The sequence below is a fragment of the Coregonus clupeaformis genome, unplaced genomic scaffold, assembly GCF_020615455.1.
Source record: "Coregonus clupeaformis isolate EN_2021a unplaced genomic scaffold, ASM2061545v1 scaf1517, whole genome shotgun sequence".
NCBI lineage: Eukaryota > Metazoa > Chordata > Actinopteri > Salmoniformes > Salmonidae > Coregonus > Coregonus clupeaformis.
Window position 1 is genome coordinate 1 of NW_025534971.1, and position 132,293 is coordinate 132,293.

General features: G+C 42.7%; 4 protein-coding genes and 6 pseudogenes across 4 annotated transcripts; 3 read left to right on the top strand and 7 right to left on the bottom strand.

Moving 5' to 3' along the window:
- Positions 1 to 334: 334 nt before the first annotated feature.
- Positions 335 to 10,876, bottom strand: LOC123487203 (annotated as a pseudogene).
- Positions 10,877 to 34,630: 23,754 nt separating this feature from the next.
- Positions 34,631 to 37,203, bottom strand: LOC123487198 (annotated as a pseudogene).
- A 2,591-nt stretch (positions 37,204 to 39,794) lies between these two features.
- On the bottom strand, positions 39,795 to 41,259 carry LOC123487199 (annotated as a pseudogene).
- Positions 41,260 to 52,454: 11,195 nt separating this feature from the next.
- Positions 52,455 to 58,088, bottom strand: LOC121586000 (syntaxin-12). Its single transcript, XM_045218344.1, is given in 10 exon segments — positions 52,455 to 53,381; positions 53,964 to 54,046; positions 54,208 to 54,280; positions 54,774 to 54,885; positions 55,259 to 55,305; positions 55,472 to 55,621; positions 56,002 to 56,095; positions 56,395 to 56,464; positions 56,914 to 57,068; positions 57,968 to 58,088. Coding segments are annotated over 9 exon segments (822 nt in total). The 5' UTR covers positions 57,014 to 57,068; positions 57,968 to 58,088; the 3' UTR covers positions 52,455 to 53,288.
- A 3,342-nt stretch (positions 58,089 to 61,430) lies between these two features.
- LOC123487196 lies at positions 61,431 to 63,916 on the bottom strand (annotated as a pseudogene).
- Positions 63,917 to 64,113: 197 nt separating this feature from the next.
- Positions 64,114 to 72,639, top strand: LOC123487197 (annotated as a pseudogene).
- Positions 72,640 to 73,848: 1,209 nt separating this feature from the next.
- On the bottom strand, positions 73,849 to 78,857 carry LOC123487201 (annotated as a pseudogene).
- A 3,338-nt stretch (positions 78,858 to 82,195) lies between these two features.
- LOC123487200 (frizzled-6-like) lies at positions 82,196 to 92,740 on the bottom strand. The gene is given in 7 exon segments (XM_045218346.1): positions 82,196 to 82,421; positions 82,639 to 82,787; positions 83,918 to 84,157; positions 84,159 to 84,521; positions 86,375 to 86,783; positions 87,080 to 87,276; positions 92,536 to 92,740. Coding segments are annotated over 7 exon segments (1,770 nt in total). The 5' UTR covers positions 92,722 to 92,740.
- Positions 92,741 to 102,731: 9,991 nt separating this feature from the next.
- On the top strand, positions 102,732 to 103,631 carry LOC123487202 (telethonin-like). The gene is made up of 2 exons (XM_045218347.1): positions 102,732 to 102,889; positions 103,122 to 103,631. The coding sequence occupies exons 1-2, from the start codon at positions 102,738 to 102,740 to the stop codon at positions 103,522 to 103,524; spliced, it is 555 nt and encodes a 184-aa protein (XP_045074282.1). The 5' UTR covers positions 102,732 to 102,737; the 3' UTR covers positions 103,525 to 103,631.
- Positions 103,632 to 118,925: 15,294 nt separating this feature from the next.
- LOC123481170 (aldehyde dehydrogenase, mitochondrial-like) lies at positions 118,926 to 130,430 on the top strand. The gene is made up of 7 exons (XM_045218345.1): positions 118,926 to 119,117; positions 119,778 to 119,882; positions 120,465 to 120,605; positions 126,477 to 126,556; positions 129,200 to 129,311; positions 130,006 to 130,134; positions 130,260 to 130,430. The coding sequence occupies exons 1-7, from the start codon at positions 119,001 to 119,003 to the stop codon at positions 130,413 to 130,415; spliced, it is 840 nt and encodes a 279-aa protein (XP_045074280.1). The 5' UTR covers positions 118,926 to 119,000; the 3' UTR covers positions 130,416 to 130,430.
- Positions 130,431 to 132,293: the final 1,863 nt, after the last annotated feature.

Here is a 132,293-nt window from a genome sequence, read left to right on the forward strand (position 1 = left end):
CTGCCAGTGACAAACTGCAACAGTAGGACCCTCTCCTCTTAGAGTTGGGCTTTCCTACCACCTTCAGAACCACTACAAGACAAGAGAATCCACATTAAACCAAATAAAAACCACTGTGAGATAAGAGAATCTGACAGAGAATCAACTTTAAGCCACTAGCCAGCCTGGGAGGAAAGGGTTAAGATCTCTGTAGGATCAGCCAAGCCTGTGGTATATCTCTCTAATTTGGAGAGTGCTCCAATCGGGGTCCTCCCTCTCTATTGAGGTGGTGTTACATTAAAAAGAGTCCTCCCCGGTCAGCGCTAACTCACCTGGATGACAGGTTCCTCCGGAGTCATAGCCTATGTATTCTGTGTTCATGCCAGTCCTGCGCCGATCTCTGTAGCATCCCAGACAGCAGCAGCTCCTATACCCACACAGACACCCACACAGAAACCAGAGGGAGATAAATGGTGTAGCAGTCCCAGGACACATGTATCATATACAACAGACTTATAAAACATAACCCAGTGCTTCTTCTGTTCAAAATCCTTATTTTGACAAAGACACAGGGTGTTTTCTAACGCAACTGAACACGGGTGGTGCAGAGCTAAACTCTCACTCCCCACTGAGTCTGAGTGTTGTCAGCAGGCGAGATGTGACCGTGTGACTGAGGCTTGTACCTGCACACATGTCCAATAACACACGGCTTGGCCAGATAATCGCCATGGCACCCTATCGGGACTGGTGAGGACATGGATTTTGCCCGACACACACAGAAACAAATCCTGATCTGAGCCGGGTGGGGGCCATCACGTGACTAACATGTTGACACCCCTGAGCCAGATAAGGCCAATCAATTCCTGCATCAGACATCAGAGCCCGCTAGGCGAGCAGGCGAGCAGAGAGGCAAGGAGGAGAATAAAAGAGAATGGGCAAGAGGAGGTGAAGGCAGAGAAGGAAGTACGGAGAGGTAAAGGAGAGGAGTTGAACACAGGCAAAAGGAGAAGGCCTTAAGGAAAAGCGAGGACACTAACCAATTCATATTCGTCAAAGAGAGCTGGATGAGGGAAGGGAATGAAGGTGTGGAACCAGTGGAAGGCATTTATCTTGGGGTTGGATGGCTTTCGAGTCATCATAACTCTGTTACCCAACTGGACATACTCGCCTGAGAGAGAGAGAGAGAAGTTTATATAGGGAACATTCACTGCATGAAGTATGGTTGATCTTTGGGCAGCCCTCTAACACCATCTCGTTTCTGGGCGTCTTCCTTACAGAACATTACCACCTGCAGGCCAACTGTGGTACTACACTCTCAAATTTCAAAATAACTTTGTCAAACATGAAATAAACCACGCACACCCAAGCACGCACATTATTTACTCATGAATCATATAAGGTCATAAGTGTTAGAGAATACAAGGGAGCAGTCTAGAAATCATATCGCAACTTCCTTCTGCTTGACCTGTCAATCATCTCACTATTCTCACCTAGTTGATGTTGAGAGCAACAACAAAAAAACATTTCAGATCCTCCTTCTGTATTAGGCTGGCTCACCTTGTTTTCCTTGGTGACGATGATGCTAGTCCCTTCAGGTTTAGTGTACCTCCTCCATGGCGCCGAACACATCTGTTTCCACGGAGAAAGTGAGCTCCAGTCCCAGGTCACTGATGTCGTTGTCCAGGATCCACTGCAGATTCTTGGCATACTCTGGATCGATAGGACTGACACGTCCTGTTAGCTCACTGGGATGCCTGGACACACGTACATCATGTTAACAGCCCACTATAGAATGTGTGTGTGTGTGTGTGTGTGTGTGTGTGTGTGTGTGTGTGTGTGTGTATTTTGCAGTATGTGTTTGTAAAAGGAAGCGGGTGGAAGTAGATGTTGACCAGCTGACAGGTGGTGAAGAGCCAAGCCCAGGATCTGACCCGCAAGCCGGAAGTAGTTCAGGCTGATCAGGGTTCACTGAGTTACATTGGGCTGGAAAGTAGTGCCCTGTGAGACACACATACACACACACACACACACACACACAGATACACACACCGATGTGCACACACACGCCACACAGGCAGACACACACACGGTGACAAACAAACAAATACAGTCAAGGTTTGATCTTATAATAATAATAAATCTTCTTACCTACCTATCCTGAATAAGTATTTGGTTTCTGGCGCAAGAGAGGGGAAGAGAGAGGGCAAACATACAGTCACAATATACAGCTAGGCTAGGCATACCAAAAATATCATTACTTGAACAAAGTATTTGGATCATGATGCAAGGTAACAAAAAATTTTTTTACCGTGAGGGAGAAAATACACCCTCAATTACAGTAGAAAAACACTGTTTACACATCAAACAAACATCAGCCAATCGCAAGGTGTCTCACCGTCCGCTGACTTGGTGAAGAGGCGTAGTCTGCATTGATGATCTCATTGGACAGGGCCGTCAAACCCTCCCTCACCTGCGCCCTGGCCCTGGAACACAAAGGTCTGAGTCAACTAAAGGTCCACTGCTAACACTGAGCACAGGCTGAAATGGGACCAGGTTTCCTGTATACTGCACAAATAATGCAGTGTTGCTAGGACTAAGCATGGGTCAATTTGAGATGGTGCCCTATTCCCTTTGCATTTGGGAACTATTCCATTGTTTCCATTGCGCTGAAGCAAGTTCAATCAGAGTTGCTAAACTAAAGTATTTGAAAGAAAATCAATACTATTTAAACCCAGGTCAGACAGACATTGATAATACCCACCATTCCTTCTCTCCATGGAATCAAATGCGGCGATGCCCTGTTTGAGCTTCTCATTGGTCGGATTTGGAGACCATCCCTTCCTTCTGCTGAATATGGACTCTGAGAGAAGGAGAAAGAAACATATTGAGAAAGAGATATTTGATACGTGCTGGGTGGAGTGTAAGACATTTGGGGATGAAGGATGGTCAGTGGGAGTTAGCCAAACAGGAGCGATGGGTTATACTGTGGGATAGGTCAGTGTGGGCTGGGTACCTCTGTGGATTAGCAGGATGTCGTTCTCGTTGACAGGTCGATGGACCATGTCTAGGTCTGGCTGTCCTGCCAATAGGTGCTCATAGAACCACTCACACCGCTCCTTGAAGGGCTGCGAGGAAGAAACAATAACACTTACTTACAGCCTGCAGGTATAATTGCATTATGATGCAGTTATAATGTATTACAAGACTTCATAAGCATGTATAAACCCCTTATAATGTCTTACACAATTATCCTAACTAAATACCAGCCACAGGACTTCCCAAAAGAAATGCATTATCTCTCTACACTTTCAACTCTGAGACGGTGTCTAAACATATGGCTCTCCAAAGCCTCAAGTGTTGAAATACAGTGTCTGCGCAGAGGAAGAGTGGCGTTTATATTTGTATAATATTTGAATGTCTTTGTTCTCTCTTAGCGATGAGAGATGAGCTGGGGAGAGAAAGTGACAGAGACAGAGACAGAGCAAGAGAGAGTGCGAGAGAGATAGAAAAGAGAGACAGAGAGATTTTACCTGGGGGCTCCTGTGCGTACTGAGAGGGAGATGTGGAGATGAAATAGTCTTCTGGTTAAAATCTGTAATTAAAAGCAGGGACTCTTATTCCCGGGTGGGATATAATCTATGAGGTACTTGAGGCTTGCCCACGCCGTCCTTGGCTCAAATATGAGTGAGTGGAACACTAAACACAACTTGAGGAGGCACTTAAAATTTATGAAGCTATATATAAAGGAACTTAAGACAAGTGTTATCGCCATGGCAATAATGTTGTTAAATGATCCTGCCTGGGAGACACAAGGCGTTTCAAAGTCCTCATACAGAGTCCCCAGAGGAGAACTGCAGAGGGACATAAGAGAGAGAGGGAGAGAGAGGGCAGAGAGAGAGGGGCAGAGAGAGAGGGGCGGGACATAGAAAAAAGCGGGGAGAAAGCTGCTGTCATAGCTTGCAAATGTATGAGGCCATGGGATCGTTGTCTTGGGCCTTGTATGTCCTGCCTACAGCAGATACACAGCCAGGAAGTTGACTGATGAACCAGCCAATCACAGGTCTCACCTGGCCTTTGATTATGTGCATGAAGCGGGACATGAGCTCCGGACATTCCAACAGGAAGTGGAAATGGTTAAAGATGATCTTTGGATTCCTGAGGAAGCGAGAGAGAGATAGAGGAAGGAAGGAAAAGAGGAAATGGAGAGAGAGTGAGTGAGTGAGTGAGTGAGTGAGTGAGTGAGTGAGTGAGTGAGTGAGTGTGTGGTGGGTGGTGAGTGGAGAGAGAGAGAGAGAGAGTGAGGTGAGATAGAAGGAAGGAAGGAGAAAAGAGAAATGGAGAGTGAGGAGTGAGAGTTGAGGTGAGAGAGAGAGAGAGAGAGAGAGAGAGAGAGAAAATGACAGGTTAAGTTAAGAGATTGATAAGAAGTGTCTGGTAAGCATAAGTTTAAAGATCCTGTCAAAGGATTCACCTAGTTACGAAGCATTTGAGCACCTCGTCATGCTTTACCAGACAAACTCTATGAAGCGAGGCGTCATTCTGGATGAGAAAGACAAGGAAACACAGTGGGAGCAAGATAATAAAATAATGAACACACTCACTACATAACCAGGAGCTGTGTTTCAGAAGACCACAACACAGGGAATAAGTGGTGCAGTATCTGTCTATTATAATGAGTGGATCTGATCCTCTCCAAAAAGCAATAACCTGCATTATTGAAACAGTGTTTCCCTGACAGGGGAACAGCCCAGATATCAGCTAATGAAGAGCAGGCCTGGGAAGGAGAAACACAAAGACAAACACAGCCATCTTCTTCTCCTACAGCAGCATAGGGCCAATAACAGTGGCTCTATTCGAAGCGTTCAATTGAGATAGGTTTAATGATCTAATTTAAATGTAATTATCTGTAGGGGCGAGAAAGGGTGTGTGTGTGTGTGTGTGTGTGTGAGTGTGTGTGTGTGTGTGTGTATGGAGAGAGATATTAAAGATCCATTATTTCCCAGGCCTACTCACACAGAGGGGATCTGAAGGAGGAAGAGTTCGTAAGTATCTCTGTAAAAACTAGGACATTATGGGGAAGGAACACTGACTCTGTCGTTTAGTAGCGATATAGATCTTCAAAATCAGGTGTGTGCACTTGAGTGCAATCAAGAGCCGGGCCAAAAGAAAACCAGCTTGAAACACTCAGGCTCCAAGAACCTGAGTTGCCCATCCCCCTGGGTTAGAGGTCAGAGGTCAGAAGTCATTCTCACCCCTGCTGGCATCTGACAGGAACAGCACATGTAGAGCCTGGATCACCGCTGAGCCGATTGGCGTCATAGAGATGACATCTCTCCGTCTGCGTATACCTCCGGCGTTTCCCATAACAACCTCCAGGGGGTCCTCTTGTCAACCTCTGGGTTCAGCAAAAGGGAGTAGGGGGCATGGGGGGCAGTGCCACCGTGAAGGCCGAGCGGGGTGGAGGTGGAGCCAGTCAACCTCGCCGCGTTGTTTGAGGAGGAGGAGCGATCTCGCTCTGAGAGGAAGAGTTGGAGGGTCCTGGTGGCTCCTTCTCCAGCTCTGTAGAGATCAACACCAACCACTCATCTAGAGAGTGCCAGAGCAACTCCAACGTGAAGGAAATAAGAGAGAGAGAGGAAGCGGGGATGCAAGGAAAGAGACTGAGTGAGTGAAGGAGAGAGGAGAGAGGGGGGAGAGAAAGAGGGATGGAGAGGGCGAGAGAAAGAGACCAGACAGACAGACGTGAAAGAGAGAGAGAGGGAAATAGGGAGAAAGAAAAAAAAAGCGAGGAAGAGAAAGAAAGGGGTAGATGCTGACACAAAACACACACAAACACACTCAAGAGTCATGCACCAGGACAAGTCATGGATCAGGTGATCAGGAGATGGTGAACAATGCGCCCTCTTCAGTTCACACAATGTACTACATCTCTGTGTGTATCTGAAGTCAGGTTCAGTACTAACCCCATACTGACCTTAAAGACCTGGCTGCGCTGCGTCTTGTTCACGTTGTATCCCATGTCATTCCCGTTGTTGGGAGAGGAAGGGCCCAGAGCGGAAGACATGGCAGAAGATCCGGATGATTCAGCAGACTCTTCATCTGAGCCTCGTAGCTACTGGACAGACTGGAGAGGAGACTGACAGTGAGTAAAGAATAGAATAGACCTCGACCTAAATGACTAGCGTTTAGGTAGTGGAGTTGCTGTTACATGCTTATTGCATTGTAATGACTGAATAAACATCCTTCTTTCAGAGAAATTAGTTAGAAACTAAATAAAGTGCACTTCCATATGCATTTGCCTCAGGTCTGGCTGGGAGTCTAGCAAGAGGTTTACCTGAGGTGTTTGTGTCCATTAGCTTAGTGGCTACCTCTGCTAGACTGGTCAGGATCACTCTGGTAAGTGACTGTCACTCTGCTGGAAGCATGCTCGCCTGCCTGAGCTTTTTACAGACACAGACACAGTTTAAATATGCCTTAAGCACTTTCTAAAAGAAAAGAGGTGCGTGGACATGAACTACTAGTCATTGCTCTAATAACAGAGTGAGACAGATAGACAGTAGAATATGTACCATATTATAACTGATGTCATCATTCTGCGTCATCTGGATAGTGTCTGGAACAGTCTGCCGTGGTGCTGGATGAGGATCTTCACGTCTCCCCATAACCACCCTGAACAACACACACACACCAACACAGTGGGATCAGAAAGGGGAAGAGACAGACAAATGCTGTTTTCTGGGTGCTTGTTTGTTATATTAGCCATTTGTTGTCATGATAATGCTCACCTGTACACACAGATCAGAAGGGTGACTCCATTCTTGTCAGGTAGGTTTGTAGCCCCTCTCGAGAGAGAAGGATCTGTGCCGTGTCCTTTGACCGTGGCTGTGGGACATAAGTAGGGCTTTAATGTATTGAATGTATTCTTGTATGTTTTTAACACATTGCTCTCTACTCCTTTTTACTTCTGAGATTGTGTCTTGTAGTAAAGAAATGTCAATGTATATCATCATTGCCTACAAATGGTAATAGACTTAACTTTAACCTCTATCCACTATGCCTAAGGCTCACACACACAGATTTCTAACAAAATATAAAGTTAGTGTTGGTTAAAGGTTTAAACTCCTATATAATGACAATTCAGAAGATAGGGTTAACGTTAAGAAGATTAGTCAATAGAAGGCTGGAGTCAGGGTTGGAGATCTGAGAAGGCTTGTACAAAATCAAGATGTACAGTGTATTATTTCATTCACCAGACAGGCACATTGGCTGGTGGACCAACCACTTCTGACTCAATTTGATATACTCTGTGATGCAGTCAGTTGACAGTAAAACAACACTTCATTTATCCACAGTTCATTACAGACTAATTGTTCTAGTCAATTTGCTTTCAAGTGAGCTCATATTAATTTTTTGACTAATGTACAAGTGAAACATAATCCAAAACAAAGATCAGAAAAGGATACTGTACCTCCAGCCTCCAGCCCTGCTCCTCCTCTTTTGTGTGTGTCTGTGTGTGTGTCTGTGTGTGTGGGCCCGTGCACAGAGCTTAATACACTCAAGGAAGGCTGGGGTGTCACTGTCATGTTCTGGAGTGTAGGAACCTCATTATTCTCCCACTCTGAAGTTGAGGGATGAGTTTTCTCGTGCTATTCTTATCATCTGAATAGAGACAGGCTGCATAGAGACCATCAGGAAGGTTTGACAGGGATAAGTGTGCTACTGAAGTTTGGGACATATCTCTGAACAGCTGTCTGGCTAGCGATCACTGTTCTTTGGTCTTTTCATATTCCATCTGCTTCCTCCTCACTCCAACTAATAGCCTTGTAATGCCGTAGAATATATATTTGCAAACGCACTGAATCAAACAACAACGTTTGCATTTCAGTTGCCGGGTAATGTATTACAAAGAATAGTTTATATTCCATCCTACAATTCTAAGTGGACAATAGGAAGAAGGATGAGAGGAAGTATTGCATCATGGTGTGTACTAGTGTATGTAGTGACCTGCAGGCGGAGAGTAGTGTGGTGTGGCCCCAGAGCAGTTAGGTCTGTTGATGTCCGCTTCACTGTCCAGCAGGCACTGCTGCGTCTGATGGCGTCATCGACCCACACAGGCCAAGGAGGAGAAGGAAGAGAGGGGAGACACACTCATCATCCTATTCATCATATTATTCATGATTGAACTTATCATAAAGTTATCATTAATACACTTTGAAACTTGAATATATTTAAACACTGGTAAGTTCCATATCCAACACAATCAATTACAACCACTGGGAATATCAAAAATGACACCTGTTCTGTACACTCACCGTCTTGTGTCTATGATGAACACTGTATGCTGAATATTGGACATTTTATGGAAATGTTGGTATTTCCATACAGGTCTTAGTTGATATATGGGTGTTATCTACTCACAGTCTTGTGTCCGTTCTGGCAGGCTACATGGAGGCGGTCTGTACCATGGCATCCTCTACATCCACATTAGTCACATTGCACCAGGTCATGAAGCAGCTCAGTCCTCCGGTCACAGCCAAGCAGTGGATCTAAAGGAGGAGGAGGAGGGAGGAGGAGGAGGGAGGGAGGAGAGGAGAGAGGAGGGAAGGGAAGGAAAGAAGGAAAATAAGGAGGAGGGAGGAAGAGGATGAGGAAGAGGAGGAATGTAATAAAGCATAAACACAAGTACACCCTGTATACACAACTTTTTGTGTGTGTGAATGGCATTTACTGTACGCAGTCTTGACTCACGTTCACCAATTATATTAGCACTACATCCCTGAGATCCCATGACAAGAATTTAACAGCAGTACTGATCTGTCTATACACATGACTTCATAAGCGATACTCACAGCTGTCAGTCCCTCATTGTTGCAGATGTTCACGTCTGCATTGTATTCTATTAGTCTGCCCTTACACTTTTCTGCCTATAGAAAGGAAAGATAGGGGTATCATATATGCTCTAAACATCATCATCACTGTCATCAGCATCACCGACCATGTTCACTGGGCTGGCAGGATCTGTGATCTCCCAGAGTAAGGTGTATTCTGCCTCCCTACCAAAGGGAGGCGGCAGGTATATAATTAGAGTGTGCAGTAATATCTATGTACAGTATGGTACCCGTTTCTGGCAACCAGATGCAGAGAGTGCACCTGAGATGTCCTGGTAGTTAGGGATTCGCTCCTCTCTTCAGCAGTAGGACCAGGCACTCCACTGATCCACAGCTACAACACAATAACCAACACGTTAACAACACCACAATACACAAATAGATGTAGAGTACTCACCCACACAGAACACACATCACAGCAGATACAGGTTTCATCAGACACACCACTGTGATAGAAATGAAGCTGGGAGGTTGGTTTCCAACAAAACAATGGAACAATTAGAACAATCAGTGATACAATGTAAACATTCCCTTTATGGCAGCAATGTGAAGTAGACTATAACTTGACTCGTCCAGAAAGCGTAGTTCACATCCAAACTTGGAGTTGAGGAGTAATTCAGAAACTGACCTTCGAGACAATACAGACATGTGAGATAATTGTATACAGGAACCAATGTTGACAACTTGACTGTCTCTCTATCTCACACACACACACACACACACATGGTCATACCTGTGCTGGTCAGCCATAACCATTAGCATGAGTGTGTAGACTGCGGTTTCATTGTCTGTGAGGGGAGCAATAATTGTGTCATAATAGTGTCATTGATAATTGTAAAATTAAAGAACAAAGATCTTCCTCTGCTAAAATCATGTCATTTAGTCACTGAACAATTACATTTTTGTGTAATCAAACAGTGAGTCAGTATTCTTAGTTCTAACCTCCTAAGACAGAGCTCTCTGTATACTTAGGACCGTCATAACTACATCCACTATCGGTGACTGTACTTCATTCAAACCAGACACTATCAGGATATCAAAAAGGATTGTGCAATGTAGCGCCTCACCTCAGAATGCACTTCCCGTACAAGACCAAAACACATTTCTGTTCCTACTCCATTAGATCTTTGAGTTCAACTCAAAGGTAATGTTGTTGCTGTTGTCAGACATGGACACGAGTACAGTGGTAATATATTGGTGTTTATTAGTTACACAACAGACATGCCTAACATGCACTTCTGGATCAATAGAAGAAAGGTAACAGAATACAGTAATCAACCAGGAGAAGGGGATCATCTCCCATAACAGCTATCTTCCTACTGAACTCAGACAGTCTGAAGAGTCTGTTTACTAACAGGTCTGTATGTATCTGCAGCCCTATGCAACCCATTCCTTTATGTCACCACACTGAACTTATGCCAGCCATGACATCTTTCCAGTCCTCCTTCGTTTTGTATCATGGGGAAACAATGTATGTATCAGTTGGTCTCACTAGATTCGTATCATTTTATTACTATTATATATGGTTAGAACAATAGCCTATTCAGCATCAGTCTGTAGACAGGGAAATGTCTAATGCCCTCAAGGGTTGCTGGCTCCGCCTTGTTATTGACAAACTGTCAGATGATACTGTAATTCAAACATTTAATGACTATATTTATTAGCATGAATATACAGTATGCTATAGATATAGCTAAAACCTCATACTATCCTGTCGATTATTTGTGTCCTTTGGTCGATAGGCTATACCTTCCGGTAGCTCGACGGTCCTGGCGCGACGCGAGGGCGGGTCCAGCCTCAGCGCGTTTGGTGCTCCATCGCCCGTTCCATCATAGGTGTACCAACAACCAGGGGACAAAACCGAGGATACAAAGCCTCGAGCACGATTATTTTTCCACTAAAAGTGCTTCTGGCTTCGATGTCCATCGAGCCGCCGAGAAATGAAGTGGTTCAACATTTACATTAGGCTTGCCCCTTTTCCTCTCACCCTCTGATTCATTCAGCAACATTTCTTGTGTCCCATTCTTCCTGTTTTTTATTACGTCCAAAGGCAATGCGGTCTGGGTACTGTAGTTTTCAGTGTCAAATATGTGTAGCTCAAAGTATTTTATGATGGTTCATTGATTGATTCAGTCATCATCAAATTATAATATCTCTATATTGTTTAGTAGATTATGCGGTTTATATATGTTTTTTGTCCAGAATGTGTATTGTGTTTCAAAAGTAGACATCTGACTAATGTGCCAAAAATCCCATTATACGAAAAAACGCTAATAATTCATGTGTTTAAGATATTATTCTTGTAATGCTTTAAATTGTTCATTTTTTCATTTCATGGGTGGTGCCATCTGTGTAGACTGTATCTGACAACTTATTTGTATTGAATGAATGCATTGACAGACACCCCTGCTTCACAGTGCTTTATGGTCATGGTCTCTTAAATGGATTTGACTTGCATGGAAACTTTCAGTTTGATATGTCTTCAGAAAACATCCGTTTGAAACTATAGTTCAAACTTCCAACATGTAATAAACCTCTCTGACCACACCTTTCCTACCCATATGATTCTGGTGACTTGTTTAATATATGGAGTTTTGGACTAAAAAAAGATTGTGAGACTAGAATTGAAAACATGGGTTGTATTCCAAGACATGCATAATGTGTGTGGGTAAGCGAACCAGAACCTAGGGTTGAGGCATGCTTGAACAAAATGGCAACCATGCTTTACCCTCCAGTGACTCTCTCAATGAAGAGCTTTCAAGCTATGGTGCCAGTCATAACATCGCTTATGGAGCCAGACACTAACTAGATGTAAGAGACAGAACTAGTCTGTTTGGTAACATCGTTAACAGACCCAGACACTAACTAGAGGTAGAGACAGAACTTTAGTCTACTGTTTGGTAACATAAGCGCTAATAGACCAGACACTAACTAGAGGTAAGAGACAGAGCTAGTCTGTTTGGTAACATCGCCCCTAATAGACCAAGACACTAACTAGGGTAAAAGAGACAGAACTAATTCTGTTTGGTAACATAGCTAATAGACCAGACACTAACTAGGCGTAAGAGACAGAACTAGTCTGTTTGGTAACATCAGCTAATAGACCAGACACCTAACACAGGGCATTAGACAGAGAACTAGTCTGTTTGGTAACATATGTTCAGACCAGACACTAGCAGAGTTAGTAGAACTAGTCTGTTTGGTAACATAAGCTAATAGACCAGACTAACTAAAAGTGAGACAGAACTAGTCTGTTTGGTAACATCCTTAACAGACCAGACACTAACTCAAGTCTATTAATCTAAAGTGATTGGGAGAGTTATATTTGAGTGTTTCAGTGAAACGTGGGGGGAGGCCCGGCTCTCTCGCTTTCCCAGATCTTAGTTAATTTCATTCGATCTCCTTTGCATTATTTGCTTCTGTAGCCTGTCAACTGTGTGTCTGTCTATCCCTGTTCTCTCCTCTCCGCACAGGCCATACAAACGCTTCCTGGCGTAGCTGCTGCCTCTAATCTGGTGGTCCCTGCGCGCACGACTCATGTGTGAGTTCCAGGTCTCGGTAGCCTCTGGAACTGCCGTTCTGCGGCCAACAAGGCAGAGTTAATCTCGGCCTATGCCTACCAGTCCCTCGACTTCTTGGCGCTGTGAGGCTGCCAGTTACCACAGAAAACACTGCTACTCTGCTCTTTCCTCGTCTGATCATGTGTTCTCGCCTTGAGCATCTGGTCAGCCACGGCAGTAAGCTGGGAATCCTCATCTCTCCCAAGTGGACATTCTCTCTTTTCCCCCTGACCCATCTGTCTATCTCCTCATTTGAATTCCATGCTGTCCTGGTCACCCTAGCCCATTTCAAGCTTAACATCCTTGTCATTATCGCCCTCCAAGTTCCCTTGGAGAGTTCATCAATAGACAAGCGCCTTGATAAGTTCCTTTCCTGAGGATGGCTCACCCTCACAGTTCAGGAGGTGACTTTAACACTCCCTACGTCTGCCTTTGACTCATTTCTCTCTGCCTCCTTCTTTCCACTCCTTTCCTCTTTTGTGACCTCACCCTCACACTGTGCGCCCCCCTACTCACAAGGCAGGCATACGCTTGACCTCATCTTTACTAGATGCTGTTCTTCTACCAATCTCACTGCAACTCCCCTCCAAATCTCAGAACCACTACTTTGTATTTTTCTCTCTCTCTCTCGCTCTCCTCCTTTTCTGCTCTGTCCCTACTCAGATGGTTGTGTGCCGTTGCAACCTTCGGCTCTCTCTCTCCCTTCTCTCTCCTCTTCCATCCTATATCATCTCTTTCCTCTGCTAAATCCTTCTCCCGCCAATCTCCTGATTCTGCCTCCTCAACCCTTCTCTCCTCCCCTCTCTGAATCTTTGACTCTCTATGTACCCCTATCCTCCCGGCCGGCTCGGTCCTTCCCCTCCTGCTCTCCCATTGGCTTGCTGATTCATTCCGAGCTCAGAGAACTGGGCTCCGGGCAGCCGGCGAGCGGAAATGGAGGAAAACTAGACTCCCTGCGGACCTGTCATCTTTCCACTTCCTCCTCTCTGCATTCTCTTCTTCTGTTTCTGCTGCTAAAGCCACTTTCTACCCTCTAAATTTCGACCTCTGCCTCTAACCTAGGAAGATCTTTGCCACCTTCTGCTCCCTGCTGGAATCCACCTCCTCCTTCCCCCTCCTTCCTCCCTCTCTGTGGATGTCTTCGTCCAACCATTTTAAAAAGAATATTGGCGACATCCAATCCTCATTTATTAAGTCCAAATGACACCGCTGGTCCTGCTCACACTGACCTACCCAATGCTTTGACTTCTTTCTCCCTCTCTCTCCCAGATGAAATCTTACGACTTGTGATGGCGGCGGCCAACAAGCCTGCCCACTTGACCCTATCTCCTCCTCTCTTCTCCAGACCATTTTCCAGAGAACTTCTCCCTTACCTCACCTCCACTCATCAACTCATCCTTGTCCACTGGCTATGTCCCTTCCATCTTCAGAAAGGCGTGAGTTGCACCTCCTCAAAAAAGCATTACCTCGATCCTTCGATGTCAACAACTACAGACCAGTATCCCTTCTTTCTTTTCTCTCCAAAACTCTTGAGCGTGCTGCATCTATAGCCAACTCTCCTGCCTATCTCTCTCAGAATGACCTTCTTGATCCAAACCAGTCAGGTTCAAGACTGGTCATTCAACCAGACTGCTCTTCTCTGTGTCACGGAGGCTCTCGCACTGCTAAGTTAACTCTCTCTCTCCTCTGCTCTAATTCAACTAGACCTATCTGCTGCCTTTGATACTGTGAACCATCAGATCTCTCTCCACCCTCTCCGAGTTGGGCATCTCCCAGCGCGGCTCACTCTTAGTTTTCGTACTACCCCTGACAGAGTCGCACCTACCAGGTTGCGTGGCGAGAATCTGTCTCCACTCGCTCTCACCACTGGTGTTCCCCAGAGCTCAGTTGACCATCTCCTATTCTCTCTATACACCAAGTCACTTGGCTCTGTCCTTATCCTCACATGATCTCTCCTATCATTGCTTTCTGCAGACGACACTAATTAATCTTCTCCTTTCCCCCTTCTGATAACCAGGTAGCGAATCGCATCTATGCATGTCTGGCAGACATATCAGTGTGGATGTGGGATCACCACCTCAAGCTGAACCTCGGCAAGACAGGCTGCTCTTCCTCCCAGGGAAGGACTGCCCGCTCAGCAGTCTCGCCATCACGGTTGGCAACTCCGTTGTGTCCTCCTCCCAGAGTGCAAAGAACCTTGGCGTGACCCTGGACAACACCTGTCGTTCTTCGCTAACATCAAAGCGGTGACCCGATCCTGTAGGTTCATGCTCTACAGCATTTCATGAGTATGATCCTACGCCCACACAGGAGGCGGCACAGGTTCTAATTCAGGCACTTGTCATCTCCGTCTGGATTACTGACTCGCTGTTGGCTGGGCTCCCTGCCTGTGCCATTAAACCCTACAACTCATACAGAACACTTCAGCCCGTCTGGTGTTCAACCTTCCCATGTTCTCTCCACACGTCACCCCGCTCCTCCGCACACTCCACTGGCTTCCAGTTGAAGCTTGAATCTCTTGCCACAAGACCATGGTGCTTGCCTACGGAGATGTGAGGGGAATGCTTCCTCATAACATCAGGGTATAGTCAGTCCCTACACCCCAAGCGAGGGCATTGCGTCCTTCCACCTCTCTGGCCTGCTGGTCCCTACCTCTGCGGAAGCACAGTTTTCGCTCAGCCCCAGTCAAAACTGTTTTGCTGCTCTGGCACACCAATGGTGGAACAAGCTCCCCTCACAACACCAGGACAAGCGGTGTAACTGACCACCTTCGGAGACACTTGAAACCCTACCTCTTTAAGGAATACCAGGATAGTATAAAGTCATCCAGTGGCAGATTTTTTACTTTTATACACACTTTTAAATGCAAAAATAAATATATAAAAAAACAAATGAAAATTATAAATATGCTAGAAAATGTATGAATTAAAAATTTGAAAAATATTTTTAAATAAATTGTAAATTGGTTGTCCCACTGGCTATCATGGGGTGAATGCACCAATTTGTAAGTCGCTCTGGATAGAGCGTCTGCTAAATAACGTAAATATAAATGTAATGTAGCCCAACCACCTCAGTGAAAACATCTAAAAATGTCATGCATCTCATACCATCACACTTGGTTTGCATTAGAAATTCTGATTTGCATGTTTTTTCTATGTGTGAAAGCATAGGTCTGAGGCCAAGAAATGTCTCAATGTAAACGATATGCCATAATGACAAGTAAAATGTGGAAACAGGATAAAAATATGTGCATGTTTTTTTCTAGGAGTGTGGCTTATAAGGTCTGAGGCCCAAATGTCTCAATGTAAACGATATGCCATAATGACAAGTAAAATGTGGAAACAGGATTTAAAGAATTGATTAATTGAAAGAGATTATCCATCATCATTAAATTGTATATTTACTTTAATAAATAAAAAAAAATGCGCAAGAAAGACATTGTAATTAGTATAATAAATCCAAAGATTAACCAGGTAGATTATACAAAAAGTTACAATAAATTATGAAAATCAACATTTGAAGTAGAACATAAAATTCACTCTGTTGCTATTTATTTTAATTAGAGGTAATACAATTTGAGCTAAAATGTCAGATATTATCAATTAGTAATAATCAGCCCTAGATTCATTTGTGTATTGATAACAACCTGTTCATTCAATTCCCATCAGTAAAAACATTTTATTAGAAGATAAAACAATAACAAAATCATAAAAATAACAGGACCAAGTAAACAATTAAGGACATAATTAATACAGGAAAGGATAGAAATTGTATATATTATTTCCAGGTTTATCAAAATGAGCACTGCTATCTGAAAGAGAGCAAATACGTTGTATTTAGAAAGGCCTACAATTATTTTGTCCATTCCATGTCCAGGAGTTATAATATAATATGCCATTTGGCAGACGCTTTTATCAAAGCGACTTACGGTCATGTGTGCATACATTTTTAAGTATAGGTGGTCCAGGGATCAGACACTACCTCAACGTTACAAGAGCCATGCTCTACCAATTGAGCTACAGAGGACCATATTCGATAGTTGAATTCCAAATCCTTCCAGAAACTCTGAAATAATAATATTTTGTTCTATATAATTGTTGATAACCAAAACGGCACCAGAACTTGTTCTTGTTCTTGTACTTTCTCTCTTTTACACATTTGGCACTTACAACATTTTCATATTAAATTTATATTTTTTTCATGCAGAATTTCATGAATTTAGTCATTTTTGTAATGTGCATTTACTTTTTAAAATGTGTTTTATAAAAATGGCTGTTCAAACTATGTGTACCATTCTTAGATGTTACACATCGTTTTAGGCAAACATTTTAATACATTGTTGTTGTTTTTATTGTCAGATTCTGCGATTCAGATTACTGAAATACCTAGCCTTTGTCCTTAAACTCTTAGTCTGGTAGGCTATCCCTTATTGTGAATTTAAGTTTCATAAACATAACATCCGCGTTTAATTTGTTTTTTTAAATCTACTTTTAGATTCTTCTTCATCCAAACTTGATGCTTGATAGCTACTAAACACTGTTGGATAATCAAACAACTTTGATCTTAATCGAATCTTTCCTACAACAGGACTAGCTGTTTTGAAAAACATGTAGACTATTCGATTGTCAGATTGTATGGTTTACTATTTTCACTATGTATTTCACTGCATTGATTAAGGGGTGCATCCTGAGATTCAATCCCAAGCAACCACCAGATGACACAAGAGAGCAACGCCAAACATGTAAATTCCACATTCTGAAATTAAATAGATACCCAGGCCTGACCTATTGCTGTCAAGGTCTAAAAAAAAGAAACTACACATCGAAAGAAACAAACACAGTCAAGACACACAACTGAACAATATTGAAGTATCTAATAATGACAAAGAGCTTTTGGGGGGAAAAATAATAGAAAATATAGTGCTGCCTATTTCCAATCATTACACACTACACGACTGTACTAGGCTGTCTATCAATGTAATTAAATTAACACTAGATGGTGCTACGCTGTTACCTATATCAACATGACTGCACTGAGTTTCTAGGGAGCAACACTCACTGTTCCATGTTAGCGCTATTTGTACAGGCATCCAATCAGCCACGAGAGTAGCGGCGGTGAGGCTGCGCCAACACCGGGAGGCAGAGGCATTATGTGGCTGGACACATCGCAGCTGGTAGCTGCAAACAGCTTAGAACAATATACATTAGACTAGTATCGATACAAACTACCCTCTCCATCTTTCCTCAGGAACTGATAGCCTATCATCAGCCTTTTATATTCTCGGCTTAATGGTGAACAATAGGTAAGCTAAACCGCTGCAAATGTGTTCCCCACTTCTTTCTATGGCCTAATGTTCTGCAACTAATTAACCACCGACGTTATGCAAGTATGCCTTGGACCAGGCAACGCAGAGACTGGAGAGGGGTCATATGAGCCAAAGCTAGATTCTGTTACAATAATGAAAAATATTAGATTTATTTCATATTCTTTCCGGGTACTTATAGGCTTTATAATCCATGCCATTGGCTAGCACTCCAAACAGTTTGTTACCATGTGGACATTCTTACCTAAATTCTATTTAAATTCATTAGGCTATACTTTCTAAAAGGCTATATCCGAAGATGAGCAATAGGCAAAACAGCTGCGAAACCAAAGACAGTGCAGGATGAAGATAGGCTAAAATTAGCTGCTCCAGTAAAAATCCCCTGATCACACTTGTAGGCGATGTCATGGCGATTTGTAAGCTCGCTAAGCTCATGCGTAGAAAGATTTAACGGTCATCTCGCGCCGACATGCTGCATGTGCAGACCGTCAATCGACGGCACTGCTTCGATATAAGGTTGTTTTTACGAAAAATGAAAACCTACACTCAGTTTGTCACTTTCACGAGGTTGGAATAATGACATATTCATTTACTTAAGACATTGGTTCGAATCTAGGTTGTACCTTTAGATTTCAGAAAATTAACAAATAAGGAATAATTTTTGTACATCTTTCATTATTCGCAAACCCCAAACCCAGGCCTTGTCTGTTTTCTGTAAACGTTCCAGAATCTCTTGATGTTGTGCCTCTGGGTTTAGAAACTCTATGTGGCTCTTCAGTCTCCAGTCATGAGTTGAGATATTAACCCTTGCCAGACCGCTACCTCATTGCTTGATTGAGGCCTTCCGACACCGGGTACTAAGATGGCGTTCATCCTTATTGAATTGTACAATATATATTTTTTAATAATGCATGGTCAATTTCCCTAGGTTACCCGCTTGGGGAAGTAATTTATTATATGCTATAGTTGATATGAATGGAAGCAATTGGAAGTCTGTATATTTCATACAGTTCATACATTTACTTTCAATTATCTTGGGCATTCAACAACTAGTTGTGAAAGTGCACCCTCTTCAATGACATCCCAAGTGCAGAGGCTAATGTGTAGTCTAGATGCAAGACATTCTCGATGCATTCTGGGCCTATTTAATAAACATCCCTGCTCTTCTTCCACAGATATTCAGGGGAGTGACCTTCACTTGAGGACAACCTCCAAATAAATGCGTCACGGTCACCATGCCTCAGATTATTACCAGAAATAAGAAACTGTTAAAATCATTATGAATACGTTACGTTTTTTATAGAGTGTAACTCAATCCAGTCCAATCCAATAAAAGCTGCTTTGTGTGAGTGTGTTTGAGAGTAGTGTGTGCGTGTGTGTGTGTGTGTGTGTGTGTGTGTGTGTGTGTGTGTGTGTGTGTGTGTGTGTGTGTGTGTGTGTGTGTGTGTGTGTGTGTGTGTGTGTGTGTGTGTGTGTGTGTGTGTGTGTGTTTCGGTTTCCCGAGCTGTGTGACAGGAGTTTCAAGGCCGTTGTTTAGTTCCACTAATGAGAATCCGATAGTATGCTACACTGAACAAAAATATAAATGCAACATGCAACAATTTCAAAGGTTTTACTGAATTACAGTTCATATAAGGAAAACATTTAATTGAAAGAAAATAAATTCATTAGGCGGCCTAATCTATGGATTTCACATGACTGGGAATATAGATATGCATCCTGTTGGTCACAGATACTGCTTTAAAAAAAAAGGGTGGGCCGTGGATCAGAAAACCAGTCAGTATCTGGGTGTGACCACCATTTTGCCTCATGCAGCGCAACACATCTCCTTCATAGAGTTCAGTCAGGCTGTTGATTGTGGCCTGTTGAATGTTGTCCCACTCCTCTTCAATGGCTGTGTGAAGTTGCTGGATATTGGTGGGAACTGGAACACGCTGTCAGTCAGGTCAAGACCCTGGTGAGGATGGCGAGCATGCAGATGAGATGGTTTCTGACAGTTTGTGCAGAAATTGTTTGGTTGTGCAAACCCACAGTTTCATCAGCTGTCCGGGTGGCTGGTCTCAGGCAGTCCCGCAGGTGGCCGGATGTGGAGGTCTGGGCTGGTGGTCTGCACGTGGTCTGCGGTTGTGAGGCCAAGTTGGACGTACTGCAAATTCTCAAAAAACGACATTGGTAGAGAAATGGTAGAGAAATTGCTGTTAACTTCTCTAGAAACAGCTCTGGTGGACCATTCCTCAGTCAGCATGCAGTGCACACTCCCGCAAAACCCAGGCTATCAGAGGCATTGTGTTGTGTGACAAAACTGCACATTATAGAAGTGGCCTTTTTGTGGCTCAGTACAAGGTGCACCTGTGTAATGATGTGCTGTTTAATCAGCTTCTTGATATGCCACACACTGTCCAGGTGGAGGAACTATCTTGACAAGAGAAATGCTCACTAACAGGATGTAAATTATTATTATTATTATTATGTAAAGAAATTTGTGCCAAAAAATTTGATAAATAAGCTTTTTGTGCCTATGGAAAATTTCTGGGATCTTTATTTCAAATCGTGAGGACATGGGACCAACACTTTACATGTTGCGTTTATATTTTTGTTCAGTATGTTTGAGACTTAGTTATTCTACCATATGGATTTAAATAGGTCATTGTCCAATATTTAATTTCCCCTTTCATTTTGTTTCAACATAACATTTTTAATATCCATAATCTGAATTATTGAGCACAATTGTGTATTTCAAAACTTGACGGACTAAAGATTTAAAACCTAAGATATAGCCTCATTGAGCTCAGCAGTTTAGCCAAGCAGTAGCCTCAGAGAACGACCAATAGTTTACACATGCACCAAATAAAAAGGTCCACAATCTTCATTTGATTCCAATTGCAATTTCTTACCTTTATTTAAAATCGAATCATTCGTTCCCCGTTTCACTATCTCGACCTACTAATGCATTGGAAGAGATCAACATAAAACGAGGAACCCTCGGCGTCCTCTGTTAATAACGTTAATCCTTGCCTCTCTTCATCAATACCCGGGCCCCTCCCATGCTCCCTTTGAATGGGAAAAAATTTCCTGATTATCACCATACATTATAAGGACCCCAATATCACTCGGAAGGATCTCCAGATTATCGGAAAGGGTTACAAGATTAGGCAATACAATCGACATTTGCAAACTATGGATGTAGAAACCATTTTACGCATGGTTTTCTCACAAAGCTGTTCAAAAAGAGACATTCGATCTAAATATAATGTGTACAATCTGATTATGATATATTTATACTTTACATTGTAGTTTAAACAGTTAAATTGTAGTTTTCTACATTACTTAGAGTTGTTAATGTTGGTAGCAGCTAATGATTTTGGGCAATGCTGAACCTTGTTGGCACTCAAAAGCTAGACTGCAAAAAAAGTGCTCAATGGTAGAAAATGGAATGAAACCCAATGAACTCGATAAAATTAAATGAGAGAGAGAGAGAGAGAGAGAGAGAGAGAGAGAGGCTCTCCGGTGGCCTCGGCATTTCTGGTTGAAGCGTTAAGAACTGAGAAGTACCAAGCACATTACCAATTATGCATGGCTACTTTCACCTCATAACTGTGACTATCCATGGGCTGATTGTAATTTTACCCTCTGTCCTCACCGTTTATATCATGCACAACACATAAGGCTATAGTCTGAGTTTTCTGTTTTAAATCCTCCTCAATCTTCCCAATAGGCCACGCTGACTCAGTTGGATGCGTTTATCCCCAAATGATACCTGAAATAACTGCTTCATTAACATCTGATACGGCTGCTGCCTGGTCATTCTGGCCTAATGTTCCACGCTGCGTTTGTGCTGAGCTCCTATTCCTCTCATATTCTGCATCCTTCACAAACGCTTGAAGGCGGGTTGAAGTGTGAGGTGGGGGCTGCAGGGTCCATCCGGGAATTCCTGCAGCAGTGTGGGCGTGTTTTATGGTATTAGGTATTTCTTCCCCACTCCTTCATGAAGATTCCCCTAACCTTCGCCCTAGCTAACCTCTGTGTTTTGAACCCTCTGTCATGTTATTTATGACATGAGTCTATTATCAGGGTAATCCGTTTTTATTTCGAGCCAATTCTATTTTACTATTGTATTAAAACCAGGTGTTATTACGCACGAATAGTCTTTATGCAGCCTGTTAAATGTGTACCATGCAAGGAACACATACGCCTATCGCGAGGTATTTCTACTGCTTACCTTGCTTTGCCTTAACCATTTTACATTTCAGCTTCAATTGGTAGGGACGTCCTAAGGATCATGTTACCGACCGAACATAGTAGCCCGGCATGTAAATTGACAGAGTCACGTGAACAGAGCAAGCGAAAACCATAGAAGAATATCCTGAAAATCTATTGGGGGACGTACAGTGGATCATGCACGCTAAAGTATTGTTGCTTGAATTAGAATATTCGGCTGATGCAGAAGAATAAACAATATCAAGACCAGCAGGGCTTAAATCACCGAAGAGTTGGAGCGGAAACTTGGCTTGAGGAAACATGGCCGAAGGTTTATTCTATATTCTATATCTGCTTAGATTGTCTCTCTCTACAGTCCCTCTTTCACCAGGAAAGGAGAGGACTGACTGTAACCTCCGAGATGTTGTTGGGTATCTCTGTCCAATATTGTGTTATGTAGCATACACCGCCACGGCGTTTACTATTTCTATATACTTGAGTGTTTTTGTGTACTTTTTGAAAGTTCATAGGAGACAATGGACACCTGTCCTTTGCATTAAATACAAAGTTATTTCACCCTTGTTGTTAGAAAATTAAAAGTGATGCTGGTGCAGGTGAAAGTTCATAGCTGATATATAAACACTTCAATATCGAAGTTGAAGTAGCCTATGATTTATCAGAATGCCTGGCCGCTCTGGAAAATAAATACTTTGCATATGAACTGGACATGACAGAATACATTTAGAAAGTGAATAATTTGCCCAAAATAAGTTTTACTGAAACGAATAGAGGAAATGATTTAATTGATGTTTTAACATTGTATTTTCAACTTGCTTTCAGGAGGGGTGGGCAAAGGTGGCGAAAGAGGAGAAGGAGCCCGGATCCTTGCAGGTGGGCAGCAACGGTCCATGCACGGCGCTGGCCACTGCAAGGTGGTTCAATGTGCGGATGGGCTTCGGGTTTATATCCATGACTAGTCGTGGGGGAACTCCCGTAGATCCTGCTATGGATGTATTTGTTCACCAAGTAAGTTAAGTTGAACCATCTATGGATACAAATAATCCAACCAATAGATAGTCAAGCTGAAACCTCCCTTAGTCTACCACGAGCTGGATACAAATTGTCCCACTCCTATGCAGGGTGACCACACAGTGCAGGCTATTGGATAGTTTCTATCTTTATATCTCTGAGACACATGCACATTGTTGAGGCAGTGGTAACATTGTAACACCTAAGTTGTAGCATCCCAGGAGTATCCATATATTCCAGTCCTCATGAATGAGCTGTCATTTAGGATGTCTGTAGGCCTACAGGAAATATTTAACATTTGGAAAATTGTTATAGTAATATAGTTTTGCATTGTAAAATGGTTGATTGATAGATGTTAATCGTCATGTTTTATAGACTGAAGACAGGAGGAAGGGCCTCTCTATAAGAGGGGGTTTTCTGTAGCCAAAGAAAAAGATGGAGTGGTGCATGCATGGTGGTGGTCAGGTTAACCATGTGCTTAGGGTAACTTCTGACGGAGTTTTGGACATTATTTAACTCATGTGGGCTTTAGACTGTGTATGTTATAGCACTGGCTTTCTTCACCACCCTGTGCCATTTTTGCGAGATTCTATTGACACTTTACAGACCAATCAGAGCCAGAATTCATCCAATACACAAAACAATTGCCACATTTCGGTGTAGCAGTTTAGCTTGCCCAATACCCATCCCGTGCCCAGATCAGTTGGATCTTGCAATGCCAGAGGTTATTAGGTTAGATTCCCCACACGGGACCAATCTGAAAATGCTTATGCACTTACTACCTTAAAAGTTGCTCTGGATAAAGAGTGTCCACTAAATGACTAAAATGTAAATGTAGTAGGGATTTGCTTGGGCAGCATAGGCTTTGGGAGTGTGGTGGGGGGACGCAGTGTGGGATGGGGTGAGACTGGCTGGAGTGGATCATGGTTATGACCACCCATCAGTCCATCTCCTCTCCCACTGTGTGTTGTGGAAGCTCTCCTTCCTTCAGGGCTAATACCAGTCTTTGTTTCTTCCTCTTCCTGGTTGGTTTTCCTCAAAGAAAATTAAAAAATTGCTACCTACTTGTGTTCACATGACTTCCTCCTTACAGTGAGTCATCTGTTGATAGAGGGACTGAAACTAAAGTGAGGCTGATTTTTATGGCCAGCTGATGAAATGCATATGACGACAGTGCAGCTAACTGCTAACCGACACTGTTGGAGCAATACAGTTGCAGTATGTTATCTGTCTGTGTGCTTTTGACCCTGCTTCTGTTTGATGTTGAATCACTGTCTCCATGGGCTTTCGAGACTCTGCAATTGCAATTAATTTTAACTGGGTACATGAGACTGATTTCTGGGAATGTTTCACAAATTTACGTGGATTTATATACTGTAGGTTCCCTTGTAAAGCTTGAATGTAGCTAACAAATGAGTAACATGATGCCTCTGTAGGGACTGTGGAGGGCCACATATGGATTTGTAGAATGTCCTGAAGTACTGCTTCAAGTGGAAAATTGCTCTCTTTAAACTGGGAATATGTTGTAATCTGTTGACGATGAAACATTTGAAGCTCAACAAATGCCTGTGGTATATTCAAGGAGTTAAACTAGCTGAGGCCTGACCCAGCCTGAACTCTAGGGTTTGTCATTTTTTCTACATGTCTGTCCTCTCCAACCCTCTCATTCATATCACGTTTCTCTCAATCAAACAAACCGTCCAGTGGCAAAAGCTTCCCTCCACTATTGGAAGAGCTAGTAAATAGACACTGTGCTGAAAAAATTAAATTAAGAGTACTGTATATACCCGCACCCCTTCCTCTTTCTCATGTCCCTCCTTTCTCCTTGATCTCTTTTTCTGTCTTTCCCTTTTCTTCTATGCCCTTTTTAATTCCCACATTCTTCAGGCGATTTAAACCCCCCCCCAATCGAAAACAGGCTAAATGGCTGCTGTGCTGGAGTTGGTCTGTAGTAGCCCAGAGTTAGGTGGCTCCAGCATATCCTATTGGGAAAGCTGGGCTGAGGGCTGATGGCTCAGATATGTCAGGAGGAGGACAAGGTGTCTGGAGCAGAGAATCCCATTCCTTTGGGAGCCTGAACCTATAATCATGACTTCTGTTGAAACTCAAATCAGTGACTGCGAGTGACTAGTAGAAATATGGGCTAGATGAGTTTTGTTAACCTCTGTAAAGATGAACTAGGAGTTAGAAAAAGTTTGGGTTGCATGTTGTTTCATCAGGATTCTATGAGTTATCGCAATAATTTATGTTACTGTAAACATAACTTTCACAGAGATCAAATAATGTTTGTTTTAATCAGTATAGTATCCTTTGTGTATTAGAAAAAGTTTGTATGTATTGTGAACTGGGGATAAATTGGCTTAATTAATGCTGTTGTTGAGGGTAACAGTAGCTGTAAATGTATGAATTAATTTTGTAAACATTTATTTTAGGCAAGATCAATGAAAATGTAATTAGATGTAAAATAGTAAAATGGTAAAGTTGTTTTAAAAAGTTGTTTAAGAAAAGGAATACTGTCTCTAATTGGGGATTATTAGGATATTATTTGAATATATTCAAAACCTAAATTATCTGTGTAAATGGCCACCATTAATATACTGTTTATATACTATATATGCCTACTATTTACATTTTATAATAAAATAATTGTGAAATAGTATTTGCTATTTAGTAATTGTGTTTTTTCTTTGATGGATGACATTTATTTTTTTAAACTCATGAACCTCAAACAAGCTTAATGATTATTATTTGACACATGAATAGATCATACATACAATTATGTTTCTAACAAATAAGGAAAGGAACCAACTGTTTGGATTTCACAAACAGTAAGATATGATTTTGTTTTTTATACATATTTTTATACCTGTAAAAGAAAGTATGATTTTTGTATTTTATAATGGGATAAGAGTGATGATAATAGTATGAATGATAATATATTTGTTATTGCAGTTTATATTCAACAAATGCAATTTTTACACCAAAATCCTTTGTTTCACTTGCCATTAAATAATTGTAAAAACATTTTGTGATCTATAATAACTGAATGCCTAGATTCCCAATGACTGAGTTCACAGATCATCATGTAAGACTAAAACAGACCTTTTCTTACTGGTACTGACAGCTGCTTTGTTGAGGAAAGTTCTACATTTTGCCTCATTTAACAGGCCTCTTATCCAGGCGACTTACAGTTAGTGAGTGCATTCATTTAATTTTTCATACTGGCCCCCGTGGGAGTGAACCCCACAACCCTGGCGTTGCAAGCGCCATGCTCTATTAACTGAGCTACACAGGGGCTACATTTTACCCCCTACGAATGTGAGATGTGGTTTTCGTACCTAGCTACATTAAGATGAATGCATTAAGGTATGAATTGCTCTGGATAGAAGCGTCTGCTAAAATACTAAAATGTAAATGTTACACAAACATTTCTCGTTTCTACTTCTTATTAACAATATCCTGCTCAAGGACAGCTATTCCCTGTCCTGTGGCTCTGTCAGGTCTGTGTAAAGATCTAAAATTCCCTCAAAGAGTAGAAGAGATTGTGGGTCTATTCTGGAAAGTGTGGTGTTCTGCTGTAGTGTCGCTAAAGTCAATCTGAATCCTTTGGTATAGTAAGTGGTCAATGTGCTCAGTCCACAGCGACAGACCCGGGGAATGGCAGGGAGCAAGTGACTGTAGGGATCAGCCATTAGGGCGGCTATGTCAGTGCACCATACAAAAGTAATCTTCAAGCACATATTTGGATACATGGTAGCAAGTTATCAAATGTGATGTAGATGGATGAATATGAGATTGATTGAGACCTAGATGGAGAGGTGGGTTGATTTAGTTTTTGCTGCATGTGACTAGACCATAGAGATCCCTGTAACCTGTGTCCTCTTCTCCCTATCCGGCCTGTCCTATCCTCCTTCTCCTATCCCAGAGCAAACTACACATGGAGGGCTTTCGCAGCCTGCAGAGGAGAACCACTAGAGTTCACCTTCCAGAGGTCCCAGGGAGCCTGGAGTCTGTGCGGGTCCACGGGCCCCGAGGAGGGCCCTGCTCGGGCAGTGAGAGGAGGCAGAAACCAAACCCCCCGGCCCCAACGCAGAAATGGAAGCCAAAGGGGACGGTGGAAATTGGACCAAAATAAAATTACTAGAACAGACTTTCCTTTCCAATTCCAATGTTCTGTTATGTGGGTGAAAATGGAGTGATTAAGACCTGCTACAGCAGGAAGGAATTGAACTGAGACTGGCAACAGAACAGATAATGATGTTGATGGGAATGGGGTAGTACTGCAGTGATCATTAGTGGTGTATTTGTGTGTGTGTGTGTGTGTGTCTGTGGGTTTGTGTGTACATACTTGCATTGTGTGTGCATTGATGTAATCTATTTTGCAGGAGCTGCATGTTTGTATTTACTAATGTATGATTCAGAGGTTCTGTGTGGATTATACCTGCTGCATTATTTACACACTATGTAATAGGTAAGCATTTGTAGGGAGTTCTGTTGCATGGTGTTCCTCTAGAGGTCAAATGTACTGTATGATGAGTTTAGTATTAGTAATGAATGTGATTGTGCATGGACCTTTCCTGTGCAATGGGGGCTGCATTTCCACCCAAACTGTTATTCTATAGGGCTCCAGTTACTTGCCATGGTTTCACGGCAATATTGTATAGCGTCGGTCTAGTCCAGTCTAAGTGCTACTATTTCTGTGATGGTTGGTTTTGAGGCTCTACCTGGCTGCTATTTGCGTGAATACAGATTTGTCCTTCTCCACTGACATGGATTGGTGATAAGGGCAGCTGTTTTAACAGCTGTTTTTTAACCAGATGCAATGTTATAATGTATAGCAAATATCACTTTAGACTGAAGAGGAATTCTCAGAAACAGGCATTCTAGTTTTATACAGGATTGCTTTTACTGATCATGTTAGGTGATGTTATATTGCATCATGTTGTGTTATGGTGGATACTAATTGTATGTACTGAGTTAGGCCTATGCTACATCAATTATGAAATTTTATAACAATGTATAGTAATAAGAGTAAACAACCTCTTTTTTTGTGTAGACGACTGTGCTAATTTCCCACTCCCCATTGTTATAATGTCAGAAGGATCTTTTCTTCAAAGGCAGAATAGAAATATGTTGAGGTCAGTGTGTGTTGGCCTCAGACCTTTCTGGGTCAGTAAAAAAAAGCTGCTGGTTAGATCCAAGTAGGCAAGGTTAAAAACATTTATAAACACTAAATTATCTTTAGTAACATCACCACCATTTATATTTTTTTATTTATTAGTTGATGTATTACAGTGTTACACAGTTAAACTCTTAGCTCCCTGATCTTATAAACATTGACAATATTTGAACATTTTGGAATGTACAAATAAGTGTGCCAACACGTTTCTCTTCACTTAAATTGTTGTGGTTGACTTGAAAAGTCAAACCTCAGCTGATTTGTTGTTCTGTGCAGAGTATTAGAAATTATGCAAACATAAAAGTTGCTAGGAACTATGTAACCATGTATCTAAACAGTGCCTGCCTATGTGATTGATGTTGAAAGCTTATAGATTCTGCAACACTTGTGAAGTATTTGACTACTAGCATAGCAGTTTGTCTTGTGAAAACTGGTTATTCGCTCTTACCAGCTAGAATGGGTCTATGTGGTGGGGGTTGGGAGTGGAGGAGGGGAATTGTTGGTAGGTAGCCTCCCAAGTAAGCGAACTAGCGTGGATGAAACCTAAATTCCAATGCCTTCCCTCTCCTTTACTCCTCTCTCCTGTCCTCTCCCCCCTTCATGTTCCTAATTGAAGATGCCACCGAGAAGGACCCCCTGCAAACCTCCAGCTCAGTCATGCGAAACACTTTGTTTCCATCTGAAAAGGAATTAAAACTACCAATATGTAACTTTTTGGGTGACCGACCTGAAATGTATTAAATAATATGCCATTTAGCAGGCGGCCTCCAGCTTACAGTCATGTGTGCATACATTTTCATTATAGGTGGTCGAGGAATCAAACCCACTACCCTGGCATTACAGCGCCATGCTCTTGCAATTGAGCTACAGAGGACCACCTTTTACGCCCATAACATCTGACTGCAAGTTAATAATGTCATAATGATCCTATCTAATTATGATGTGATATCTAATGATCAGGTCTATTGCTAATGAATTGGTATGATTTACTTTTATATTAACCAGTTAGTGAATAGCTTCATGCAGGCCAGTAAAACAGACCATGTGACGAACCTTTGTTCCTGTGTGAGTCCTGCTTTGTTTTGCCCTGTCATCAATGTTTCGCATTGTCATTGTTTCCGCCGTGAGCAGCTTCTTGGTTATTTTGTGCAGGTCTTAGGCCTGAGTTGTTGACATACTGCATTTCTATAGACATTTGGCAGTAAGCTATCCACATATCAGCACGTGGGCAACTTTGTTATTAGCGCATTTTATCAGGGGAAAAATAATAAGCTATTCATCTATTTTGTTTGATTTGTCTTCTCTTGATGAGAACACATATGAGAAGTCTTGTATTTGCATTTGTCGGCTTTAGCTGTTTTCTGTTAAAGGTTCAGTATTAGTGTATTTTATGTGTATTCTATGGTGTATTCTATAGTGTATTCTCTAGTGTATTTTATGTGTATTCTATGGTGTATTCTATAGTGTATTTTATGTGTATTCTATGGTGTATTCTTGGCGAGATGCTGCCATCTAAATATTACATTTGGACCAACAGATTTTGGGAAAATATAATTCAACCAATCTAGTAAGCATGTTGTAACTGGATTTGTACCATAATGCATTACATTCTAGAGAAAATGTAATGATATCCCATATAAAGTTCTAGGTATTATTATTTTGTTCAGAGATAAATACACACTTTAAGCCCTGAAGTTAGAAAAACTGCTTGTTTGTGAATTGGAATGTGACAAGAATCTCCTCTCTCTGTGTCTCAGATGCTATAACTGTGGAGGACTAGACCACCATGCCAAAGGTGTGGCCTGCCGCCCAGCCGAGGGTGCCACGCTACTGCCAAAGCGCGACGCACATGGTGGCCCACTGTCCTCACCGCCCCCCGGCCCCTTATCTCCCGGCGGGCCTGGCCACTCACGGAAGACACACTACTGTGGACCAGTATCCCTCTACCTCCTTCACCACCTCCTACAACCCCAGTCCCAGGCATGGAAACAGGCACTCCCAGCCCTCTCAGGACAATTCCTTCCCCCTCAGCAAGTCCTCCAGCTCTCGGAAGACCCGGCACAGAACCAGAGAGTTCTGGAGGGCACCACAGGTAAAAACAATCCTGATCCACAGCCATCATTGACGGATGCCACCTCTTAGTATTACCTCTGGTCCCAATAAAACCACCTTCCTTCAGTCTGATCAGTCTCCTCCTCACGCAGACACATCCTGTAGCCACCTCCTGAGCAACCTCAAGCAGATCCACATTTCTAACCAAATGGACAGTCAAGTATTATTTTACTTCCCCAATCCCTTCCCGACTCCCCCGACTCTCCCTCTACCAAACTGTGTACATTTTAGCTACCTCCTGGGTAACCTAATCCATCTCCCATAGATAGACCTATAATCTTAGCTACCTCCTGGCCAACTCAATCCCATCTCCACATAGATAGATCTATAATCTTGGCTACCTCTGGGCCCAGCTCAATCCATCTCCCCTACCAAGCTGTACCATGATAGCACCATTGGATCCAAGGGTAAGCTTCAGCCTCATCTACCTCAGACTGGTACTTCAAGGATGGTCAGTCACTCTTTTGTTTCCATCGCTGAGTCAGATCAAAGTCATGGACATCCGCTCTATTATCTGTTGCAATAAGAAGACAACTGGGAATGGGACTGACACACAAACAACCAAAGCAATCTTGTTCTTTCTTTTTTGATCATTTTCCTCATCTGAACTTTTTGTCCCAAAGCTCAGTCTGCCAAATTTCTGTTCACCTGGATTCATTCACGTGATCCAGCGGGAAGTATTTCTCAGATCTTTCTCTATTTTGGGGAGAACTACACGCGATTATGAGCCTTTGTTTTCTCTGTGCATTTTCATCGATTCGCCAAAACACCCAAACATACTTATTAGGCTTTCAGTTTACGGTTAGATTAAGTCTAGTCTTAGACTAAAACGCCCTTTCAATGGAGAATCGTGATAAGTCATTGAGCGTGCTTTTTAGTCCCAGGACTAGACTAGATCTGTGTCTGGGGGCCTGTTTCTGACTAAACCAATGCTAATATGATAATTTGTCTGTTCAAGGCAATTGAAGTAGCATAAAGTGCCTTCCTCATATGGCCTCATTCATCCTCATCAATAAGAATACTGAATGTAAATATTAAGATGTATGTTGAATGCATTTATATGGAGACATGGTTTATGTTTCTTTTAACTACTCACACAATATCAAGACCATACTCACTCTCTCTCCCACAGGGTGCAGCTACACTGACTGACTGTTAAAAGGTATCATCAGACAGTCACTTCTTAATGTGTGTTGACAAATCAAACTCAATCTAATCAAATGACTGTAGTAGGAAGTGTAAGATGACAAATAATCAATAAGGTGAAATGTTTGCCTTCCACCCTTTGATTACTACCAGCTGTGTGACTGAAGGGCATAATGCTGCATGAAACAAAGCACTTGGGAGCCTCCCAAGTGGCTCAGCGGTCTAACCAACGCTTTTTGAACAAACGAAGCTGTGTCATTGCGTTTTTTTAGTACCAGAAGTACATTCCTTTCCAATGGAACGCTGCGTTTACCTTGCAGCATTGCGTTAGAGGCAGCTACAGTGCGTTCTGTGTGGTGCATACGTTGGATTTACTCCAAACATATCGTCAAACTGTATCTTGTCATGGGTTGACAGTAATGGTAGCAGAAGGTGAATGTTGAACTTTTGTTGCACACATATCTAGATGAGGTGCATACTATTTTTGCGCAATGACACAGTCGGTGTGTTCAAAGCGTAAGGCACTGCATCGCGAGTTCGATTCGGGCTGTATCACAACCCGGCCTAGGTCGGGGAGAGGGCGGTGCACAACTGGTCCAGGTTAGGGGAGGTTTGGCCGGGGTGCTTTACTTGGCTCATCGCTGTAGTGAATCCTTGTGGCGGGTCGGGCGCCTGCAGGCGGCCTCAGTCGTCAGTTCAGTGGTGTTTCCTCAAACACATTGATGGTGTGGCTGGCTTCGAGGTTAAGATGGCGGGTGTTAAGAAGCGCGGTTTAGTTAGTCATGTTTAGGAGGGGCATGACTAGAGCCTTCGCCACCCGTTGAGAGTTGCAGCGATGAGACAAGATCGAAATTGGGGAGAAAGGGAGTAAAAATACAAAAAATAAACAAAGCACTGATATTTTTGTATAATGCAGTTATAGAATTGAACATCAAGGCTCTACTATGTTTACTGAAAGTTAATACATGTTATTATCATAGATTGTATATATAATCAAACATTAGCACAAACCAAACTAGATTCTAGAGTATCGATTTTATATTTTCTCTCAGGAGAAAAGAATGTTCTCAGGAACTTACCAAAAGTTTACCTTTCATTTTGAAGGGAATCATCATCATAGAACTTAATTTGTTTTTGTTTTTAAGCAAACCATGTGATATCGAGTTAGTGTTCAACTCTATAGACTTATGTACTGATATTAGTAACTACCTCTGAGTTCTAGGTATACATACTGTTATTATTTCCATGTTACGTTGTTAAAGCACCTGGCCACAGCTGTCTGAACCTGTGCATTATTGCAAGTTCATACCAACATCTGATGGTCAGTTCGGGTAATTTATATTCTGTTTACTTTTTATGGTTTCTGTTTTTGTCATAGCATTCCTTGGTCACATCATTGAGACAAAGGACAATACTGTGATAATACCTCAAACATTACAATCCTACACACAGGCCTTTTACATTGAGTGTACAAAACATTAAGAACACCTTCCTAATATTGAGTTGCAATATGGTTCTGTCAAACTCATCTCACAAACAATTCATGATTTAGTCTTTTTTTGTTTTTTTTTTACATGAAAACTTAAACATCAATGATGTGTGTATTTTATCCTCTCTGTTATGCGGTCTCGAGATTGATGTAACTACTGATATTGTTTTAACCTTGTATGGATCATATCATCTAATCGTGTGTATTAATGATCAATTCATAACAGATAAGCAACAGAGAATCCCTAACTCATGGTTATGTAACAGGGTAGGGGTCCATTCCATTTCAATTCAGTCAATTCAGGTTGGAAACTAAAATTCAAATTCCATTTTTCATCATTGTAAAGCAATGAGGAAAAAATGGAATAAAAACCTTTCAGTTGACATCCTGAATTGACTGAATGGGAAATGGAATGGACCCAAAACTATTCTGCAACATTTCTGTAATAGTTGAGACAGCCCTGTGATTCAGACTGAACCAAAGCACTTATTGTGGAGATATAGCTATCAAAGACAACCCCAGAAAGCACTGTTGAGTTGCCCACTATTGTGATGTGAGGGACTTTGTGTCGTTTTTGTAAAAAATAACTTGTGTATGTATTTATTTTCAGTGCTGTGGTTGTATTGTACAATCAAGTGTTCCTCCAAAGCAGAAGATTATGCTTAACGTCTCAAAGAGCACTGATATCTGTTGTATTGTTTTCCTGTTGGCCTGTCATTCATTCATTGTATTCAACATTTTTTTGTTACATCCAATCATGGTTTGTCTGAGATATTCAAAAGGTTTATTTGACTGAAATAATAAAGCCTGTTTGCTAACCTCTTCTTTTGGTCTGGTTGATCTTTCCCAGACATGTGATGGTTTAAACCACGTGTCAAACTCATTCCCACGGAGGCGAGTTTCTGTTTGGCTCCCTCATTACTTGATTGATGAATTAAGGTCACTAATTGATAAACAACTCCCCTCATTTGGTTGTCTGAGTCTTAATTGAAAGGAAAAACCAAAAACACGCAGACACTAGGCCCTCCATGGAATGAGTTTGAACATTGACCTCGTTTAAACAGTGACAGTGGTTCAGACTGAGAAAAGAAACCGGTAGTACTCATAATAGCTCCTAGATGGCGCTAGAGGACAAAAAGCAGAGCTTTCCATCAATTCTGCTGATTTCTTTTCAAGTGTTCCCTCTGAGTAATTAATATAAGCTTACTATCATGGCATAAAAGTGATACCAAGCTTGTGACTTATAGCCGTGAAAAAAAACAGCACAACAGCCTCAAATGGTTAGCATTGACCCAGGAGGTTTAACTGATAAAATTTCACATTCATCAAAACAACAGTGCAGAAGCTCAATGCATAAATAAGAGAATTCATCACACAATATGTCACACAATGAGTAAAAGGTTTAAAATAAACCTTCCTTAGAGTTTATTAACACACTAAATGTTTTGGTTGTGACACATGGAATACTTTTTGAACACACTGAGTATAAGCACTAATGAATGAACATCAAAGGCATTGTACAACATCCAATCAAACGGGATTTAAAGTACAACAGTTACAAACTCACACAAAGATCCACTGTGAATTGTGAAACTTTTATCACTATTAAAAGGTAGCATTAGGAGAATGATTGCGTCAGTCTTTTTCCAGACTCAATAGCTAATCAGGTTGTTTAACACTGACAGATGGGCCAATAGTATCACAGCTTGATGGGGAAATTGGTGAGACTTACGATGTGAGGGAGCCACTGGAGCCTCCACGGTGGATCTGGTTCAGGATCTTCGTCAGGTGTCACTGGTGCTGCCCATGCTGTTTCCTCATCTGCCTCATAAGAGCTGGGAGCAGAGGCTGAGCTGGCCCGCTCCATCTTCTTTGCTGCCTGTTCGTAAACATAGATTATTGTTATTGTCATCATTGTTATCATAGGGTGTCACCCACCGCATCATCATCGTCATCAAGATCATCATTTCTTTCATAATCGCCGTTATTTGAATCTAAGGAGACAATTTGCCAACTTAGGAAGGATAATGACCAAATCACAATTAATTGTACAAAACATTAGGAACACCTGTTCTTTCCATTACAGACTGACCAGGTGAATCCCTGCCAGGTCCCTTATTGATGTCACCTGTTAAAATCCACCCAAATTTTACATTTTAGTCATTTGAACGCTCTTATTCAGAGCAAATTACAGGAGCAATTAGGGTTAAGTGCGCTTGCTCAAGGCAGCATCGACAGACTTTTCACCTGAGTAAACGAGTTAGAACCAGCGACCTTTTAGCTACTGGCACAACGCTCTTAACCACTAAGCTACCTGACACTTCAATCAATCAGTGTAGATGAAGGAGATACAGGTTAAAGAAGGATGTTTAAGACCTGAGACAGTTGAGACATAGTTAATGTTTGTGTGCCAGTCAGAGGTGAATGGACAAGACAAAAGATTGAAGTGCGAACGGGGTATGGTGCCAGGTGCGGTTTGAGTGTGTTAAGAACTGCAAGCTGCTGGGTTTTCACACTCAGCAGTTTCCATGTGTATCAAGAATGGTCCACCACCCAAAGGACATACAGCCAGCTTGACACAACCTGTGAAGCATTGGAGTCAACATAAGGCCATCATCCCTGTGGAGCAACTTTCCGACACCTTGTAAGTCCATGCCCCCAATGAATTGGGGGCTGTTATGAGGGAAAAAGGGGGTGCAACTCAGCATTAGGAAGGTGTTTCCTAGACAATAGAAACTGATGTCAGTTTCTGAACAGTGACTAAACCCACCTTGTCACTGAGAGTGGGTCATTGACGAGTACAGCTTGTTGGTGATGTCTTTGCCAATGGGGTACCTGAACACCTCGTTAAGAAGGAGTCAGACTCCAGGAAGTAGGTGAGTCTCTCTCTGGACCAACACAGAGACTTACAGTTCTCCTCCGCCATGATGGTCACCTGTAAATTAATCAACAAGTCACAGGCTGTCATGGTAACAAACCTGCCCTATCATTACCTAATCATGCCAACGTCACTTGTGTTGTTTGGTCTGCAGTATGGATACTACTATGAACTGGAATATGGGTAAGTGGTAAATTGGGTTATATATCAAAAATAAATAAATAAATGGTACATTCAATAATCTGAGCTTCTTATTTACCTGGAATTTTTTCTCCTCTGTGCATCTGGAGTTGAAGTCTGAACTCAGGAGTCGATGAAAGCGTTCGTGTAGATGTTATGGAGGAAATGACCTCGATGTGACACCTTCATTCTGTCGCACACAAACTTATAGTCAACACAGATGACCATGGATGGATCAAATGCACACAGATGCACACAGATACTGCTAAACCTTATTGATCAAACATCATTCAGGGAAAACCAGGGGTGGAATGACATCGTAAATAGGTGACAGGGAGATGTCTCAGAGTGATACCTACTTTCCTTTAAGGAGGATACAGGCGCTCATCCACGGAGGTCTTGTCCTCGGCTTCGTACCTGTCCTTCTTCAGGCTCTGGATGGTGCAGAATTGACCCGTCAGTCTCTGGAACAGGGCCTGCCAGCGCCCGTGGAGGCTCAAACATCGCTTGTACACTGACTTAGCTCTGTCAATCTTAATCTGACAGAAGACAGTACGGTTACAGCTCATTGTCTATACACTGATAAAGTGGCATATAAAGTGTTATGATGGATGATTGGCGTGACTTGAGCTAGGCTCTGATTCCAGGGTGGATCGCCACAGGGGCGATGTTATCCAAAACCAGGCATTAAGTATATTTTAGGATCTTTAATCAAATGTCACCACCCAGCCAACATAAAGTAGGGGCCACCTAATTCCTACTCATCCTTGATATTGAATTGATAGCACACAATTTCATTATGTCATTCGATGGGAGTGAAGAGGACTGCAGTATGCATAACTTCCTTTCTCGTTATGAGGACAGGTGGTCCCATTTATCAGTTATGTGAAGGCCCTCTACACACTGAGAATCCCTAGTATGGAACAGTGCATTTTTGAAAGACCTGCATCTCATTTAGGTAGAGAGAGACAGTGTTTCCCCAACACCAAGGGGCATGTGACTGGCTGTCTCCCCGCACAGAGGCCTACAATGGAAAGCGAATCTCCAAAGTCCTCATCAAAATAACTGTTCCAGGTAACTTGTGCCTACTCTAAGCTGTATGTACTGTATATAAATGGACCACAATCAGCATCTAACTGGAATGTGTTGAGTTGGGGCAGAACTCACAGGTCTGCGTTTGTAAGGTCAGGTAGAAGAAGTGCATGAAGTTGACCAGCAGGAAGACCGTTACACACCATGACATCCAGGTTACACCGGTACAGCGTGTGATGATGAACAGACAGCTTCCTGTCAGGGACAGGAACAGGAAATAATAAAGCGCACTTGAGTTGTTATTGGTTAGGTTATATCCTCATATTGCCCTATAGCCGTAAATTCTTCAACTAGCTTGAAAACTCCAGTAGGCAGCTGTGCTTCCACCAACATGGTGGTCATGATATGATATCATTCCGCCTTCCAGGGCCTTTCCCACTGTGCTACCACCAACATAGTGGTCATAGTGATTTTTTGTATTCCATACTTTTCAATTTGATTACCAGCTGTACTACTTGTAACTCCCCCTTCTCCGCGAAGTGTGCACTCGTTCACTCACTATAGTGCTTCTATCATATTTCTAACAGCAATTAAATGCATATCAATCCTTGAGGGAGTGAACGAGTAGATACTTTTGGAAGTGAGGAAGAGATACTGTGAAATGGGGCTGGTAATGGAAGCTGAAAAGTATGTGTGCTGTCGTATCATGACCACCGGAAATGGACTGTAATCTGGGCCAGCAGAGGGCAGTATGGACCCACCTGTCATCAGCATGAAGCTGGCAGGATCATGTGCAGGGGGTCAGGGTGGTGGGGATGACCAGGCCCAGGAGGAGAAGCCAGGTTCCCCAGGTGGAAGTGCAGGTGGTGAGCTCCTCCACTCCTCACAGGAGAATCACGTTGGGCTCCATGGTGGTCATCACCAGACCTCCCTCCAGCCTCGGGTTCAGACCCAGGGACTGCCCGACCGCAGTGGGGCCAGGGTGATGTAGAACAGGCTACTGGTCATCTCTGGGAGAAGCAGACATCCTGATCCTGCCCAGAGGTCACCTAGAGAGAGGTGAGGAGGAGTATTGTGGTTGTTTATGTACTGCTTATGAATGGGGTATGTACAGATTATGAATGTATTATTATGTTGGTACCTTTCAAGTTAAGTATTACAGAATTGGTGGTAGAAACAGGGGATTTTTGCAGTTTAAAGTTCAATTCACGTTGCTGCTGTTCTCATAGTGTACATCAGTTTGCTCACTATCACAATCTCATCCTCAGGTTTCAATAGATTTTCATAACAGATTACTGTATTTCCAAATGTTTTCTTTTTGTAGTAATGCATTAGAATAACTTTTGAGATGTATGGAAGCCTACTGACACTGTCAACATAATATTTGATTCATCAAAATGTGCAGCTGATTTAATACTGTAAGTAGCCTGGAATTCATCACACCGATCATAGAGCACAGGAGTAACATTGAAGGTTTCACTTTAATGTTGCAGCAACACAAACACATGTGTGGGAAAATACCAAACTCCACTGGGTTTAGAGCAGATCAAGCCGACCAGCGCTCAACAATATTTGATTGCCAGTCCCTCAGATACAGATTAAGAAATGGAAATGGAAAAATTGCGAAATGAGTCGGCTACACTACGCTGCTTGCAGAGAAAATTAGCGGGATACCGGTAGACGTCTTAAGAAATAGCCTAATATGTTTGAGCGTTAACATTCCTTTCACCACTCAGTCAGAGTAAAATAACAGAGAATGGGAAATGTAACTTTTCAATCTCTGACAACAATCGATCAAACGCGTCGCTGGACAGAATAATAAGGAGAAGAAACAATGGACAAGTATTGAGGAGCTATAAATGTAGGTCCTCACGAGCTGAGGGCTGCACAATGTGGTCGCGCATTCCAGCGAGCTGACGAGCATTGACTAAAATGGGCAAGAGGCAGGGGACAGCGATCCGCACTAACCCGCCGCTGCGCACCGAAAAGTCGGGCACGCCAACAGGGGGTGGTAAAACTTCCCTTTTGAAAACTGAAAATATAGCCTTGCAGCCAGCAACTCCTCGAAAATAATGACCATGAAGCCAGTCAGGTGAATCGTGGTATGTGTTTCGAGATTTTGGTTAACCTAATTGAACAGTGCTCTTCACCCTCCAGAGGTGACATGAGCTGCGTGATGAGGTTGACAAGAGCGGATATGAATGAGATCAGTGACAAAGTCAGCGCCAGGATCAGAGCGAGAAGAAGGTGATTGACACTCACCTGTAGGCTGCTCTACAGAAATGCACGCTCCCCGAAGAAAATGTTGTAGGCCAAATGAAAGTTATTCGACATACAAAACGTATAGGGCTACATTTGCATTTGTTAATTCTTTTTATTAAACACAAATATTGACAAAAACTCTGTCAGACAATTGAATATACAGTCTCAATTTAAGACAGGCAGGTATCAAGTACTATAAAGGCATAAACAGGAATCAGGGGTAACATTTCACTGGTATTTTGATGCAGAGAGAAATCTCCTCTCTCACTCTCTCTCTCACACCTCTCTCCTCTCTCACTCTCTCTCTCTTTCTCTCAATCATCTCTCTCGCCTATTGCATGATATCTGGCAAACCAAGTGGAGGGTTACTTCATGTGCTTACAATGTAGTCTTTGTTGATGCGTAAATTACATAGCTTATGGCCTATCCATAGCCTAAGCATGAGGATAACAAAGAAACAAAAACAACATACATGAATGAAAAACAAACATTCAAAAGTTCCGTTCAGTCACGAGTCAGTCTCTTCTGGTGCTGTTATGATTATAGGGACACGGGCACGGTGGCCATGGTCATATTGCGCCGGGACTCGTAGGAACGCGTCATCCAGTCTAATTCAGGCAGCAGCACGTGACGGTAGGTGGGTAACCGGAGATCATATCGGAACCCGCGGCTGTCGAACGCCTTGTCGTTGAGTACAGCTTGTCGCGATGTCGTCCCATACCACGAGCGCGAAGACCTTGGCGATGTAGCGGTGCTTGGCGAAAAGTAGGTACAGTTTCTTACGTCTCCATGAAACGTACCTACAGCCATTATCTTACGCAGAAGTCACCTGGGGAAAGAAAACACTAATGCTTATACACTGAGTATACAAACATTAAGAACACCTTCTTAATATTGAGTTAAACCCCCACAGGGATGTTGGCCAATGTTGATTCAATGCTTCCACAGTTGTGTCAAGTTGACTGGATGTTCTTTGGGTGGTGGACCATTTTTGATACACACAAGGAAATTGTTGCATGTAGAAAAACAGCAGCTTGCAGTTCTTGACACAGCCCAGTGCGCCTGGCACCTACCAACCCCAGTTCAAAGGCACTCAATGGCACATTATTTGCCCATTCACCCTCTGAATGGCACACTACACAGTCCATGTCTCAAGATTGTCTCAAGGCTTAAAATCCTTCTTTAACCAGTCTCTCCCCTTCACATACACTGATTGAAGTTTAACAAGTGACATCAATGAGGATCATACAGTAACTTTCACCTGGATTCACCTGGTCAGTCTATGTCATGGGAGGCGAAGACTTCTTAATGTTTTGTATACTCAGTGTATATACCAGAAACATTAGCCAAAATTAGCTTTATTCGATCAGTTTACTATTTACCTGGAAAACTCCCTCCTCTGACGGCCGAGGAAAGAGTCACATTCAGTGAATCGAGAAACTGGAAAGGATAGATGTCATGTAAAAACTCTCATTTACTGTCACACGAATTCTGTGAGAAAAAAGTGTGACATTGAACTATCTTATATGACATAACATCAAATACAGTTGGATCAAATGTACAAGTGAAGTTGAAATGCCGGCCGGACAGAGAACGGACAGCTTATCAATAGCAGTCTTGCCCTCCATGGCATAACGGTGGTCTTTCTCTATGGTGTGGATGTCCCCTTCCCCCAGCGAGGGCGACTATCTTGCCGAAGTGGGTGAGCGACACCCCCAGCTTTGAACAGGTAGCTGTACAGATCTTGGAAACTCCTTTTCAGTAACGTTCCTCAGCGGTAGGCGACATTACAACTTGAACCGCACATACCCCAAAAAAGGCGAAATTCCACAAAAAGGTATCGGTGGTGCACGCGTCAGACCATGACCAAATGGTTGTGCCAGAAGAAACCGAGCGTCAGAAGAGTAAACAAGTAGAGCCCATAGAACCCGCTCCCTCCCATGAACCCCAAAACAAGGAAGATACTGGCGAGGTGGAAGATGGCACCCTCAGATCCCCCTTCCATTCTTCGCATAACGGGTGCACGACAGCCGCCGTCAAGTTTCAGGAGGTGGGAAAATTCTGGCGCCTCCATTGTTCGCGTGGGGGGCACGTCCTTTTCCGAAAGCAGGAGGTGGTAAGCGAATAAGTGAAACTCACCGAGACTTCTACCTAAAATGTAATCGCCCTAAGTTTTGATTATATCACCTCTTAAAATATGACCCGGGTTCAGGACTGGGTGGCGCAGTAGCCCTACTGCTTCCATGGTCCTGACGTCCTGCTATTTAAAAAGCTCAGTCGTGCTCAGCAAACCATCTCTTATAATTGCACATGACGTCTAGGATAAACTCACTAAACATATACTGTGACTGGTGTTATGAATTTTCCTGATCAAAGAGAAGATTGTGATGATGAATGATAAGCTTCAAGGTCTCTGACAGAAGGTGGTCTCCAGCAACTCCCACTAGGGCTGTAACACTTCCCTCTTGTTTCTTGTTTTCCTATAGGTGTCAAGGTGAGTAGGGTGGACCCTGAGGGATGAAACAGCTCCAAATCCAATTGAGGTTGTGTGTGTGTTTGTGTGTGTGTGTGTGTGTGTGCATTCATGTGTGTCTTTTCCACTCCTTCATCTCTCTGTTTTCAGACCAGGACATCATAAATCACAGTGGTAGACTAGTAGTAAGGAGGCAGGGAGGGAGGGGCAGTGATCTATCTGGGCTAAAATAACCCACTGCAGTTTCCCTGGTGAGCTGCCTACTGACCAGACAGTCAAAGGTGACAGTGAGAATCTCAGAGCTGCAGAGGACTGAAAACTCAGTGAAATATTTAGGACATTTTGCAATCATGCAGAAATCCCCTGGAGTCCAAATCATTCAGTGTGTCAGACAGACAGAGCTAGATACATCCTCTGTATTTGTGTAGTGCTCTCTGTGTTTGTATGAGTGCTCCCTCTCTCTCTCTCTCTCTCTCTCTCTCTCTCTCTCTCTCTCTCTCTCTCTCTCTCTCTCTCTCTCTCTCTCTCTCTCTCTCTCTCTCTCTCTCTCTCTCTCTCTCTCTCTCTCTCTCTCTCTCTCTCTCTCTCTCTCTCTCTCTCCTCCTCACTCACTCCACTCCTCCACTCACTCTCCTCACTCACTCACTCACTCACTCCTCCTCACTCACTCCTCCTCCTCCCACTCACTCACTCACTCACTCACTCACTCACTCACTCACTCCTCACTCTCTCTCTCCTCCTCCTCCACTCAGTCCCCCTCTCTCTCTCAGAGATTCTTTCCCTCTTTTCAAACTGAAGGTTACCACAGTGGTCTATGGGAGATGGGAAACAGTAAGAGACAGTTTGAAGGTATGTAGTGGTGGGAGCGGACCCTAGCTTGGCTATTTGTGAGTGACTAACCCAGTGCTAAATTGGTGATCCACAGCACTCCCTGCACTCCAGTCTAAGGTTAACATTGTGGACTTGCACCATGGGCTGCCCAGAGCAGCTAAACATACCTCTCACCAACACACTACCCTGGTTATCAATTCAATCTCAGTATTTAAAATTGCCACTCATTTAGGCTTTGGTACTCAATTACATTTTACAGTACCAATGTTCATACTTTAGAGCAAATATTCTAGCAGTGTTTTTATCCCCCGGGGCACACTCCAGTCTGATATTAATATAACCGGTACTTAAGCAGTACAACATTAGAAGTAACTTAGTGTGCACCGGACCAATTCAAGCACTGTGTGTTCGTGGGTATGAGACTATTTAAACACAAGGAGAATGTGATGGGGGGTGTGCCAGCTACCAGCACCCTGCCAGCTATACAAAGACAATCAGAAACCCAACCCATCTATAAATGGGACTACACCCTCCACACCTATGTGTGTGTGTGTGTGTGTGTGTTCAGGTTTGACAAATGGTGGACCTTCTCCTCATTAATTTTGGGAGGAGGGTCTTAATTGGGCCATGGCATTAGACAACCTTGGCAGAGGCGAGAAGTATCTATCCCTTAGGTCTTCATCTGTACAAGAGAGAAAAGAGAAAGAGAAAGAAAGAAAGAGACAGGCAGAAGACAGATAGAGAGAAAGAGAAGAAGAGAGAGAAAGAAGAAGAAGAGAAGACAGGCAGTCAGGGACAGAGACAGAAACAAAGAGAGGGGGAGAGGGAAGTGAGAGGAGCAGGTGGGTGGGTATGAAAAATCCCAATTATTATGAGCATGTAGGGATATCTGGATGTCTGGTACTAGCTTTGGTTAGGAGAAAGTATGTCAGACAAATACACACACAGACACACGCAGACACAGAAACAAGCCACACACACACAACACTGGTGAACTCAAACCGAGGCGTAATGGTCTCTTTCAGAGAATTCTCAGCACTGTCATTACTGTTATTTTTAAAGTCTCCCCAGATAGAGGCCCTGGACCTTGGATTGACTGATTGAAACCACACACACACACACTCTACACCGACTCTAAACTCTACTCATGCAAGATACACTGATGTACTTTGTGCACACACACACACACACACACACACACACACACACACACACACACACACACACACACACACACACACACACCATGATAGATCAGATAAGTCCGACCAAGGGACAGGCTTGTGATATTGTCCCGTACTCTCCATTAGATGCAGCCATTACAGTTTTCTCAATTGCCCAAACACAATTTCTGAAACCTTGCTCCATTTCTGAAAACATTCAACACAAAACCTCCTCTTCAAGCACTATTTACAAAACCCTCTGACTCCTCTACTTAAAATGACATTCGCCTCAAAACAGTTTTACCTGTGTTCAAATCAAACACTACTCTCAAATCATAAACAAAGTGATCAAAATGATATACACTCTCAAGCAGTCAGTAAACAATACACCGAAAAATAGAAAACACATTATTCAAAACATACAGTTCTCAGGAGAATTTTCTTTTGATGGGAGCGAAAACATGTTCTATCATAGTAGCTCAAAATTGATCAGAAATTGCTACTCTGCTTTGCTCTTTGCAATTTTGTTTTTGTTCTTCCTCCTCCTTGTACCCTATTTTTACAGTACTGTACCTGCATCACAAACTTGTCCTTTGTCTCTGTGATACTGTAATTCTTGTTCTTTGTTGATATGGAGCTGCAACCAGTCAAAATCTATTGAGCAGTCAGTCTGTTAACAAATGGAAAGCCCAATGTTCAAGGGCCATACAATTTGTCCATTGTACAGTATACAGCCTACAATGCACTGTACTACAGTATACAATACTAAAAGGACAAAAATCAAAGGAGCCAAACAGTATGATCAATGCGCTTCTTCTTGGGCTGAGTCAGGCCAGAGCACTTTGTGACATCACAAGTAGCTATTGTCCCTCCTGGGGCAATGGGGGAAAGAATATAGTGTGCCGTATTCAGCACTGACATGATTCCTCACCTATATCACCACAGGCCCCAAATCCATTGCTTGCAGCAGAGTTACTCTAGTGTAGGGTTGTCTATCATATACTTTCCATCTCCTCAGTAAGTTCTCAGAAGCCAGTGGAGGGAGGTACAAGTTCATAAACTGCCCATTGATGTTAAACCATTCCCTTACCTGAGCAGCTCGGTGAAGCGGACATTGTCTCACACTATCACATGGTGGGAATGGGATTCTCATTTAGCTCTTGACCCTGCTGCTCTTGAACCTGCTGCTCAAATAAAATATCTCGCAGATTGGCAATACATCTTAGAAGGTGTTGGGTGTTTTATGGCCCAGTGTAACATGGTGATGTAGAACACCATGGTTGCTGATTGTAGCACAGATTGTGACATTGCCACCTCGTTGACCAGGGACTTCAACAATGACCCTCTGTCCAATCATGTGTCGGCCTCTCCTTCTCCTCTTTGTTAGTTAGGGCATAGCCCCAAAGCCGACAAAGATGACTCATAGAGGGTCTGTCCAAGGATTCCAAGTCAAATATTGTCTGTGTGAAATACAATATATACTGTATGTGTAGGATTTTGTAAGTCATTGCAGAGACAGTGCTATACTGTAGAGTACAATTTAGGCCTACTGTATGCACTTCTGATTCACATACATTGTATGTACTGAAAATTAATGTCATTCACATAGTATGTGTTAGTACTGTAGACAATCTGGATTACAGTAAATGTTTCTGAATATTTACTTACTTTCATACTGAGCTCGCAGTTCTTTCACCCTTGGTGAGTTGCGCTCTAAAGGTACACTCTGTATACTTGTTTCATTCGCATCCTGTTACGATGGAGGACACGGTCAATTGTGGAAATGCTCACACTGTTGATTCCCTTGAAGTCGTATTGCATTATCTTGAAGGACCATGCCAACTATAACGGCCTCTTGCTCGAGTGAATATAGCTGTCCTTTCCTGTATGTGACAGCCCTGCAATTCTACCAAAAAGTAGTTGTGCAGTTACAAAACATATTCATGCAGTACAATACATACAGTGATTAACTTTTACATGTCTATTGAAACTGGCTGCATATAGTGTAGTACAGTAAATTTGCAATTACAAAAATACAGTAGTATACTGTACCTGTTCTCTTCTCTGAATGTCCTTACTATGGTAGACACAGAAAATCCGCTCTCAAGTGGGTTGCACATTTACAGTTTTTTTGATTGCTTAAACCACGATTTTCAAAACAGGGCCGTGTTTTCAAACACTACACACAGTGCACAACCACACACCCAATTAGCAAAAACACTACAGATCCTTTGCAAATTAAACACTCTTGTAAAAACTATACACTTCATTTTAAAAACCACACTTTATTTACCATATGAAACACACACGTTTAACATTACTATACTCTGTTTGCACGAGTTACACTCTGCTGTAGATAAACCTAAAACACTTTTTAGCACTTCTACTTCCCTATGATTAGAATGACTACTCTCAACAAAGTACAAATATATGTAAATTCACCAAACACTACACAAGACCAATGTTGCAGACTGAAGAAACTCATTTATTTCATCAACATCATGAGCAATGTTGTCATTAGCAAGACACCTTGGAAAGAAGCGCGTCTTGAATGTTGAATCCATCCTTGCATTGCTGCTACCTCCATCTGGTCACAGGCCTCCTCCATAGCTTGGATGAGGGTACCTCAGCCTGGAGACGGAGATCATATACCTTCCACCGCCATGCAGAAAACAATAAACTATAGGGTTGAGGAATGGAGAGTATGGTGGAAGATATGGGTTCAGTGAAATGTGGATGTTGCAGGTCTGAAGCAGAGCAAAGCGTGATGAAGCGCGACACATTGTCCCAACAATGTATTACATATGATCGATTTGTTGCTGCTGTTATGTTGTGCAATTAATCCAGAATGTAATTATGGTGCTGTGTTTATGAGGCCGCTGTAGGCATGGCGATGGAGGACCCCATTCTGTGTAATGGCTGCACAGTGTTGCGCATGCCCCCGCGTTGCCCTGGAACGGTGACTGCTAGCCCTGTGACAATGTTGTTCTTCCTCGCCGTGTTGCCGTCAGGTTGAGCAGCGCCATCTGCATGAAATGAACGTAACAGATCTCTCTCCATCCGTGTCTTCTCTGAAAAAAACAGTGTCAGGCGCAAATGTGATTCAGTGTAGATCTGGCTATGCCTCGACCACGGTACAGTGATTGTGGTTAGTATGCTGAATCACACTTGCAAAAATGAATATATATAATGGTATTCTTCTGCCGAAATTGCTTGAAAAAAGGCACCGACAAGGCTAGCCATTTGAATATGTTTTGAGATGCGTGCCCGTGTTGATGTTGAACCTGATGAACCTATCGTTAATAAGCGTGGTGTATTTTTAATGTTAACGGCTTTCGTGGTCTCTTGGATATGTTTGCTTTGAGAGATTGGCCCCTGCGCCCACGGAGTCCATCAGAGCAGCAGATCAGCCTCGCCGACGCTCACACACACACGCTCACACACACACACACACACACACACACGACAGGGAAAATGAAAAGGGGACAGAAGAAAAGAGGACTGGCCTCTGAAGTGCCTCTTTTCATTCCTCTCGTATAATGAGAGAGACTTAGACGGGGGATTCTTATCTGGCCTTTTCTCTCTCTGTGCTCCAGAGACGTTCATTTGTTCATTCTTTCTGACGAACAAGAGACTCTTCCGTTTTTTTGGACTTGGTTGAAGAAAAGAGAAAAGGTGAGCGGTGTCTTCGAGTATGGCTCCTGTCAAAACTCAGAGTATGGCTCCTACACTCTTAGAAAAAAAGGAGCTACCTAGAATCTAAAAGGGTTCTTCCGCTTTCCCCATAGTAGAACCCTTTGAAGAACCCTTTTTGGTTCCAGGTAGAACCCTTTTGGGTTCCATGTAGGATCCTTTCTACAGAGGGTTCTATAAAAGGGTTCTACATGGAACCAAAAAGGGTTCTCCCTGGAACCTAAAAGGGTTCTCCTATGGGGACAGCCGAAGAACCCTTTTGTAACCTTTTTTTTTAAGAGTGTATAAACACACACACACACTTTCCAGAGTTCAAAGGTCCAGTCACACACATCACTCTGAATATGTCCCCAACATAAAGTACTGGCATTAAAAACATCCCAACTAGCTTCACAGAGTAGGTAGCTAGCTAGAGCCATTAGTTCTGCTTTGCTGCAAGTCTCAGTAAACTCTGCATCTCTCCCACACACACACACTCCGTCAGAATATGAACACATGTCCAGGAGCAGAGGAGAAAGTCTTCATTTCCTTGTCTTCTTCATTAGTCAGTGTACCTGAAGGTCCCACTCCAGTAATCAGGAAGCTGCTTACATAGTCACAGCTAGAGGACCAGGAGGTGTGTGTGTCTAATACAAGAGGACTGACTCACTGGCTCTCTCTCCATTGTCTAAAAGTCTGTCCTCTCCTCGCCTCCTCTCCTTCATTGCACTGATTTGAAAGACCTGACCAGGTGAAAGCCAGCCTAATGATGAGCTTCCACCATATTGTTTACACCTAGCAAGTCTTTCCCAATCAGTGTAGATGAAGGGGAGGAGAAGAGGGGAGGGCGGTTTGATAAGCCATTGAGTCATTGTGCCAAAGTGGCCGGTGAAGGAGACAGAGAGTGTGGGAGGAATGACAGATAGATAACCTCTTGGTCATGAGGACCACTCATGGCACCTCAACAGCAACACAGCTATCTCCTCCACTGTCTCCACGACAACCACTAGCTACCATCTCAACAGTTGTTGTGACTCGTGGGATGGATGTAACCGGGAGGATCTGGCTGTTTTGCTAAAGGGTCGGAAAACAACCACTAGAGCGCGTAGCTGTGCCATGGGGGCCTCAGGTGGCTATACAGCACCAGGGAATGGAGGAGACCTTAGGGAAGAAGGTCCCCCTATGTTGGTAAAGCCTAGGAGTTTGGGCACTCTGAAAACATTCAGGGAGCAGATGGAGGAGAGGAGAAGGGCTATCTGAGGTATGTCGAAAGTTTGACCCAAGACTGGAATCCGAGGTGCTCCCTGATGAACCTGTAATAATTTAACAAGCGCAGTTAGTAAACGGGTTAATAATATCCATGGCGGAAGGGAACATAGCTGGGAGTGGCTCCCCATCAGGGAATTGAACCCCGGTCTCCTGCGTGTAGGAAGGGGCTCAGTTTTGGGTGGGGGCAAGAATTGCTCACAGAATGGGGTAAAATAGGCCACCTTCCGAGTCAGCATTGAAACGTTATGTAGCAGATTCAATTCCTGTTGAAGGAATGAAATGTGATATAAGCCAAGTGTTGTGGGTGAGGGATGCACTAGAGAGGATAGGAGCCAAGGGGCAAGATGTTGGGTAACCTCACCAACAACAATGAGGGCAATTTCACAGAGAACGAGACAAACCTGAATGAGTCATGGGTGAGTGGGGTAGACTATACCTTACGTACCCTATTATGGTTGGGATACTGTGTACAGGGCTTATGGAAGGAGGGTTGGGTAATTAGGATCATTCTTTTACTAGGAGGAACCATCAAACTAGGAGGGTGGATATGGTTGGGAGCGCCCTGGAGGTACTAATGCAGTTGGTTTATGGTTTACCTATTGGGGAGATGCCCTATGGAACAAGGCAAGGACAAGTACTGCAAATTAGTCTTGTTGGTGTGGCAAGCTGTGGACATAGGATTAGAATGGTATGGTACCCTGAGGCCACTAGAAGCAGAAACAAGGCAGGTTGGGTACAGTACGTAAGAATGGGGTGTGCTGCAAATAGGAGTGTATCTGTGGTGACAGATACTACTGGGCCGCGTGTAAGATCTCAGGGTGGCTGCTGGTGTTGGGATTGTTCACAGCATTAGACTGGATTATATATTTTTTAAATGGACTGACTATGCTGTGTTTAGTAATGTACGGTATCCACTTTACAGAGCGAGCAAGTCATAGCTCCAACTTTGATCGGGGTGGGGGCCACAAACATTCTGAACTCATCATGAGGGGCCACAGTTGTTTGTGGGTTTATTTGTATGCTAACAATGGCTGTTTGTTTCTGTAGGTCCACTGTGGAACATGGGATTGCCCATGTAAGATGCCATTACCTATAGTTGACCCCGGAGGCACCACTATGTACCAACTGTGTGGAGAGGTCTAAAGCGATAGAAGAGGTCAGGGCGATGGCTATGGATTTTCAGGGACCAGTTGCCGGAGGTAGATGTGGAAAGGTACAAAAAGCCTGAGGTACAGAGCACACCTCGCTGGTGGGCTCACAAGGAGTGGGGTGTGCCCGAGAGAGCTCGAGGGAGAATATATCCATGAGGTGATGGTGAAGTCATGAAGAAAGCCGGGTGGGGGCAGAACCTGAACCATTCACCTGGCCAATGGAAAGGTTATATACCAGGAGCGAGAGTTAATCCATGGAGGGGGTGTTGTGACCAGTGGGATGGATGTAACTCTCACTCCTGCTGAGATACAGTTGATTCTAGGGCGAAGGGAGCATGAGGCCAGAAAAATTTTGATTCGTAGTGGGGGGAGGAAAAATAGTAAGGGGAGAGCTGGGCAGCGTCGCAGTCAGCCGAGGACTGCAGAGTAAGCATGGTCATTGCCAACATCAGCACCTTCGCTGCCGACACCAGCATCCATGGGTGGAACTTGGGGAAGAACCAGAAAGGGAGGTCGAAGAAAGGGCAATGGAACATTAACTTCCTCCAACCCCCTCCTTTGACGTCCTTCTGGAGGTTGACAAGTGCAACGAAAAATGGGGCTTGGGGGTGGGTGAGTCCAATATGGACCAGATGTAACCAGTTTTGAGGTAGGAGTTAAGGAGTATGCCACTATATAAGTCATTGTTTGAGGGATAGAACCCCTTCTCTTTTGGGATATTTTGGTTTTGGAGGAATAGGATTGGGCTCCTCGAGGTTGAGAGTTAGGGCACTTACAGGGTATTAGAATCATTGTAAAGGGCTTGGCTTGAATAATAACAGGCAGTGTATTTCTCTGACTGGGGAGCCACTGACCGAAATAGAACCAGAGGGTTTCTTCTTTTTATTACTCTGTGGGTCCATGCTTGGGGTGTCTAATATGTGTTAGGCGGGAAGGCTAACTCTGACATGGTAACTATACCTCTCGTCTCATGGAACAGTAGTTCCATTACAGGGAGTAACTCCAGGATCACAGGTGAAGAGTTTGTGGCGTGCACCTGTAGGTGTAAAAATAATTTAAATAATAAAATAAAATACAATGCAAATAGTCCGGGTAGCCATTTTATTAGATGTTCAGGAGTCTTATGGCTTGGGGGTAGAAGCTGTTAAGAAGCCTTTTGGACCTAGACTTGGCGCTCCGGTACCGCTTGCCATGCGGTAGCAGAGAGAACAGTCTATGACTAGGGTGGCTGGAGTCTTTGACAATTTTGAGGGCCTTCCTCTAACACCACCTGGTATAGAGGTCCTGGATGGCAGGAAGCTTGGCCCCAGTGATGTACTGGGACATACGCACTACCCTCTGTAGTGTCTTGCGGTCGGAGGCCGAGCAGTTGTCATACCAGGCAGTGATGCAACCAGTCAGGATGCTCTCGATGGTGCAGCTGTATAACTTTTTGAGGATCTGAGGACCCATGCCAAATCTTTTCAGTCTCCTTAGGGGAATAGTCTTTGTCGTGCCCTCTTCACGACTGTCTTGGTGTGTTTGGACCATAATAGTTTGTTGGTGATGTGGACACCAAGGAACTTGAAGCGCTCAACCTTCTCCACTACAGCCCCGTCGATGAGAATGTGTGTGTGCTCGGTCATTATTTTCCTGTAGTCCACAATCATCTCCTTTGTCTTGATCACATTGAGGGAGAGGTTGTTATCCTGGCACCTGTTTAAAGGTCTTACTCACATCGGCTACGGAGAGCGTGATCACACAGTCGTCCGAAACAGCTGATGCTCTCATACATGCTTTGTTGTTGCTTGCCTCGAAGCGAGCATAGAAGTAATTTAGCTCGTCTTATAGGCTTGTGTCACTGGGCAGCTCGCGGCTGTGCTTCCCTTTGTAGTCTGTAATAGTTTGCAAGCCCTGCCACATCTGATGAGTGTCGGAGCCGGTGTAGTACGATTCAATCTTAGTCCTGTATTGACGGTTTGTCTGTTTGATGGTTCGTCGGAGGGCATAGCGGGATTTCTTATAAGCGTCCGGGTTAGAGTCCCGCTCCTTGAAAGCGGCAGCTCTACCCTTTAGCTCAGTGCGGATGTTGCCTGTAATCCATGGCTTCTGGTTGGGGTATGTACGTACGGTCACTGTGGAGACGACGTCATCGATGCACTTATTGATGAAGCCAGTGACTGATGTGTTGTACTCCTCAATGCCATCGGAAGAATCCCGGAACATATTCCAGTCTGTGCTAGCAAAACAGTCCTGTAGCTTAGCATCTGCGTCATCATAACAGTTGTCGAGTGGAGAACGTATCTCATAGTTCTTGGAGAGCCTGGTGAACTATTGGTTGCCCTATCCCCTGGGTTAGTTGTCTTGCTGAGTGGTTTTTAATACAGGTTTCCCCCACCCTGGCGGCAGCTGATTGTAAGGCTGGTGCCGCAGCTGGAATCAGCAGGGCACTCGGATCGGGACAAGAGCTGGAAAGGCAACACCTGTAGGTAATAGGCCTGAAGCAGGGGTAAACTAGACTAGCTCACTAATCACAAGGGAGAGGTGTGAGTCGGGCAAGACACAGTCTCCACAATAACTGTAATCACCGCTTCAAATCACCATGACAGTACCATGGAAAATGCTCTTTAACCTTGTGCATATTTAGCAGGACAGTGTCTTATAAACATATAGTAAACATGTTTTATTAAGGTACCAATATGTTAAGCAACCTACCACACATCATCAACACTACTGCAAAATTGCAAGACTACTACACGTATATCTTGACTTGTTTAATATCTAAATAAAAGCATGGTAGACTACATGGCGCTTGTACACATTATACATTCACCTCATAATACTGGCATAACATCGCCATCTTGTGGAAATACATCGGCCTGCGTGACACAGTCGGGACTCTTATGCACAGTTGATTTTATTAATGAAAGTCAGCAAATAATAATAATAATAATAATAATAATAATAATAATAATAATAATAATATAACAAACATTTTGTGTGCTATCAAAGGAATCCTCCATATTTCAACTACATAATCTCCTTGTGATAATACTATAGACTATAAGACATCTGGAAGAGGATCAGACATTCACAACATGAAGAATAAGGAGGCAGAAAATAAACCATATCAAACCGTACCCATAGAATTTATATACATATAAACTTGTGCAACATTGCATTAGATCAGACATATTCTAACACAGTAATGTATGTAATGATGACAGAGATCATTTGCATTTCTGACATGAAAGTAAGTGCAGGACTGTGTTAGAACAGTTAGTATTTAATATATACAGATGGGGAAGAGAATTTATACAATCTATTCCTTACGCCTCTGTCTATATCTTTCTCGAAAGCATGCACGCACGCACGCACACACACCCGCTCCCCCCCACACACACATTCACTCACTCAGACGTTCCATTGGAAGCCATTCTAGGTTGTCAGTTCGATGTGCCATTAAAATCCTTCCCTCGGTGCTCTTCCTGTCCTCTCATTTGATGGCCTGCCAGATGATGATAGCCAGGACGGTGACCACCAGAGATACCACCATGCCCAGGATACACATCCTCTTACGGGACTTCCTCTACAGGTGGAGGGAGCACAAAAAGGCAGTGATTGGTGATTTGAAATACTAATTTGTTCTTAACTGACTCGCCTGGTTAAATGAAGGACCCTGATCATCGACAGAGCATTCGGACTTATCTACAAATCAAACACGGCCCATGTTGTGATGGTGTTGTGTTGATACCTGGTAGTAGGGCTGACACAATAATCATATAATTGTGTAACCGACAATTATGGACAATAACCATGAACAAAAAAAATTATTGTCATAATCGTCTTAATACATTCATTTTAGGAGGGGGGATTCCATTTTATTTTCAAGTAGAAATAGTTTACCCAATAGCAGTTTTTCATTATTAAATGAAGAGGTCAAGTTATTTTACGAGCATAACGGTACGTTTGGAAGGAAAAGCATAATTTCCAAAAGTTTTAAGCAGTCAAAACCATTCGTTTTTAGACAGGGTGTCTCCAAAGCTGTGTTGTATTCATTAGGTATGCCGTAGCTAATTTTCAAAGATGCATTATAAGCTCAAAACATTTTTTCAACAAAATGACAATTATGACAATAATGGTGGTCATTCCATAATCGTCACAGCGCTACCTGGTAGTAGGCGGCTCTTTGGAGCTGTCCGGTTCCTCTGTCTACATGGACCTCTGCACTCTCCACGTTAGCCTCAATGCTGTCTGTCAAACAGAGAGGAGAGGAGACACACTGAAGGGCAGGGTCACAGGAGCCAGGACTGATACAGTATCAGATGGAATTCTAAACCATCACAGACAGTAACCTTCTGAACCAGCATGTTATCAAACCAGAGAGGGGGAAAATCAATTTCATGTCTACTAACCGATCATCTCTCCCTGGTCGTGGATCATCACCGCCAGGTCCTTAAAGATCTGGTTTACATCCATGATATCAGACTGGAGGGAGAGGAGAAAGGAAGAAAATCACCACAAGGGTAGTTAGGCTGAAGTCCAAATCAAACCCTAGCCCCTAGCCCCTAGTCCAGTCCTGTCAGATCTACAGGAGTGTGGCTATACTCAGGAATAGGGGCTGTCGGGCTGTACTAGGGACAGTGGAGGCTGGTGGGAGGAGCTCTAGGAGGACGGGCTCTGTGTAATGGCTGGAATGGAATAAATGGAACGGTATCAAACATGTGGTTTTTATATATTTGAAATGTTTGATACCGTTCCATTTTGTCCATTCCTGACATTACACAGAGCCCGTCCTCCTAGAGCTCCTCCCACCAGCATCCACTGACTAGAGAGGAAGGGCTAAGGATTGATTTGGAGTTCAACAGTATGCTAAATGACTCAAATGTAAATGTAATGTGGCTCTGTGATTCCTGTATGGAATGTGAGTGGAGCTGGTAGCTGGTAGCTGGTAGCTGGTAGATGGTAGCTGGGTGAATACCTCTAGCTGCCTGATGTTGGTCTCTCTCTCCTTGATGACCTCCAGGTCCTCCTCTGTGACCTCTGGCTCCTCCAGCTGCTGGGTCTGACTTTGACTCCAGTCATCATCATCTCTGCACACACACACCAAACACACACAAGCGCACGGACACACACACACACAAACACACACCTTTGTTACAACTTAATTAATGTGTGGTCCTCTGTAGCTCAGCTGGTAGAGCACGGCGCTTGTAACGCCAAGGTAGTGGGTTCGATCCCCGGGACCACCCATACACAAAAAATGTATGCACGCATGACTGTAAGTCGCTTTGGATAAAAGCGTCTGCTAAATGGCATATTATATATTATTATTATTATATATTATTATTATTATTATTATTATTATGTTATTTTTATTATTATTATATTATTATTATTATTACATATTTTTTCAATTATTCGAACAGAATATTTGATAGGACTCTACCTCCACTGTGTACCTACTTTTCAAATGTCACAAGTTGTTCATCAACGTTCCCCTCATCTCCCTGCTGAAATAAAAACAAACCCATAATTGAAACGCTCTCATTCACATTGCATTACACTAATCAGTCATCCTACTGTAATATGACAATGAAACTGTGTTTTATTTTGGCTATCTAATAATACTATTGGTGAGTGACTATGACAGACGGCTAAATCTAGGCCAATGAGAACGCAGAGTGTTTACTGTGAGGCGGGACCCGCCCGGGCCCTGGCCACTGATTCCCTCTCCTTCTCGGCCGCCCGTCGCTGGACCGCCTGGAAGTTGTTGAGCGCTGCAGAGAAGTCATTCATCAGTCGGTCCTTCTGGATCTTCTGCTGTCTCTGGAAGGATCAATCACACAATACAGTAAAGTAGATTAGAGTAGAGTAGAGTAGAGTAGAGTAGAGTAGAGTAGAGTAGAGTAGAGTAGAGTAGAGTAGAGTAGAATAGATTCAGTAGAATATACTGTATGGTGAGATGTCCTCAGCAGAGTTATATATGATTTACACATTTGGTTTGTTAGATAAGATGATATACTGTATCAGGAAACAGAACACGAGATTATCGACATACAGTTCGTTGGTTTGAAAATGTTAGGACATTGATGTAGCCTGGTCCCAGATATGCTTACACAAACAGATCTGGGACCAGTCCATAGATGTGGAACTTTTCCATAGAACTATAGAAATATACAGTATCTATGCATAGAACTCCCACTCACCTGTTCTGAGGGAGGGAGAGGCAGGGAGCCCAGCTCTTTCAGGTGTCTGTTGGTCTCTTTGGCCAGCTGGTTGGTGTAGTGCTGTACCTGTTGGCTGTGAGTAGCAAACACACACACACACATGCAGTACGTATATAGGCCTCCTGTAGCTCAGTTGGTAGAGCATGGCGCTTGCAACGCCAGGGTTGTGGGTTCGATTCCCACGGGGGGCCAGTATGAAAAATGTATGCAACTGTTAGTCGCTCTGGATAAGAGCGTCTGCTAAATGACTAAAATATTTCATTAGTGATGCTCTTGTTGTCCCAATTAGTGGTGGAAAAGGCTAAGTGTTGAAGCAGTCAGTTAGTGTCAGTAGTTACTTAGTTACTGAGCAGTAGTGTCAGTAGTACTCACAGTCTGTCCTGCAGCTCTGGGGTCTCTTGTCTCGTCCCCATCTGGTACAGCATGTTTTTGATCTGCCCAGCTGTATAGCAAAACAAATACTGTGAGGTGAGCTGAACTAAGAGAAGGGGAACTGAGAAAGCAGGATAGAACAACACTTCTCTCTCTTTATCCCTCTTTCTCTCTCTCTCTCTAAATAGAGCACTATACATTATACTATAGGCCTACTCAGGCTGTTCTTGTCTCAGAAGTTCCTATTTTTGACTTCAGACATCTCTGCCTAATATTAGTTCATTCAAGAGAGGAGATCAGAAATAGATGGAAGACACAAATAGACCCAAAACATCAAGCCTCCAAGACTTATTTGTGATACTCAATTGTCCAAAGTGTGGGAGTATGGTGTTAGGGTAGGTTATAGAATAGAATATGCCTACTTTAATATACCATATAGGGAAATGTGCATTGCAACAAGGTGTCACTCGCAGCAGTAGAACACTGGGTTCTGTCACTGTCTTGTTCTTCACCACTCACTGTTCTGTGTGATTTTCTGGATGTTGACACTGCATGTCTGGGTGAGGTTGCTGAAGTCTCGTGGCTGCGAGTGGTAGCTGTCTGTTCTCCCGTATGACATCCTTGCTCCTGGCGTCTGTCACACTCCGTAGTGGGGACTGAAATGTTGGACACACCTGCCATACAGTCACATATAGCAGCCTTCTATATTCAAACAAGCACCATTATCAGATTGCATATAATATCATCACTTGAAGCTACATAAAACTAAGTAAGGATTGAAAGACATAAATAGTTGTGGTTTATCCTCCATCCGACCACATGGGCGGGCTATAATATATCTACTACTTTACAGTGCACATTGACGCATTGGCTAGGCCACATTTCGTCATGAGCGCAGGTTGTTTACAATAGGAGAGCAGGTTCGGCAGGCACCGGAGCCGAATGTAGGCTGGCCATCCATTTGCACAGAAATGATATTTAGCGGGTCAACCATGACCAAGATATGAGGTCACATAGTTTATAATTTTAACTGATTATTAATTAGACAATTCTGTGAGCTGCTTATTTCATGATTGTAGGCTATAGTATAGCCCAATTGAACACGAATGACAACTTAAGAATAGCCTCGGTCAAATACTATTATACAACCATAGTATCTGAAATCTCGGCTACAAGCTATAAAGTGACAGCGACAAGCCTGCATAACATGAACCATTTTTTTATGTAGCGCCCTCAGTCAGTCTGACATGCTCATATAGGCTATTGGGTTCAATGGGTTGTATAGCCTATAGGCCACTAGGCTAATTAAAATCGAAAGCAATTAAACGTAATTTTTAAAAAAACAGCTACACTTTGCATCGGGTTAGAAACAATTGTAACCAATTCCATATTATGTGTTGAACGAGTAGATACAATGTAGCCTATCCAGTTGAATCACTGACAGTTATAGGCACTGGCAGTCGCATCGTAGCCTACTTTCTGGGTGGTTTTACCAGTGTAGACAATCAAGATAAATCAGTTTTCTACTTACATCTGTAAAATGATTGATTAAATATTATGATAAAATCCTTACTTTTCAATAGGATTGCAGTATAATGCGTCGTTTCCAGTTTCTGTCCCGTATCGAAGACCGAGCACATAATGCGACGTCACACGTTTGCGGTTGGTCGCAGTAATTCAGCGTGCGCATGTGATCGTGTCAAACTCGCTACTCTGCTCATATTCTGAGGCAGCAGACAAAAACTCATACGCAGAAACAAAATATTAGATCTACACTACATAAGTAAAATAGCCACTTCGGGTCAAGTGTATCCCTATCTAAAAGTAACCCATTTTATGAATTCTGATTTGTTTATGTTAGGTTATAGGCTACTTTCTCTGTTGATAATGAGAGAATCATATCTCTGATATGAGGGTTGGATATGATTGGAGTGCAGCTCAGTCTGCAGGTTCATTATTATCAAGCCACTATGAACAACATCCGTCACTCAGTCCTAAAATCTAGGTCAACATAACTAACGATAGAATAACTAAGCCTTTTGGTTTAATAGAGGCCAGCAGTAGTTGGCTGTCCTGTGCCTGTCCCATGACTTTCACACTGCTTCTTATAATGGATAGCAAAGGCTGCTGCACTGAGCTCCACTCACATGACCAGCCGGTGTCAGGCTCATTAGTAGGGCATGAACAGATTGAGTGGGTAGTATGTTGCAACGTGGTCTCAGAGCATTTAGTATTATTCTGTACGTAAATCCGAGACACTCCATTTAGTACAGTAGTCAGCAACCTTTTCTGAGTCAAGATCACTTTCTGAGTCAAAATGCATGCCGAGATCAACCGCAGATTTTTTTAAATCATGAATTAAATAATGTAAGCCTATGTAACATTAACTGTTCTGTAGCAAAGAGGTTTGTGCAGTAGGCTAATACATTATCACTGTGTATTGGATATGCTCGAATTGCCCTGCCAATGTTGTTCTTCTCAGACCATAAAAAAACAAGTATATGATCACACTGGTAATGGATAATTTGTTGTAATACTTGTGAAGCACCGCTAAGTGAGCATACTATGTATTTTTACTGGACTGATGGCCTACATCTGATGGTCAGTCTGAGGGGTGGGAGGGAGCAGCGGTGAGGCCTCTCACCCGACTCATCGTCCCTCCACCCTCCTTCCCTCTGCTGAGAAAAGGGGACACAGTCTTCCAGCTGATGGCAAAACTCAAGTCGCACTGCATTATTTCTGCCTCATGCACCAATTCATGTTGTTACTCCTACGTCCAGAGAAAGTAAAATATTCCTTGATATTAAAAAAGACACAAGCCGCTAATAATAACAACGGAAACACTTTGCTATACTCATTCATTGCAGCTGCAGTACTGGTTGTAGTGTGTGGAAGTAGGGAGAACACACATTTAAAGGCTTATAAAGGTTTTGAACAAAGTGCTGACAGTGCTGAATAACAACTTAAACATGAACTCACTCATAAAAACAGCAGCTCTTTGCTGTATTCGTTGAGTCTCTCTCTAGTCATGGTTTTAAACATGTTTTAATCTGTATTAACTTTGCTGTGTGTTCAACGCTTCTTTTTCTAGTCTATGGCGTGAGGAAACTGTGCAGACACGATAATCTGAGCCATCTGATTGGCCAGCTGTAGACCTATAGATGCACTTGATTTGCTCTCTGGGCCTGCCGGGTGGGCGGAGTTCTACCTGCAGACACATTAAATGGTTAAAAATGGGAACACTTTGCCTTCCCGGCGCTAGGGCTGCTGAATCAAGTTCACCTACCGCCAACAGCACGAAACGAATACAAAAAATAGGAATGCAAGGCTTTATCGTTGGCTTTTTTACAGAAATGTTTGGTGATCAACTAGGAATGCCTTGGAGATCGACCGGTTGGTGACCACTGATTTAGTATGATGGTATGTATTAATTTGTTGATGTCCATCATCCATTTCGTATGTTACCAATTGAAATTCAATCAAAATGTTACAAAATTGCAAAACTTACAATATGTTGCGAATTTGCCAAATGTATGATATGTTACAAATTCCAATTTGTTGTGGCTAACGTTAGTTAGGTGGCTAACGCTGTTAGCTAGCCCTAGGGGTTATGAGTTAAGGTTAGGAGAAGTGTTAGCTAACATGCTAAGTAGTTGCAAAGTTGCTAATTAGCTCAAATGCTAAAGTTGTCCATGATGAGATTTGAACATGCAACCTTCAGGTTGCTAGACATTCACATTATCCACCCACCCACACCGACCAACTACCCTATTTTTGTTTTGCCTTAAGTAACCTTCAATGTAAGCATACCAAACATAACATAAAATACTAATTTGAGTGTCTCGGATTTACATTTACTATGTTACATCTAGTCTATGAGACCAGTCTGCAACAATAGACTCTCTCTCCCTGGGGCTGGGTGTGTGGAATGATTGAGGTAGCCTGGATGCAAGCTGAATGGCTCCATTTTACTATTGTTTCACTTCAGGATTCTGTATGGATTCCAGCCTATAATTGCGTAGCATTCTAGGAACTAATTGAAACTAGTAAAAAGCTGGATTTTCATTTGCATGGAGCAAAAACATATATTTGTGCTTCTCTACTCTGTTATTACAGGAGCAGGTTATTTGTTGTCTTTTCAAATAGAGTAACAGTTTATTTTAGTGCCCTAAAGTGTGTTTCGGAATTAGGTTGTTCGACATTGTCAAGACATAGCTACACTCCTGAAGACTCCTGAAGACACAAAAAGTACAATAAATTCACAACCAAATATATTATACAATTAATTAAATGTATCAAAATTAGCTTTTAATACATGTTGGTCTCTGAGCATCAATGTCACATGAATTTATTTTCAAAAGCAAGACATGAACACTGGTGATGTGAGCTTGTAGATACTGATATTCTTTGCTGCAGTCAGCATGTGGTCTTGGAGCTATTAACACTGAACCAGCTGATCTGATACTGTATTTCTACTACAGTAATAGGAGGTGACCTGTAGACTAACCTTAAAGAATACCATCATATCCTGCTAAACAGGACATCCCATTTGACATTGATGAAACAGTTACACTTTATAATAACTCTCATGAATAAGCATTCATAACCTATTTAAGTATTTCATTATATGAAAAAAATCATTTATAATTTATGAAGCATTTATAATGTATTATTCATGTAAATTATTATAAAGTGTTACTGATGAATTGAGAATGAACACACACCTCCACATTTTCTTCTGTTGACGAATATTTACACAAAGCAGAATCAACAACCCTGCCTGTCCCACAGCTTTCAGATTATAACATGGAGGAGAAAGGTTTAAAACACCTACTACACAGTCTTCCACTCCACAATAAGAAGCAAGTGACCCTAGATAGATAATCAATAGGTTGAATAGGGATTATATTTCAATCTTATTCTATTTTCCAGTGTGGACAATAAATATGAAAAAGGAAGCTATGTGAGGGAGGGAAAGACAGAGGCCAATACTAGCAACGCAGTCCTTGAAGATATGATTACAAAGACATCAAGCACCCGAAACAAGCCTGTTCGTTGGGCAATTGGAACCAAACCAGTGCCCAATAACCCAAAAGAAATGAGTGGGGGTGAGTGATAAAAATAATAATTCAATTCAAACATGAGGGGGGCATCCTTTCAGTCACTGGAGCTGGGTTCACACGAATCACATGAATCATACACTGTGGTCTGTTCGCTTAGCTTAGCCCATTGCAAGAGTACGAGACACTGAAGACCAGCTACTCTTGGCAGGCAGGACGAGATGCCTTTACCCTTTGAACCTTCACACTGGGCTGTTCCAAACAATCCACATCGAGAGGTTGAGAGTCCGACTGTTGCTATCTGTCGACCAGGGAGTCTGCTAGCTCTACTGTGCCTTGGATGGTGCAGCGGCAGTAATAGGACCAGGAGGCTCCAGGGCAGGCCAGTGGCAGTCTATGAGGGCATCATACAGCTCCTCACTCTCCTCCATGTACTGCCTGTTGGCTGCCACCACATCCAGTGCCACCATGGGGTCTGCAGGATGCACACACAAGGCACACAGTAAGATCACACAGTCAGGCACACAGACAAAGGGGGCACAGCACGAGAGCCATAAAGATCAGACAGACTGGACAGTTTGTAGGCTATACTCCAGGCCTGGGTTCAATACATTATGTCAAATAGTGTCAAATATTTCAGCTGCTTTTTTGTATCATGAAGCTAGAGAAATGAAAGAAAACGGAGCACTCACACTCCAGTCCATCATCTTCAGTCTCCCCATAACCCTAAAACAAAGAGACAGGTCTTTACTCACAACAGCCATACCATAATATGCCATACCTCTAATATCACATATTCAGTGGTCATTAGAATGGGTACAACTGATGTATAATTAAAGAGCAATACAGTGTGTGTGCGGGACACACACACACACACCTGGTTGCTATAGTCATAGTGGTTGTAGTTGTAACCTCCGTAGCTGCCTGTGTTCTGGTCATAGCCCCAGTTGGAGTAGTGGTCAGGGGTACTGTTGGTAGTACTGGTTGTTGTTGTACGAGTACGCCTGATTGAACCTGTCTGAGTAACCACCCCTGTTTTTGACAGGAAAGAAAACCTTTATGAATAAACATAATATTTATAAAAATCTATATGCTATTAATAATGAATAATGAAAAGTGTGGATTATTTGGGATATTTCCTACATCCATGATTGGAGAGAACAACTTGAACATACCAAACGAATGGAGTAAAAGTGTCTTCCTTCATCTACACACAACTACCTTCACTACTGTATGAAGGGAGGCTCTGTTAGTCCCTGGACAGAGTAAGTTCAGTGGCATGCAGTACGTACCTGTTCTCTCCTTGTCTTCCGTATGTGGTACGGTTTAGTTTGAACCTCTTCGGCTGTAGAGAAGAGAGAGTGTTTTGTTCAGAATGGATTATTCCAGACATGATTTATCTCTAATAAAGTTAATGGGTATATCAAGAGTTCACCATATGCCCTATACATATCCAATCCTCTCAGAGTGCCTGGAGATAGGGGTAGGGGCTATGGGTCGATTCGAGATTGGAAAAAAATTTGGAATCATTGAGGGATGTGTGTGTGTGGTGGCACTGTACCGGTGTGGCTCCAGGGAGAGGCTTCCCGTTAACTTTCCTGAGACACCGCTCAGCAGTGGCCTCGTCCGCCAGCTCAACAAAGCAATAGCCTGCCGCACCCCTACACAAGGTGGAGAAGGTCCAAAACACATACATGTACGTGTCGTTGTGGTTGTGCAATTTCTTCTGTTGGTGAATAGTGATAGTAATATACAGTAGCTACTAGACATCCCCAAAGACAAAAAACTGTCTGTATCACTCATAACCCCTTCTATTGCAGTAGCATAATGTTCTCCTGTCTTACCAGTTCATTTTGTTCGGATGATTCTCACCCCCACCACAAGCTCTCCCATGGTGGCAAATGCACGAGAGATGAACTTCTCATCCATATAAGGCTCTAACTACAGGGGATGAGAGAAAAACACTAACTTGAACAGAAAACCTCTACTCTAGCTTGCTACTGTAAATTACCTACACTCTGTAACTTAGTGTAGCTACCTAGCTATATTCAACTGGACATATTCTCAAACTTTCAGAGACACTGACTTGGTGTGGTCTTTCAGACAAGGAAATGACAGGCTTCACTAGACTAGAGGCTCTTTGGGGCTTGTCAGTGAGCAAGAACTAGCTAACGTTTGCCAAATAATGAAAATGCCTGAGGGTGCATCTATTAGCTAACGAGCTAGTTGGTAGCACTGAGAGGTGGTAACACTAGCTATCCTAAAGTGGGAGTAACACAAGAGCTAGGATATGCTAATGATAGTTTTCTATGCATGCAAAGTTGTTAAAGTAACATATCAGGACTTACATTACCCATCCATAAGCAACTCATTGTGTTTACAATTTTAGTTCACCGACGTAAACACAGCTTCATAACATACGCTGCGGTTTTTGCAAATCTGTCTCGCAGACTGCCATGGTGGTCGGGGTGTGCCTTTTACTGTTGCATTGTGGGATAGTAAAGTCCTCCAAATTGCGTCACATTTCCTAAAGTATTGGTGCTTTTGGTGCGTTCAAGACAACTGGGAACTAGGAAAAAACAACATCAAATGATGGAGGCCCGAGTTCCCGAATTGGAAGAAGTTTCAAAAGATTTTTCACAGTCGGTGCTCGTTTTTTCCGAGTTCCCAGTTGTCTTGAACGCATTGAAGTCGGAAGTCTGCGATTTCCGAGTTCCGAGATCCAGTTGTTTTGAACTCGGCATATCAGCTTCGATCGAGTCATTGGAAAGGTCGTGCCGGATAGAGATGTAGCTTGTACCGCATGACAAAAACGTGGGTCACTAAAACGTCTTAAAATATGATGTGGTTACTTCAAGTATGTGCCTTTTGGATTCTGGGATTATATTTTAACAGGAGCACGATACCGTGCGCGTTCTGTTGAATAAGATCTGAATAATCAAGTAGCTGACGTTAACTTAATTCTAGCTAAATTCACAGAATAGCTAGGTAAACATGAGTCCTGCTACTTCAAATCAAGAGACAGCTGCAACAGGACCTGGAAGTGGCACACCTTTCTCCATAACTGGACGTATCCAGCAAGTCTACAGCCATGTGAAAATAGAGAATTTGGTTGCAGGACTCGGTGGAGGAGTCGTGTCAACACTGGTGCTGCACCCTCTTGACCTAGTCAAAATCAGGTTTGCAGGTAAAGTTATGTATGTCAATGTGTGGCTCTAAAACTCTTACAGTAGCTACAAGGTGTTTATTTGTCCAGCCTAAAAGGGACTGGCAGCAGCTAGCTAATTTCTGCCTTTGACAGGTGTAAGATTGGGAACCTGCAAATTATGCAATCGGCACATGGTAATAACATAGGAGTAGCTAGCTACCTGGCTGGAACTTGAATGGACAGTTGATGTTCTGTTGACTCTGACAGTGTATGTTTTCCCCTGCCTTGTTATTTTCCTGCAGTGAGCGATGGACTGGACCTGAGACCTAAATATAATGGCGTTATCCATTGTTTGAGAAATGTGTGGCAGCAGGAGGGGGTCCGAGGACTCTACCAAGGAGTCACCCCAAACATCTGGGGTGCTGGGGCATCATGGGGCCTCTACTTCTTCTTGTAAGTATAACCAGAAGAAGTAAAACCGTTCTACTTTCTCTGGGATAATATCTTTACAATATGACGCTGGATGACATGACAGCATGCATGCATTGCCAGACATTTATTGGAATTTCAATAGTATATCCCAGGGGTTAAAGAAAGTATTGTCTTATCATCAGGTGAATGGTAAAGGCAAGTAGGAGTAATCGACATTTGAAAATGAATAGATTTGGTAGACGGTTTCATTATTTTTACCTACCCACAGTTCATTGGAAGAGGGAGTGTAAACTCTTAACATTATTAGCTAGAAAGGTACAGTATCTCGGCTGCGTAGAGAGAATTTTGCTGTTGTAAAGCACATTTTCTGCAACTCTACAGATTTATCTATTGAGCTGACAGAAAATGTTACTGTTTTGAAGCTAATTTCCAGCAATTCTATACAGTTTGGCATGGAGCTAGAGAGACAATTCTGCAGTTTTAAAGCTAATTTTCAGCAATTCTATGCATTTGGCCATGGCTAATGCTGTGTTCCTCTGCTCAGACATTATAACAAAATCAATGGGCATGGGCCCTGAATGCCCATTTTTATATATAGTTCAATATCTTTTCTGCATGCTTTCTATCTGGTTTTGGTTGTTTAAGTTGACACTGAAACAGTTTTTCTGTCCTGAAATTTACCATGGCCCGCCTAAGAATTTTCTATACAGAAAAACCCTGTAATTAGCTCCAATGACTGTAATTTCAAATCAAATCAAATGTTATTTGTCACATGTGCCGAATACAACAGGTGTAGACCTTACAGTGAAATGCTTACTTACAAGCCCTTAACCAACAATGCAGTTTTAAGAAAGAATAAAACAAAAAATCACACAAAAATACAATATACAATTATACAAAATAAAAGTAACAAATAATGAAAGAGCAGCAGTAAAAATGACAATAGCGAGGCTATATACGGGGGTACCAGTACCGAGTCAATGTGCGGGGGCACCGGTTAGTCAAGGTAATTGGGGTTGGAGGCCAAGCAGTTGCCATACCAGGCAGTGATGCAACCAGTCAGGATGCTCTCGATGGTGCAGCTGTAGAACCTTTTGAGGATCTGAGGACACATGCCAAATCTTTTCAGTCTCCTTAGGGGAATAGGTTTTGTCGTGCCCTCTTCACGACTGTCTTGGTGTGCTTGGACCATGTTAGTTTGTTGGTGATGTGGACACGAAGGAACTTGAAGCTCTCAACCTGCTCCACTACAGCCCCGTCGATGAGAATGGGGGCGTGCTCGGTCCTCTTCTTTTCCTGTAGTCCACAATCATCTCCTCCACACGGGCCCCCGTGTAGCTCAGTTGGTAGAGCATGGCACTTGCAACGCCAGGGTTGTGGGTTCGATTCCCACGAGGGGCCAGTATGAAGTAAATGTATGCACTCACTAACTGTAAGTCGCTTTGGATAAGAGCGTCTGCTAAATGACTAAAATGTAAAATGTAAAAATATTAAAGGGGTAGTTTGAGATTTTGGCAATGAAGCCATTTATCTACTTCCCCAGAGTCGGATGAGCAGGAACAGCTAGCATGCTAACTGTTCCTGTAGACTTCAAGTCATTGCACTAACGCTAGTTGGCATGGGCTTGTGAAACTACCTCTAACTTCCTTCATTCTGGACGCCTTGAGAGACATAAACATTGTATCCACGATGGTATTCTGTTGCTGCTAAGCGATATTCATAAAATAATTATTTTTCACGTTAAAAAAACCCTCCCAAAAATTGCCCCAAAAAATTGGCGGACCCACTGCAGCCCAGTTTGGAAACCCCTCGTCTATCCAATCAACTATGAACTCATCACTTAACATGACTGTTGATAATATTTCTACATTGTACTCTAGCACTTTTTAAATAGCAATGGTAGCGTCGGGATTTGTCTATTGAGGTATCCAATGAATTTTCTGTTCTGTCTGTATTAACTTCCCCCACAGTTACAATGCCATCAAGGCGTACACTAAGGAAGGCCGTCAGTCTGAACTGAGTGCCACAGAACACCTGCTGTCAGCCGCCCAAGCAGGTTAGTACTGCCTCTGTCTAGACCCCAGGGACACACACACTGGTGGTGTGTGGTCAATACCACAACTTCGAAGGTCAACACTGTTTGATCAAACAGTTAACATTACACATCTAAATAAACATATCATAGTCTGCTATACTAGTCCAGACTTTGATTAGTTGAATCAGGCGTGTGACTGACTAGTTGGAACAAAATATTTGACTCCTCTGACTAAGGCAAAAGTACATATGTATACAGTTATTGGTCAATTTGCTGAACTTTTATAATTTTTTCTGGCTGTATACGGTCATGTGATTTGATTGACCCTAGCCTAATCATGTTAAACTAATGCCCTGCACTCACTGACAGACAATGGAAAAGGAAAGAAAGACACTGGCTGCCCTGTGTCATGTGATTTAATAAAACTTAATGAGATAGGGGTCTTCACCAGCTCCATGCTTCACAGGCTCCATGTAGTGTAGTCGTAGAGCTTGTAGTTTGGTTTAATTCATGTTGTACACTTATGCAGCTGTGTGTGTGTGTCAGAAACTCACCTCTGTTTCCTCCGTCTCCAGGTGTATTGACTCTCACCCTAACCAACCCTATCTGGGTGACTAAGACTCGCTTGGTGCTGCAGTATAACACTGATCCCACCAGGAAACAGTATAAAGGGATGATAGATGCACTGGTGAAGATCTACCGGCATGAGGGGATACCTGGACTGTACAGGGTGAGGCTCAGTATAACCCAGGGTTTGTCATCTGTATGTATGATGGCTGTATCCTGAATAGAGCTTATTAGGACTTTCTTGTCTGCTTACAAGTCAGGTGCAGGTCCAGTGAATGTGCAGGACATGTGAATGGTGTCATATGTAAACATGTTTTCTCCTTATGATCCCTCACAGCCTAAAATTAGGCAATGTACCGTAAAATCTTCAATTAAACGCTGAGTCTCAAATAGCCACCTGTCCTTTTTAATAGCTGGGCAAATAAACGGCTGTTTCAAATAAACGCTGGGTCTAAATGAGGTTACCATGGACACAGCTCTTATATTCCCACAGTCAACATTTTTTATTTAATTATTTCATTGTTGCTAGCCATGGAGCCACCAAAAAGAAAACACGAGAGCAAATGGAGCTCTTTATGGTGCTGATGCGCGAAATCGGGGTGTATGATAGGCAGGCTAGTCTTTGCAGGTCTGATCTACAATGGATTTGTTATTATAATGGTTATGCTGGTCATACTGGTCACAATGAACAGTGTGGTCGTCTTTTCAACCTTTTTTATTGAGCAAAAGCTGTGTGCAATAAGGAAATAGTCGCCTGGCTCAAATAGAAACCTGTCTCTAAAAAGCACCGATTATGTTCAGTGATTGAAGCAAATAAACACCCAGGCTATTAAAGATGCACTATGCAGAAATCGCTCCACCATTTCCTTGTTCCTCAAATTCTAATAGTTAGCCTAATTTCATTTTACAAGGAAGTATAGTGTAGAGAATCATTGTACCATCTAAACCGCTGTGAAATAGCTTTTCCATACCCCCAAATATTGTATTTTCAACTGTTTGAAGCTGGTACTAAATTACTCAAATGTAAATGTAAATGTGTACAAAACCGAAAGTAAAAGACTCAACAATGAAACTTAAGAACGAGAAGCCTAGAAATAGCCACGTAGAACAGATCTACCACTTCTTAGACTTGCTTTCAATGAGTGACATACCTATACCTCATATTTCTATGTGAATTTGGTCGGTTGCCCAAAAAAGTTACATATTGCAGCTTTAATTGAAGTTTTACAGAATGTACTGTAGTTGCACAAGATTTGAATGCATGTTTTATAGACTACCACTAGGGGGCAGTACTCCATTTTACATTTTAGCAATTTAGCTACACTCTTATCCAGAGGGAATGTATACACTGCTCAAAAAAATAAAGGGAACACTAAAATAACACATCCTAGATCTGAATGAATGAAAATAATCTTATTAAATACTTTCTTTACATAGTTGAATGTGCTGACAACAAAATCACACACAAATTATCAATGGAAATCTAATTTATCAACCCATGGAGGTCTGGATTTGGAGTCACCCTCAAAATTAAAGTGGAAAACCACACTACAGGCTGATCCAACTTTGATGTAATGTCCTTAAAACAAGTCAAAATGAGGCTCAGTAGTGTGTGTGGCCTCCACGTGCCTGTATGACCTCCCCTACAACGCCTGGGCATGCTCCTGATGAGGTGGCGGATGGTCTCCTGGGGGATCTCCTCCCAGACCTGGACTAAAGCATCCGCCAACTCCTGGACAGTCTGTGGTGCAACTTGGCGTTGGTGGATGGAGCGAGACATGATGTCCCAGATGTGCTCAATTGGATTCAGGTCTGGGGAACGGGCGGGCCAGTCCATAGCATCAATGCCTTCCTCTTGCAGGAACTGCTGACACACTCCAGCCACATGAGGTCTAGCATTGTCTTGCATTAGGAGGAACCCAGGGCCAACCGCACCAGCATATGGTCTCACAAGGGGTCTGAGGATCTCATCTCGGTACCTAATGGCAGTCAGGCTACCTCTGGCGAGCACATGGAGGGCTGTCGCGGCCCCCCAAAGAAATGCCACCCCACACCATGACTGACCCACCGTCAAACCGGTCATGCTGGAGGATGTTGCAGGCAGCAGAACGTTCTCCACGGGCGTCTCCAGACTCTGTCACGTCTGTCACATGTGCTCAGTGTGAACCTGCTTTCATCTGTGAAGAGCACAGGGCGCCAGTGGCGAATTTGCCAATCTTGGTGTTCTCTGGCAAATGCCAAACGTCCTGCACGGTGTTGGGCTGTAAGCACAACCCCCCACCTGTGGACCGTCGGGCCCTCATACCACCCTCATGGAGTCTGTTTCTGACCGTTTGAGCAGACACATGCACATTTGTGGCCTGCTGGAGGTCATTTTGCAGGGCTCTGGCAGTGCTCCTCCTTGCACAAAGGCGGAGGTAGCAGTCCTGCTGCTGGGTTGTTGCCCTCCTACGGCCTCCTCCACGTCTCCTGATGTACTGGCCTGTCTCCTGGTAGCGCCTCCATGCTCTGGACACTACGCTGACAGACACAGCAAACCTTCTTGCCACAGCTCGCATTGATGTGCCATCCTGGATGAGCTGCACTACCTGAGCCACTTGTGTGGGTTGTAGACTCGTCTCATGCTACCACTAGAGTGAAAGCACCGCCAGCATTCAAAAGTGACCAAAACATCAGCCAGGAAGCATAAGAACTGAGAAGTGGTCTGTGGTCACCACCTGCAGAACCACTTCTTTATTGGGGGTGTCTTGCTAATTGCCTATAATTTCCACCTGTTGTCTATTCCATTTGCACAACAGCATGCGAAATGTATTGTCAATCAGTGTTGCTTCTTAAGTGGACAGTTTGATTTCACAGAAGTGTGATTGACTTGGAGTTACATTGTGTTGTTTAAGTGTTCCCTTTATTTTTTTGAGCAGTGTACATTTAGTGCATTCATCCTAAGATAGCTAGGTGAGACAACCACATTTCACAGTCTGTGGTGGAAAAAGTACCCAATTGTCATACTTCAGTAAAAGTAAAGATACATACCACTCAAGTAAAAGTCACCCAGTAAAATACTACTTGAGTAAAAGTCTTAACATTTACATTTTAGTCATTTAGCAGACGCTCTTATCCAGAGCGACTTACAGTTAGTGAATAATTTTTTTATTTTTTTATACTGGCCCCCCGTGGGAATCAAACCCACAACCCTGGCGTTGCAAACGCCATGCTCTATCAACTGAGCTACATCCCTGCCGGCCATTCCATCCCCTACCCTGGACGACGCATGGGCCAATTGTGCGCCACATTGTGCGCCGCCCATGAGTCTCCCGGTCGCGACAGAGCCTGGATTCGAACCAGGATCTCTAGTGGCACTGGATCTCACTGCGCCCACTCAGGAGTATCTGGTTTCAAATATACTTAAGTATCAAAAGTAAATGTAATTGCTAAAATATACTTAAGTATCAAAAGTAAAAGTATAAATCATTTCAAATTCCTTATATTAAGCAAACCAGACAGCACCATTTTCTTTCTTTTTTTTAAACATTATTTGCTTTAGGGAATGTATTAAAGTGAAAGTTGTCAAAAATATAAATAGTAAAGTACAGATACCCCAAAAAAACGACTTAAGTAGTACTTTAAAGTATTTTTACTTAACTACTTTACACAGCTGTTTACAGTCATAGTAATCAGTAAATATTTCCTCAAGTTATCAGCAAAGTCAGTGTTAGTAGAGGTAGGTAGATCATGCACAGGGCAGGGCTTTTCAATGTCAGTCCTGGAGGGATAAAACACTTCTGGTTGTCATCCTCTCCTTCTAATAAGGGACTAATTCAGACCTGGGCCACCGGTTGAGTGCAATTAAATACCAGGTAGAAACAAAAACAGAAGTGTTTCGGACCTCCAGGACCAGAATTGAACAGCCTGGGTAGTCAATATGATAAATTGACTTTCAAGATATTAGTGTCTTTTATATCAGCTATAAGTATTTTTCAAAATTATAAATACCATGATCATATCAATTGGATTTGGGAAGATAACAGCACCTTTCTCATTGGCGCTAAAACAAAGGTTATTTGTCAGGTACAGATAATGACCCCAGTGTTTAATCCTCCAGGGGTATGTTCCTGGTTTATTTGGCACGTCACACGGGGCATTGCAGTTCATGGCCTATGAGGAGCTGAAGAGAGACTACAACAATACAAGAAAATGCCTTCAGAAGCTAAACTGGTGAGTGCAGACTGCAGAGTGAGGAAACATTAAGACTTCTATAACCACGCCTAATGTAAATGTGTTCATAGTTTTAATGACTCAACCATATGGGTAATAAACCTTTAAATTACTCATAAAGAAAACCCACTTCTAAGTGTTGCAGGATTTCTGGAAGAATTACCGTAATGCTTGTGAAGTAAGTGACTCACAGGCATCACTCCTCCAACCTCTCTCTCGCTCTCTCGGTCTGACCAGAATCCATTGGAATATATCACAATGGCAGCTCTATCCAAAATATTTGCTGTGGCTACTACATACCCTTACCAGGTGGTGCGGGCTCGCCTGCAGGACCAGCATAATAAGTACAATGGAGTCCTGGATGTGGTCAGGAGGACATGGAGGTAGGCCAAGACCACACTGTTGGTTTACAGTACATACACATAAAAAACAGCTAGTTTTAGGTTAACTAGCCAAAACTTGCTAATTTACTGTTAAGTGGGCATATAACCATGTTCATGGAGTTTGGTAACATAACAGTGTGAAGCAACTAAGATCCACAGCTTCCAAACTCTAACCCTACAGAGAGCCCATGAGAAAGCTTGCTCACGCCCATTCCAATGCTGACATTTCAGTCTGTTTTTTTCCACATAGTGACTACTGTGTTTATTCTGGTCCCTCCTCACAGGAATGAGGGAGCTGTAGGGTTCTATAAAGGCATGGTGCCCAACCTGATCCGTGTCACCCCAGCCTGCTGTATCACCTCCGTGGTCTATGAGAACGTGTCTCGCTTCCTGATGGGCCAGAAGTGAGGAGGACTAAAGAGACAGCCATGGCAGGACCAAGGCAAAGAGGAAGGGACACTCAGACAATGTATGGAGTGCTAGATAGATAAATAATAATAATAATATGCCATTTAGCAGACGCTTTTATCCAAAGCGACTTACAGTCATGCGGTGCATACATTTTTGTGTTGGGTGGTCCCGGGGATCAAATCCCACTACCTTGGCGTTACAAGCGCTCGTTGCTCTACCAGCTGAGCTACAGAGGACCACCATGAACTGAAGTCTCCAGAACTGTCACAGCAGGTAACTGGACATAGCAGGTAACGGGACAACTGGAGCGACATATCACCGGATGCACCCCTCTGGCAGCAGAGTAAAACAACTAGTAAAGCAACTCCAAAAGCATGGTGGAATTAGATCTTATTATCACTAAGAAAAACCAGGACTCTCATCTATAGTATGCATTCGAGGTTTGGCATTTCAGCGCAGATGATGTTGACAATGCTGGTAATTAAAGACTGGCCTTCTGTCTCTTCCTTGATGCATCACAGAAGAACAGACCTCACTGGAGTGTACCACAGATGTGGGGGGTGAAACATCAAAGCAAAAAATAAACCATTCTTTCAAGGCTGCCGACGTGATGTGAATACTATGTGTGTGTGTAACATAAGTCCGATTTAAATTGTTTACATTAAAAGAGCATACCTGGCTATTTTCAGGGTATAATGTACACCCAATTTGTTTTTATTTAACTTATTGGCATCATGCTGTAGGGCAATAAACTCTCATGTGAATGTGATGTATACGAAATGATCGTAGAAGACTGATTGCACTGTTCAACTTTGAAATAATGTTAATTTCAGAAGTCTTAAGTAGGTATAAGGGCAACTTAAGTTAAAGTGTCACTGCGAAAAATACTAAGGTCATTGAGGTTCATTTACAAGACAACTTCCTGAGTTACATTGTACACCCACACTACCGTATGTGTGCCAAGACGAGGCCTTTTAATTGCTTTGTTTTGGTCTTTCTACACTGGTGAACTTGGCAGCTTAAGAAAGAAAAAAAACAGCATGAAGTGGGTATGCATATGCCAAATGTCTTGCTTCACAGTAGAACTTAAACAGCAATAGTAGAGATATTATTACTAATTCAAGGCTAAAATAGATTTCGCATTTGAGATATATAAGCAAAATATCACCACAAACAAATGGCTCTCACTAGCTACACTAGCTCAGTTCAGCTCCGTTCCGCTTACCGGATGAGCTGTGCATGTTGGTGGTATAATTTCTTACCAGATGAGGTTCTGTGTATGTTGATGGTGGAGTTGAGCTCAGGGCTGCCTTGGTCTAGGTAGATGATGAACTCGATGGGCAGAGGTCCTGTACACTCAGCTCCGTTGAAGGTGAAGTACCAACGCTGGCAGCAGGCTGTCTTACACTTCAGCCTCAGGGAGCCGCTGAAGAGCACACGCAGGGCACTGTCTGAACGCAGCTTGGTGAATGTACAGTCCTACAGGGGAGACACAAGAGGTGGAGAGGAAATCCTAACAATAGCATCCAATGATAGCATCTTCAATGTTTTATGTTTTGTATTCATGTCTCATTTCAATTCAGTGTGAATAATACAATGTTGTTACTAGTAATTACACTGTTAGTACACAGGCTTAAGAGCAAATTAAAATAACATGTTAACGAATACTTTTCTCTAAAGAACACAATCAACCTTATTATGGATGATCAATATAATAATAATGCTGATGTAACCATGTTACTCAGTGCCCCCAGATCCTGTCTGGTGAGCATTGCCAGACACTTACAGCTATCTTGCCCAGGTCGATCCCATAGTTGGAGTGAGTTCCAGGCACACTGCTTGTAGTTGGGTTTCCAGGGCTCCTCAAACACCTCACTCACACACTCTCCTTTCTCCCCCTTGATGCCATCGCGCCCGGGATGCCAGGGTCCCAGGGATGCCATTGGAGCCAGGATTACCCTCCCTGCCCGGGGTGCCAGCCGGACCCTGGGGCAGCTGTTGTACTGGAGAATGAGAGGGAGAGGGGGAGAGGAAGAGATGGAGGGAGAGAGAGAGAGACACTGTTATAATGGGGAACACGAGGGAGAGACAGACTGTTCTAGTAACCACACTAATAACATACCACCTAGAGTTAAGAAATACCAGGTTGTCATCTAACATCATATGGACTACATCAAATGTATGTGTCCAATTCATTACAATGGACATCCAGACCTGTAATGGATAATGGTGGATCACAAAAGTCAGTTCAACGTCTAGTTTTCATTTACAATTGATTGAGTTGTGAATTCAACCTGAAATCAACAAAAATGTTAACCTTGTCATTGGGTTTAGGTTAAAAGTTGGGTGAAAAAAATATAAACATTTCCGAAACTCCTTTACGTTGATGACTTTTTGCAAATGCAATCAGTTTTCCACATTGATGTAACATCATCACATTGATTTTTTTTTTCTTCAATTATTTGGAAACAACGTTGATTCAACCAGTTTGTGCCCAAGGGGACTTGACTCCCAATCACAAAAGTGCAAAAGATGATGTCAGATGTCTGGGCCATTTGTGGCCAAATGAAGTGAATGAGAGAGATAGAGTGAATGCATCAGGAATTCAGAGTGTAAATCTGTGCTCCAGTGTTTTGTGGTCAGTCAGTCGCTTGAGACAGACAGACAGACCAGCTTGATTTAATGTCCAGTTCTGTTTTGTTTAAACGGATGCTCCCTCTTACTCACAATGACTCAAACACATACAGACAGGCTGGCTGGCCAAAGTAACCATACCACACACTGAGAGAGAAACCATGCTTCTCCAACATGACTGCTTATCACAAGACTCTCATACTTAGATATACTTGGTGAATCTGCAACTGAGTAGATGTAAATGGAGGGAAATCAGTCTGATGTACTAGGCCTATAGACCAATATTTAACATACAAACTTGTGATACTCTTAGTTAAGCACATTGTATCAGAATAAATCATGTAGCCTTGTTCTCAGATCAAGAAGATTCACTCAAAGGATAAAAAAGGACAAAGGAAAAAGTTAGCCAGTGCTCAATGGAGTCATTAGTGACCATTGAGAATCGGCTAGGAAAATGTCATGCAGCTGTGCCGTGCAAAGCCTGAGTCTTCTATAACAAAAAAGAAACCAAAGACAACTTCAGCTTATATTACAATGAACTGGTTATTTCAAGAACGTGTTCTAACTTGAGCTGATATTGTTCATATTACATCTTTTAGACAATGATCATTTCAGGAATGCCAAAATCAAATATAAAATGGGGTAGGCTACGGAATTACATGCAGTATTTAAATTCCAGCTGTCGAGACACAAATGGTATACTGAGCAACATACCAGGCCTGAGGAGCCCTGGGCCCGGTTTCCCAAAATCATCTTAAGGCTAAGTTCATCGTTAGAACCTTCGTAGGAGCGTCGTTAAATGTCCGAGCTGTTTCCCAAAACCATCGTTATTAAAGTTGCACTTGAAAACGCTCGAAATCTAACGCCTGCCTCAGACCACTCGTAGAACAGCTAAGTGCGTCGTTAGATGCTTTTTTGCCCTCCCACGTCACTTTATACACAGAAGATCTCCGCTAAACATAGAATCACATCTGTCTCTGTGAGCATGATAACTTCAGAACAAAGTTAATAAATAATAATAATAATAATATGCCATTTAGCAGACGCTTTTATCCAAAGCGACTTACAGTCATGCATGCATACTAGAAATACAAAGTTGCCAATGTCTTTGCAGTTGATACAAACAAGCTAGTATAAAAATATGTTTAAAATGAGAGATGACCGCATTCAAATATAAACAGTAAGCTATAGGCCTATTTCAATCATATTGAAATACATTTCATGTTCAATCAATTGAGTTCTATTTTGTTACTTGTAGGCAACTGTCTTTAATTTGTCTCAACATATTTTATGATATGATGTGTAGCCTAACATGTGCACAATGATGTGCCAAATCTGTGATTTAGTGCAATTTTATCATTACAATAAGCCACCTTAATATTTGCAGCCATAGGTGGTAATATCACTCTAGGAGCTGATCCGTCGTCAGTATTGTGAAATAATTATAATGTTAAGGAAAGATTTGTATGGAGAAAACTGATCCGAGAGCAGCACTTGCTTTCTTTCGATCCTATCAGTATCAACACATGCTTTAACGATGCGCTTAGCAACCGTTCTCTCTGCATGGTGTTTTGGGAAACGCATGTTACATTTCGGCCTTTGTAGGAAAGATGCATCATTAAAACATTCGCAGGCCTACGTTCCATCGCTGTCAGAAAACCGGGCCCTGGTCTGTTTTTGCCATTAAGTGACTATGGTGGAACCACCTAGGGGTCAGCTCTGACTGGGGTAGTGATGTATCAGGGTCCCTCAGCTTACCAAACAAAGTACCAGGGTCATGCTGTTGAAATGACAGATTGTATTCTCCTATAAAATCACTTAAGCACATGCTTGGGATTTGGGATACATAATACAGTAGCCTATAAGTAACAATATGTAAATGCCTCTGAGACTATACATAGATTTGAATGTGGTTATTATCCTTTACTAATATATGCCATTTAGCAGACACTTTTATCCATACATTTTTACATATGGGTGGTCCCGGGACTCAACTCACAATCCTGGCATTACAAGCGCAATGTTCTATCAACTGAGCCATTCAGGACTGGATCCAACATCATTATAAGACCACAGTTGAGAGAATGAATGTCTCAGACGTTTATTAGGGTTTGATTTGTTTCTGGAGAGAATTGAAAAGCCATGAAAGGAACCTCTGTTCTGCTCAGCTACACAGCTGACTTTCCTATTAACTAATCCGAAACGTACTGAACAAACTGCAGTAGCCAACTGTATAATATACAGTGTTTATACTTTACACAGACAAACATACTACTGCTGTGATAACAGAAAAAGTGACTGTTATTGCAACTATGGATCAACATTGAGAAATCCCCAACACACCATACATTAAGCTTCGACTCAACGAGGTTTTACACAGATCAAAACTGTTCACAGGCGCTGGACAAGAAGAAGACTAAATATAGAGAAAAAAAGTGATGTCCTCTCAGCAAACAGTGAGCAGACTTCAAGCCAGGGTGAGAGCATGCTGCTAAAGACATACAGAATACACAGTACAGTGGCAAGCAAAAAGCTATATGCTCTGGAAAAGATTATTACCATGTTGTTCAAATAAGAGGATCTTGAATCGGATTCAGCAGAGATTCTGGTGCAGTTTGGTTTGTCTGCATCGTTTCCAGTACACTAGACAGATAATAACAAGATGCTGTTCATCATATCACATTACTCAGTTATTGCCATGCAGTCCTATACTGCTGGTCAGATGTATACACTAGGCCTACACCAAAGCAACAAAAACTAGTTGAAACAGCGTTTCACGTCATTTCAACCCCCAAAATCTATGTGATGAGTTGAATCAACGTGGAAAACTAATTGGATTTGCAAAAAGTTATCAACATAAGGGCATTTCGTCTTTTTTCACCCATCTTTTAACCTAAATCAAATGACATGGTGCCATTTTTTGTTGAATTCACGTTAGTTGACAACTCAACCAAATGTCAATCAAAAACTAGACGTTGAACAGACGTCTGTGCCCAGTGAACAAACAATGAACCAGCCAGACCCCTCATGACTTCTGTCTGGGTCTTTGTTATTCTTCTGCATGCTGGACCTTTGCCAACTTCTTGTTTGCATCAGTTATGCCCAATATGCTATATAATATTGAAAGAACATTTGCGAGTGGCCACTGGTCAACGTGGCACCGATCATCCATAGCCCATTCAAAATGATGGTAGTAGGTATAGAACTGAAAATCACTCAAAAGCAAACATCTTTAAAAAAAACGTTTTGATATTTTAAAGGGGGAAATAATGAAAAGAAATTGCAACAATTAAAGGCTTAAACATTGGTTAAATGTGAAATGAATCAGGATGGGATTCGCTAGTTTTCGGCGGTTTGAGGACTGTGCAGCTTTACCGAAAATAATCTATTTGAGATAGTTTTTTACCTTTTCGTATTCAACATCCTTCCTGTCAAGTCCCTTTCTCAATTTCTCTGCTCCATGGAAAGGTAGAATCACGCATGTGAGGAGCAGCAGACGAGTTAGAGGTGATACCATCTTTTATTTTCCCAAAAGATCGAGAGAGACCACAGCACTGCCCTGCTGCTCTGCTGCGCCGTATTTCAAGTGGAGTGGGAATGAGGGGAAGTTTACAGCGCGCCTATGCTCTGTCTACAAATTTGTTCTCACATAGCCTATGATTTATGGGTTTTTGCCACTAAGGTTTGTTCAAATGTCTGGACCTACTCAGAAGTTATCATGGGCAGGAAATAACATTTTATTTGAAAATATAAATGATCTTAATGTGAGCCTACTGCGTGTCAATAGGTCTGGAACTGGCACATTTGTTAACCACATGGTCACTTGTTCAAGACCCGTTTTAGGCTATTTGTTCCCCCCCTCAATCGCTTCACTATAACAAAGGGTTCTATTCAATCTGCATCGCGGTTTAGCTTCTACAGAGTGATTGAACTTTTACTGTTGAAAAGCAATATGTCAAGTATAAATACAGTAAAGTACACACACTAAAGGTTACAAAACAAACTTTTGAGCAAAATTGTGTTTTTAGACACAAGTGCAAACATCAAGGAGTTGGGCATTCAAGGAGGCGATCTGATGGGAATCGGTGATGTCATCGGCCTCCTACCTTGCTTCGAGGAACAATAGAGGAGCAATAAAGAACAAAAGAGGAAATGTCCAGTCCCGTCTTCCTATGTATTTTCCCTGTAGGCTAGCTGATGATGATTATGTTGATGATGACAAACAATTATAGGTTATGTCTATTGGTGCTTTCAAGACAACTGGGAACTTTGAAAAAAACGAGGTCAAATCATGACGTCAATGATTTTTAGGTCGGAGCTCTAGAAAGACACCCGAGTTTCCGACTTGGAATTCCGAGTTGGATGAACGTTCAAAAATATTTTTCCCAGTCGGAGCTAGTTTTTTCTCTTCATGAACGCACTGAAGTCGGAGTTTTCCGAGTTCCCAGTTGTTTTGAACACGGCATATAACACAAACATGACAACCTGGTTCACTGTCTGTATGGGCGATACAAAACCAGGCATTCATTCATGAGACAAATTACATTTCAGTTTATTTTATTCAATAATATTTTATTAAAAGGAAATATAATTGATACAAAATATATATCAAATAGTACATACAACATAACACTACAAAAGCTCACAAAAATGTATAGGGAATTTAAAATAAAATAAAAATGTTCTATAGCCTAAACAAGTCCATATGCCATCAAGGATGAGTAGTGGTTATACTGTTAATGTGTGAAGGAGTGGAAGCAAGATAACAAATTCCCTTTAGCTGTAACCTTTGTCTTCAGATAGCCACATAATACTATAGATTTGGGTGAAGATCAAGGACAGGGTCAAAATAAAGACAATAAAACAATACAGAATGGAGGGATTAAAATACTAATCAAAGTATTGTGAATATGTATGGATGGATAAATGGTTTTCCACTAATACAGTGTGCAAGACTTATTCCCAACAGGCCTTTCGGGAAAATGCTTGCAAGAAAAATGTGTAGAGTCAAACACAATTAAAGGATTACCGGTAAGAATCATGCCAATTGGAAATACTGAACAAAACCCACACATTTGTCCAAAAAATCCACTCAACTAGGTACATGCTTTGATTGGATTTCATCTCAGATTTTTCAACTAGAGTTTTCATATTGGATCATCAGTTATTATGTTAGGCATACATACTACTATATTTGGTTGAAACAAAACAAAACAAACATTATATATCTGTACAAATTGTACATTATCACTCAGTCTTTGCACTCGGTTAATCTATAAGTGGTAACTCCTCTAGTGTAGTGAGATGTCCAACCACAACAACTTCCATAAGGTCAAGAGCCAGAAATAAGCATGGTTACTTTGTCCACATATTTCACTGGAGATGAATACACACATGGAATGACTATGTCACACATGTAAAGCATCTGAAGACCATGATTTAGTTCATGAGGCACATTCTTCTAGAAACTGTAGTATAAAAGCATATGCTCCACACAGATTTACAGGAAATGAAGTTTATGAGGAGAGTCAGCAAAATTGAAAATTGCTTATGTAACTATTTATAGATATACTGAAATAAACATTGTAATGGAAATGGAATGAAAAGTCGAGTAGCATACTGAGTGTATTGGTAGTGAGACCCTCCTGTCTAATGCAATTACTTTAACTACAGAACTGCTATGCTTGCTACTCATTCTTTCATGATGGAATTGTCCACATGCAAATGACATTAACCATTTGAATACAACAATAAAATAAACATAGTTAACCTCTACAGCTAGATATCCTTGAAGTTCTGATTGTTTGGTGAAACATTCGGTGATTTTCAGATTTTCAGCGCTTAAACTCAGTGTAAAGACTAGTCCAGTGATAGAAAATAAAATAGTTTACATAAATATTGCCAGTGTATATTCTACACACTTTACATATCAAATCTACTAACAGAAAAGTATAGCTTTCATAAGTAAATAAACAATACGTCAACCTAAGTGACTGTTTACAGCAGGGAAATGCAACCGTTGGTCTGAAGAGCTGCATGATTCTCTAACCTCATTCACCTTGATGTGGCCAGTGATCCAGTAAAGCTGACTGACGTACAGTAGCTACACCTGTTGGGTCGGTCAGTGAATGGAGCTCTCTAGGACCCTGGTGACCCACCTAGTCTCTTCCTTCCTGTCTCTGTGGTTTGAAGGAAAACTCCTGTTTTCTGCTGGTTTTCTCTTCTCTCTCTCTGGTACTATCGATCCACTAATATCACTGATTGATCTGAGAGTGTACACATCTGGTATGGTATGACAGGCTAAATCAGTTGCTCATTTGAATGGAAGAACAAAAACCAGCAGAAATTCAGTCCAGCCCCTGAGGACCAGAGTTGCTCATCTCTGCTGGTGTTAAGTATCTTAGGAGCCTGCTGGTTGGGCTCAGCCGCTGTTGTCCTTGTCCTTCTTCTCCTCTGGTACCTGGCGAACCAGGTGAGGGACGGAGCCTTGCCTGCCGCTGTGAGAGTGGCTTAAAGCCAGGTCCTGTCCACTGGGCATCTGTCTCGTCTCTGATAGGTCACTCCTGGGAGTCATCCTACAAGACAAGTTTGCAAAAAACAACCTGTTAACGGTGGAGCGAACAAAACCTTTTGAAGTACGTATGTATAGGTCAGAAAGTACTTGGGAAAAAGGGTGAAAGTATCTGTCTTTACCTTCCCTCTGCGACTCTGTGGAAGCTCTCTGAGCGGCTGCTAACCTTGCTGGAGCTGCCCTTCTTACTGCGCTCTCTGCCCCCCTCTCTCCCCTCTCTCCCCCCAGACAGGGCCTGTCCGCTGGGCTGCCTCTCCCTCTCCCTGTCCCTCTCCCCAGCCTGGAGCCACGGGTGGAGCTGCCCCTTTCAGCTGCTCCTGGCGGAGGCCTCAGACGCAGCCCCTGGCCTCAGAGAGAGAAGCCTGGCCCCCGGACGGCCTCATGGTTGCCCACTGCTGAGGTGCCGTGGTTGCCGGTGGCTGAGGCACCGGTGCTGGTGCCCATGGACTTGGAGATTACCTTAAGTTTGTGGGAGCCGGGGTTATAGTGGTTCTTCTTGTGCTGGACACGGCTGTTGTGTTTGAGGAAGAACTCACAGGACTCCTGAAGAACTCTGCGGCTCTCACTAATGGGGCTGGATAGAGAAATAGAATTAGAACACAGTATAATTATATTTATTTGCAATCTGTAAATGTTGCATACTGCTAAAACCCAAGTTGCTTCCCAAATGGCACCCTATTCCTTATATAATGCACTACTTTTGCACTAGGGTGCCATTTGGGATACAATCCATGTAGAAAATATGATTTGTTTCAGCAGTTGAGAGACAGGCATTAGTGAAGTGTTCATACTCTTTCTTCCTGGTCCTGTTGAAGAAGAAGGCCCATTCTGAGCAGGTCTTCTTGCTGCTGACCCAGAACACAGCTGAGATCCCAACCACCAGGGTCATCAGGTATTTAATCAGGAATAGGGACAGGTCCGGACGATCAGACTCTGTAGTCTGAAACACAACATTGTATTATAAACCGGGTTGTTTGAGCCCTGAATGCTGATTGGCTGAAAGCTGTGTTTTTTTTTACAGTTCTAATTACGTTGGTAACCAGTTTATAATAGTAATCAGGCACCTCTGGGGTTTGTGGTAAATGGCCAAACCCTTAGCCGTGAATAATAACCATATACATTTACATTTGAGTCATTTAGCAGATGCTCTTATCCAGAGTGACTTACATTCATCTTAAGATAGTTGGTGGGACAACCACATATCACAGGCATAGTAAGTACACATTCCCTCAATAAAGTAGCTATCAGCAAAGCTAGAAAGAGGGTGGTGGGGGGAGGTGTCAAGGGAAATTGTGTTGTTTCAGGAATATTTTATTATTATCCTTTTTTGGGGGGATTATTTAAGATACTCTTTGAAGAGGTAGGTTTTCAGGTGTTTTCGGTAGATGGGAAGGGACTTTGCTGTCCTAGCTTCAGGGGAAGCTGGTTCAAACATTGGGGTTCCAGGACAAAGAAGAGCTTGGACTGGGCTGAGCAGAAGCTGCCCTTCCGTAGGGGTGGGAGAGCCAAGAGACCAGAGGTGGCAGAACAGAGTGCTCGGGTTGGGGGTGTAGGGCCTTGAGCATAGGTAGGGAGAGGCAGTGCGCCGTAGGCAAGCACCATGGTCTTGTAGTGGATGCAAGCTTCGACTGAAGCCAGTGGAGTGTGCTGAGGAGCGGGTTGACATGGGAGAACTTGGGAAGGTTGAAAACCAGGTGGGCTGCAGCGTTCTGAATAAATTGCAGGGTTTGATGGCACAAGTGGGTAGCCCAGCCAACAGCGAGTTGCAGTAGTCCAGATGGGAGAGGACAAGTGCCTGGATTAGGACATGCGCGCTTCGTGTGTGAGGTAGGGTCGTCCTCTACAGATGTTGTATAGTACCACACCCCCTCGTGCCTTATTGCTTAATTAGACCATTTCCATTTAAACATCTGCCAAATATCATCGTACATTCTACTGTGGCTGAAAGAAGGCATAAGAACAGCACTGATTTTTAACATCTATTAATGTTTGATGAATTTTGCAGTGGCATATCTTCATAGAGATATCAAATTATTATGAAAATGTTCTAGTGCTAAGCGTGTGTGTTACCTTGTGTGAGCAGGGAATGCTGTACTCCTGGCAGCGGTCATTGATCCAGGTTTTTTCCCAAGTGGAGCGCTGGCTCTGTTCATAGATGTAACACCCCTGCAGAGTGACCAGGGGCACCAGGTACAGACCACTGAACACCCCGATACGGATCATAAACTTCTTCAGCTTCTCCTGGTTCCTCTCATCGTGCTGGATCACCTGGCGCGCGTTATTGAGCGACACGATCCCAGCCAGCAGCAGAGACAGCCCCCACCACCACCCCGATACACATCGGCGCCAGCACAAAGTACCGCAGCGCGTCCAGATCATAGAGCCCCACGAAGCACACGCCGCTGATGTTATCTCCCTCCACCTTGTTGAGAGCCAGTAGCATGACGGTTAGTGCTCCAGGGATCCCCCAGGCGACAGAGTGGAACCACACCGCCTTCTTCTCGATGGCCTCACAGCTCCACTTGGGCCCGGCGGCCAGGAACCAGGTGATGGTGAGGATGACCCACCAGACGATGCCGGCCATGGAGAAGAAGTAGAGCAGCATGAAGAGTAACGTACAGCCTTTACTCTGGGAGCCGAGCACCACCGTGTCCATGGCAGCCAGGTGCACCGCCTGGGATGAATGAATGAATAAATTGATTAACGAATGAATTACTACTTTTATGTCCCATAGAGAAGTTTGCTAGGAAAATAAAAAAGGTATACCTGGCATACATATAAAACATCACAATACATAGCTACATAACTTCATCCCAGGACATACACTACCAGTCAAAAGTTTGGACACACCTACTCATTCAAGGGTTTTTCTTTATTTTTACAATTTTTTACATTGTAGAATAATAGTGAAGACATCAACACTATGAAATAACACATATGGAATCATGTAGTAACCAAAAAAGTGTTAAACAAATCCAAAATATATTTTATATTTGAGATTCTTCAAATAGCCACCTTTTGCCTTGATGACAGCTTTGCACACTCTTGGCATTCTCTCAACCAGCTTCACCTGGAATGCTTTTCCAACAGTCTTGCTGAGCACTTGTTGGCTGCTTTTCCTTCACTCTGCGGTCCGACTCATCCCAAACCATCTCAATTGGGTTGAGGTCGGGGGATTGTGGAGGCCAGGTCATCTGATGCAACATTCCATCACTCTCCTTCTTGGTAAAATAGCCCTTACACAGCCTGGAGGTGTGTTGGGTCATTGTCCTGTTGAAAAACAAATGATAGTCCCACTAAGCCCAAACCAGATGGGATTGTGTATCGCTGTAGAATGCTGTGGTAGCCATGCTGGTTAAGTGTGCCTTGAATTCTAAATAAATCACAAAGAGTGTCACCAAAGCACCCCCACACCATAACACCTCCTCCTCCATGCTTTACGGTGGGAAATACACATGCGGAGATCATCCGTTCACCCACACCACGTCTCACAAAGACACGGCGTAGTTGGAACCCAAAATCTCCAATTTGGACTCCAGACCAAAGGACACATTTCCACCGGTCTAATGTCCATTGCTCGTGTTTCTTGGTCCAAGCAAGTCTCTTCTTCTTATTGGTGTCCTTTAGTAGTGGTTTCTTTGCAGCAATTCAACCATGAAGGGCTGTTTCACACAGTCCCCCTTTGAACAGTTGATGTTGAGATGTGTCTGTTACTTGAACTCTGTGAAGCATTTATTTGGGCTGCAATTTCTGAAGCTGGTAACTCTAATGAACTTATCCTCTGCAGCAGAGGTAACTCTGTGTCTTCCATTCCTGTGGCGGTCCTCATGAGAGCCAGTTTCATCATAGCGCTTGATGGTTTTTGCGACTGCACTTGAAGAAACGTTCAAAGTTCTTGAAATGTTCCATATTGACTGACCTTCATGTCTTAAAGTATTGATGGACTGTCGTTTCCCTTTGCTTATTTTAGCTGTTCTTGCCATAATATGGACTTGGTCTTTTACCAAATAGGGCTATCTTCTGTATACCCCCCTACCTTGTCACAACACAACTGATTGGCTCAAACGCATTAAGAAGGAAATAAATTCCACAAATTAACTTTTAAGAAGGCACACCTGTTAATTGAAATGCATTCCAGGTGACTACCTCATGAAGCTGGTTGAGAGAATGCCAATCGTATGCAAAGCTGTCATCAAGGCAAAGGGTGGCTATTTGAAGAATCTCACATATAAAATATATTTTGATTTGTTTAACACTTTTTTACATGATTTCATAGTTTTTATGTCTTCACTATTATTCTACAATGTAGAAAATAGTAAAAATTAAGAAAATCCCTGGAATGAGTAGGTGTGTCCAAACTTTTGACTGGTACTGTACATCACAAGACATGGGATGTATCCCAAATAGCACCCTATTCCCTACATAGTACAATAATTTAGACCAGGGCCCATAGGGATCTGGGGGCTCTGGTCAAAAGTAGTGTACAATATAGATTGGGTGCCATTTCAGACACAGATATAAACAGACCTTGTTGCAGGATGCATTGTTCCCAAGCAGGAAGCCAATGAAGTAGATGAGCGACACGAAGCTGTAGCACACGGCATAGAAGATGATTGGCCGTTCGGGGTAGCGGAAGCGTTTGACGTCGATGAGGAAGGTGAGAAAAGTGAAGAGCGTGGCGCAGAGGCAGACGATGGAGCACACCCCGATGAAGGTCTTGGCGAACTCGATCTCATGGGGCTTGAAGTACATGTTGGAGCAAGGGGGAGCACAGTCCCCGGCACCCAGGAACGTGGATCCCTGGCCGGGTCGGGTCTTCAGCTGAAGGGGGCACCAGAAGCCCATGTCCCTCTTGGCAGACAGAGAGGTCTTGGGTGTGGTCAGTCTGGTTGATGGCAGAGCTGAGCCATCTGGAGAGTAGAGGCAATCCTCCAATCTAGAGGAGAAAAGTTGGGTAAAGAGTCAAGACCATAACTAAATTAATACCATTTCAAAACTTAGTGCTGATAAATGTAATAACTGTTCAACTAGCAGTTAGCAAGCAGTTTATAAACGCTACTATTTGGTCATCTGAAAAAAGTCATGCATGTGCCTTTTCATCTATAAATCTTGGCACGGTACAACACGCCTATGTATGTAACAGATGTTGTGGTTCAGTGAACCACGCACACGTGATGAGTAACCTTGCCTGAGACCTGGAGAATTGCGTTCAACCCAGTCAGTCACATCTACCTGTCACAGTGCAGCTCCGGAGGCCAGGTAATGCCGAAGGTGCTGATGTCCTTCCTGCAGTCTGACCTCACTGTTTCACACAGGTCACGACATGGCCGGATCACCTTGGTGTCATCAGTGCATGCTGGGATAAAGGCCTGACACAGGAAGTGATGTACGTCTGGAGAGCAGCGCAGGTTGACCAGCGGCATGAAGGGCTACGGAGGTAGGGAAGGGGAGAGAGCGAGAGAGCGAGAGAGAAAGGGAGAGAGAGAAAGGGAGAGAAAGAGGGAGAAAGGGAGAGAGAGAGAGAGAAAGGGAGAGAGAGAGAAAGGGAGAGAGAGAGAAAGGGAGAGAGAGCGAGAGAGAGAAAGGGAGAGAGAGAATGACCGAGAGAGAGAGAGAGATACATTCAGATTTTTATGGTTCAAGAACATACTGTAAATACTAGGGTTGCAAAATTCCGGTATCTTTCCCTAAATTCAAAGGTTTTCCAGAAGTCCTGGTTGGAGTTTCTGGACTTCTGGTTTATTCAAACCTAATTCCAGGAATCTTTCAACCAGGATTTTGGGAAAACCTGGGAAAGTTACCGGAATTTTGCTACCCTACTAAATACCAGTACTGGGCTCCTGTACCTGTAAGGGTGGAGCTGAACAAATGGTCAGACATGTTTTTCATCCAACAACCAATATTGATTTCAACTAGATTCATTTAGACATCACAACAGTTTGTAATTAAAAAGTCAGTCAACGTGAGGTTAATTCTTTCAATCAAGGCCACAATACAGTACATGAAGGTCCCTTGCCATGGGCAAATCCATAAATAGAATCGTTTTATTTTCCTGTACACGTGACTTGGTTGGAAAAGCTAAAAAGGCTACTCTACATTAGAGGCTGTAATGCACTGTATTATGGTGCCACACAAAGGATTCCTTTCAGAGGCTGTCTCATATTCTTCCGTTTCAACAGATTTTAGTATATGGGGGGTGGGCATCAGGAAATGACTCTGGGACTGGTTGGAAACCAGGAGTCAAGAGGATGTTGACTGGAATGGACAGAACTGTTGGGCTTCTGCTCAGTATCCATTCCATCACACTAAAGCTGCTGCTCTGCTCTAACAACCGTTAATGAGTTCACAGTGATTTCTACCAAAGTATGAAAACACATCTTTCCAAAGCATGAATGGTTATTTTTGGCATTGTTTTGTCACGCTAAACAGAGTTTATCCAAATAAACAGATCTTGTCGAAGTAATGACCATATCACAAAAGCTTAAGATACCATCAGTAACGACTGCCACAAATCATTCCCAAAACAATTATAACTGTATCCTTCAAAGATTACAGACTGTATCATGTGGCCATCTTAATCTAAGGGCCACTTGCTTTGGATCAGATACACCATGTTATCAAACATTCCTGTTCAGCTTACAAATGCAGTTATGCAGAAAGAACTATGACTGCTGGCGGCAGTAAATCCAGCCGATGTTTACAGCGTATAAGCCACATTTCCCCCTCAATCCCACCATCAACACAGGGCCAACCTAACAACCCCACTATTCAATGTTCTCTCCCTGACTGTTTCCCCAGCACCAGGCTGGCAGCAGCCCAGATCTAGATGGGGCCTGGGGAACTGGCTCTCCGACTGTATGGCTCCTTGTTTCACTTCTTTGGAGGTCCCAAACTCCATCTCAAAGAGCTCTTCTTAGTCTACAATCTGCCGTTTCGTGTATTTGTCTTGTGGAGCCACTGTAAATTGGAATACATTTGGAGTGTATTGGAATTGGGGCTGTCTGTCCTCATTCAAAAGCATGATCCATCTACTGATTCCTCTAGTGTAGATTTCCACCCAAGGTCCCTCGACTATGGATAATAATGACTCAATTAATACTGCAGTGGGCTAAATCAGGGTCACACAGAGTGTTTCTTGGTAGTCTTAAACAAATCTACTTTGAAACAAAAGTATACACCTCACACACATGGTTATGGACTTTACAAAAAGAAAATACCTGTACCATGTCAGATATCGAGTTGAAATGAATTCAATTTTGAGTTTGCATTCCAACATTACACTTTATATACATCACAGAAGACGGAAATATAACAAACCCGTTTTGACACAGAAACACCAGATTTTCTGCAGTTTTTTTCTTCTTTTTCTGTTTATTAATTATTACATTATGAAAATATTAATAACATTTCACTCATGAGGCCACTAGACGGCGATTTGGTCATTTGACAGCAAGAAAGGGCTACGTAATATAGCATCCTAACTTAAAAATGCATTGGTTGAGTTTGAAATGTATACTAAAAACATATGCTAGTTCTTCACTTACTGCTATTTTGGTCAGTTTCCTTACAGGTGCCTGAAGTGTTACTTTTAAGCTGCCAAACACTAGTAGAATATTGTCACATTGACATGGTAACAGGAACAATGCCCCTAAAGGAAAGGGCTAGTCCTCCATCCGGAAAATCATATTGAATAACACTGAACAGATGAGCAACAGGAAAATCAACTTCATAACAATACCTAGATCCCCATCATGGCACACTTTCCAACAGGCCATTTGGTCAGATTGACTGTCAGCAGTAGGTACTGTATGCATCTATTACTATAGATACCTAACACTGACACTTTGAAGTGAAGTGAAGGAGTGAGAGACAAAGAAAGGAAGAGAGGGGGGAGAGGTAGAAACAGAGAGAGAGAGAGAGAGAGAGAGAGAGAGAGAGAGAGAGAGAGAGAGAGAGAGAGAGAGAGAGAGAGAGAGAGAGAGAGAGAGAGAGGGAGAGAGAGAGAGAGAGAGAGTACAGTGTGGAAGGAATGCTGGCTAGTCTTTGTGTGAGGCTGGGTGTGTCTCCCTCCCTTCCTCTCCTAAATCAAAGGCCGCCCCACACAACAAAGTACCCAGAGTTCCCTGTGGCTCCCTGGAGGTTGTCCTGAAATAAGAGGAGAACCTCAGCTCAGCCTGATAGATAGACACCACACAAAGAGTACAGCATATCTCTGTCTGCTCCACACTCATTTCAATCGTAGTACAGGCTTTACTGAATGAACCATAAAGATGGAATGCAATATGACATTTTATTAAATGTCGACATAACCTGAAAGGCCGCTCAGCAAGGAAGAAGCCAATGCTCCAAACCGCCATAAAAAAGCCAGACTACGGTTTGCAACTGCACATGGGGACAAAGATCGTACTTTTTGGAGAAATGTCCTCTGGTCTGATGAAACAAAAAATAGAACTGTTTCGCCATAATGACCATCGTTATGTTTGGAGGAAAAGGGGGAAGCTTGCAAGCCGAAGAACACCATCCCAACCATGACGCACGGGGTGGCAGCATCATGCTGTGGGGGTGCTTTGCTGCAGGAGGGACTGGTGCACTTCACAAAATAGATGGCATCATGAGGAAGGAAAATTATGTGGATATATTGAAGCAACATCTCAAGACATCAGTCAGGAAGTCAAAGCTTGGTCGCAAATGGGTCTTCCAAATGGACAATGACCCCAAGCATACTTCCAAAGTTGTGGCAAAATGGCTTAAGGACAACAAAGTCAAGGTATTGGAGTGGCCATCACAAAGCCCTGACCTCAATCCTATAGAAAATGTGTGGGCAGAACTAAAAAAAGTGTGTGCGAGCAAGGAGGCCTACAAACCTGACTCAGTTACACCAGCTCTGTCAGGAGGAATGGGCCAAAATTCACCCAACTTATTGTGGGAAGCTTGTGGAAGGCTACCCGAAACGTTTGACCCAAGTTAAACAATTTAAAGGCAATGCTACCAAATACTAATTGAGTGTATGTAAAACTTCTGACCCACTGGGAATGTGATGAAATAAATAAAAGCTGAAATAAATCATTCTCTCTACTATTATTCTGACATTTCACATTCTTAAAATAAAGTGGTGATCCTAACTGACCTAAGACAGGGAGTTTTTACTAGGACTAAATGTGAGGAATTGTGAAAAACTGAGTTTAAATGTATTTGGCTAAGTTGTATGTAAACTTCCGACTTCAACTGTACATCCCAAGATTTACACCCATTGGTTGAGATAGAGGAAGGTGAAAATTGCAAAAGTGAACCCATAGGTTAAACAGCAAGCGTGAGGAATGTGCATTATTGTGCCATGCTTATATAGGCTATAAGGTATTTGGTATTTGGTATTTTATTAGGATCCCCATTAGCTGTTGGAAAAGCAGCAGCTACTCTTGCTGGGGTCCACAAACATGAAACATGACATAATACGTTAATAGACAAGAACAGCTCAAGGACAGAACTACATACATTTTTTTTTAAAGGCACACGTAGCCTACATATCAATACATACACACAAACTATCTAGGTCAAATAGGGGAGAGGCGTGCCGTGAGGTGTTGCTTTATCTGTTTTTTGAAACCAGGTTTGTTGTTTATTTGAGCAATTTGAGATGGAACAGAGTTCCATGCAATAATGGCTCTATGTAATACTGTATGCTTTCTTGAATTTGTTCTGGATTTGGGGACTGTGAAAGACCCCTGGTGGCATGTCTGGTGGGGTAAGTGTGCTGTGTCAGAGCTGTGTGTGAAGTTGACTATGCAAACAATTTGGGATTTTCAACACATTAATATTTCTTATAAAAAGAAGATGTAATGCAGTCAGTCTCTCCTCAACTCTTAGCCAAGAGAGACTGCCATGCATAGTATTTACATCAGCCCTCTGATATAAATAGGTGAATGACATTCCACACATGGCTAACAGGAAAGAGGAGAAGAAACAAGACGCTATGCTGACGATGATACATTTGTATTCACTCCCAGTATTCCCGTAGAATAGGAAACAAAAGCGAATTATGTTATGCTTACTGGTTGAAGTTAAACGAGCATTCAGCCATCTGATTGAACTTTCGTGAACTACATTACGTGTAACTAAACACTGTAGCTACAGCGAGAGGGGATGGAAGACCTTCGAGAATACTAAGACACACAAGATACAATACTCAGCTGTCCATTAAAAAGACTGCATTTCCTCTACATCTTAGCATGTTCATAGAGAATGGTTTGAAAAATAGTTATTTTAATACACAATTAATCCTTTTGCACCTGTTGGATTCATGGCAAACATATGGAAAAAAAAATGCTATTACATATGTAGGATCTTAATTTGATCACCCTGTTGCAGGAGAACTTCCCTGTAATGCAGCTAATATAAAATGCGTTGTGTATTTGAAGTTTAAAAAGGCTTCTGCAGTTTGTAATTTCCACTTTGAAATTTTAGACTTGATTTTTCCCTTACGAAAAATGTATCAACCCCTACAAAAATGTCCATTAATTATAAGCCACATAATAATTATAATTTCCTGTTGCTGCAGGATTCTTTTCCTGCTGTAGCAAACTGGCTCAAATTAAGATCCTACATCTGTAACAAACTGCAAGGTGTTTTTTCCTCTATGCTCCAAGTCTGATGGGAAATCTTAGGGTTTTATCACAGTGAGAAACACTCACCTCCATCCTGCTGGTTGCTATGTCCTGGTCATAGTGCTCCATCATGTTGGGGAAGAAGGTCATGTTGTAGGGCATCCCCAGGCAGCGATGCACCTTGATGGGTTCACAGGTGAACAGACTGTGGGCGTGGCAGCTCCTCACCCCTATCAGTGCCAGGCACACCCAGACCAGCCCGGCTATCATCATGGTGGCAGCCAGGTGCTAGGCTAAACCTTTGTGTATAAACAGCACTATTTGGTTCAGTGGAAGGATATCTTTATGTTGGAGGCCGGATAACTCTTCATCCACATTTCTCTAGGCCTGCTGGGGTCCTATCCATGGAGACAAAAGGAGTAATGACAGGTAAAACATTCCCATCAGCCACCACGGCATCAGCACGGTGGCACGTTCGGAAGTCCCAAGCTTTAAAAAAGAACAGAGTATTATTTATCTGGTTTGTTTTGAAGGGTAAGTATGGGGTTTGGTTCCAAAGCAATAAAGGTCCAACGCAGCAGTTTGTATCTCAATATCAAATAATTTCTGGGTAACAGTTAAGTACCTTAATGTGATTGTTTTCAATTAAAGTGGTAAAAAAAAAATATGTGCTTCTTAGCAAAGATATTTGCTAGGACTGTCTGGGAGTGGTCTCAGTGGGGGAGGGGAAAACTGAAACTAGCTGTTATTGGCAGAGAGGTTTGGAACTCTTTCTTATTGGTCTATTAACTAATTTACCGCATCACCAGGCAGGCTAAAACTCCATCTCACCAAAACAGGCTGACATTTCAGGGGTGTTTTCAAACAGCTCTTACACTAAAAGGACATTATCATCATTTTCACAATTTCACAGTATTATTCCAACCTCAAAGTGTGGAAATATGTATAAAAACACAGGAAAATCACGTTTTGACTGCACTGGGCCCTTTAGCATCAATATTTGTAACATTAACATTTACATTTACATTTTAGTCATTTAGCAGACGCTCTTATCCAGAGCTGACTTACAGTTAGTGAATACATATATATATATATTTATATTTATATATATATATATATATATATATATATATATATATATACTACCTTACTGATAAACTTGCTTTAGATCATTCATATTGATCTGAGTGGATTTATTGCTAGTGAGAAATACATCTGTCCAGTCTCTTCTGCAGTGGTGAATAGATTATGTGGTGGAATTGCACACTGAATTGCAGACTAATTCAATATAAGCATCAGCTTGTTGATACAGGCTTGAAGCTTTAAGTGTCTTGTGAAGTCTGGTATGTAACAATGTCTGATTGGAGCATGCCACGCCATCTAATCTCACACAGGTAATCATTCACAGAAAGCACTGTCTGGAATGCATGCCGTTTGCATTCAATAAGTCTATGATTTGCTGTACTGCAGAACATAAATCACTTTTTCATTTGCTGCAATAGTCCTATGCAGTATTGTATGGTTGGTTATTTGTTGTTGTGTTTATGTTTACATGTATGTGTGTGTTTGAGCTGTGGAGAGAATGGCTTTAACAATAGACAAATCAATCAAAACTGATTTAATGTTTATTATTATGATTTCACCAAACAATCTAATGTTTTGCTACTGTATCGATTGGCATTTAGCGAACCATACGAACCACTTCATGACTGTTTCTATCATGTACAGTAGCTTGGAATAGTTTAGCCAACAAAAACCATATTCGATTTCCAAATATCACTGAGAAAAGGCCACTGAAAAGTCAAATGTTTTGACTTGGTCACAAATCACACACACTCCAGTCAAATTAAATGAAAAAACATAGATTTTTCATTTTTAAAGTAAAAAATAACTACTTCAGAATACACCCTATTGTCAAAGGTTGAAGAAAATTACACTGCAGTTACATGGAATACTTAGAAAGAATAGGAATATAAATGTCCTTCCTTCGTGTTTTCCCCAAATGGGCATTCGGAAACTCCAATTGTTCCTCATGTCTGGCAGCCAACTTCGGGAAGTGGGACTAGTAAATATCCCTGTCTCCGTGCCTTGGAAAGGGCCTCGATAACTTTCAAATGTAACATTTATTTAGACAAGGACAGAAAAGTCACATCAATTACACTTACCCTTTGGTTGTTAGTTTTTCCTAAATAAAGGGCATCATTCCATAGCAATCCTTTCGGATTTTGCGAAAGAAATTCCAGCGACTTTCAACTATTCTCCGCCTTCTTTTCTTTCAGCTCCACATCCTGTCTGTCTGCGTGTTCGATACAACACCCCCATACAGTTACAATCCGGGAAACACTGGCCGTTGTCATTTGCAGGTGCTATTATCAAGTGCAGACAGTGTAGCCACAAACATTATGTATTTTATAATGGTACTATTCAAAATAGATGGATAGTCCTCGATCTCAGATAATACACGCATCATAACGCTGCAACAACTTTGTGCAATTAAATGATGACTTATTGTATTTTTCACTGTAAGGGGAGAATTAAAGTTGTACATTAAAGATACAAAATTAACGTAAAAGGGTTGCAGATGAGCTGTTGCGGCTGTGCACTGGCTTTTAGAAATGTCACAAAGAAATGCTGATCATGGTTGTATTATGTGATTGACTGGATTCACCAGCAGATGGCAGGAATGGTTCTACGAAGCACAGGCCTACAGTGTATCATATTGTAGCCAACTTTGGGGCCAAAAATTGGTTACAAAATTCTAAATGTCATGCATAGGACTCCTCAGCCATCATCTTAATCTTGATGTCTGGAGACATCTTGACACATAAAGTTGAGAAGTCTTGAGTTGAGACTTTGAGTTTAGCCACTAGACAGTAGGCCTATCAGGTTATAAAAACAAATGAGAGGCAGTGCACTACAGTAACTGAAGTCGTGTTTAGGGGGGGTCACATGTTATCAACATGTTATTAACACAATAATAGCCTACAATCTCGGCTGCATTCTATAGCTTTTAATTTTGGTCAAAAGTGCTGCCCATTCACTTTTTTCTCAACTGGGGGGATTGGGTCTGGAAGCATAGCACTTGACTTGCCTTTGGCAAAGAACGATTTACTAGAAAACCTTTTACTTGAAAAACACTTATATTCACTCTGTCCCATCAGCTGCTGTTTCTTTCACACAAGTAGTCTGCATCATGTACCCCTATGTGCGCGAACACTGCAACCTGATTATACAACATTAAAGTTGCCTGGCTACCCAAACTCCTTGCTCTGGTGAAACGCTACGCACGCCCATTGACGTTAGTTTGTAGGAACTATAGAGCAAACATTAAAGTGATGCTCCAGAACTTTTGGATAATTTCAGCCGGTAGTTTTGAATGTGGAAGTGCACAAGCCAAAACGGGTCCATGTTTTTGTGTACTATGTAATCCAATGGTGTACTTGTCATCCATTTCTTATTATATGTTACATTTTTTGCAATTCGTATGATATGTTATGAATCCAATTAGTACAATGTGTTACAAATTTGTTGTGCTTAAGATCCCGGACTGCATCTTTAACTTAATCACACATGTATTTCACTCTTCTGATTATCCCACTGGATCTTGTCTTGGACTATGTCCTGTTTTCTCTGTCTATGTACACCAACCCTATCATGTTTCCTCACCATTCAGACCTAAATTAAATGTCTTAATCAGCGATATCAGACACTTAAAGAGTGTAAGTCATGTCAGAAGCTAGCAGATTCATTACTTACCAACAACAGCTGCAAATTCCAATAAAACAACATCACGTTTCGAAGTTTACTTTCCTTGCTTTGTCTAACAACACTATCATGAATCTAGCAAATCATTTTTGTGGGTCAGATTGTAGTATTTATTTTGTTTCATAGCACAAATGTTTATTAGCATGTTTCTCACATTGGCTTTAGCCACGAAGGGAGCAACCCACCTGCCCGGCAAGTGCAGGGGGTATGTCCAGCAACACATGCCTCGGGGGGAGTCAACGTCTGCATAGCACAATAAATTCCCATGATTTGTGAATCAGTTTGAATCAGTTCAAACCGAACAGCTAGTCCCACAGCCGACAGCTAAAATGGCTTTGGAAAAATACGATTTCTGCTAATAGGATGAAGTATATAACTATATTATGGCTTTCACTAATCATAAACTATTTACATATAATATAAATGTCAGTACATTTGTGGACAAAATTCTTACTTAGCCTACTCAACCTTTAATTAGTCTTGATACCATACCTGGAGGGTGATGCGTCATATTTTATATGTTATAAAGCATTATCAGAGGAAAGGAAACAGACAAAAAGTATTTTAGGTTCAATCAGAAGTAACATTATGCTCTGTTGTTGTTGTTGTTGTTTGAAATCAACCTTTGCTCGTTTACTTTCAGTGCCATTATAACTCTGCGTCATAAATATTTTCCTCAGGAACTGATGGATTCAACAGAACAGGCTGTTCTCATTGGGATGAACCCAAGATGCCAGTCATTGCCCAATACCAGCTTACTGAGTTTCAGCCTCAGGGCTAGAGGGTAATACCAAAGAACCCACGCCATAGCCCGTGACAGCTTGTTCATTAAATTTTCCATGCGAAGTTAGGCTGAAGAATTGCTGATGTATTTGAGGTACTAAGCTTTGTGACACCAATGTAGCTTCCTGGAGCAATGCATGATAACAGCTGCAGCACCTGTTGCTGACAATGGCATGTGGCACTAAATTATGACATAATCAACTTTGACTGTGCTGTTCCTGAATCATCTACAGTACATTTTCAAAGCTGGAAAGAGGGAAAGTTGGTATGAGGTATGCAGAGAATGTCAGTTCAGGGAGGCATCTTCAATCTTCCATCACTGCATCAATCATTGCTCACATGCCTACCCACTGAACTCATCGCATGAAGCTGTTTCATGTCATAGTGTCCTTTTCAGTGGGACAGAAAGTGGCTGGCGCAGGGGCTGGCTGGGACATAGCTTCAGAAAGCGGCTGGGGCTGGGGCATAGCTGCCTAGGTTGACAGCCAGGGTGTCTGTTTCTGAGGCTGTTTATCTGGCAATGACTCTGAAACCTGACCATGCTCCTTACAGAATGATCCAAAATAATTTCCCCAGCGGGCGCTTGACGTTCCTCAATCTTAAAGAGGCCGTCATACTGTCTCATACACCCATCAGCCATGATTTATCAATGTATACTGAGCAAAAATATAAACGCAACATGTAAAGTGTTGGTCCCATATTTCATGAGCTGAAATCAAAAATATGAACAAAAAGCTTATTTCTCTCAAATTCTGTGCACAAATTTGTTTACATCCCTGTCATTTCTCTACCATAAGCCGCCTCCAACGTTGGTTTAGAAAATGTGGCAGTACTTCCAACCAGCCTCACAACCGCAGACCACGTGTAACCACGCCAGCCCAGGACCTCCACATCCGGTTTCTTCTGAGAGGGGGAGTATTTCTGTTTCTGTCTGAAATAAAGCCCTTTTGTGGGGAAAAACTCATTCTGATTGGCTGAGCCTGGCTCCCCAGTGGGTGGGCCTATGCCCTATTTTAATTGACTGATTTCCTTATATGAACTGTAACTCAGTAAAATCTTTGCAATTGTTGCATGTTGCGTTTATAATTTTGTTCAGTGTAGTTTGATTGGTGTTTGGATTCCTCCCTAAAACTCTGATTAGAAGGAAATGATCACATCTAAATAGTCAGTTCTTAGTTTCGATGATTAATCTACCATGTTGTTATTAAAATGGTGTTAAGCAAAGATCAAACTATTTTAACAGAAAGGAAATAAACTCAGCAAAAAAATTAACGTCCCTTTTTCAGGACCCTGTCTTTCAAAGATAATTTGTAAAAATCCAAATAACTTCACAGATCTTAATTGTAAAGGGTTTAAACATGTCACAATCGTTCATTAACGAGAAGGACCAAGGCGCAGCGTGATATGCATTCATATTTATTGACGTACTGAACACACGACAAAAACAACAAACGAAACGTGAAGTCCAAGGTAGACTAATAACATACCTTTACGGAACAAGATCCCACAACTGACTGGTGCCAAACGGCTGCCTAAGTATGGTCCCCAATCAGAGACAACGAGCTACAGCTGCCTCTGATTGGGAACCACCCTGGCCAACATACAGTGGGGAAAAAAAGTATTTAGTCAGCCACCAATTGTGCAAGTTCTCCCACTTAAAAAGATGAGAGAGGCCTGTAATTTTCATCATAGGTACACGTCAACTATGACAGACAAATTGAGGGAAAAAAATCCAGAAAATCACATTGTAGAATTTTTAATGAATTTATTTGCAAATTATGGTGGAAAATAAGTATTTGGTCACCTACAAACAAGCAAGATTTCTGGCTCTCACAGACCTGTAACTTCTTATTTAAGAGGTCCTCTGTCCTCCACTCGTTACCTGTATTAATGGCACCTGTTTGAACTTGTTATCAGTATAAAAAGACACCTGTCCACAACCTCAAACAGTCACACTCCAAACTCCACTATGGCCAAGACCAAAGAGCTGTCAAAGGACACCAGAAACAAAATTGTAGACCTGCACCAGGCTGGGAAGACTGAATCTGCAATAGGTAAGCAGCTTGGTTTGAATAAATCAACTGTGGGAGCAATTATTAGGAAATGGAAGACATACAAGACCACTGATAATCTCTCTCGATCTGGGGGCTCCACGCAAGATCTCACCCCGTGGGGTCAAAATGATCACAAGAACGGTGAGCAAAAATCCCAGAACCACACGGGGGGACCTAGTGAATGACCTGCAGAGAGCTGGGACCAAAGTAACAAAGCCTACCATCAGTAGCACACTACGCCGCCAGGGACTCAAATCCTGCAGTGCCAGACGTGTCCCCCTGCTTAAGCCAGTACATGTCCAGGCCCGTCTGAAGTTTGCTAGAGTGCATTTGGATGATCCAGAAGAGGATTGGGAGAATGTCATATGGTCAGATGAAACCAAAATAGAACGTTTTGGTAAAAAATCAACTCGTCGTGTTTGGAGGACAAAGAATGCTGAGTTGCATCCAAAGAACACCATACCTACTGTGAAGCATGGGGGTGAAAACATCATGCTTTGGGTTTGTTTTTCTGCAAAGGGACCAGGACGACTGATCCGTGTAAAGGAAAGAATGAATGGGGCCATGTATCGTGAGATTTTGAGTGAAAACCTCCTTCCATCAGCAAGGGCATTGAAGATGAAACGTGGCTGGGTCTTTCAGCATGACAATGATCCCAAACACACCGCCCGGGCAACGAATGAGTGACTTCTTAAGAAGCATTTCAAGGTCCTAGCCAGTCTCCAGATCTCAACCCCATAGAAAATCTTTGGAGGGAGTTGAAAGTCCGTGTTGCCCAGCGACAGCCCCAAAACATCACTGCTCTAGAGGAGATCTGCATGAAGGAATGGGCCAAAATACCAGCAACAGTGTGTGAAAACCTTGTGAAGACTTACAGAAAACGTTTGACCTGTGTCATTGCCAACAAAGGGTATATAACAAAGTATTGAGAAACTTTTGTTATTGACTAAATACTTATTTTCCACCATAATTTGCAAATAAATTCATTAAAAATCCTACAATGTGATTTTCTGGATTTTTTTTCCTCATTTTGTCTGTCATAGTTGACGTGTACCTATGATGAAAATTACAGGCCTCTCTCATCTTTTTAAGTGGGAGAACTTGCACAATTGGAGGCTGACTAAATACTTTTTTTCCCCACTGTAGATCTAAACGATCTAGAAACTAAACATAGAAATAAACACAACACGAAATATACACACCCTGACTCAACAAATAACCGTCCCCTGAGTCAGGGCATGACAAAACACTGTTTCTCATGCTTGTTCAATTAATCATAAACAATTAATGAACATGCACCTGTGGAACGGTTGTTAAGACACTAACAGCTTACAGACGGTTGGCAATTAAGGTCACAGTTATGAAAACTTAGGACACTAAAGAGACCATTCAACTGATCTGAAAAACACCAAAAGAAAGATGCCCAGGGTCCCTGCTCATCTGCATGAACGTGCCTTAGGCATGCTGCAAGGAGGCATGAGGACTGCAGATGTGGCCAGGCAATAAATTCCAATGTCCGTACTGTGAGACGCCTAAGACAGTGCTACAGGGAGACAGGACGGACAGCTGATCGTCCTCGCAGTGGCAGACCATGTGTAACAACACCTGCACAGGATCGTACATCCAAACAGCACACCTGCGGGACAGGTACAGGATGACAACAACAACTGCCCGAGTTACACCAGGAACGCACAATCCCTCCATCAGTGCTCAGACTGTCCGCAATATGCTGAGAGAGGCTGGACTGAGGGCTTGTAGGCCTGTTGTAAGGCAGGTCCTCACCAGACATCACCGGCAACAACGTCGCCTATGGGCACAAACCCACCGTCGCTGGACCAGACAGGACTGGCAACACGTGCTCTTCACTGACGAGTCGCGGTTTTGTCTCACCATTGGTAATGGTCGGATTCGCGTTTATCGTCGTAGGAATGAGCGTTACACCGAGGCCTGTACTCTGGAGCGGGATCGATTTGGAGGTGGAGGGTCCATCATGGTCTGGGGCGGTGTGTCACAGCATCATCGGACTGAGCTTGTTGTCATTGCAGGCAATCTCAACGCTGTGCATTACAGGGACGACATCCTCCTCCCTCATGTGGTACCCTTCCTGCAGGCTCATCCTGACATGACCCTCCAGCATGACAATGCCACCAGGCATACTGCTCGTTCTGTGCGTGATTTCCTGCAAGACAGGAATGTCAGTGTTCTGCCATGGCCAGCGAAGAGCCCGGATCTCAATCCCATTGAGCACATCTGGGACCTGTTGGATCAGAGGGTGAGGGCTAGGGCCATTCCCCCCAGAAATGTCCGGGAACTTGCAGGTGCCTTAGTGGAAGAGTGGGGTAACATCTTACAGCAAGAACTGGCAAATCTGGTGCAGTCCATGAGGAGGAGATGCACTGCAGTACTTAATGCAGCTGGTGGCCACACCAGATACTGACTGTTACTTTTGATTTTGAACACCCCTTTGTTCAGGGACACATTATTCAATTTCTGTTAGTCACATGTCTGTGGATCTTGTTCAGTTTATGTCTCAGTTGTTTAATCTTGTTATGTTCATAAACATATTTACACATGTTAAGTTTGCTGAAAATAAATGCAGTTGACAGTGAGAGGACGTTTCTTTTTTTGCTGAGTTTATATACACAACAACTTGCTTGTGAGACCCATAGTTGGTCTATAACAAATGTGGCATAAAATATTGTTTGTCCAAAGTGATGATTGGTGATCAATAAAGACACACAGAAACTTGTACAATTCTCTATTTTCTTTAGAAAATGGTCTAGATAACATGTATGGCATCACTAGAAAGGCCTTGATGTTGAAAATATCTTAAATATACTCTTTACTACTCTGTGGTCAAATATGTTCTGTGACAGAATCAGTATTGTTAAAGGACAATGTAAAGAGAGGTCGTGCTAGCATTTCCAGGATCCATACTTCTACATCATCACATGGAATTACTGTGAAGCTATAAATAAAGGGCAACCCTTACTGAGGAATACCTGGGTAATCTGTCCACTACTACATGCACTGATGATGACAACTTTGACACATGATACAAGAACAATGGACTCCGAACATTACTCTAAGTCTCCACCTAGGTTTATTTATACAACTGTACAATTCTTTGGGAAAAAAGAGATGGTGAATGAATGTTAAATACATTCAGATGAAGGTCAAAATGTTCCCTGTACTTTGGCTCTGACATTTGGGTGAAAGATTAAATACATCAACTTTAATACTATGTGCTCAACTCTGGCCCCAAAGGTCGTATTACCTTGAGCAATATCCTGAAGCATTTAGCCTATGAGGTATCTGAGAAGTCTGAGGAGCATGACTCACCTTTAAACTCTTGGTGTGGTTTGGACTGGCTAATACAACTCAATGAAATTAAAGTGGTGTCACTCTTTCCACTGCTCGCCTTCCTCACAGGACAGCTATGAACCAACCTGAAATGCCAACCAACCTGAGCCAACCACGGTGACAGCATTGGCAATGGTTTGATGTAGTAGGGTAAAAATAGAACCTTAACATTATAAGAGGCTCTGGAGAACCACAGTACACCACATAACCTCACACACAGACAGACCAACTGTCATTCATCTCCAGCCAAAAGCAAGTCCTAGAGAAGCCTATAGAGCAGCACATCTAACAGGGAGTCAGTCAACCTTCTCATCTCTCTCCACTATGCTCTACACACACAAGATTAACAGTCTAAACAGTGGGGATGTGTATCTGGTGAATGCCCACTGCGATGTAAAGGAGAAGGACCAGGAGAAGAAGGAGTCCTACCAGGCCACTTGGCTAGACTTGGTGATGGAAACAAGACCAGAACAACAGTATGTATAGTGACATGATAGATAGTTTTGTAAAATGTTGCTTTTAATCACTGATCCAGCCCAGTGCTGTTGTTCATGTTCAATGTGTGCCACAAATTCATTATTATCATTCACTAAATGAACACATTTTCTAAAATATTATATTGGTCTTACTAATCACGTGTCTAAGAACAGTAAGAACAGCAATACACTTTCAGACTGCTCTTTAAAAAAATTTATTGCTTGATTCCAGGACCACATTGTTTGAAAATGACTACTCGAGAAAGGAGACCTACAAGCAGAAACAGGTGGCACATTTCTTGGTCCAGAGAACCCCCAGTCAGCGGATCAAGATGGGCACAAGGGGTAGAATGCTGAAGGAGTACCAGCTGCCATACAAGAACGCCCTCCGTGTGCCCATCTTCACTCCCAGCAAAGCCGCCTCGCCCAAAGACCTGTACAGAACTCCCTCTCCATCAGAGTACAAGTCTATCATGGAGTTTGAGACGATCGCCAAAGGAGTATGTTCAGATAAACAGGAGATTTTCGAAATCACAAAGGACTTGCCTAAAGTCTCCCAACCTATCCGTGTTAACTTCAGGGCATCTAGTCTTATATCCCCAACACGTGAGTTTTCACACTCCTTCAGGGGTTGAAAGGGAAGAATGAATGTAGGACGTTGGAGGTAAAATCAGGGGAAATGATATCAGCAATGTGTAAATGAGCGAAGGGAAAGGTGAAGGGAATTATTAATTTCTTTATAAAAGAGTCTTTTAATTTTAACATAATTCTGGCTGTGAAAGTTATGTTGAGGGAGCTGTTAACATGTGGAAAGGATAAAGTGAATTTGAATCGAACAGTGCATGACACCATTTTCTGGGTCAAGTATCATAGACTTTATGGTCAGTATATTCAATTAAAGAAAGTTTTTTCTTGGCACACCTCGTAGGTATTTTCATGGACATTAGCTGGTGCTGTGATACAAGGAAACAAGCTAATGTCGCCATCTAGTGGTGAAGCATCAGGGTGGAAATGTATATCCACTTCCTATACTATATGTAAAATGTTGACTGGTGTACTGTAATGTGATCTGTAATGTAATAAATGACAAAGTCAAAATCAAATAATAAAAATGCATCCAAACAAAGGATTTATTGATGGGATCTCATCTCCCACCCATTCAATATGTCTTTTTACAGGTGTGTTTATTTGATTTCATTCACAGACAGACATGCTGATTGTGGATATCAATAACAACATTCTAAAGGTTCTGTGTAATAGACCCCCACAGTGGAGGTGTCATAATAACAATAAAACCTAGCAGTCAAACAGGGAAATGGTTCCAATCGTTTTTTCACCATTCATTTTCCCCATAGGGAGATAAGGGCTGTGTAGACTAACCCTGGCGTGACGTTTGATAACCATGTAAATCTCTCTCAGACAAGGTGACTTTTATCAATATATATGGTTCCATTTACTCTCAGTTTCGAAAATGCTAATTATCATCAAAGTAGACATCATGCAAGACTGACACTTTTGCTAACAGGTATTGTGTCAATTTAAAACTTGCACAAGACAGTTCACAGAATTGTCAATTTAAATAAATGTAGCCAATTTATTCATTACTACATTTAGCTAACATTAGAAAGTTAATCCAGAGATTCTTACCTTTGCCTCGATTAGACAGTCTCGTCCAGATCATCATGGCATTTGTAGTTCTTTATGATAGCCACATTAGCAGCTAATTAGCATTCATTTGGGGGGTGATATGGTAGTAGGTGCCAGGCACACCGGTTTGAGTGTGTCAAGAACTGCAACGCTGCTGGGTTTTTCACGCTCAAAAGTTTCCTGTGTGTATCAAGAATGGTCCACCACCCAAAGGACATCCAGCCAACTTGACACAACTGTGGGAAGCATTGGAGTCAACATGGGCCAGCATCCCCGTGAAACGCTTTTCAACACCTTGTAGAGTCCATGCCCCGACGAATTGGGGCGGCAGGTAGCTTAGTGGGTAAGAGCGTTGTGCCAGTAACCGAAAGGTCGCTGGTTCTAATCCCCGAGCCGACTAGGTGAAAAATCTGTCGATGTGCCCTTGAGCAAGGCACTTAACCCTAATTGCTTCTGTAAGTCGCTCTGGATAAGAGCGTCTGCTAAATGACTAAAATGTAATGTAAATGAATTGAGGCTGTTCTGAGGGCAAAATGGGGGTGCAACTCAATATTAGGAAGGTGTTCCTAATGTTTGTACACTCAGTGTAGTTGCCCCACTCTGTAGAGCACTGCTGTCAAAATCCAATACAATTAAATTGTATTTGTCACAAGAGTAATAAAATACAAAATAATTAAGCTATATACAGGGAGTACCAGAACCATATCAATGGGTACGAGGTATTTGCAGATACAGTGGGGGAAAAAAGTATTTAGTCAGCCACCAATTGTGCAAGTTCTCCCACTTAAAAAGATGAGAGAGGCCTGTAATTTTCATCATAGGTACACGTCAACTATGACAGACAAAATGAGAAAAAAAATCCAGAAAATCACATTGTAGGATTTTTAATGAATTTATTTGCAAATTATGGTGGAAAATAAGTATTTGGTCAATAACAAAGTTTCTCAATACTTTGTTATATACCCTTTGTTGGCAATGACACAGGTCAAACGTTTTCTGTAAGTCTTCACAAGGTTTTCACACACTGTTGCTGGTATTTTGACCCATTCCTCCATGCAGATCTCCTCTAGAGCAGTGATGTTTTGGGGCTGTCGCTGGGCAACACAGACTTTCAACTCCCCTCCAAAGATTTTCTATGGGGTTGAGATCTGGAGACTGGCTAGGCCACTCCAGGACCTTGAAATGCTTCTTACGAAGCCACTCCTTCGTTGCACGGGCGGTGTGTTTGGGATCATTGTCATGCTGAAAGACCCAGCCACGTTTCATCTTCAATGCCCTTGCTGATGGAAGGAGGTTTTCACTCAAAATCTCACGTTACATGGCCCCATTCATTCTTTCCTTTACACGGATCAGTCGTCCTGGTCCCTTTGCAGAAAAACAGCCCCAAAGCATGATGTTTTCACCCCCATGCTTCACAGTAGGTATGGTGTTCTTTGGATGCAACTCAGCATTCTTTGTCCTCCAAACACGACGAGTTGAGTTTTTACCAAAAAGTTCTATTTTGGTTTCATCTGACCATATGACATTTTCCCAATCCTCTTCTGGATGCACTCTAGCAAACTTCAGACGGGCCTGGACATGTACTGGCTTAAGCAGGGGGACACGTCTAGCACTGCAGGATTTGAGTCCCTGGCGGCGTAGTGTGTTACTGATGGTAGGCTTTGTTACTTTGGTCCCAGCTCTCTGCAGGTCATTCACTAGGTCCCCCCGTGTGGTTCTGGGATTTCTGCTCACCGTTCTTGTGATCATTTTGACCCCACGGGGTGAGATCTTGCATGGAGCCCCAGATCGAGGGAGATTATCAGTGGTCTTGTATGTCTTCCATTTCCTAATAATTGCTCCCACAGTTGATTTCTTCAAACCAAGCTGCTTACCTATTGCAGATGCAGTCTTCCCAGCCTGGTGCAGGTCTACAATTTTGTTTCTGGTGTCCTTTGACAGCTCTTTGGTCTTGGCCATAGTGGAGTTTGGAGTGTGACTGTTTGAGGTTGTGGACAGGTGTCTTTTATACTGATAACAAGTTCAAACAGGTGCCATTAATACAGGTAACAAGTGGAGGACAGAGGAGCCTCTTAAAGAAGAAGTTACAGGTCTGTGAGAGCCAGAAATCTTGCTTCTTTGTAGGTGACCAAATACTTATTTTCCACCATAATTTGCAAATAAATTCATTAAAAATCCTACAATGTGATTTTCTGTAAAAAAAAATCTCAATTTGTCTGTCATAGTTGACGTGTACCTATGATGAAAATTACAGGCCTCTCTCATCGTTTTAAGTGGGAGAACTTGCACAATTGGTGGCTGACTAAATACTTTTTTCCCCCACTGTATGTACATAAAGGCAGGGGTAAAGTGACTAGGCATCACAGTAGCAGAAGCTGAATGATCTCTAGAGGTCCCATCCACGGTCCTCCTAGCTCAAGTTCAGTTACAGTTCCACACCTCTGTCCCACCTTCCCACATAGGAACCTTGGGCACCCCAGGCTACTGCGTCAGCCTGGAACCAGCACCCTTGTCTGGGGTGGGGTGAAATGGCTAGCTCCTGGCTGTAGATACAGCAGATAGAGGATTACCATGCCTCAAGGATTACCATACATACCCGAATGTAGTACTGAGGTCTATTAAAAATGGACAGGGGCGCTGTTTTGAAGCCACCACGCAGCCATTTTGGTGTTCCTCCTGCATTGTAAAGAACATATTTTGTAAGCTATGAAAATGAATGTATTAATGTCTACATTTGTTTTGACAAGTATATTCTATTACAGACACCTTAATGCAGTGAACTGAACATTAAAAAATATTCCTGAAAGCATTATTTTATTCTTCCAAATGCTACTGTCCCCACTACAAAAAAGAAATACTTAAATACATGTAATTTTGTCCTTTAAACATTTTATTGAAATAATGTAGAATTCCATTCATTCCTATGGGAGGACTACTCCTTCTGGGGACTACCAATATGGCGGCCAGTAGCTTCAAAGCCTCTCATTGGCCATTACATAGCATCAGCAATCCAGGGTTTATACACATCTACTAAGGCCTTGCTGATCTCACAGCCACACAATGACTCTCAACAGAGCTTTGCAGGTTTTCAGGAAGTTGATAAAGCACTGGCACACACACCTGTCTTATCTATGCTTATCTAACTCACTTAATTGGGCTGGCAGGCCAGATCCTGTTTCATGGGTAAACATTTGTCTCTCTTGAACAGTCTGACATTATCCACCACTATTATAAAGGCACTGCCTCTGAAATATGGGTGCACAGTTCTCTAGTCATGGTTCACATGGTTCATATTCACTAATCGATGGGTTGGTTGTTTAGCAACAACACCGGCGTGTGCAACTATGGGGCAAAAAGATGGGGTTGGCTTAGAATGTCGACAGCATGTAAACAATATTTTGTCGCCAATGTTTATTGAAAACAAATAGGCATACATTTGCACAATGAGCACTATTTGTCTCTCAAATACATTGTTACAGTTGTTAGCTAGCTAGCTAATTTGAGCCATATTAGCATTGACATGAAATCAGTCAAACCACCTCAAAACAAGATATGGTATCAAGATTATGTCATGCAATAAAATGCAAATGAAATTACTTAAAAATCATACAACGTGATTTTCTGGATTTTTGTTTTAGATTCCGTCTCTCACAGTTGAAGTGTACCTATGATAAAAATGACAGACCTCTACATGCTTTGTAAGTAGGAAAACCTGCAAAATCGGCAGTGTATCAAATACTTGTTCTCCCCACTGTATATAGTTTACATTTACATTTACATTTACGTCATTTAGCAGACGCTCTTATCCAGAGCGACTTACAAATTGGTGCATTCACCCTATAGCCAGTGGGATAACAACTTTACAATTTTTTTAATTTATTTATTTATTTAAATTTTTTTTTGGGGGGTAGAAGGATTACTTTATCCTATCCCAGGTATTCCTTAAAGAGGTGGGGTTTCAAATGTCTCCGGAAGGTGGTGAGTGACTCCGCTGTCCTGGCGTCGTGAGGGAGCTTGTTCCACCATTGGGGTGCCAGAGCAGCGAACAGTTTTGACTGGGCTGAGCGGGAACTATGCTTCCGCAGAGGAAGGGGAGCCAGCAGGCCAGAGGTGGATGAACGCAATGCCCTCGTTTGGGTGTAGGGACTGATCAGAGCCTGAAGGTACGGAGGTGCCGTTCCCCTCACTGCTCCATAGGCAAGCACCATGGTCTTGTAACGGATGCGAGCTTCAACTGGAAGCCAGTGGAGTGTGCGGAGGAGGGGGGTGACGTGAGAGAACTTGGGAAGGTTGAACACCAGACGGGCTGCGGCATTCTGGATGAGTTGTAGGGGTTTAATGGCACAGGCAGGGAGCCCAGCCAACAGCGAGTTGCAGTAATCCAGACGGGGAGATGACAAGTGCCTGGATTAGGACCTGTGCCGCTTCCTGTGTAAGGCAGGGTCGTACTCTCCGAATGTTGTAGAGCATGAACCTGCAGGATCGGGTCACCGCCTTGATGTTAGCGGAGAACGACAGGGTGTTGTCCAGGGTCACGCCAAGGCTCTTCGCACTCTGGGAGGAGGACACAACGGAGTTGTCAACCGTGATGGCGAGATCATGGAACGGGCAGTCCTTCCCCGGGAGGAAGAGCAGCTCCGTCTTGCCAGGGTTCAGCTTGAGGTGGTGATCCGTCATCCATACTGATATGTCTGCCAGACATGCAGAGATGCGATTTGCCACCTGGTTATCAGTCTAAGCTAACCCTGTTTTGCCCCATAGTTGCGCACCCGTCCTTGATATTGCATGACCAGCTAAGAATCAGAGATGAGGGGCTGCATTTGGTACACATTGACAGGCTATATATAACTGTCGTAGTAAATATAAAATGTTATAGATTGATCTGAGTAAAATGTTGTGTTAGGAGCTTGTTTTCAATAAATGCTGTTCCTATGCAAGAACAATGGACAGAGGACCATATCTTGTCACCAGGTGGCCAAGGACAACACCCACGCCACAGGCCACAATCACTTGTTGCTCCCCACGAGTTTCCCTTGAGACACACACACACACACATCTCACTGTGGACGCACACTCATTCTCATGCCTCACGAGTTCTTTGACACACAGAGACATTTCTCTGTGGACGCACACACAAACTCCACTTCCTTCTACTGGTCAGGTGCCAAGGGCAGAGGACTCTGCCGTGCACCAATGGGGCTTCTACTCTGGACAGAGCAGACCCGCCTCCTACGCCTCGGGAACCAATCAAGGGACTAGAAGAAGGACCCCTTCCTTATTGTTACATTGTATAAAATAATGCTGTAACTCTGTTTATCCATCCCTTCTCAACTGTCTCCATAAGAGGCAATTGAATGGGTCCATGCATGTAGCTTTGAGCAGTACCAGCTATCTCTGTTTTAATAAACTGCCTTTTGCTTAAGCAAATTCCTCTCTGTCTAGCGTCGTTGGTTTTGTACTTCCTCTCCTGAATTATGGTTTCACCAACAAATTGGTAGCAGAGGATGGTTTCTTAATTCGATCTAAAGAGTTGGTGCGAGAGGAAAAGGCAAATCATCGATCTAAAAACAGACGGAAGAGTGACCTGAAATCCAGGAGACATCAACTATTCGTCTTGCCTCAGGAACCTGATCAGAGCGCTCTTCTAAAAAGGTATGCAGAGCCTGTTAAAACAAAATCTTGCATATTGTATTATAGACCAATACCAAATTTTGATCAGTAGTACTGAGCGTGAGTATGAATACTTGTTAAATAATTTCCATCCTAATGATTTAAGGCATAAATGAGATATCTGGTACTGTGATTTATACTGTAAAATTTCACACGTATAAGTTAACACAGTTAAAAAGTCTTATTTTAGATAGGTTGTGAGTTTCCACATTTAAAAGGTCCTATTTTAGATAGGTTGTGTGGGGAGTGTGTAGTCACACGAATAAGTTAACACAGTTAAAAAGTCCTATTTTAGATAGGTTGTGAGTTTCCACATTTAAAAGGTCCTATTTTAGATAGGTTGTGTGGGGAGTGTGTAGTCACACGAATAAGTTAACACAGTTAAAAAGTCCTATTTTAGATAGGTTGTGAGTTTCCACATTTAAAAGGTCCTATTTTAGATAGGTTGTGTGGGGAGTGTGTAGTCACACGAATAGGTTAACACAGTTAAAAAGTCCTATTTTAGATAGGTTGTGAGTTTCCACATTTAAAAGGTCCTATTTTAGATAGGTTGTGTGGGGAGTGTGTAGTCACACGAATAAGTTTTCACATTTAAAAGGTCCTATTTTAGATAGGTTGTGTGGTAGGTGTGTTTTGACGTATGAGTGGATAAGATTTGACCCATCATTAGGTGGGGGAGAATCACCGAAATTGACCAGAGGTACTAAATTCCCGGAGATGCCAGCTATCTCTGTAAATTCACATTTAAAACATTCCTATTAAATGGTTGTGTGAAAGGTGCAGTTAACCTGAGACAAAAGTCTCTAAGGGATCCAGTTGCTTCTGTGACTTCACACATAAAATCGGTCCTGAATAAGGTTGTGTGAAGGGTGGCAGTCGAACTGAGACTATGTTTTAGGACGCTCTGGTAATCTAAATTCATTAGTTGCTTCTGTGACTTCACATGTAAAGTTGGTCCTGAATAAGGACGTGTGAAGGGTGGCAGTCGAACTGAGAATATGTTTTAGGACGCTCTGAGAACCTGAATTTATTAAGCATTGTAATTCCAATTGGCTTTTGGCTGTGTGTTTTCATGTATTATAACGTGTAATGGATGATGGGAAGTTATAGTGAGACTTATGAGACTGAACACCAATCTGTGGAATTGAGTGAATTTGACCTAGGCTTTCAGGAACCAGGGATTGGGGAGACTGATATTGGATCTGTGCATATTCTTGAACAAGAACTGAGACAATTGAAGCGTGTTGTGTGCTGTGTGTGGAAATTACTGCATTGGTGTATGTGATTGGAATTCTGATTTTTATGATAATGATTGCATTACACATAATATAAACAATCAGCCTCTTTATATACGAGGGTGTCGTACATGAGATAAGTTTGTATTGATACCGATAATACATCCTTGGAAATAAAACACCAGGGACGGGATAAGTGTATAAAGATAGAGAAAGCAAGATGGCAGGGCCAAACCCAACCAAACCCAAATTCAATGAATACTTAGAACAACGAATGACAGGGAGAGTAATGCCAGGTACACCAAGGGAGGGAGGTCATATGCCCGCCCTTGATGTAAAACAGATAGAAATGACTGATTATGTGAAGAAATTGACGGAATTTTCTGCAGCACTCTCTTCTCAGGTGCGGAAGGCCCAAGAGGGGGAGCTGTCGGGAAACACGCCACCACTGAAGGTAAAAGTGGGAGACTGGGTGAGGGTGAAAGTCCACAAAAGAAAGTGGCTGGAACCCAGGTGGACTGGACCGTACGAAGTGAAGGAGGTTACTTCACACTCAGTCCAGGTCAGAGGTAAATCAGGAGCACCCTGGCACCATCTAACACATTGCACTCCAGCCCCCACTCCTTCCAGACCATTGTCTGAAGTAAGAGCTGATTTGAGCAGCGAGAACCAATCCTGACAACACAATGAAGAAACCCTTATGGGAACAACAATCTCACTCAGGGAGAAGGATAACTTTTTCCCCCTGGGAGAGATTGGGAGTGTCTGAATGTTTGTATGTATGTTTTCTGATAGGAATTGGACTCCTGCTGGGCGCTCCTTATGAGGTCTTGTTGTGTGAAGCTATTTTGAATTACTTGTTAAATTGACTTGTAATATAGAAGAGGTGGCTAAGGGATTTTTAACAGTACCAACCATGGGGGGGGGGCAAAATCCTCACAAGAGGTCCCAGAATTTACTGGGGACGAGAAATGCTTGATGTAATTAAAATGGAATCGAGGGATAGAAGAAATCTCCATTATATAACCAGGTGGAGGGAGAGGTATGGTTTTGAGGGACGTCTGGACGCAGATAAACTCGAATCCATGCTTAAACAGATACATAAGGTGTGTAAAGGAGAAATAAGCAGTGAGAGAGAGAGAGAGTAGGAGGGGGCCAGTACCCACTGATAGCCTTACCTAATCTATTGGCGGGGAATGAAAGGGGCCCCAGCAACCTTAGATGTATACAGTAATAATAATAATATGCCATTTAGCAGACAGGCCATGAACACAGAGGACGTGGCCAGAGCGGTAGAAAGAATGACCCACCCCAGAACAGGAATAGTAAGGTTTGGGCTGCCGTTAGAGGGCAGTGGGTTTCAGGGGATGCCCAGAGGACACTTTTGCCATGGGCCGATTACGGAGAGTATGTTGGGAAAATAACTGAATTGTGTAATAGCCTCAGAGAGACATGCAATCCATCATGAGAGAAAGTCAGACAGGAGTGAGTGGAAGTGTTACAATTGTGACAAAACGGGACATTTTGCTAGAGAATGTGAGGAACCGTGTAGTTACTGCAAGGAAAGGGCACCAGTTAAGAAACTGTAGGCAGAAGGGGAAGAGAGAAAATCAGGAGTCCTCATGACCTGGCTGTTTGGTTGTTGTTTTTTAATTGGGGTTTTTCAAATAGAAAACAACACACCTAGTATGATGTTTATAAAGCCTTGTTGTTTCAATTTTGGAGGGTTTTCAGCAGGTCAAGGGTGATAGGTCTTAGAGGAGCACACAGTGAATTTCATGGAGTTTTTTAGCTTTTGGCTGAGTTTGGGGTATATATGATTTCTTATGAGAATGAATGTCATGAGGACTTAATGAACACTTGGGATAACTAACATTTATGAAATATTTAGAATAATGGTAATGTTTAGTATACTATGGGATTAAACAGTTCGTTAAATGATTTCAATTGCCTCTGAACTCTGTTTTAACATTCTGGTGTTAATTAATCATCCACACTAGTAAATTCTAAAGGCATGAGAGGAGGACTTTAAGACTTTAAGTTTATTTTACTAAGTTGAGGGTAATTTGTAATACTGTGCAAATTGTGAAGAAGATTATAATTTGGTAATAGCATATTTGATTAGAACCATAAAATAACAGAAGAGAGAGTGGAGGAATGGCAATTGGATAATGAATTACCAATATTACCAAAGTGATTGTTTAGGTAGGTGGTAATATTGACACATGGCCAAATCATGTGTCAAAAAGGGGGATGGATGGATTAAATATTAAATATATACGAAGGAGAGGACAAAATACTTTAAAAAACAAAACAGAAAAACATGTATGATAGTTTATTAACCACACCTGTATGTCAGAGGTTTTGTGCCCCACAGGTGAATTAAAGGAGAAGGTGACCCACTCTATCTAACCAGGAGACTGAAGCAGGCCTGGCGGGAAGGGCCCTACCAAGTACTGCCTTTGCCAGCAGAATAGCTGAGAGATCCATCTGGGTGCATGTCACACACTGTAAAAAGGCAAAACCAGCTACACCTGACGAACAAACACAGAGTTAGGAGAAAGATCCGATCACCACTAGGGTTCGGGGGTTGCCTCCTTAACGAAGATTCCTTACCCTGTCTGATCATCCCTGTGTGAGTTCGATAGAAGGTAAAGCAATGGGTTGGCCTCTGGCATCTGACATGTTCTCAGGGCAAGGGTGGGGATTCACAGGTCTCCCGACGGTAGGTAGCTGTCTGATTGTGGGGGCCATATTCCTAACACACACGGACCCTCCTGTTTCAGCCAGAAGTAGTAGTTAACCTAACACAAATTGAAAAGGCATAGGAGACAGCTAGACGTAGGGAAAGGGGAAATACTAGGGACTTTAGGGAAGGACATCACCAATCTCCATACACAGTTTAGGGTTGTGAAAGTAGGGAATTATCAGAAATGGCAGTGCGACCCATATGAGGGTAGGTACTGTCTGAAAGTCTGAATTATGCTAAAACAGATTACAGACCTGACAAGTGAGATATCCTCTTCAACTGGGGCACCCTATAGAGTAAACCTCTCTGAGGGAGGTAGTGAGACCGGGGCTGTGGTAAAGATAGTGCAAAACTATAGACCTGAAGGAAGTAGTACAGGTGGAAACGGGGTATAGAAATCTTAACCTGTGGTTGGAATGGATTCAGTATACGGCAAAAACGATGTCTAAAGAGGACTGTTATGCCTGTAGGACAGCCAAACCAAGGTTAACAACTACTCCGTTCCCCTTGACAGGCTTTGACTCTCTGTCAGGTTTATCCTCCATGCAAGCCACCTGTGAATGTGGTGAAAGAGTCTTATGGTAACTTGCACTATCTGTTTCCCCCGATAACAAAGTCATCCCGACCTGGGTTGCCTCAGTTTGAAGTCACAGGGGATTCTAATTGTTATTCTAGGACTAGTAAGATAGGATACAGAGTAGGGCATCTTAGCTCTGCTCCTACACAGAGAATATCACAACTGAAAGAGACCATGACTAATCTCTCCTCTTTGTTGCAGCCAGAGGATTGTAGGAACTAAAACCAGGCCCGTGCTGACATCTGATGGTTGTGTGGTGATAACTGATTGTGAACTCAACTACATATGTAAACAATCAAACGTGTCAGAGACTGGTGAGTTGTCACGTAGAAAGTAGGACCTCCTCCCGGGATCCTTTGATGAAAGGATATATATTGATGGGATCCACAATCAGATCGCAGCTGGGTTTGAATCAAGTATTTTCTGGTGGTCAACAATTAATAAAAATGTAGATTGGATAAATTATATTTAATATAACCAGCAAAAGATTTATAAACCACACTCGTGATGCAATAAAGGGATTAGCTGAGCAGACAGCGGCAACTAGTTTAATGACATGGCAGAATAGAATAGCTTTAGATATGCTTTTGGCTGAGCGTGACGGGGTTTGTGTTCTGTTTGGATATATGTGCTGTACTTTCATCTCCAACAATATAGCACCGGACGGGCCCGTGACCAAAGCGCTTGAGTGACCATCACCACGCTGGCGAACGAACTGGCTGAGAGATCTGATATTGATAGCTCCATAAACGAAAGGAGATGGAGAAGGTGATCTCCCAACAGATGGTGAGACATGGCCCAATCCTGGACTCCAACCTAGGAATGGAGGATATGACCTACCAGGCTTGGTGGAGTGACACTAGAGGGTGTCTAAAGGGGGCCAAAATATACTTCTCTGTTTGTGTTTTATGTTTTAATAGTCTTATGTTTTGTGTTTTATTAATCCTGTGTTTTATGGTTTGAAGTTCTTTGATGACTGGTAACAATTTACAATACTGCTGCAGATGGAAGTTTGACAATTGCTTTGGAAGGTTTGAAGACTCTTAATGGTAAAATGAAAGATCATTCTGGGGTTGATACCTCTATGTGGGATTCCTGGATGGATGTTTTTGGTAAATATAAAACCCTTATTTCATCTGTATTGATTTCTATTGCTGTTTTTCTATCAATTCTTACATTGTGTGGATGTTGTTGTATTCCCTGTGCCCGCACTTTGATTAACCGTATAATAACCACTGCTATTGAACCAATTCACAATGACCAAGCCCAGATGTATCCGCTTTTGGGAAATAATGATTTGGAACTGGATGATTTTGAAGGTGACTATCCTCCCTTATGTAATGTTAAAGGTGGACCTCTTGATTGTCCTTTTGGGAATCCTGAATGTCTGTATGGTGTTGTCCCTGGGGGTGGATGGGCCTGTCATTATTACAAACCTGAACAGCGACAATTGGAGGTTAGCGATTTCGAAAATTAACTCTGATTGTTGTAGTCACTCAATAGAGGGGGACTAACATTGTTTAATTAACTAGCCATATAATCACTCACTAGAGGGGGACTAACATTGTTTAATTAACTGCCCATATAATTAGTATGCTAGAGGGGTTGAATGTTTTTTACCATTGCATTATGCGTTATCATGTTTTGTTTTCTTTCCTGCATTATTGTTTTTCTTTTAAGACTGATTCAACTATGCTTAATGCCAACATAATTAATGGATCACGTCTAGAAGACGTGAAGAGGGGGATTTGTCGTAGTAAATATAAAATGTTATAGATTGATCTGAGTAAAATGTTGTGTTAGGAGCTTGTTTTCAATAAATGCTGTTCCTATGCAAGAACAATGGACAGAGGACCATATCTTGTCACCAGGTGGCCAAGGACAACACCCACGCCACAGGCCACAATCACTTGTTGCTCCCCACGAGTTTCCCTTGAGACACACACACACACACACATCTCACTGTGGACGCACACTCATTCTCATGCCTCACGAGTTCTTTGACACACACAGACATTTCTCTGTGGACGCACACACAAACTCCACTTCCTTCTACTGGTCGGGTGCCAAGGGCAGAGGACTCTGCCGTGCACCAATGGGGCTTCTACTCTGGACAGAGCAGACCCGCCTCCTACGCCTCGGGAACCAATCAAGGGACTAGAAGAAGGACCCCTTCCTTATTGTTACATTGTATAAAATAATGCTGTAACTCTGTTTATCCATCCCTTCTCAACTGTCTCCATAAGAGGCAATTGAATGGGTCCATGCATGTAGCTTGAGCAGTACCATCTATCTCTGTTTTAATAAACTGCCTTTTGCTTAAGCAAATTCCTCTCTGTCTAGCGTCGTTGGTTTTGTACTTCCTCTCCTGAATTATGGTTTCACCAACATAACCCAATAAGCAACTAATTTTAAAACACTGAGAAATATTGAAATGTCATCGATTACAAATTACATGACCCTCCCCTGGACTAGATTTAAAAAAATACAAAATCCTCCCCTTGACTGAAATTGAAAAAGCATAAATTCCATAAATGTTGATCCATCCCTAACCTGCCCATTGTTTTTGTCACATTGTCAGCTAACATTGTCAGCTAATCCATCCATAGCCCAAAGGCCGGCAGGTGGCGATATCGAGTCGTTTCATATTACCATCCAGAGGGAAAGCATGCAGCCACTTGTATCCCCTGTGGACCGCTTCATACATTAAATAGTCATCATTCAGGCTGCAAAGGTGTCGATTTCCTCCTTAACTCGATTTAATGGCGAGAAGGCGGGGAAAAAAGGGAAAATAAGCATACTTTCTTTATGAAACACCATTTTCCACCACCATGCTAGAGTGGCTAATGCCTCTTCATAAACAACAGACTGCTGCAACCAGATTGGCTAAACGCGATATCCAACATCTGGGACTAGCATTCATTGGCATTATAGCCACTCTAGCATGGTGGTGGACGGTCAAATGAAACAACTCAATATCACCATCTGCCGGCCTTTGGGCTATGGTCGATGTAGGCGATAGGCTACTTTTTCTGTGGAATGAGCAGTGGTAGGAAAAGTACCCAACTGTAATACTTTAGTAAAAGTAAAGATAGATGAATAGAAAATGTCAAAGTGAAAGTCACCCAGTAAAATTCTACTTGATCAAAAGTATGAAAGTTTTTGGTTTTAAATATACAGTACTTAAATATACAAAAGTAAACGTAATTGCTAAAATATACTTAAGTATAATAATAATAATAATAATAATAATAATAATAATAATAATAATATGCCATTTAGCAGACGCTTTTATCCAAAGCGACTTACAGGCATGCGTGCATACATTTTTTGTGTATGGGTGGTCCCGGGGATCGAACCACTAAAAAGTAAAAGAAAAAGTATAAATAATTTCAAATTTCTTATATTAAGCAAACCAGATGGCTCAATGTTCGTGTTTTTAAAATTTATGGATAGCCAAGGGCACACTCCTACAGTCGGGCATCATTTACAAATGATGCATTTGTGTTTAATGAGTCCACCAGATCAGAGGCAGTAGAGATGATGTTCTCTTAATAAGTGTGTGAATTGGACCATTTTCCTGTCCTGCTAAGCATTCAAAATGTAAGGAGTACTTTTGGGTGTCAGCGAAAATGTATGGAGTAAAAAGTACATTATTTTCTTTAGGAATGTATTGAAGTAAAGTAAAAAATTGTCAAAAATATCAACAGTAAAGTAAAGTACAGATCCCCGCACAAAAAACGACTTAAGTAGTACTTTAAAGTACTTTACACCACTGGGAATGAGGGTGTGCATAACCTGTCTGCTTGTTTTTGCTCATGATTTTTTGTGTTGAGAATGTGCCCTCATTTAGAAAATTGTTTAGTAAATGTTTCCATTACCTTGGTTGAATAGTTTCTTCTAAATGCTTTTGGATGTTGGGGAGGCTGTTGCAAAGATGAAGTGAAGTCTTGTAACAAAATGTGTTTTTGAGGTGTGATTTGCTATGTTTTATTTTATTTCATTAATTTTATGTTTTCCACCAACGTTTTTCCCCTTTATGAATTTGAGAGGTATTGATGTAGGCGCTATAGCCTACATTTATTTCACTTTGTAAACGAATCTAAGGAAGGCTCTACTGCGCATGCTCTTGGGGGCGGGTGACAGATGACGATCGACTTCGCTGTACTGTACTTTGAAAGCCCGCTGTCCTCTCTCCCTAGTTGACACACACGTTTGTGTTGAAGAAGCACGATGCTCCGAATTGTGTTATCCCGAACTTTGCCTCGAATCTCTGGCATTGCGAATTGTCAGTATTCGGCGGCTGCCATCCCCGTTCCGAACGCACAGCCCGAAGTGCATTATAACAAGGTAAGCGATAAGCATTCACAACCTGTGAATGACATGTTGAGTAGCTATTATCATTGCTGCACACGACTGAAATGATCAGTTTAGTGTATTTCTGTCATGTGTAATTCATTGCGAGGCAACTAGGCATACGTGAGAATTGCAATATATTTTGGCCTACTTGTTGATAACTCTTGTTGACATTAAAACACTTGACCTGATTGAACCTTGTGAGAACGTAGCTGATTAGATTTTGACAATTGCGTTCACATCTTACTTATCCGATACATTAGGTCAACTGAATTACATATACACTAGATAATTGTTGGGTATGATGGTGTTATGCCAAACTGTAATGTGGCAGACAGCCAGAAACTTTCCAGGGTTGTATTAATAACACTTTTGCTAGAGTTGAAAGGCAAGCTTGTACATAGAGAGCCACAACATGTATGCGTTTCTGTTAAATTGTTTTGGGGGAATTTATATACCATTGTAATATTATGTCAGAGACAGTATCATACAATACTGCACAAATAAGAACTGAAGGTAAGTAATGGGATGCAACTGTACAATACAGTATTTATACTGGCTCCAATTTATTTTCGGTCTGTTGAATCAAACAGTTGTGATAAGATCTGTAATCTAAACATAGAGCCTAATCAAATCTCCTCTGTCTCATTACAGCTGTTCATCAATAATGAGTGGCAGGATGCGGTCAGCAAGAGGTCCTTCCCCACCATCAACCCAGCCACAGGAGAGGTCATCTGTCAGGTGGCTGAGGCAGACAAGGTCAGTGGCTGGAACTGCCTTGATACCTGGCCCTGTTCTGTCTAAATGCAAGACTTACATCCTTGGTTCCTTGGAGTAATCACTGATCCAATATAATTGGATAGGTGAAAGCAGGGGTTCCACTAGCCTGCATAGCTTGGACCTATGCAGTCATAATGACTGCTTCAAGAAAGGGAGGACGGAAGACGCCATTTTCAAAGCATTTGTACAGGCCCCTCACTTTTTCTGTATTCCAACAACAGTACATCCTTAGCATGCTAAGACAATGTGACAAGTTGCCTGAAGCAGAAACATGACAATTAGGTGTGGTAGGAGGACGAGAGGGTAAAATAACCAGGGAAAAGGTTAACCTTAACAACAGGTGTAATTAGAGCACAGTCTTGCAGGGGCCAGGTGTGTGACCATCTTATTTGTGTTATTACACTGTCGTAATTAAATTACTTGATACGTTATTTTTTAAAGTTATATAATCCAATATTGCTGATTTGGTTTGCTTGTCTTTTCGTCTCCCTCTGTTTTCCCTCTGTGGCCTCCTCCTCCCTCTCTCCCTCTCTCCCTCTCTCCCTCTCTCCCTCTCTCCAGGCAGATGTGGACAAGGCTGTGAAGGCTGCCAGGGAGGCCTTCAGGTTTGGGTCACCATGGCGACGCATGGACGCGTCGAACCGCGGGCTGCTCCTGAGCCGGCTGGCAGACGCAATCGAGAGGGACACAGCCTACCTAGCGGTCAGTGACGCAGTCCCATTACTGCGGGTCAATGGAAATGATTAACTTGAAGTGGTGTTATGAGCGGCTAATTAGATGCACAACATTCCTGGTCTGGCACTCATGCCAAAGAAAGCAAAGTTGTTGGGATTGTATTAGAGTTTACTTGTGTGGCAATGGCACAGTGCTTTGTCTGATGACAAATGTTAGCATCCAGTGGTGGAAACGTTTTCCCTTTTACCTAGAAATATTATCTTCAAAAAAAGTATGTTCAGATATATTTATTTGGCTTGTGAACAGCAGCACCATATTTTGCAGAGTCAGTGTATTAGTCCTGTATTCCACAGGTTGCTGACCTGAGCAGCTCCCGCGCTGAAGTCACATGGTAGAGATAGAGACGAAGGGTCACGGCTAGGATCAACACTGAGAAACCACTGGGGAAGTGGTGTAAAATAATTCCTTAGTGCTGCTCTTCCAAGACATACACAATGCATATTTGTTGGTGTTATGTTACAGGTTTGGCTTGTTTGGTGAAAGTAATAGGGGAAAGGCTATTGTGGTGAAAGGGTTTCTCTGGGCTTGTTTTGATAAAATAATGAACGGCCTCAGCACAGGAAGCTGCCATACTTTGCCTGGTAAATGAGGCCCTGCTAAAATCAGATTTCCTTTTGCTTACGCAAGGGATTGGTTCTTGGAGAGAGAAACAAACTGCTTAGTTTGTGTGTGTGTGCCTTTGTGTCTCTGTGTGTGTGTGTCTCTCTCTGTGTTTGTGTGTGTGTGTGTGTGTGTGTGGGGGGGTATTACAAGATAGTACATTTACATTTTAGTCATTTAGCAGACGCTCTTATCCAGAGCGACTTACAGTTAGTGAATACATATTTTTTTATACTGGTAGGATTGTTAGGACAGTATTTAGATTGTACTTGATTAACTACTGTCAGATTGGCTTATCAGGGGTACAAGGTCCATCAGGACTGGAAATAACACTGATTCTGTCCACTGAACCGGCCCCACCTGCATGTTAAATATGGATATGGTGTGTATGTGAGAGGGAGTCTGTTCAGAGCCAAGCCAACACCAGTGACTCGTCAGTACTTGTAATTGTTATAAGACCGGCCAATCTGTTGAACTATGTACAGTCCAATGTCCTCAACGTTAACTGTATGTGACTGTAAATGTTGTAGCTAGATACATTTTGTAGTGTGTGTTATGTTGACCACATCTACTCTTTTGTTCCCGTTTGCCAAGCCAAATAAATGGTGCATGGAACTAATCGTTGATTCACTCTTGATGATGAGCCAATTAATTCCCCGGGTTTTGTCTTGCTTGTGCAACAGTCTCTGTTTTTCAAAATATTTGATTCTAATGTGACCTAACTAAAGTGAGGGTTACTGGTGTTTAACTGGACTCTGAAGTGATTAACACCCTGTATCAGAAAATAGTCCCTGTAATTTGATATGATAATGTTATAGTATAACATCTGTTTAGTCCATTAGCAGCATGTTACAGAGCCTACCTCTAAATACATACTGTATGCTGCTGTGGACAACACTGGATATCTATTAGCTCTTTCTAGGAAGGTATAGCAATTTTTTTAGGGGGTAGATCTGCTTTAATATTGCAGATGGCTTCCAGCAATGTAATTGTCTGCATCATTTCCAATCCCCCATATCTTTTTTTATTAAAATAAATACAATTTTATAATATTATTTTCCCCTAACCCTACCACCCCTCCCATAATTGGAGTAAACTAATGGACAACAACACTATATACAAAACAAATAAATGGACAACAACACTTAGGCTTCTACTTCCAGCTTATACATACTTGTCACACCCTGGCTCTGGGACTCATTATGTTGAGCCAGGGTGTGTTCATTTCTATGTGTGTATTTCTATGTTGGTGTTCATTCTAGTTTGTTGTATTCTATGTTTGCCTGAGTGACTCCCAATCAGAGGCAACGAGTGTCAGCTGTTGGCTGGTTGTCTCTGATTGGGAGCCATATTTAAACTGTATGTTTTCCCTTTGTGGTTGTGGGTTTTTGTTCCGTGTTCGGTCATTGATACCGTGGACGTCACGAGTCGTTTCTTGTTTTGTTTCGTGCTTTAACTAATTAAAGTCATGTTTGTTCATCTCGCTGCGCCTTGGTCTACTCCTTACCTCGACCTTGACAGAAAAACCCACCATGCAACGACCAAGCAGCGTGTCCAGGGGCAGCCCTTGGGGTGGACATGGGAGGAAGCGCCGGGGAAAGGCCCTGGCGAAAGAGGAGCAGCGTGTCCAGGAGCAGGCAGCCTGGACATGGGAGGAGATATTGGACGGTAAAGGGTCCTGGACTTGGGGAAATCCTGGCCGGGATGGATCGCCGGCCATGGAGTGAGACGGTGGAGAGGCGACGGAGAGAGGAGCAACGGGCGTGATCAGGGTCGTCGTCGGACGGTCGTGAGGCAACCCCAGAAATTTTTTAGGGGGTCACACGGCATGGACGACGGGCTGACGGAGGAGAAAAGGGGGCGGATCCAGAAGGCCACCAGGCCAGGGGTTCACCGCCCTGTACGTCCTGTGCGGATGCCTCACACAGAGTGTGTGAGGGTAGGCATTCAGCCAGGACGGGTGGTGGCCGCTCTTCACTCCAGGCCTCCTATCCGTCTCCACAGTCCGGTTCGGCCTGTCCCTGCTCCACGCACCAAGCCTACGGTGTGCGTCGCCAGCCCAGCCCGGCCTGTCCCTGCTCCACGCACCAAGCCTACGGTGTGCGTCGCCAGCCCAGCCCGGCCTGTCCCTGCTCCACGCACCAAGCCTACGGTGTGCGTCGCCAGCCCAGCCCGGCCTGTCCCTGCTCCACGCACTAAACCTACGGTGCGCGTCGCCAGCCCGGTCCGGCCTGTTCCTGCCACCCGCACCAAGTCTACGGTGCGCGTCGCCAGCCCAGTCCGGCCTGTTCCTGCCACCCGCACCAAGTCTACGGTGCGCGTCGCCAGCCCGACCCGGCCTGTTCCTGCCACTCGCACCAAACCTACGGTGCGCTGTCGCCAGCCCGGTCCGGCCTGTTCCTGCCACCCGCACCAAGTCTACGGTGCGCGTCGCCAGCCCGACCCGGCCTGTTCCTGCCACTCGCACCAAACCTACGGTGCGCGTCGCCAGCCCGGTCCGGCCTGTTCCTGCCACCCGCACCAAGTCTACGGTGCGCGTCGCCAGCCCGACCCGGCCTGTTCCTGCCACTCGCACCAAACCTACGGTGCGCGTCGCCAGCCCGGTCCGGCCTGTTCCTGCCACCCGCACCAAGTCTACGGTGCGCGTCGCCAGCCCGACCCGGCCTGTTCCTGCCACTGCACCAAACCTACGGTGCGCGTCGCCAGCCCGGTCCGGCCTGTTCCTGCCACTCGCACTAAGCCAGGGGTGCGAGAAGTCAGCCTGGTAAGGCCCATCCCTCTTCCACGCACCAAGCCAGGGGTGCGAGTCGTCAGCCTGGTAAGGCCCGTCCCTCTTCCACGCACCAAGCCAGGGGTGCGAGTCGTCAGCCTGGTAAGGCCCGTTCCTCCTCCACGCACAAAGCCAGGGGTGCGAGTCGTCAGCCTGGTAAGGCCCGTTCCTCCTCCACGCACCAAGCCAGGGGTGCGAGTCGACAGCCTGGTAAGGATCGCTCCTGTTAAGTCCAGTCCTGCTCCAGCCGGCGGGCCAGACTGGACCCGGGGCACTATGGGGGGTGTATTGGAGGGTGGTGGTCAAGGCCGGAGCCAGAACCGCCGCCGAGGAGGTATGCCCGCCCAGCCCTCCCCTGGTTTGTTTAGTTGAGGGCGCGGTCGCAGTCCGCGCCTTTAGGGTACTGTCACACCCTGGCTCTGGGACTCATTATGTTGAGCCAGGGTGTGTTCATTTCTATGTGTGTATTTCTATGTTGGTGTTCATTCTAGTTTGTTGTATTCTATGTTTGCCTGAGTGACTCCCAATCAGAGGCAACGAGTGTCAGCTGTTGGCTGGTTGTCTCTGATTGGGAGCCATATTTAAACTGTATGTTTTCCCTTTGTGGTTGTGGGTTTTTGTTCCGTGTTCGGTCATTGATACCGTGGACGTCACGAGTCGTTTCTTGTTTTGTTTCGTGCTTTAACTAATTAAAGTCATGTTTGTTCATCACGCTGCGCCTTGGTCTACTCCTTACCTCGACCTTGACAATACTATATACATTTTACGGACACAGTATATTTTACTTTAGTTAACTTTTGTTTGTTTTTAATCCCATCCTTCAGCTACTCTCAACCCATCCCATCTATCGCTTTGTTTTGTGTATCAGTTCATAAACCATGTGCCATGGAATCAGTACATCGAAAATCTATTCCAAACTGTTTTGCAATCTATATGGCACAGCTGTCAATTTTGTGGTCCTTAAATGAAACCGGTATCATTTTTTAATTATCACAATTTTCTTTAACCAGGGTCATCTTTAATGCAGGGCCGACAGACAAGTCCCTTACTTTTTCCCCCTTCCACTTGTCTCTTCCGTTTTCACAGTAATGCTGCAATTAGTTGGTTGTAATTTTGGGTAGAGCAGACATTTCCATGTATTTTTGTCAGCTGCATGTGTGTCAACTCCACCAGTCGTATATATGTCATTTACAAAGATTTTTTATTTTTTTATTTATTCCAAAAATAATGTTTTTTAAAAATCAATTAGTATATTTGAGTTTAACCATAATATTTGTTGTATTATTTGTTCTGTCTTTTCTGGTGGATTAAACTGAAATTGCAACCAACTTTCTATGGCATGTTTTAAAAATAGCGATATTTTGGAGATTATTTCATTTTAAATAACCGAAAGTGAGAGGTTGTAATCTGAATAAAGGGAAAAAGGCCATTCTTGAACATCGGGTGAGACAATCTTACTAATCTGCTAGAGAACCAGTTCGGATTTAAGTATAACTTTTCTATGACTGAAGCCTTTAGTGAGAGGTCTAATGCTTTAATATTTAATAATTTATGCCCTCCGAATTCATATTAATTATATAAATAGGCCCTTTTAATTTTGTCTGGCTTGCCGCTCCAAATAAAATTCAATATTTTTTGCTCATATAATTTAAAAAACAAGTCGCTAGGTGTAGGCAAAGCCGTAAGCAAATAGGTAAACTAGATATGACTAAAGAGTTAATCAGGTTGATTTTTCCACAAATAGACAGGTATTTTCCTTTCCATGGTAGCAAGATCTTAACTATTTTTGCTAACTTTCTATTAAAATGTATTGTAGTGAGATCATTTCTTCGTTTCGGGATATGAATACCGAGTATGTCCACATCACCGTCAGACTATTTTATTGGTAAACTACACGGTAATGTAAAGGTTGTATTTTTTAGTGATCCAATACGTATAATAAACTGGGTGGTTCGAACCCTGATTGCTGATTGGCTGACAGCTGTGGTATATCAGACCGTATACCACGGGTATGACAAAACATTTTATTTTTACTGCTCTAATTACGTTGGTAACCAGTTTATAATAGCAATAAGCCACCTCGGGGGTTTGTGGCAAATGGCCAATATACCACGGCTAAGGGCTGTATCCAGGCACTCCGTGTTGCGTCGTGCATAAGAACAGCCCTTAGCCGTGGTATATTGGCCGTATACCACACCCCCTCATGCCTTATTGCTTAAATATAGTACACTTATCATAATTTGGTTGTAATCCAGAGAGGTTAGAAAAATTATCTAGATCCTCTGAGGCTGTGGAGGGATCCAAATTGTGGCTTTAAAAGAACAGGAATCATCAGCGTACAATGACACCTTTGTTTGACAATGTTACGTAATACAGAATGCAGCTTTGCTACTATCTGTCCTCAATCAACCTTTATTATTTAGGCCATGGCGGAACTCTGTTGACACTTTTACCTTATTTTGCCATAGGAACTGGAGACCCTGGACAATGGGAAGCCCTATGTCGTGTCCTACAGCGTGGACGTGCCCATGGTGGTCAAGTGCCTCAGGTCAGTCACAGTAATATAAAATGCAGTGTGTGTGAGCAGTGGAATGAACGCATGCATTTTATCCTTGGAGGATGGGGCTTTCAGCTCGACTGCCCCCAGCCTCTGGAATGCCCTCCCGGACCACCTGAAGGCACCACAGACGCTGGGCTCCTTTAAAACGGGCCTAAAGACCTTTCTCTTTAGGAAGGCTTTCTGTTGATAGCTGTGCTCCTTGGTGACCTTGTCCCTTGTAGCGTCAGCTGTGTTCTTTGTGTCAGTTGTCTTCTAAAATTCTATTTGGTTTTTTATTTTATGTACTTTGAGATTATTCTGTATAATGAAAAGCACTTTACAAATGTAATACATTATTATTATTATTATTATTATTATTATTATTACTTTCTGCAAACCAAAATGTATGAGTTGTTATAAATCTTAAGTGCCAGATGTGGCGTTATGCTATATGGCTGAATGTTTGTTACATTTGTAAGTGTGTGTGAAGTTGTAGGGAGAGGCAGAGACAGAATGATGGTGAAAGAGAGGGGCAAAAGAGGGTGAGAGTGACTGTGAATTAGTTCTTACAAAAATGTGACTGCAGACTACCAAAGCTCCCTTATTTGATTGGCTGGCACCCAGCACCATGACCTAGACTGCTTACTGTATACTCACTGTGGATCCAATCACTATCTCAATCTACTGCAGGTGTGCTTGTTTACCTTTCAATGGCTTGTAAATAGACTCATTTACAGTTTCCTTTGAAAAACAAAATCCATTAACGGTCAAAGATGCATTGTCCTCATTTCCTTCTACTCTTGATATCTGAAACTATAGTTGCTGCAGTTCTCTTTCACAATAAACATGTACAGTGGGGAAAAAAAGTATTTAGTCAGCCACCAATTGTGCAAGTTCTCCCACTTAAAAAGATGAGAGAGGCCTGTAATTTTCTTCATAGGTACACGTCAACTATGACAGACAAATTGAGAGAAAAAAAATCCAGAAAATCACATTGTAGGATTTTTAATGAATTTATTTGCAAATTATGGTGGAAAATAAGTATTTGGTCACCTACAAACAAGCAAGATTTCTGGCTCTCACAGACCTGTAACTTCTTCTTTAAGAGGCTCCTCTGTCCTCCACTCGTTACCTGTATTAATGGCACCTGTTTGAACTTGTTATCAGTATAAAGACACCTGTCCACAACCTCAAACAGTCACACTCCAAACTCCACTATGGCCAAGACCAAAGAGCTGTCAAAGGACACCAGAAACAAAATTGTAGACCTGCACCAGGCTGGGAAGACTGAATCTGCAATAGGTAAGCAGCTTGGTTTGAAGAAATCAACTGTGGGAGCAATTATTAGGAAATGGAAGACATACAAGACCACTGATAATCTCCCTCGATCTGGGGCTCCACGCAAGATCTCACCCCGTGGGGTCAAAATGATCACAAGAACGGTGAGCAAAATCCCAGAACCACACGGGGGGACCTAGTGAATGACCTGCAGAGAGCTGGGACCAAAGTAACAAAGCCTACCATCAGTAACACACTACGCCGCCAGGGACTCAAATCCTGCAGTGCCAGACGTGTCCCCCTGCTTAAGCCAGTACATGTCCAGGCCCGTCTGAAGTTTGCTAGAGTGCATTTGGATGATCCAGAAGAGGATTGGGAGAATGTCATATGGTCAGATGAAACCAAAATAGAACTTTTTGGTAAAAACTAAATTTGTTGTGTTTGGAGGACAAAGAATGCTGAGTTGCATCCAAAGAACACCATACCTACTGTGAAGCATGGGGGTGGAAACATCATTCTTTGGGGCTGTTTTTCTGCAAAGGGACCAGGACGACTGATCCGTGTAAAGGAAAGAATGAATGGGGCCATGTATCGTGAGATTTTGAGTGAAAACCTCCTTCCATCAGCAAGGGCATTGAAGATGAAACGTGGCTGGGTCTTTCAGCATGACAATGATCCCAAACACACCGCCCGGGCAACGAAGGAGTGGCTTCGTAAGAAGCATTTCAAGGTCCTGGAGTGGCCTAGCCAGTCTCCAGATCTCAACCCCATAGAAAATCTTTGGAGGGAGTTGAAAGTCTGTGTTGCCCAGCGACAGCCCCAAAACATCACTGCTCTAGAGGAGATCTGCATGGAGGAATGGGCCAAAATACCAGCAACAGTGTGTGAAAACCTTGTGAAGACTTACAGAAAACGTTTGACCTGTGTCATTGCCAACAAAGGGTATATAACAAAGTATTGAGAAACTTTTATTATTGACCAAATACTTATTTTCCACCATAATTTGCAAATAAATTCATTAAAAATCCTACAATGTGATTTTCTGGATTTTTTTCCCTTATTTTGTCTGTCATAGTTGACGTGTACCTATGATGCAAATTACAGGCCTCTCTCATCTTTTTAAGTGGGAGAACTTGCACAATTGGTGGCTGACTAAATACTTTTTTCCCCCACTGTATACATGGTAGCCCTACTGAGGAGTCTAGTGTCCTCCTGGTATTTACTGAATATAGAATGTAGTAATTACTTATTTAGTGCAGTTGAGAAATATTGACATCCCCCATATCCCTTTTGATGTATCTGAAAGGTGTAAGATTTTTGAGGATTCTTGAGTCCAAGTGTTTACTGTCTCTGTGTGTGCATATGTGTGCACAGGTACTATGCAGGCTGGGCAGATAAGTGGGAGGGGAAGACCATTCCCATTGATGGAGACTTCTTCTGCTACACCCGTCATGAGCCCATCGGTGTGTGTGGCCAGATCATACCGGTGAGTGAGTGAAGGAGCTGTTCAGGGGTTAATGATGGATCTTGATGAATCTTAAGCTGTTCAGGGGTTAGGAATGGACCTCCTTGATGAATCCTAAACTGTTCAGGGGTTAGGGATGGACCTCCTTGATGAATCCTAAGCTGTTCAGGGGTTAGGAATGGACCTCCTTGATGAATCCTAAGCTGTTCAGGGGTTAGGGATGGACCTCCTTGATGAATATTAAGCAACATTCTCAATAGTTCATGTTCAAATTTGGTATTTTTAACCAGCTAACATGTCACTAGTGTATTACCAGCGTTGCCATTTTGTGGCCCCTTTCCTCTTGCCTGTGAGAACTGGTGTGTTTGCTCAGTCTGTCATGGTGAAAGAGACTGGAGAGGAAATAAGAGCTGGCAGAGCAGTTTCAGTGTGCTGGCTTCAGTCCCACCAGCCAATGGGAGGAGGGAGGGAGGAGAGGGGGAGGAGACGGAGGGAGGGAGGCGGAGGGAGGGAGGGATAGGGATCATTTAAGGCGAAACCCTGCCTCCAAAACCTGGCAGGGCTGCAAGGCTGTTTTGTATAAATATAGTGTCAGCCTGGACTTTAATGTGTTGAGTGCATGCATGGATTTATGTCTGTGCACGCGTTTATGCACACATGTTTGATATGGTCTGTCTTTACCATTCACTGTCTTCCTCCCTCTGTCTTCCCTCAGTGGAACTTCCCTCTTCTGATGCAGGCATGGAAGCTGGGCCCAGCTCTGGCTACAGGCAACACGGTGGTGATGAAGGTGGCTGAGCAGACCCCCCTCACTGCCCTGTATGTGGCCAGTCTCATCAAGGAGGTTGGTACACTAACACACACGGACACACACATATACCACACACACACCCTCCTTACCACACTTAAGCACAGTTTCAATGAAGGATGCACAAGTCTAGTACATTTGTCTCTCTCTCTCTCTCTCAGGTTGGTTTCCCTCCAGGTGTGGTGAACATCCTGCCTGGTATGGGTCCATCTGCTGGTTCTGCAATCGCCTCCCACATGGATGTGGATAAGGTGGCTTTCACAGGATCTACTGAGGTAAGACAGACAGCCCATACCTCAGGCAGCTCAAAGAACTGAGTCGCTGTTTAGTAATCTTAGATGACTAACCAATCCCATGACACCTGCATAAATCATATAATCTCAGAAATGAAAATCAACCACCTGCAAGTGCCCAATTGTATGTCTATTTGGATATACTGTATGTGCTGATATTTCTTTCTTTCAAATGTGTTTTGGTGTATTAGTGTGTGAATGAGAATGAGCCCTGTGCTGTCTAAGCAGCTCCATGCTCTACAGTGGGGGAAAAAAGTATTTAGTCAGCCACCAATTGTGCAAGTTCTCCCACTTAAAAAGATGAGAGAGGCCTGTAATTTTCATCATAGGTACACGTCAACTATGACAGACAAAATGAGGGAAAAAAATCCAGAAAATCACATTGTAGGATTTTGTATGAATTTATTTGCAAATTATGGTGGAAAATAAGTATTTGGTCAATAATAAAAGTTTCTCAATACTTTGTTATATACCCTTTGTTGGCAATGACACAGGTCAAACGTTTTCTGTAAGTCTTCACAAGGTTTTCACACACTGTTGCTGGTATTTTGGCCCATTCCTCCATGCAGATCTCCTCTAGAGCAGTGATGTTTTGGGGCTGTCGCTTGGCAAAACAGACTTTCAACTCCCTCCAAAGATTTTCTATGGGGTTGAGATCTGGAGACTGGCTAGGCCACTCCAGGACCTTGAAATGCTTTGTACGAAGCCACTCCTTCGTTGCCCGGGCGGTGTGTTTGGGATCATTGTCATGCTGAAAGACCCAGCTACGTTTCATCTTCAATGCCCTTTGCTGATGGAAGGAGGTTTTCCTCAAAATCTCACGATACATGACCCCATTCATTCTTTCCTTTACACGGATCAGTCGTCCTGGTCCCTTTGCAGAAAAACAGCCCCAAAGCATGATGTTTCCACCCCCATGCTTCACAGTAGGTATGGTGTTCTTTGGATGCAACTCAGCATTCTTTGTCCTCCAAACACGACTGAGTTGAGTATTTACCAAAAAGTTCTATTTTGGTTTCATCTGACCATATGACATTCTCCCAATCCTCTTCTGGATCATCCAAATGCACTCTAGCAAACTTCAGACGGGCCTGGACATGTACTGGCTTAAGCAGGGGGACACGTCTGGCACTGCAGGATTTGAGTCCCTGGCGGCGTAGTGTGTTACTGATGGTAGGCTTTGTTACTTTGGTCCCAGCTCTCTGCAGGTCATTCACTAGGTCCCCCCGTCTGGTTCTTGTGATCATTTTGACCCCACAGGGTGAGATCTTGCGTGGAGCCCCAGATCGAGGGAGATTATCAGTGGTCTTGTATAATAATAATAATAATAATAATTAGTCATTTAGCAGACGCTCTTATCCAGAGCGACTTACAGGAGCAATTAAGGTTAAGCGCCTTGCTCAAGGGCACATCGACAGATTTTTCACCTAGTCGGCTCGGGGATTAGAACCAGCGACCTTTCGGTTACTGGCACAACGCTCTTAACCACTAAGCTACCTGCCGCCCCCAAGTATGTCTTCCATTTCCTAATAATTGCTCCCACAGTTGATTTCTTCAAACCAAGCTGCTTACCTATTGCAGATTCAGTCTTCCCAGCCTGGTGCAGGTCTACAATTTTGTTTCTGGTGTCCTTTGACAGCTCTTTGGTCTTGGCCATAGTGGAGTTTGGAGTGTGACTGTTTGAGGTTGTGGACAGATGTCTTTTATACTGATAACAAGTTCAAACAGGTGCCATTAATACAGGTAACGAGTGGAGGACAGAGGAGCCTCTTAAAGAAGAAGTTACAGGTCTGTGAGAGCAAGAAATCTTGCTTGTTTGTAGGTGACCAAATACTTATTTTCCACCATAATTTGCAAATAAATTCATAAAAAATCCTACAATGTGATTTTCTGGATTGTTTT

What these genes read in the sequence shown, in the direction of transcription:
- LOC123487202 (XM_045218347.1), top strand. Translation starts at nt 102,738, where the DNA reads ATGCTCTACACACACAAGATTAACAGTCTAAACAGTGGGGATGTGTAT. An exon ending in GAAACAAGACCAGAACAACA is followed by an intron (nt 102,890 to 103,121) that starts GTATGTATAGTG and finishes GCTTGATTCCAG; the next exon opens with GACCACATTGTTTGAAAATG.
- LOC123481170 (XM_045218345.1), top strand. Translation starts at nt 119,001, where the DNA reads ATGCTCCGAATTGTGTTATCCCGAACTTTGCCTCGAATCTCTGGCATT. An exon ending in ATGGTGGTCAAGTGCCTCAG is followed by an intron (nt 126,557 to 129,199) that starts GTCAGTCACAGT and finishes ATGTGTGCACAG; the next exon opens with GTACTATGCAGGCTGGGCAG. An exon ending in TGTGTGGCCAGATCATACCG is followed by an intron (nt 129,312 to 130,005) that starts GTGAGTGAGTGA and finishes GTCTTCCCTCAG; the next exon opens with TGGAACTTCCCTCTTCTGAT.